The 144,179-nt window shown below is 40.5% G+C and overlaps 1 protein-coding gene across 1 annotated transcript; it reads left to right on the plus strand.

Moving 5' to 3' along the window:
- Positions 1 to 5,724: 5,724 nt before the first annotated feature.
- Positions 5,725 to 50,875, plus strand: ankrd50 (ankyrin repeat domain 50). Its single transcript, XM_047353731.1, has 5 exons — positions 5,725 to 5,955; positions 7,579 to 8,650; positions 26,271 to 26,503; positions 44,710 to 48,242; positions 49,315 to 50,875. Exons 2-4 carry the CDS (start codon positions 8,145 to 8,147, stop codon positions 48,237 to 48,239), a joined length of 4,269 nt encoding a protein of 1,422 aa, XP_047209687.1. The 5' UTR covers positions 5,725 to 5,955; positions 7,579 to 8,144; the 3' UTR covers positions 48,240 to 48,242; positions 49,315 to 50,875.
- Positions 50,876 to 144,179: the final 93,304 nt, after the last annotated feature.

Raw genomic sequence — 144,179 nt, forward strand, 5'->3', positions numbered from 1 at the left:
GATCCTTATCCCAGCCACTTCACACTCGCCTCAGCGCATGCTGTAGCTCTTGGCTAGAGGGGGCCAGCAAGACCACATCATCTGCAAAAAGAAGAGACATTATCCTCTGGTCCCCAAACCAGACAAACTGCGGCCCTTGGCTGCGCCTAGAAATCCTGTTCATAAAAGTTATGAACAGGACCGGTGACAATGGGCAGCCCTGCCGGAGTCCAACATGCACCGGGAACAGGTCTGACTTAGTGCCAGCAATGCGAACCAAACTCCTGCTCCGCTTGTACGGAGATCGGATGGCCCCTAATAAAGGGCCCCTGACTCCATACTGCAGCACCCTCCACAGGGCATCACGAGGGACACAGTCGAATGTGTCAAACCCTCTGAGGGTTGTAAAGGTCACCGACCCACATTTATTTATCATTTGTTAATAAACCAAAGATATTTTTGTTATATGCAATGTGATTACATTATTTGCAACTTGATCTCTTGAGGGTCTTAATCCAACTTTTTGCTGTTAGTTGCTAAGCATCTGGGGATTGGGCCGCCGAGGTCTCCACCTTCGTCTGCCGCACAATCCTCTTTGCACCGGTCCCTCACCGTTCCCCCTGCAGGTGGTGGGTCCACTGGGGGATGGCCTTGCGTCTCTCGTTCGGGCTTGGCCCGGCCAGGTCCCGCGAGGAGCAACCTAGCCACTAGGCGCTCTCCTACCAGTCCTGTCCCCAGGCCTGGCTCCACGGTGGGACCCCGGCTCCGCGGTACCGGGCGACGTCAAGTGCCTCAATTTAATAGTCGTCATGAGGGGTTCTTGAACCGCTCTTTGTCTGACCAGTCACCTAGAGCCTGGGAGACCCTACCAGGGGCATTTAAGCCCCAGACAACATAGCCTCTAGGATCATTCGAGCACTCAAACCCCTCCACCACGTTAAGGTGGCGGTTCAAGGAGGGGTGAGTGTTTGTTGTTATTTTTAAATACACGTGAAATTTGGTGATGGCTCAACACAGTGGTTTGCGGTTTGCTGCTTCTGCTGAAATAATTTGTTTTGCAAAAGTCCCATTTCAAATAAAGACTCCAAGAAATTCATAGCAGGAATGTGTCTGTCAGGATTTTCCTCCTTTTCAACTGAACCTAAGGCTTCTCAGGCTGATGTGTTTTGATCTAATATGTAGCTGCTGATCCTACATCTTGTTGAACACTCTCTACAGAAGTTTCTCAGGGGATGTAACTTCAAGGTGCCACAGCCGTAGCTTGCAATAACCAGCGGTCTATTTGCGACTGATGCTGACTGTGCTCATAGAGATAATTCAATCTGGTGCTGAAGGCAGGTTCCACTTCAGATCTGATTTCCTGTAGGATCCCAATTTCATGGTTCAGCATTACACATTGGATTGCTTTGGGAGAAGGCTGTGGTTTTGCTGAGAGAGAAAAATAGAGTATGTAAGCAAAAGGTCAAGTTAAGGTGTGGGAATTATGACACCAGTAAAGAAGAAGAAGATTGAACCGGGTGTCATTTCATGCATGTACAGGCATATTTAGGAATACTAATTTTTCCAGCAGAGGTGGAATGTGATAACATGAAGATCTGCAGCAATCAGTGTGGTGCTCTGATATGACCTTTATCCACACATCACAGCTCAGTCATCTAATATTACACTTGGAAGTCATTGAAAGTTGCTTGTAGTTTAGAGGATCCATCATTTTTTCATGGTTCACTTTCAAATTAGACTTGTTATAGTCGGTTTACTATAAATTTGAATCCCATCATAAAGCCCAAGACATCTGTGCAAACATTAGAATGAGTAATTCAAAAAAGGAATGGCTCTACTTCAGATTGCTTCAGTTAAGTTATATGATTTTTACACTAACCCTAGAAGCTACAGTTAAATCTTTTTGTCATAATCTGCCTGTGTTTGGGGTTTTGAGTTTGTGTTCCGTTTACTTTCTCTGCACTGCCATGTTCTTCACTTGCTTCATTTCAGTTCATTCAGGATTATTAGATTCATTCTGTGTTTAGGTTTTTGTTACTTCCCAGGACTCCTATGTTATATGTTTTAGTTTGTATTTCCTTATACACTCACCGGCCACTTTTTTAGGTACACCTGTCCAACTGCTCTTTAACGAAAATTTCTATTCAGCCAATTACATGGCAGCAACTCATTGCATTTAGGCATGTAGACATGGTATAGACATCTGCTGCAGTTCAAACCGAGCATCAGAATGGGGAAGAAAGGTTATTTAAGTGACTTTGAACGTGGCATGGTTGTTGGTGCTATACGGGCTGGTCTGAGTATATCAGAAACAGCTGATCTACTGGGATTTTCACGCACTACCATCTTTAAGGTTTACAGAGAATGGTCAGAAAAAGAGAAAATATCCAGTGAGCAGCGGTTCTGTGGGCGCAAATGCCTTGTTGATGCCAGAGGTCAGAGGAGAATGCCCAGACTGGTTTGAGCTGATAGAAAGGCAACAGTAACTCAAATAACCACTCGTTACAACCAAGACATGCAGAAGAGCATCTCTGAACAAACAACACGTCGAACCTTGAGGTGGATGGGCAACAGCAGCAGAAGACCACATCGGGTGCCACTCCTGTCAGCTAAGAACAGGAAACTGAGGCTACAGTTCGCAAAGGCTCACCAAAATTGGACGATAGAAGATTGGAAAAACGTTGCCTGGTCTGATGAGTCTCGATTTCTGCTGCAACATTCAGATGGTAGGGTCAGAATTTGGCGTCAACAACATGAAAGCATGTATCCATCCTGCCTTGTATCAACGGTTCAGGCTGGTGGTGGTGGTGTAACGGTGTGAGGGATATTTTCTTGGCACACTTTGGGCCCCTTGGTACCAATTGAGCATTGTGTCAATGCCACAGCCTACCTGAGTATTGTTGCTGACCATGTCCATCCCTTTGTGACCATAGTGTACCCATCTTCTGATGGTTACTTCCAGCAGGATAACACACCATGTCATAAAGCACAAATCATCTCAGACTGGTTTCTTGAACATGACAATGAGTTCACTGTACTCAAATGGCCTCCACAGTCACCAGATCTCAATCCAATAGAGCACCTTTGGGATGTGGTGGAACGGGAGATTCGCATCATGGATGTGCAGCCAACAAATCCGCAGCATCTGTGTGATGCTGTCATGTCAATATGAACCAAATTCTCTGAGGAATGTTTCCAGTACCTCATTGAATCTATGCCACGAACGATTAAGGCGGTCCTTAAGGCAAAAGGGGGTCCAACCCGGTACTAGCAAGGAGTACCTGATAAAGTGGCCGGTGAGTGTAGATATGGGTTCTCCTTGTTTATGTTTGTTATGTGGCAGTCTTATTGTTTACTTATTTAAGATCACTTAGTGCAGGAAGGTAACAGAAAACATCTATCTGCTCATTAGTGTTAATTAGTCACTCTTCCTCAATTACCTTCAGTCTTTCTCACCACCAGCTGATCATGATCCCCCTCTGATTGACTCCCTGTGTTAATTGGTTCATTCTCCACTCTCCCTCAGTACATATACTCCCTTATTGTTATTGTTCTCCACTGGTTCCTCCTGTGTTTTACCCTGCATTTTATGCGGTCTACTGCTTCATGTCCTGAGACCTGCCTGTATTTTTCAATGTCCTGCTGACGTTTGTAATTTTACCTGTTTTCATTCATTAAATTTATTCATCTGCTCACCATGGTGCTCCCTTTCTCTTTTCTGTACTTTTCTTCAGCAACAGTCTCACCTAGCATGACACTTTTACTGTTTCAGGCTGACTTTCAAATATTTTCAAATGGTTCCTGTTCTGTTAATTATTTTGTCTGTTCACTCCGATTACTGGTATTTATTAACCTGATCTGACCTAGGGAATTCAGTCCAAGGTATTTGATTTAAAACTATGACCTGAAATGGACAAAATCTGCTTGCCTTCTGGTGTCCTAAACTGTCACTATTTTGTTTCAGGAACCATGCATGTTGTAGCTGACAAGTATCATGTGACTTTTATTTTTTAAACTTCAGAATGAATCCCCGTTTTATTTTAGTAAATATTAAATTCTCCATTTAATAGCCTTTCAATTGCGTTTGCTTCAGACAAAACAAAACAAATTTATGAATCACAAAACATTTTGGGAATTAGTCACAAGTGTGCAATGTGCTCCGACTGTTTAGGTGTAGGACATTCCATGATTTTGATATGCTTGTTCTTACCCACTCCTTTGCTGTCTTGTCTGTAATTTCTGGGTCTTTGTTATTCTATGAGGCCCATCATCAACCCATTTTTAATGGTTTTCATCTGAGATTTTATGGTACATGGCTCTATCTGTTGACCTTTAAGTGTGAAGTTTTCCTGCACCTCTTGCAGAAAAACAGCCCCCAAGCACTTAGCTCCCATCTCCATTTTTGACTGCAGGGATGGTGTGCATATCATACTTGTCTCTCTGTGCCTTCCAGTTTTGGTAATCATTATTCAGTTATTTATTTTTTGCAAAAATATACAAAAATCAAAAATGTAACTTAATTCACTTCAGTTTTTTATCACTAATTCACAAAACATGTATTCTCAGAGCACTTTCCAAAAAACATTAATTCAACCGAATCACACAAATTCCAAGTCAACGTGCACACATTCCAATGATTCCTAGTTATCATGCAGTGAAATTCAGTTTATTATTCAAATTGGTTACAAAGTTTTCTATCCAAGAAAACCCAGCAGATTGCATCGAGTCAGTGACTTGCAGCATTCACTTCTCCTGGATGAGCATGAAGTGACAGTGGGCAGTTGCTTGGAGTAGTTCATTTAGTGGCTTAATCTTGGAGAGCAACACAGCTAAGGAGAAGTCTGGGATGAAATAGGGCACATACAGTTAGTCACCTCAAATGCTCAGCCAGTAGCTTTGTCTAGTAGAGAGACAGGGTTAAACATTGAAAGGCATGACCAAGTGTATCATTTGTAGAAGGAGAACATTAAGTTGGTGGCAGCTGTACCCCAGCCGATGCACCCCTCCATGAAGGTGTCACAGCTAAACACAGAGCCAGGACAGATGTAGATTCCATGACTAAAAACAACGGAGAGACAACATAAAGTTAAAAGCTGAAATAACAGCAAAACATGCAAAATTGGAGAGTAGTGGGAGAATGTAGCAGAGTGAGGGGAAAGTGCTTATTTCCTCCAATAGCCTTAATCTATAGCAGCACAGAGATAGCTCAGGATACCCTAACCTAATCTAACTATAAGCTTTATCAGAAAGGAACGTTTTAAGCCTAGTCTTGAAAGTAGACAGGGTGTCTGCATCATGGACTAAACCTAGGAGCTGGTTCTACAGGAAAGAAGCCTGATAACTAAAATATGTGAGATGTAATTTTTACTTATCAATACCCATTGCTAACATAATAACTTAAATGTAAACTTTTTCTCTATTTTTTAGATAGATAGACAGACAGAGAGACAGACAGACAGACAGACATATAAATAGACCAGACTAAACTAAACTATTCATTCTTGTAAACTACTTTCTTGTGTTTCCTAATTTTTATTTAATTGGTTTTATACGGTTAGATTTATTTATTTTTGTCGCTTTATATTCCTTACTATATTCCTTTTTGCTACTGTTTTTCCAGTTATTTTAGCTATTTATAACCCAGTAAAAACGCAAACAATGGTGACTGGAACTTTGTACTTCAAATCCCATGCGGCGTTGCGGCGACCGTTGGCGTGTGCGCGCACCGAATTTATTTGGATTGGACGGAGGCGGAGAGTCAGTCGGCTCGCTGTGGAGCTGTGTCGGGCAGCTGGAGGAGCCGACCGCCGACAGAAAACGGCGATTCAAAGAAAAGAGCCAAGCGATACCCTGATGCTCAAATCCAGGATTTGAACAGCGACGAGAAGAAAAGGAGAATTGTTTATTTTAACGTTTGGTTTGAGCACGGAATTAAAGGGAGGATACGAGGACGCTACACACCCCATAAACAGAGAGGTGAGAGGAAACCCGTTTGTGGTTCGTTACAGACGGTAGAAACTGAGCCGAAAAATAGCGAAAGGCTCCACAATTGGTTCAGTTGGAGTTGAGGAAACAGTCGTTGTTGAATGGAATGACAAGCTAGGGTACATTTAACATTTAGTTTCGTCCTAAAGGCATTCAGTTGTTAGCAAGTCTATTGGTTTTTAAAAGCTCCCGTAGATATAAATCTCTCTTTAGAAAAACAGGGTGAGGTTTGCCTGGCCATACAAAAGACTTCTTCTACCTTTTCAGTTAACTGGTATCAATTCGTGTCGCTTTGCTAAGATAAATGGTATTATATGCGTGTTTCTTGTTAAAGTAGCTGGCTCGTGATATGCTAAGCATTTATTGAGAGCTTTATTGTTTGTAGGTGGCCTGCAGCGCCTCAGACTCAAAGAAGCAGAAAGGTGGGATTTTATGGGGAGTCTGGTTATTTGGCAACCTTACAAAGTAACCTGCAAGGCTGTTTGTGTTTTCATGCTCTTGTAGTGTGCAGCCAAACCGATACTAGGCTGAAATGCATGAAATATGAAATGCATTCCTGATCCATTGCCAGTACTTATTCACTGATATTTTAAGTGTTGGATTTTTGGGCACCTTTTTAAAAAGCCTCTATTTCCACCTTGTAAGTTCCGGGGAAAAGGGGACTTTTCCCCTCTCACAGTTCAGGACGGATGTAGACTATTTGGGTTTTAAAGCCACATAGGAAGGAAGAGAGGATCAGTGGATAGGCTGGAGAAACTGGACGAAAAAACCCTGCCAAGAATTTTGTTGCAAAGCAGCCAGGCAGTGATGTGGGTTGTGGAGGATGAAAGCACTAAAACCCAGCCTGCCCACCTTATGTAGCTATAAGAGGCTGGCTAGTGTTTTTTTTTTTTTTTTTCTATGTACACCATTTGATGAATAAAGTGGATAACTTTAGAATATGCATGGGCCAGCATGGGAATTTGACAAAAACAACACAGTTCAGTGGTATTACACAAAAAATTATACATTATTGCCATTATAATTAGGTTATTTGTAGCACTATTTATTTATTTGACAAATAGATTTAGTGTTTGTTTTAGTGCCATTTGAGCAAAATATTATGCCCATTTGCTGTTCTGCTCTATATGAAGTAATAGATGTATAACAAGCCAATCATAGCGGGTTAGTCAATCTGTCTGGCCCAGTGGCGAGCCTAAACAGACATGGCACTCGTAGCTTGCCAGTTGTTTCCAAATAGTAGTGCCTTAATAGAAGTGAAGGGTGGCACCTTTATTTTGTTTCCTTCCCATAGTGCTTTGCTGTATTTGTCTTCTTTGTAAGTGGGGTGAAAAGTGTAGATGCATACTTTCAGCAATCTGACTGGCAGTGTACAGTAACAGGTGCGGAAGGTGCAGCGCTCCGTAGAGCTGGAAAAAACTATGATCACTCCATTACTTTCTTTGGCATCTCAATTGTAAGCGACTTTAAACCATAGAAACGTTACGACAGAATATTTTGGCTATTTTGTATCCACGAAAAGCCTCGATACCTGTAACCAGCCCATGCCTACTTTCAGTCGCAGCGGAACTGCATTTTGGCTTTAATCTGTGTTCTCGTTCTCCTTTTTTACAGGGAAGAAGCTGGATTCAGCATGTTATTAGAGATTAACGTTGCACTGGCAGCCTCATCCATGTTACTGTAATGGAAACGTGCTTTTGGTCAGCAGCATCTGAAATGCATCAGTGGAAATATATCAGGAACCCCCATGGCTAATCATCATATGAAGTGGGGCTGGCTTGGGTTTGCCTCTCAAGAGCCGGGTTCCCTGCCCTTCCCAGCCCAGCGCCATGCTAAGACAACACGTGGACAATAACAAGGAGCGATTAGTTCAACCTGTGGGAAAGCTGTGGAAAAAGTTGGTGGAAAATCTACAGTTTGAGCCCCTTTGTCAGTCTTGCTTTTTTATTTTGACCTAGATTCCCTGTAACACACCATAGCCATCCAAAGAAAAACTCCTTTTATTCTGTTTCACTTTAAGTCAAGCTGCAGCAACATTAGATTTTAGTGGAACATTTGCAGCTGAGAAAATGGATGTTCAGATTTATAGTTAGCTTCTGTTGAAATTGAAAATGCATGGGGAAAAATAAAGGGACCCCTATGACCAGGAGGAAGAGGTGGTACAGCAGCATTAGTTCAAAATGGCTCAAACCAGTTTGCTGCAGGGAAAGCGCTTTTACTGCCGAGAGTGGGTTTTCCACAAGATCCAACATTGCCTCCAGGAAAAAACTAACAACCTCAGCGGAGTGACCATCACCCCCAGTAAGCAGCCTTTACATGTGCCCGGTGGGGGTGTATCTGTCCCTGGTGGTATCACAACCGTATCTGCGAAGTCCAGTAGCCCGTGGGGTGTGTTACTGGTGGGAGGACCTGGGAGTGGGAAGACTGCCCTGTGCACAGAGTTGCTGTGGCCCACATCAGCCCAGGGAACCCACCGCAGCCTGCACAAGCAGAGCCTGGCTTTCCATTTCTGCCGGGCGGATGACTCGGACACGTTGTGTGTCGGTGGATTCATCCGGGGTCTGGTGGCTCAGATATGCCGAGGTGGGCTGGTGCCAGGATACGAGGAAAAGGTGCACGACCCAGCTGTACAGAGCACTCTGCAACATGGAGAGTGTGAGAGGAACCCTGCAGAAGCTTTCAAGAAGTAAGAACATTCATATGCATGTGCAAAAATGCAACTTTTTTCTGTTGTGTGCTTTATATTTGATATGTCAATAGTTCCATGCCGATGATTATGTGCTTCTTAGTTTTAATGATGTCAAATATTGATATTTGTATTCATGAACAATAAAGGAATAGTAACAGTGGAACTTGCTCACATAATATCTTAGAAATATTTACTGCAGCGTTTGGACAATCCCAGTATATTTACTTGGATTGTTTTAGCAACGAAAAAGAGCACATTTAAAAAAGAAATTATAATTTCTGCTCTTTTAGGTAATTAAAGTAATTTATTTGGTTGAAATTTAAAAATCCAAATCCAGCACCTCCCCCTGCCCTTCCTATCCTCTCCACCTCCTGACCCTGATGCCCCCCTCTTTTTTTTCTGTGTGCACACACAACTCAAAGCTCCACCTCCCCAGCCTCCCCTCTTATTTGCTGTCATGGTTTTGTTGGTTTTCCCCCCGGTGTGGCATGCTGGGTGGGACTGTCCCCACTCAGCTTTCTGATTCAAGAAAAGGTCAAATGTTTTCACGTTGCAGCCAAGCTCAGGTGGCCAGACACTCATTAGAAAGGAGCTTTGAACTGTGACTGATTCGCAGACCTGCAGAGTGACTGTGCTGCAAAGGGATGAAGTGTACATGTTAAGCTGAAGTACAGTAGGTTTTGTGGGCTTGCAGCACCCTGCCTGGGCATGCAACACGATCAAGATGGACTGTTATTGCAAGCAGAGGCTTTAAAAGGAGCTACACGAGAGAGTGAGTGAATGCGGTGGACTTGGATGACTGGTCTCCACAGCATAGGTCATCCTGTCTGTGTACTGTGGGCTGTAATGCAGTACAGATCACGCACATGTATGCTTTTGTGACCATCTGGTGACACTTACTGCTCCATCTTAACATCACACACATAAGGCAGGGTGTTGGGGTAAGGTAAATCATTTTTAATGCTCTACAACCATACCTTTTCATATAAACGCAGTCTTTTGACTCTGACTTGAGTTTGACCCTCTCTCAAATAAAAGGGAGGTTAGGAAATAAACGGGGAATGAACAAAGCAGGGACAGACCTCTTGCTATGACTCTGCTCTCTGTTATGCTGGATGTCCAGCCACGCTTGGTCAGCCACGCCTCATGAAGCCGTCATTCTCCAAACAGTTGACACCTCAGGCCCCAAATCTTATTATCACTCCATTTGTTGGCCAAAGATCACTTCGTTGAGCTTCTTCTCTTCATGTAAAGCGTAAAAGATTCCTCGGCACTGCTGAGCACAAATAATCTGAATGGCCTCCTTTCTGCTCCAGATGCTATCTGCTTTCAAGAAGCCAAGAATGATGTCTGGCAGAGAATCGTAAAGAAATAAAAGCAGAGCCAGACATGGAGAGGCATAAAACTTTACTGTTAGTTCAGCATTATGACTGTTAATTTACTTCAGGAATAAAAGTACACAGGGGGGTGCATACCTTGTTTCGATTTAACTGATTCAGGTTTGCTGCAAGGCTTTTTTTTTTTTTTTTTTGCTGTGAGAGCTTTTGACCCACCCTCTCTAAAACCCTCTTTCCAGCTGTGATTTTTAAACATTGCCTAGTGAGTGAGTGCAAGAGGCCCTGCCAAATTCTTTAGCCTAGTCAAAGGCAAACAAGTCACATTGTTGGTAGTAATCCTCACTCTTCTGTTAATACAATAAAACAGCTTTGACATGAGTTAATGTCCACCTGTGCAGTTTGATTATGGCCTTTAATGGTTTTGCAGCTGCATCTTTCTAGATGTTGTTATTTAAACTCTTGTATGTTGCGATTTATGTGCTAACATTTCCATTTTTTTCCCAAATGTGTTAACAGTAATGCGCCTATGTTTTAATGCTTAACTGCTACTCTTCTGTGTTCTCTGTGTTTTGTCACTGTTCCCTTATGTAAATGAGAAGGACACAACTGGTGGGAGTTGCAGGAAAATAAACTTTTCTCCTACAGTATAACAAGCCTGAAGTCATGACTAAAATGCAACCAGTTAATCACGTTCACCAACTGTGCGTATTTTAAAACCCGATGAAACACTTGAATCCCTTAAGTAAGTGATTCAAACTAAATATTAATACAAATGCTCTTATAACCAGTCAGCTCTGCTTTGGCTCAGTTTTCCATTTTGTCCCTTTGCCCCCACCAAAACAGTAAGAAACTGAGTTTAAAGTTGGCCTTTTTTACATTCGAGCTTTGCTGCTCCCTTCCTCCCTAAAGCTATTTACTGTAGCTGCGTTATTATGAAAAGTTGTAATTGTAATGAAAGTAGCAGTGTGATCTTGTTTTGGTAGATTTAGCATTTATAGTTTTCAAAAGATTCCTGGCCAGGGGTCTTTCTGCATGGAGTTTGCATGTTCTCCCTTTGCATGCGTGGGTTCTCACCGGGTACTCCGGCTTCCTCCCACAGTCCAAAAACATGCCTGTTAGGTTAATTGGTCTCTCTAAATTGTCCTTAGGTGTATGAATGAGTGTGTGTATGGTTGTTTGTGTGTTGCCCTGCGATGGACTGGCGACCTGTCCAGGGTGTACCCCGCCTCTCGCCCATAGACTGCTGGAGATAGGCACCAGCTCCCCCGCAACCCACTATGGAATAAGCGGTACAAAATGACTGACTGATGACTGACTGACTGAGTTTTCAAAAGATCTACCATTAGGCCGCCCAAGTCATTTTATCCGGCTATAAAATACATCAAGTTGTGACATCAACATATCTGCCTCACTGTTTTTAACCTTAAAATTTGATACTCTTCCTTCAGGGTAAATGTTTTGATCCTGTAATTTTGTTTGACTCATGTAAAAACGCTATAAAAATAAAATACATTATTATTATTACTACAGTCCCTCTCTTAAAGAGTAGATGTTGCTATGGTGGACCATTGGAGAGTGGATATAAAAAGTATACACAACCTGGTTAAAATGCTATGTTTTGTGATGTTAAAAAGAAGAACTGAAAAATGACAACCTTCTTTTACTTTTAATATGACAAAGATCCTGTAGATTTTTACTGAAAACCAAACAAATCTGTTATTTTTCTGGTTAACATCTTTTTTTTTTGATCATTTGGAGTTAGAGCTGCATGATATTATGAACTTTAGCATCTTGGTCACTAAGATCTGTTGTAGACGTGAGAAAGAAAAATGGTGAAAGTCAATCCAGGAGGCGAACTGTTGTTGGCAAGTAGAGTGTGAATGCACAGCTCATGAAATATTTTTGTCTACCAAATATTACATGCAAGCATTTGTTTGTAAATGCACACTTTAAAATGTAATGATGACTGTCATTCAGTATATTTTGCAGCCTTCTTTGTATGTACTGTGTTCTTGGATTTATTGTGATGCTGCAAAAAACCTTCCCTATCTTTAGCTTTCCAGGAGATATCTGTAGAATTCAATCTGAAGATGAATCCATTACACCTGGTTCATACTCACCATTTCTGTCCTCTCAATAGAAGCACACCTGCAGGGGCCGTTTCTGAAAGGTTGCAGCCAGTCATCCACATTTTTGTAACTGTCCACAAACACAGGAGCAGCAACGTAGAATCTGAAAGCCCAGCTATTTTTTTAAGCATATGCACAGTTCAGTATAACCACAGAGGTATTAGTTATTGTAGAATGTTTGATAGACTTGTAAAAATGACTAAAAGTTATACTTCTGATGCCAAACGTTGTAGTTTAGCTTGTATTAGGAAATCACTTCCTATTCAGACTTATTCTGCTTCCAGTTGTTGACGCAGAATCAAAGGCATAAATGATGCATTAGGATGATGCTGCGCAGTGTTTTGGTAATATGTTGTGGTGATTTGGTGCCAAACATATCTGGTCCTGAATTTCAGTTTTCATTTATCAGACTATTACACACTGTCCCACAATGTTCTGGAAGGTTTTAGTCGGGCCTGGATGGCTTCTGTCTTTTTTGTTTATTTGCAGTGAGCAGATCAGGAGTATTCATTCATTTCCCGTTATGTCACATCTTATTCCAAAATGGATTTATCAAGTATGTTGTTAAAGACTCCTGGTTATTTTCTTTTATTATTCAAATCTGCAGTAAGATTTTCAGAAAATTATTTTCTAGAAAATACAATAATTAATATCTAAGAAACAAAGTATCTTTTGGGCTGCACAGTGGCGCGGTGGCTAGCACTGTTGCTTGCAGCAAGAAGGTCCTGGGTTTGACTCCTGGCCGGGTGTCTTTCTGCATGGAGTTTGCATGTTCTCCCTGTGCATGCGTGGGTTCTCACCGGGTACTCCGGCTTCCTCCCACAGTCCAAAGACATGCCTATTAGGTTAATTGGTGACTCTAAATTGCCCTTAGCTGTATGAATGTGTGTGGTTGTTTGTGTGTTGCTCTGCGATGGACTGGCAACCTGGACTAAGTGGAGATAGGTACCAGCTTCCCCACGACCCATTATGGAATAAGCGGTAGAAAATGACTGACAAAGTATCTTTTGTAATGTGATGCATTAACAGGTCAAATGTCTGCCAGCAGCTGCCACAGATCCCAAGATAAAAGCCTTTCTTCTAAACTGAATCAGCCATTGCTGGCTGTCTGGCTCAGACAATAAATTTGATATTTTTGTTTCATTTACATTTCAGATTGGTTGACTTCATTGCCATTACTGATACCCAAAACCACTGTCTTGTTTGTCTGTAGACGTCTAGGGTTTAACTCCTAGATTTGTCTGTCGTTTGCCGGCTTGCAAGAGTTTGTTTCTAAGAACTGATTTGATAGTCGGGTCATGCAGCATGCAGGTTTTTTCCCTTTCAGGAAAAAGCAGCTGACTGAGAATAGGTAGAATGAACATTAGCAGTTTTTTTATACTGATGGCTCAAACTGCTTCTTATGGCTGTCAGGCCTTTATGGGGCTCTGTTGTCAGGATGTTCTCATCTGAACATAAAGTAATTTGATCTGCAGCTGCATAGGTTTTTATTTCCTTTTAAAGGGAACAGGTCTCTAAAGTGATGAAAGATCTTGGCTTAAGTCTATGAAAGAGTTGGAACGTTCTTGGCTAATGCTGAATTCTCTCGATACAGATGTGGAAGGAATTGATTTTGCACTTGTTAGACTTTTCTAAAGAATACAGTGGAAAAGTTTATTTCTCAGGCAGCTGTTTTGTAGATATTTGTTCCAAACAACTTTTGATTGGTCAAATGGGTTGTGATGTTTCTGTTAAAACTGGGTAATGTGTCAGTCTTTAGTAAAGTCTTGTAGAGCATTTTGAGTCAAAGCCTTGTGGGACTTATTCACATTAGGGGGACCCATCTTGTTAGAGTCCCTTTGGAAATGAATTCGGCTCCCTGGCTTTCATGTGGTCCACTGCTGTGGAAAATGTGCTGGAGATTAGGGCTGCAATTTAGAAACAACAAAAAAAACCTCCCAGTGTGAAGCATCAGATTTGTTTGAACAAATGAGGAGAAACGGCATCAGTGGTGCGGCTGCAGCGATGACTCAGCAATCAGATGCCAGCATCTCTCCACACCACAAGCAGCGCGTGTGGAGTATTTCTGCCTACGTGTCCGGGTGGGCATTCACAACTCATTCATGTAATTGTTGTCCAACTTTTAAACTCATAAGACCACAGCAAGGGGTGCTGTGTGTTTGCTCGTGAAAGCAAAGAATGGCTGTGGTTGTAGGAAATTGTGAAAACTGACCATCATGTGTAAAACCAAGGGCCACCGTTGTGATCACTCTAACGGTATGCAACATCAAATTACTCAGTTTACTTTCAAACTAAACAAAAGGTTGACTTTTTGAAGAAGTAGACGTTTGTTTTTTAGGATTTGTTATTGTGGGAGCTTTAAAATCTAAATCTGAGTTTCCTGGCTCTTCAGGGTGACGTGGGTGTCTTTTTTTATCCTGTATGATTGATAGAGGACTGGCAACATAAGCCAGTCACCTCCCACAACAGTCATCACATTTTGGATTCAAGTACTGCTTGACCATTTTTGGCAAATATGCAGTGCCTTGAAAAAGTGTTAATACATTCATACATTCTTTCACTTTTTGTCATGTTGCAACCACAAACTTTTGCATTTTACCAGGATTTTTGCAATAGACAGACACTGTTTAAATCCAGTGTAACCAGCCTTCAAAACTCACCAATAACAGTAAATAGAATCCACCTCTAAATCCTAAATATAGCTGTTTCAGACAGTTTTCAGAGGCTTGTTGCAGAATATTAGTAAACGAAGAGAAGAGCCCGAAAAAGCTGACAGGAAAGAAGGTATTTCTGCAGGAGAGGCAAAGATCGATAGTTCCGGCAGGTGAATCTGTTAACAGGATAACTCATGGTTGTGCACACCAGAAATCTGGCCTTTACCTAACAGTGGTATGAAGAAAGCCATTGTTGAGAGAAAGCCATAAGAAGCCCTGTTCTTCGTGCCGTTTAGAGAGACACAGCAAACAGGGATAGGATGGTACTCTGGCATACATCTAAATGTGGTGTCTGTGGCGGAAAACTAATGCTGCATGTCACCCTGAACGTAACATCCTCACTTTAAATTATGGTGATGGAATCACTATACTGTTGGGGTGGATGGTCAGTGTTGATAGGAAAATGGATGCAGCTAAATGTTGGTCAGACCTGTAGAAAAAACTGTTAAATGCTGCAAAAGACTTGAAACTAGGCAAGATGTTCACTTTTCAGCAGGACAATGACTTTCAATTTACCTTTACAGTTAAAATGGTAAAGAAAGTATATTTGTATTTGAGAATGGTCTAGTCGAAGTCCAGACCTAAATCCCATTAAACATCTCTGCTAACTTAATAAAATTATATTTAGACCCTATCCATCTGATCTGACAGAGAATGAAGAATGAACCAAAAATTCAACCTCTACATGTGCAAAGCCCATAGAAATAAACCCAAAAAGACTTATTGCAGCAAAAGGTGGTTCTACAGAAGTATTGGCTCTGGGTTTGAATATTAATACACCACAAACCGTTCTGATCTTTCTTTGGAATTAATTTTAAATCTGGATCATTTTCCTTCTTACTTCACAATTTATTTTGCTAACCCTAACCCCAATAAAGTAAACCTCTGTAGTTGTAACTTTAGACATCATGGACAACGTTCAAGGGCGTAATAATTTAGTGCTGTGAATTATTTGCTTTTTTCCTTGGTTAGCCTGACTACTGCACATATGCTAAACTAAAGTGAACATCTGAAACTGAAGTTGTGTTGATGGAGAAATGCAATGTTTATTACAAAGGACCAAAGGTATGTTTCCAGTAGATTTAATAAAATAGCTTTCACATTTATCTTTTGTATGTGGCAGAAAACCTATTTTGCTGCCCTGTTCCTAAAAAGCTAGCGATTGGAAGAAGGGTTGCATACAGAACCTAGTCTTTCTCAGTACTAGGTAGCTTGTTGATCGTTGAAATCCTCTCCAGAGTCTCTGCTTGTATTCAGATTACTGCACACTAATGTTTGAGCAGAACAGGAGCAGATTGTTTGAAGGGAGAAGACCTGAAGGATGAAATTTCAGATTCCTTTCACAGTATTGGATAGCTGGACAGGAATGCACACCTCGTCTGGGTTTGGAAAAACTTTGAGGGCCGGGTGGGGGATGTGGAATTATTTAGTTATGAGGCAGCATGTGTGCTGTGTTCAGAGTGTTTACAGCTTGGCAATAGTAAAGAGTATAACGACAAGTATGATATTTAATAGAAGACCACATTGTAATGACTTTTACATTATTTTTTCCACAAGACTAGTCCCATCAGTCTTTTTACTCTCATATGACTCAGATGATCCAATATTTGCCGCAAAATATCTCTTAACATCCATTCGCACAGTCCGATTTCTCCTGAACCATTTCAACCGTTTTCCTTTAGACTTTCTTTGGCTAAGTCATCTACTAGACATGATTTATTTCCAGTTGACTAGAGGCTTTGGTTTGCTTAGTGATGTAGCTCAGAATTGACTTTGGAAATCAATTAAGACCAAATCAATTTGTCGCATTGTCTCAGCCATTTAAAGAATAGCAAAAACAAGCATTTTTTAAAAGTGCTTTTTGGACCATTTGTGGGTGTAATTAGGGATGTTTGTTGATGTTTTATTTTGCTGTGAGATATTATTTGTGGAAAATTCTTGATGGCTGTAGCTCACAAATTGGTGCTGGAATCTTAAGCTTTTTAAAGCTGATGTTTTTATAATACATTAATCCTCAGTCTTTGAAAACTTAAACAACATTATTATTAACAACATTGTCTGTGCTCTTTATTCAGAAGAGCCTTTGTGTGTCATATAGATTGAGAATAATCACCCAACAGTTTGTAGGTTTCTTTACTTATAGTGTAATAGAAAACAATTTAAAATGTGTATTAATTTGGAGCAACATTTGAAGACAGGTTTAACAATAAGAGCAGAAAATCTGAAAAAATGAGAAGGAGCCACTTTGTTTTCCAGGTGTGGTAATTAAAACCAACAATAGGAGGAAGTGCATTCCCAATACAACTCTTATTTGTGGAAAGGTGCCACATTAAATTTTGTGTGAACCACTTTATTCTGCCGTCTAAGCTTGAATATGTTCACAGTTCAGCCTTGTCCAGTCAGATACAAAGATCTTTGCCACAGACTGAGACCAAAATCGCACAATAAGATATATACTTCCGAGTTTCACCGTCTTCAAGCCCTGTGTGCTTTTTGATGATTCGTGACCACGGCTACTGCTAAAAGGTTGCACAGTCAATGCATATCTCACCAATAAAAAATAGGTTACTCTGGTAACACAGATGTTAGGAGGAACCTGTTGACACATGCCTGTGACATAGGAGGAACAGCCGATGAGAACCAATGCTGCCAGAATTCAGTGTTTTGAAATACAGTTTTTGTCGCAAGAAGTCATTGGCTGCTGCGGTGAGTTAGAGACAGACTGGGCTTGGGTCAGAGCCCTTTTAAACCCCTCTGTAGTCTGCCAGGTGTTGTCTTGAAGCTCCTGTTCTCAGCTTCTTTTTGGCTGTGTTGGTTATAATCTGATTGATAAAGCCCAGTAAGATGTAGTTTTGGAAACGATGCCTGGGATGCACTTTGCGAGGGGTGATGTTTGTTTGTCTGTGGCAGGCAGCTTGGTTACAGGTCTGATGTATTTTATCAGCACAGCACTGTTGTGATGTGAAAATAGCTGATTGAGATTCAGTTTTTTTACCTTTACTCTCCATGGCAGTCAACTGTCCGACTGAAGAGGTCACTTTTGGATGAAGAACCTTTTTTGGTATTACTTAGATGAGGTGTAGGACTGTGGGACCAAAATTGATGAATTATTTTTAATACTTATTTTTTGCTTGCTGGTTTAAAAAACGAACAAAAGTTGGCGTAGTCTTTAAGGATTCTTTGGGTCAAAAATGGGGGTGCAGAAACATAAGCTCGCATCCCCACTAAAAATGGTGGACTCCACTTTCTCTGTTGTTTAGCTGCCTATAAATGTAAAAACTCTATTGAGCTGCATGCCTGGAGAGTGTTAACGAAAAAAAAAATCATATATTCTCTTAATTAAACGGGAAGATATTGGGACAGATCAAGGGCAGGATTGCTGCATGTTAAGACACCACCACAAACGTCTGTGTCAGCATCGACGAATTACATTGATGAGTCAATACATTCTGTCCAAAACAGAAAGAAATCTTTTCTTGGACTTGTAGGTTTAATCCATGTCTAGGAATCTGTCATTATCCTTCAGATTTTCTCAATTGGGGTTTAAAAGCTTAGAGTTTGGAGGTTATGAAAATGTAGACTTTAATCTTTTTCAAGGAGATTACATTTTCACAGCTTTAGCTATAAGACTAGTTGAACAACTGCTCCTGGCTTTGTAGGGTTAACACAATATATTCTGATTTAAGATAATCCCAAACATTAAAGATAACTATAACGACAGTTGGTCTTTTTTTGTGTAAAGTTGTTTCTATTTGGACGTACAGCTGTTAGGGGAGTGCTGGTCTTTCTTTAAAATTGTGTACAAACTGTGTTGTAATGCCACCACTTAGTCCAAATAGTTTTAGTCAGTAGTTGAAACCAAAAACACTTAATCTCCACCCACGTCTCATAGCTCAACCATTAAAGGCAATTTATGCCCTCTTTGTGCACATATGGCTGTATGTTTTTTACTTTGTCGCTTTCAATGTAAGTCAGCATGGCTGTTAGACATGATATCAACCAAAGGACTAATCTGAGTTTGCTTTAGTATTCAGAGGTAAGTTTCAGATAGTAGTAAAACATGGCGACAGTGGAGGAAGTTGTCTTTAATGTTCGTTCTCAGAAGAGACTTAAAAGGAGGCACCTCAGTAGACAGGTGGTCTGCATGGCCATTAAAACATAGCAGCATGTGGATGAAGAAGTTCTACCATTTCCCTTTGTTTCCTTTGTTCCTTTCACGATCGAAGGTGAGCTATAGCGGACCACATATATAAGCTAATAGAGACATACTGCTTCACCTGAGGGACATGTTAGTTTACTGTCCAATTCAGAGGAATTTCCATGTATATGTTTAATAAGTTGGTTGAACTTAATAGTTAATTTTAAATGGTTCTTCATCCAGTTGTCTTAATCAAACCCTAGTTTTGCCTGTTTCATCACTTTGCATAAACAATCTGTTAAAATCTTTCAGACTAACCTGCATCAGATGATTCACTCACTACAGAAGTTGGTCAAATCTGATAAAACGTCACAGATGAAAACAGACTGACAAGGGTCTGCACCTGGATGTTCAGAACATTTGTTCTCAGCAGGAGACTCCTACTGCTCTCATCACTGTGATTACCTTGAGGGATGATTGCAGTTCCTTTTATGCATATGTTAAGGCACGGGGAAGAAGAAATCAGCTGCCTGATTGTAGTTTTGTTGGGTTTGGGTGAGTCAGGGCATGACTCAGCTGTGGTTCAGTTCTGTGGTGCTGAGCTTTTCCTGACTGGGCAAAGGCACTCAGCACACCCTCTCTAAATTGGCTCAATGTTAAACGAAGAGGTGGTTATTTTTATGAAAGGAGAAGGAAGCTTTGTCAATTTGAGTCTGTTGCTAGGATCTTCACATATCTTGGCCATTCTTCTATGGTTAAAGTTATACCCAGACCATGTTTTGACTCTAATACTGTTTTTTGTGAGCACATTGGTCTTTGGGTGTGCTTTGTGATTTTTGCCAGTGCTATAAAATGAGTAGCGCCAGTGTGCGAGCCTCTGAATTGCTGCGTAGTGCAGCTCTGTCAACCCAGACGTCTTACCTAAACATCACACTGAAAGCTTCACTTTGCACATTGTGATTGCAGCGACGGCGGCTGCAGCCCTCAACATAACATGACAGATGGGGAGTGCATTTGAAGCATTCAAGATCCCCCTCCCCCCAGTGTTCTTTACTTTAAATTGCATTTGGAGTCAATTTGGGCTTTTGTTTAGAACCAGAATAAGTATTGCATAGGTCTGTGAGCATAGTGTGTGTCTGTGGCTGAATTGTTTTTAGTTTTCCAGGTATGCAGCATGTTCCTCTAACAAATGAAATCACCTCTTCCTGAGCTTATTTTTTTTCTCCATCTCCCATACCGTGCTGAGTTTTTCTTTGTCTGGAATCCTTCTCTTTTGACTCTTTGACAGCCTGAGAGAAGCTGGCTTGTGAGAGAAGAATGCTTCTTTGATTTGCCCACTTGCTGTCACTGTGAATTTGATCCTCAGGAGGCAATGTGGCCTCACACACAACCATTCACACACAATTCACCCCGGTGGATGGACATTCCCTTTGGCAGGACTCCCAGATGGCGCTGCAGGTTCTGTGTGGGCTGCAACAATAAGACTGAGTGATTAACTACACCGCTAAAAAGGCTGAGCAGTACTGAGGTGCGACGAGATGGTTAATAGGCATTAACCTTCCTTTTTATTCCAGCTGACAGCTCAGGATGCTTAGAAAACGGTTGCCGTTGAGTAATTAAGTTTTAAACCTGATCTTTCTATTTCAGTTCTTACTGCTGAAATGTGAAATTTCTTAAAAAGCCATAAAAGACAGTTCTTTACTGAGTTTAAACATTCCTGCATATGCCATTATGTTTTAGGAATTTCAAGTGCTTTTGTGGAGATACTATCTTGGTTCATTTTACTATCACACATTGAATGCTATTAGACTTATAGATTTATGTGCCATTATGCTAATTTGCTAAATGTATTCAAACAAAAGTGCCAATAATTGGAGTTCTCTGTGTTATAAACTCATTATAAAAATTGTCCACTTCCCTATTTTGGATCCTAATAATAATTTCCCCTGGTACTGTGATTATGTGCTTGATTAGGTTGTTTAGATACAGACATTAGTTGGTACCTTTCACAATTTAAAATGTAAAAATTGCATAAACAAAACACCCTAATGAATTTCATGTAGTATTTTGTGGCAGCACCTTTTGCAACAATCGCGGTCAAAGAGCAAGCTCTGTACTTTACTGTGAGATGTCTACATTTGCCAAGAGGTGGTTTGGCCCACTGTTTCTATACAAACGTCTCAGTGTGTATTGTTTTCAGATGTTTCCTAAAGGTTCAATAGGATTAAAATCTGGATTTGTGGAGGGCTTTAAAAAAATTATGAATGTATTTTCTCCTCACCCATTCTTGATTGCTGATAGATAGATAGATAGATAGATAGATAGATAGATAGATAGATAGATAGATAGATAGATAGATAGATAGATAGATGTTCACACCACTCTCATCAGCATCTCAACTAGATTAAAGCCCTGTTTACACGACAACAATCCATTGAGAACAAGGTTCACACGGCAACAGTAGAGAACTGAAATTGGTGTAATTGCAACGCCACTAGTTGGCGATATGTTCTTTAAAAACTCTACAACTTGTGCAAACACTCCCTGCTTACAAAGCGGGGCAGAAAATTTGCACTTTGTTGGAGAACTGTTGTTAGATTCAAAAGAGTCAGCAGCACAAGTAAGTACTCTGCAGTCTGCCATTGTTGTTGATATCTTTGTCTTCTGTGGGTTTTAAATGGGTCAGCAGACATTATGTTGTGAGTATTATTTTTACTGATTCTAACAGGACTTCCCTGTTAGAAAGATTGTTTTTTTCCTGTCTACAGGTCCTTCTCAAAATATTAGCATATTGTGATAAAGTTCATTATTTTCCATAATGTCATGATGAAAATTTAACATTCATATATTTTAGATTCATTGCACACTAACTGAAATATTTCAGGTCTTTTATTGTCTTAATACGGATGATTTTGGCATACAGCTCATGAAAACCCAAAATTCCTATCTCACCAAATTAGCATATCATTAAAAGGGTCTCTAAACGAGCTATGAACCTAATCATCTGAATCAACAAGTTAACTCTAAACACCTGCAAAAGATTCCTGAGGCCTTTAAAACTCCCAGCCTGGTTCATCACTCAAAACCCCAATCATGGGTAAGACTGCCGACCTGACTGCTGTCCAGAAGGCCACTATTGACACCCTCAAGCAAGAGGGTAAGACACAGAAAGAAATTTCTGAACGAATAGGCTGTTCCCAGAGTGCTGTATCAAGGCACCTCCGTGGGAAGTCTGTGGGAAGGAAAAAGTGTGGCAGAAAACGCTGCACAACGAGAAGAGGTGACCGGACCCTGAGGAAGATTGTGGAGAAGGGCCGATTCCAGACCTTGGGGGACCTGCGGAAGCAGTGGACTGAGTCTGGAGTAGAAACATCCAGAGCCACCGTGCACAGGCGTGTGCAGGAAATGGGCTACAGGTGCCGCATTCCCCATGTCAAGCCACTTTTGAACCAGAAATAGCGGCAGAAGCGCCTGACCTGGACTACAGAGAAGCAGCACTGGACTGTTGCTCAGTGGTCCAAAGTACTTTTTTCGGATGAAAGCAAATTCTGCATGTCGTTTGGAAACCAAGGTGCCAGAGTCTGGAGGAAGACTGGGGAGAAGGAAATGCCAGAAGTCCAGTGTCAAGTACCCACAGTCAATGATGGTCTGGGGTGCCGTGTCAGCTGCTGGTGTTGGTCCACTGTGTTTTATCAAGGACAGGGTCAATGCAGCTAGCTATCAGGAGATTTTGGATCACTTCATGCTTCCATCTGCTGAAAAGCTTTATGGAGATGAAGATTTCATTTTTCAGCACGACCTGGCACCTGCTCAAAGTGCCAAAACCACTGGTAGATGGTTTACTGACCATGGTATCACTGTGCTCAATTGGCCTGCCAACTCTCCTGACCTGAACCCCATAGAGAATCTGTGGGATATTGTGAAGAGAACGTTGAGAGACTCAAGACCCAACACTCTGGATGAGCTAAAGGTCGCTATCGAAGCATCCTGGGCCTCCATAAGACCTCAGCAGTGCAACAGGCTGATTGCCTCCATGCCACGCCGCATTGAAGCAGTCATTTCTGCAAAAGGATTCCCGACCAAGTATTGAGTGCATAACTGTACATGATTATTTGAAGGTTGACGTTTTTTGTATTAAAAACACTTTTCTTTTATTGGTCGGATGAAATATGTTAATTTTGTGAGATAGGAATTTTGGGTTTTCATGAGCTGTATGCCAAAATCATCCGTATTAAGACAATAAAAGACCTGAAATATTTCAGTTAGTGTGCAATGAATCTAAAATATATGAATGTTAAATTTTCATCATGACATTATGGAAAATAATGAACTTTATCACAATATGCTAATATTTTGAGAAGGACCTGTACACGACAACGGAGACTGAGATGTTTTCAAACCATTACACTCTGGAACCTGTTCTCAAATTGAACCATTTTCAGAGCAGACGTGTAAATGAACAGTAGAAATGCAATTAAACTTTTCAGTTTTCACCAGAAAACATTGTATAAACAGGGCCTAACATAAGGTGTGGGTGTTAAGGGCACCTTGAGTCCACACAGCTAGTCAAATATATTATGCATATGCAGAGCATGACGGACTGATACTTAAAATATGGTATCCTTTTAATCAATTGAATCATTTATCAGGAAAAATAAAGCATTGTTTAAAGAAGCTCTGGGGGCTTTTTATAAGGATCTTACTTTAGAGCCACAGGGTTAGCGATGGTTTGTTAGGCGGGTAAATTAAGTCTCCATGTATCAGCATATGAGCATTTAATGTCCAAGCTTACAAACAGCATCTGTTCCATTAGAGGAGAGTGGTAGTTAAAAAGAGTGTCCTATCGTCAGGAAGGGGACTTATTTTTATCTCTTTGACAGCTACTCGTGAAGAACCTTAAATGCTCCATCCACAGCCAGATCTGCGCATGAGTCAAGTTTCTATGTCGATAAATTCATTTCTTCAGCCTCTTCTTAAACGTCTAATTAACCCAAAGGCAGTTTCAAATGTCACTTAAAGGAAATCTTCAGATCCTTCATGACAGCCAATCGAGCTAGAAGTAATTTTATGATTGTTGGAAAATGACACCTTCCCAAAGGACATCTTGTGGTGTCGCAGCGGAACGGAGGTCTTGCCAGCACAAACATGGCTGCAGAGGAAAAAAAATGAAACCGAATTTGATGGTATCTCGCTCCACCGACCATTTATGTTTAAACTTGCATTTTGGCTCTGAAGCAGGCAGATTACATGTCTGGTTTGCACTTTTCGGCTGATAACGGCATAATGTAGCGTTTAGTTGTGCTCAGATTGGTATTGATGTGGAGATGATACAGAATGCTTTACATCATGTTTGCTTTATCACTGGATTTCACATGGCTGTTTTTTTGTTTTTTTTTAATGGGCAAAAATCTGGCATCAGTTAATGTTGCAGGCAACCTTGTTAAGCTTTGATGCATAAAGCTGTTTTCATGTTGTGTAGCTTTTAGTTGTAGCCCATGGAATCTTGTCTGTGAATTTTCCCTTTGAGCTCAGTAGTAGTAGGCCAGTTGATGGACCCAGTTTGGGTTGGAAGGAGATTTATTTACTTCTTTTCCCCTCTGATGATGGGCTTTAGGAAAATCACTTGTCTGTCATGACTGAGTCATCCTAGGGCCATATAACTGCAAATGTACTCATACCCCTGAAACTCTTCCCCTATTTGTGATGTTACAACCACAGACCAGTGTATTTTATTGAGATATGTGTGATAAAATTAGAAATTAATGTTTCACTAAAGTGGAAGAAAAATGGTACATGGTTTTCACTTTTCTTTTTAAATTTCTTTTTAACATCTGAAAGTTGTGCTGTGCATATGTAATCAGCCTCCTGTACTATGATACCCATAAATAAAATCCAGTGCAATCTGCTTCTTTCCAAAGTTATGTAGTTAGTACATAGAGTCCAGCTGTGTGTGATTGAAGCTCAGTATAAATCCAACTTTTGCTGTGAAGGCCTCAGAGGTTTGTTTAGAGAACATTACTGAAGACCATGAACAGAGCAGACAGGTTCTGGGGAAAGTTGTGGCAAAGTTTAAAGCAGAGTTAGGTTATAAAGCAATAACACCAGCTTCAAATATCTCAGAGAGCTGTTCTTTTCATTCTTTGATATTAGAGTATGGCACAACTACAAACCTGCCAACATATGGCCATCTAACCAATACTAACAGGTCAGGCATTAATCAGAGAAGCAACAAAGAGGTCCATCATAACTCTGGTTGAGCTGCAGAGTTGATGGGAAGCGTAAATACAGGGTAATCCTTGAAGAATACCAGTTAGAGGCTGCAAACGGAGTAAGAGCTGGGGTTGAGATTCACTTTCCAACAGGACACGGTGCTAAACATAGAGCCAGAGGTACAAGGAAATGGTTAAGATCAAAGTTTATTCATGTTTTAGAATAGCCCAGTCAAAGTCCCTACCAAAACCCAAATGAAAAATTGTGCCAAGACACAAGAATGTTGATGTTCGCAGAAAGGCCAAAACAATGAATTGGATTAATCGAGATTAATCGATTATTTAAATAATCGTCAACTAATTTAGTAATTGCGCAATCATTAACTGGAGAATACAGACTGTAAAACATGCCATTTGCTGAAAGAACAATCCCGTCAGGGCAGTAATTAGGCCAAAACTGTACAAAATATGTTTAAGATGAAAAACCGTCTTTATCTGTAAATATGCTTTATGTAGAACTCCTTGTGGTAAAGTTTTAGCTTCACCTGGATCTTATTCTGTTAAAATCTATTTTATTTCCTTTTGCTATCTGATTATTAATCAGTTAATTGAAAAAATAGTCAACTGATTAATCGATTAGGAAAATAATCGTTAGTTGCAGCTCTAGTTCACAGATGCTCTCCAGCCAATATACCTGAGCTTGAATTATTTTGCAAAGATGAATGGGTAAAACTTTCAGTCTCAAGTTATGCAACACGGGTAGGACCATATCCCAGAAGACGTATAGCAGATATTTATGTAAAGAAATGTAAAACCATGTCAGTTTCCTTTTACTTCATAATTATCCTCAAATTTGTGTTGGTCTGTCACATAAATTGCCAAAAAGAAGAAATAAAACGCATTGAAGTTTGTCTTCGTAATGTCACAAAATGGTGAAAATGTTCCTGGGTTATGAACTCGTATACAAGACATTGCATAATTCACAACCTGATCATTGCAATTAAACATATAAAACAAACCCAAGCCAAAGCATGAAATACATTAACATATTGCTTTTGCCCTTTTTCTTGTCCTGCTGCTCTTCCCTCAGGTGTGTCCTCTTGCCTCTCCTGAGCGTGAAGCCTCCTCAGCAGTCACTGTTCCTGCTTGTTGACTCTATCGACGAAGGCTCTCATTTCGGTGAGGGTGAGCAGAGGTCCTCGCCGGGGTCTCCCAGGACGATTGCCGAGCTCCTCGCTAGTCACCATGAGTTCCTGCCTCCCTGGCTGCTGCTTATCTGCTCTGCGCGTAGGCAGAACAAAGCCATCACCAAACTCTTCACAGGTATATTACCCAGCTCTGCCTGCTAGTTACAATCAGCAGTTGAGGTAAAAAAGGAAGTTTACATGAAGCTTTAAGGCAACAGTATGAAGATTAAAATGACAGTCTCATAGATTAGATATTATTTGCACTTATCGGTACACATTTGTCCGTAGCGTGACTTGTTTGCTGTTAATATCTTTTGAGTTGTAAACATGTGCGCAGCTTTCCACCAACTATCCATGTCTGCAAGCATCAGGATCACCAGTGTTAGTGTTGCAGCTTTTCTTTGCTCTAAGAGAATGTGGAATACCAGCTGCTATTATCTCCTTTACTCTGCAGAGATGAGAAGGCATAGCATTAATCAAGAAGCTCTCCGTGTGGGAGGATGTGTTTTCTCTGCAGGTTCACATTCCAACACTACTAAATGTGGGAGCTCTTTATGATCTCACCTCATGTCTTCAATGTTACAGATTTCACAGTTTTTGGGGGCCATAGTGTTTTTAGGGACGCTAAATGTGACATATTAATGAAAAATACACTGCTCAAAAAGATAAAGGGAACACTCAAGTAACACATCCTAGGTCTGAATGAATGAAATATTCTCATTAAATACTTTGTTCTGTACAAAGTTGAATGTGCTGACAACAAAATCACACAAAAGTCATCAATGGAAATCAAATTTATTAACCAATGGAGGCCTGGATTTGGAGTCACACACAAAATTAAAGTGGAAAAACAAACTAGAGGCTGATCCAACTTTGATGTAATGTCCTTAAAACAAGTCAAAATGAGGCTCAGTATTGTGTGTGACCTCCACGTGTCTGTATGACCTCCCTACAACACCTGGGCATGCTCCTGATGAGACGGAGGATGGTCTCCTGAGGGATCTCCTCCCAGACCTGGACTAAAGCATCCAACTCCTGGACAGTCTGTGGTGCAACGTGACGTTGGTGGATGGAGCGAGACATGATGTCCCAGATGTGCTCAATCGGATTCAGGTCTGGGGAACGGCCAGGCCAGTCCATAGCTTCAATGTCTTCATCTTGCAGGAACTGCTGACACACTCCAGCCACATGAGGTCTAGCATCCTGCATTAGGAGGACCACAGGGCCAACCGCACCAGCATATGGTCTCACAAGGGGTCTGAGGATCTCATCTCTGTACCTAATGGCAGTCAGGCCATGCGGCCCTCCAAAGAAATGCCACCCCACACCATTACTGACCCACTGCCAAACCGGTCATGCTGAAGGATGTTGCAGGCAGCAGATCGCTCTCCATGGTGTCTCCAGACTCCGTCACGTCTGTCACATGTGCTCAGTGTGAACCTGCTTTCATCTGTGAAGAGCACAGGGCGCCAGTGGCGAATTTACCAATCCTGATGTTCTCTGGCAAATGCTAAGTGTCCTGCATGGTGTTAGGGTGTGAGCACAACCCCCATTTGTGGACATCGGGCCCTCATACCATCCTCATGGAGTCGGTTATTAACTAATTGTGCAGACACATGCACATTTGTGGCCTGCTGGAGGTCATTTAGCATTTTCCTGTTCCTCCTTGCACAAAGGCGGATGTAGAGGTCCTGCTGCTGGGTTGTTGCCCTCCTACGGCCTCCTCCACGTCTCCTGGTAGCGCCTCCAGGCTCTGGACACTACGCTGACAGACACAGCAAACCTTCTTGCCACAACTTGCATTGATGTGCCATCCTGGATGAGCTGCACTACCTGAGCCACTTGTGTGGGTTGTAGAGTCCGTCTCATGCTACCACGAGTGTGAAAGCACCACCAACATTCAAAAGTGACCAAAACATCAGCCAGAAAGCAAAGGTACTGAGAAGTGGTCTGTGGTCCCCACCTGCAGAACCACTCCTTTATTGAGTGTGTCTTGCTAATCGCCAAAGATTTCCCCCTGTTGTCTATTTCATTTGAACAACAGCAGGTGAAATTGATTGTCAATCAGTGTTGCTTCCTAAGTGGACAGTTTGATTTCACAGAAGTTTGATTTACTTGGAGTTATATTGTGTTGTTTAAGTGTTCCTTTTAGTTTTTTGAGCAGTGTATATATAAGTTATTCTGTGTCGTTTTGAATCAGACAAAATTCAGTACTGAAAGCAGCTGTAGTTTGTTTTTCTCTCTGGTGAAGTTCCTCTTGCTGTGAAGTGATATATCAAAATAATGCAATGCAATGAAATGAAAGTGTCTCAGATTATTTCATGTTTGGTACATTTCAGTGGAGCACATGGGATGGGAATAATATTGCGAGGTGCATTTCAGTCATTTAATGCAGGGGTGTCTAAACCTCTTGCCAATTGGGCCAAAATTGTAATGTTGAGAGTTTTTCTTAAATTAATGTGCTCAACAATAAACTAAACATGGAATATTTTAATGAAAGAAAATAAATTGGACTATTTTCAGCAACAAGAACAGGATATCGGTCACTCTTTCTACAAAGATTCTTGCTGTAGCTTATCAGCTGCCTGTGGTGGTTGGTCAAATCTGTACCATTATTGATTTGCAGTCAGGGGCCCCAGAAAATCATTCTGAGAGCTACAAATGGCCCCTGCCCATACTTTGGATGCCCCTGGTTTAGCGGTGATGGAAAAACAAATTTGTAGCATAGATGATTGGTTAAAAGATTAAAGTAAGAAGTTTAAAATTGTCTTTAGGGGTCTGATTCAATAAACTGAGAAGCAAGCTGCCTATCTTATAACAACAGTGAAGGTTGCACAATATTAAGAAAACATTTAATTCAAATAATGTTGAATATTGCGATGATGATATCTGTTGGGATTAACCCAACATTGTTCTAATACTATTTAGTTTTACACCGTCACATTGTCCCCACTACTTTGTGGTGCTTTATCATCTCAGTCACTAACATCTTTATCAGGAACGGTCTTTAAGTTCATTCAGCTGGCCAAATACAGTACTGGCCTGCAGAGGGTGAATGTGTAGCCTACCAAATATTGCATCCAGGCAGTTGTTTTTGTCTGTTTTTGTTTGTTAAAGTGTACACATTGAAACTGTAATGGTGAACATATTGTGCAGCTCCAGTAAGAGCAGGTCCTCCCCCCTCTGCTCTCTCAAACCTTTTACAGGGGTCCCTACTTTGGTTTATTTTCTGGATCAGTATTGAAACACTGTTTTGCAAAACTTTGAGCTTGATGGAAGCAACAGTTGGGGGATAAAATGGGCTTTCTTTCAGCACGGTTTGCATTAAAACATGTTTACTGCGTCATCCTGTGTATATGCTCTGGTTCAGATAATAGATTTGATTTCTCATCCTCTTATGTTTGAATCCGATGTGCTTCTCTTGTTATGTCTGACGCGGCTAAAGGGGAGCTTCATCTCAAAACTGTCTGATAAATTGTTATCTCAAATGTCTTTATAGATAGGTTTAAATTCTGTTTTCCTTCCTTTGTGATTGCCAAGCTTTGCCAGGCTTTTATTGTAATTGCCCAGCAAATGGTTTTAAAAGTAATAGTCTCCTTTAGAAGAAAGGAAAAGAGCCCAATCCACATTTCAAATGTCAGGCCACAATTTGCGTTCTTTCTTGAAACTTTTTAAGACTTGCCCATATCACCGTTTGTCCTTTTGTTTTAAACATTTTCCAGATTTACAGACATGATTTTTTCCATATTGCAGCTGATTTTTAGCAGCCATTGTTTTCTCCGGATTCAGACTTCAGATTTCAGTTGTCTTGCCTCTTTTCCTCTCACATAAGCTGCTTCGGGCTCAAACACAAACATACTGAGACTTTACTCACGTCTTCATTTTGTTCCTTCTCATGAAAATCAACTGTGACTTTTCTTTGTTTGTTCTAGACTGGAAAAAGACTTCAGAGTATCAACATGAGGACAAGTGTCCCCTAAAAATACCCTGCGTAGTGTTTACAGTTAGACGGTGGTGCCAGAAAAACGTTCAAGCCAGCTTTTTTTTTTCATAAAGTGGTTTATTTTGTCTCGGGTGGAGCATTCTGTGGGTTTTCCAATATTCCAAACTTATTTTAATGAAACTTTTTAGATCAGAAGATTGGCCTAGTCATTTTTGAGGCACAAGAAGTAATTTGTAATCCTGAGAACTTCTACGTTCTTTGGACAGGAAGTGGCCAGAAGAAATGACTTATTCCCAAAGAGCAGCTCTCTGAATTCCTCAGTCCATGCTGAACTGTTATTCCTTGTCTGTCTGCGAGTGGAATGTACTTTGGGACATTTTCAACACCTCTGAGACTGAGCAGGAAGACGGAGGCATTCTGGCTTTTGCAGCAGAATGCCTCACTCGCATCCGCTCGGCTAATGCCTCGCAAACAAAGAGCGGTCTGTCCATGAGGAGCAGAACAAGAATTTAGCAGTGTATTCTTTCTGGCTGACTAATATTATATGACCACTCCAGTTTAATTTGCTCTAACGCTTCCTGTGTTATCATTTAATGGGAACAAAGTTTTATCCCTGAGATGGAAGTCATACTGAAATCTCAGGATGAGTCAGTCCATAGCAGGGGTTATTCTTCTCTGTCTCATGTAACAGCAGACATATGGCTAAGGCTTGCTTTCCCTGGGCTTACCCCTTCTGTAGGCTGTGCTACTGTAAGGGCATGATAGGGGTAGCAGAGTGGAAACACTTAGGCAGCGATTTTGTTTGGAGCTGGGAAGAATCTGTGCCAATTTAACAAGGCCTCTGGCAGGGAGAGAGCAAAGGAAGGGAGGAGGTGGGGGGGTTGGGTGTTTAGCTCAAGAAAAAGATTCTCATATTTTTTTTAAAAGCTCAAACCTTAGTCTGTCATAAATATTTTCTTCTCAGTAACAATGGATGGTTATTTCTAAAAACGGAGAAGATCTTGTGATGGACTGGCTCTTAAACTCCAGGTTTATTTTATTATCTGCTGCTGATTGTTTTTGCTCTACCTTTCAGAATGATGGTGTCGCTTATGGTCTCATCAAAATAATTACCACTTAATTTTAATCACAGGCTCCTCACAAGGTTTGATCCACCCTAGTGTGTGTGAGAGATCTTTTTTTATCGTGTAAAGACATCACTGAACTGTAATAGATACCATCTGCCCAATTCATGCCTGTCAAAGTCAGCATTTCTCAAGAAGAATCTGCAGATACTCTCAAAGGGGAAAAAGGGAGTGCTGCATTTAGTAAAAAAGTAAGTGATCCATAATCATGATTTTGATGGCACACTGAAGCATCTTTATCCTCTTATGTGGTAAATTAGAGATTAAAATCTACCAGCAACTTTTACCTGGGTAGTTTGGTTTCCTAGTTAATGCTCATTGAAAGCAAGTTTAACACCACCCTTCTGTTGTAACTTTTAATTTTTTTGATTATCAGTCATTTCCTACCAAGGCGGGGTCTACCCTGGACAGGTCACCAGTCCATTGCAGGGCAACACACAAACAACCGACCACACACTCATTCATACAGGGCAATTTAGAGAGACCAATTAACCTAACAGGCATGTCTTTGGACTGTGGGAGGAAGCCGGAGTACCCGGTGAGAACCCATGCATGCACAGGGAGAACATGCAAACTCCATGCAGAAAGACCCCCGGCCGGGAATCGAACCCAGGACCTTCTTGCTGCAAGGCAACAGTGCTACCAACTGCGCCACCGTACAGATTCCCAAAGACTCTGGTCGCAGAGATGGTTGCAGATCCTTCGCGACAACAGTTACAATAACTTTTAGAATTAGCTTCTCCTTGTCTGAGTTGGGGGGAGCTTTGACATCGCTATCTCGATGTTCCTCCAGTTTGTAGCGACAGGGAACGTCAGCCAATTTACCTCCACCTCTAGGTGGAGTCACGTCAAACGGTTCCTCGTGTGTATCTTGTTTTAAAAGGTTTCCTTTTAGTTTAACACTCTTAATTTGTCGTAGCTTTTGTTCAAGTCATTTTAGCTCTGATGCAGAGGGTGCAGATTGCTGTATATGTGACCGTATGTCTTCACCATAAAATGTCCCGGTGCTGCACTTATAAGCCTACGAGCTCCATTTTTGCATTCCTCTATTAGGTCATAAATTAACATGAATAAGATCGAGTTTTGACCTTTTGTTAATCAAATCAGAATTGCCCCTGTCTACATCAAAGAATACATCCTATCCCCCACCCATAGCTAGCAACACTGTCTAATGCATACACCAGAAATCTTCTGTCTGGTAAGTTACGGTTTTGATTGACTGTCGGATGCTCTGGCGACTGCCTGATAACCCATCACTCCACTCTTAATGCAGGCACTTCTGGTTCTGATCTAGATGTGCCAGTTTCTTAAAAACTGAATTATTAATGTACCTACCACTGGTTTGCATGTGTACTAAATTATGTCCAGATCAAGATGTTACTTTGAGGTGTTGGACTTTATGGACTGATTGATTCTGTCAGTCGTTGTTGTTCTGTAGTCCTGAGAAAATTATGTAACATAATTGTTTCCACATATAAGCTATAAATGAGATTACAGACACACTTATCAGTAGATTCCCCAGGCTTGCAGCTAAAACATGGTTGTCAGTGGTACTAAAATCATCAAATCATTTGAAAATGAGCAGCATAAGACAATTCAGTCGTTAATCTTTCAAAAATTAGTACTTGTAACTTTTAAGATTTTCTAATTATATGGCAATTATGTTGACTAATTAATGGACTAATTAATTAAATGGATACATCTATTTCCAGCTGTTACTTTTAATTAGTATCAAGGTGTTTTGTAGCTATACATGTATTCACGAATGGTGGATATCAGAACAACAAAAATGAAAATCAAATGAAAAAAGAATAATCTTAAATCTCTAAGCACAGATGGGTATTTTATCATCTCCTGCTTTGATCTAAAGATCTGTTCTATTCAGAGGTATCTGCTGCTTCAGTGTCTCATCCAGTGTGATAAATCCCCACATTCAGACAAAGGCAGATAACGATGCAGCACAGATTAAAGGAAACTAAACAATACCTTGTGCAAGACGAGCTATAGGACTTGGAGAGGACAGCCTGAGACGTTCAAGCAGACAGGCATAAAATAATGTGTTCTGCTGAAGCTGTGAAATGTAATATCTCCAGCGTTACAAACCTCTTCAGAGTTACAGAAACCTCAGATCAATATGCATCATTAGAAACATCAGCATTTTAGCTTCCAGTCATTGAAATGGGCTGTTTGGTCTTCACTAAGAGGTTAACCACCTAAAACCATGAAGAAGCGCTGCTATATACAGGTCCTTCTCAAAATATTAGCATATTGTGATGAAGTTCATTATTTTCCATAATGTAATGATGAAAATTTAACATTCATATATTTTAGATTCATTGCACACTAACTAATATATTTCAGGTCTTTTATTATCTTAATACGGATGATTTTGGCATACAGCTCATGAAAACCCAAAATTCCTATCACACAAAATTAGCATATTTCATCCGACCAATAAAAGAAAAGTGTTTTTAATACAAAAAACGTCAACCTTCAAATAATCATGTACAGTTATGCACTCAATACTTGGTCTGGAATCCTTTGGCAGAAATGACTGCTTCAATGCGGCGTGGCATGGAGGCAATCATCCTGTGGCACTGCTGAGGTCTTATGGAGGCCCAGGATGCTTTGATAGCGGCCTTTAGCTCATCCAGAGTGTTGGGTCTTGAGTCTCTCAATGTTCTCTTCACAATATCCCACAGATTCTCTATGGGGTTCAGGTCAGGAGAGTTGGCAGGCCAATTGAGCACAGTGATACCATGGTCAGTAAACCATTTACCAGTGGTTTTGGCACATTTCTTTAATAAGAAAAAAAAAGCTTTTAGGAAATTGTGAGTCTGTTTGTTTCCTGTGTCTGTTTGGGGAAAAGTTAGCCCACCCTAGCAAGGACCTGAACCACATCTTCTACCTCTGCTCTGCTCACCATGAATGGAGCTTTATGTTTCCTACTCACCAAAGAGATGGAAGTGATTTACCATCAACAATCACTAATAAAAGAGTAGTCCTGTTTTAAAGTGTGGCCTCCTCCACTGCCTCACTTTAGTCCTGCGGGTGAATCTGACACGTGCATAAGCAATCCCTCCACAGAAACGTCCACTTAACTCTTAACGTGATATGTTTTGTTTTTCTGAGTTTAATACTTTCTTTTTGTTCAAATCTGAGCGCTCACAGGAGGGACATCGAGATCTTCTGGCCGCCTGACAACACAAACACAGCCGTAAAGCAGCGAGGACGGTTTATTTCTTCTGGGCTGAGGAATGCTCCCTAAAGAGAGACAGAGGGCTCAGCTTAATGACTCCTGAGTAAATAACATTCTGTGGCATTATCTTGGACAGCTTCATGTAAACTGGGACGAATGCAGCAGATTAATTTTAAACTTTTATAAAAGGTTAGATGCAAACAATCCGATTTCTTCTGAAGGGCTCCAAGGAGCTCCTGTACAAAGGCCCGAAAGACTTCCATACTGATTCCAACATGTTTTGGCTGTTCTTTGGGCTTCAGTGGAAAGACCTTACAGAACTAAGCCAAGGAGCACATTTGTCAAATGCCTCCTCCTAAATTACCATAAAGCCTTTATTGTCCTCTCTTTAGTCACGATTTCAGGGTAACAGGACCAAGGACAACACCTTTAATTCGCTTTCCCTCCCTTTCTTTAAACTGGCTAACAAGCTGAATTATGTCCATATTCTTGTATGAGTTGTCGTCTGTGAGGCTGCACACTGAGCATCACTTTGGATGACTTGAAGACCATAATCCCTGCTGAATACTGTAATTTACCACCATGCAGTCTAACAGCCGGGCTAATTACAGGTGTACCATGTCTGCATGTGTAACACCTCGGATCCCTCCCTGCAGCAACGCAACGTGGGGCATGATGAACAAAGTGGCTGGCCTCCTCCTCTTCTTAGGTGATGCCCTTTGGTATGTGGCAAGCCTGTGCCACTTCTGTGAACTTATGATTTTTCATTTCAAGATTGTGGTGCAGACCTGCTAGTTTTTCATACAGACGAAGGCTGTTATTAAGTTTTAATTTGACCTTAGAAGGAATAAGAATTCCTGGGCCATTTCTCATGCCACACAGCCTGCATGCCAAGAATGACTTTGCAACTAACTGATTCCACAACAAACTTTTCCTGCTTTTCTCAACATTCAATCTGCAGTCTGGACAAATCTTTCCAAAATGCTTGCAGACCTTCCTGATGGCTGATAATAACTCTTTGTGAACTTGATGGCAAACAAAAGACTGGACGCAGAAGTTTTCTGTGCAGGTGGATGGAAACTTATATCGCTAGAGCTAAATGGGGTCACTTGGAGGTCAGCCAGTATACTGATGAACAAAAACAAGAGCACAGATTGAGGAAATAAGATCCTTTGTGGGGCAGGGAACTCCAAAAGGTGTTGTGAAGTAAAAACTAAAAATATAACTGTCTTGTTTTTAAAATATCAACATAGCAAACATCTTAGTTTTAATTAATGCATTTAAAAAGTAAGAATATAAAATTTAAGGCTAATAAAAAGTTTAACTTTTTTCTTTGTACACAATCTGCTAAATGCCACGTTTCAGTGAAGGTCATAATGGTTGTGTGCTTTACAGTTGCGTTTCTCATTCTATTGCTGCTCTGCGGGAACCTTTGTTTGGCCATCTGCAGCTGTGCATGAAGCTCTGATGAATAGTGACAACCCAGAGTCTGTATCATCATGGAACACAGAGAGCAACCCACATGTAACCAGGTGTGCTGCCTTTGACTCAGTCTCTTGTCATCAACTTAATGGGATTCTATCAATCAAAACGAGGAAAAACTGATTAGAAAATAAAGCAGACATCATGTGACTAATGCGTTATACTTTAGGCAGGTGTGGGTTTTTTCACCACAATTTTGCACAATGGAAGTAAGCCATGCTGCACAGATAGAAGATGTAATCCTGTTAACCCTCCCCCATCACCATATCAGCTTTGTTTAGTGGCCCTACAACAGGTTTGACTGGAAACCCGTTCAGCTCCCACAAAAACACGGCAAAAGGCGTGTTTAGGCAGGAATGCTTTCATCTGCTTTCTCTCAACTTCACATTAATTAATTGCCAAATTTTAATTATATGCCTGTGGTTGTTTACTACTGTAGATAAATTAAATAAGATGCTGATCTAAAATGATTATTTGTTGCAGAAGATTTTGCAAAGCTTCTCCGTTTCTTGGCTCCAGCTGATATATTTATGGAGTCCTTTCGTGCTGTTTACATGATCAAACTGGAAACTTTACAGGTCTTCTCAATGTCTAAATAGCAGCACACTTTCTGTTGGTGTTTGCAGACACTTGGAACCTACTCTCATCCACATACTTGCATTTAGGAGGTTGGCGTTCTGGTGTTTTTTGGAGCGGGGGAATCTGCAGCTGTTGAACAGACGTTTGTTGAGCACAGGTTTACTGGAGAGCCTGAGGAAAGGGCAGCGAGGCTTAGGTTTCTGTTTTCTTTATAGATCCAGTGACTAAAGAAGATGTCGAATCCGAGAAGCCATCACTCTGATATCCTGGGTGATGAGCACGTTCTCCCAGTTTCTCTGCAGACATGCACATTGTCTCATTTATCATCTGAAAACATTAATCTAGAAAGCAAACAGGCTCTCTTTTGTGTGGGTCTCTGTCTTTTGTGGCTGGTTTCCAGTCCAGTAACGAGCAGCAGCTGGCTCAGAGGCCGGCACTCGGGGAACTGCATCCCTTATCCTCATCAATGCAGCATTTGTTTTTGTTTTGATTCGCTGAACTGTTTGTTCAGAAATTCATCCTGCCAGACAGAACCCATCAGAAGCTCAGAACACGAACCGTTTGTGTAGCCTGATGGTAATGGAGCCAAATGTAAGCGAGAAATTCGTGGCATAAAATGGGATCTGGAAGGCCTCTGAATGTTTGTAGCCAGTGAGACTTGTTGCATTCTTCTGTCGCTCTCTTGCAACCAAACAAGTGGCAAGTTTTACAACTTTCCCTCTTGGTTGTTTTAGAGCTTTATTGGGCCAAGTCCTTTCACCAGAAAAGCAAATCTAAAGTGATCTTTGGGTAAAAGGTAAAAAACACCACGTCTCATCCATTTAAACAGATAACAGAAAGATATCGTCTAATCCAATCTTAAGTTCTGGAATAGTGTCCTGTTCAAGGAACATTTGATTAACTAAGAGAATCAATGACTACACCTAGTCTCTGTTGTTGGTCTGTGGTTTCATATGAGCTGAGCTGCAAGTATACTGTACAGTGTACAGTCTATGCACTCATTACTTGATCAGGCCTCCTTTGCATACATTGCTGCATAAATAGAGTGGGGCTTAATGGTGAGGAGCCTGTGGCTGTGAGATGTTAAGAAAGCTCAGGTTGCTTTAGCAGCCTTTAGCTTTTCTGCATTGGTTTTTAAAGCTCTGACTCCAGCTGAAGTCCATATCTCGCCCAACCCATCTAATGGGCTTTGCTTCGGAGTCCTCTTAAGGCTATGGTTTTCTGTGTTGCTTGTGCATTTTTTTCCAACCACACTTTTACCTTCCACTTCATTTTTCATTAAAAATCTTGGCTGCATTGTTCTCTATGTCCTTGCAGATGGTGTCAATAACTGTTGAACAGTTAGGGAAGAAGTCTTGCCTATGATTGCCTGTGTCATAACCGTACATTTTACTAAAAATGCTTTTTTCATTGGTCTTATGTAATATTCTAATTTTATAAGAAACTGAATGTTGGGTTTCTATTAGGTGTAAGCTATTATTATCAAGATTAACAGGAAAAAAACACTTGAAATATATCCTACTAGTTGAATGAAATCAGCTTCTTTTCTGTTTTACATACATTATGGGTCATTATAATGCAGAGGTCTTTACACATTTTGTGGCTGAAGCACAAATCCAACATGCAGGAGTAATTTGGATGATGTTTAGTGTTTAGCCTTCAGATTAAAATGAAAATGGAATTAATTTTTTTGACAAAGAACTGGTTCCTAAAAGCTTGCTTAGTGTTGCTAAAGTGAGCTTTGCTTGGTTCATCTTTGTCAGTTGGAAAGAAAAACGTTTTTAGTTGAACATGTACAAAAAATGCACACTTTTGATGAATGCATAATGGCAATTTCTGGTAGGTCACATAAATTCATTGTATTGTAGTTCAGACTAGAAACAAGTCATGTGATTCTGATCTTTGCCAGGTGAGATGCAGTTCTCAATAGTTGGTCTCATTTTGTTCCAGCATTTCTATTTGTTCATGCAGGTTTTTGCTAGTTATACTGCTTTCCTCTGGTTTGATTTTCTTAATCTAAGGTAGAGAAGGAAATTGAAACCCAGCTGCTACAGCTGATGTCCACCAAAGTGGAAATTGTTTTATATCTTTCGACACCTACAGTTACTCGAGGGAAATTTCTCTTTTGGCTTCTTCTGACTCAAGTGTTTAGCTGAATTTTTTTCTTTTTGTTTCTTGCTCAGAAATGGCTGTTTTTGTTTGTGTTTTTTAAATCCAGGAACCAGCTGCAGTCGCATTTCCATCACTTAACTGTTCTCTGTAAATCTCAACTGTTGCTAGTGACCATAGTTTATGTGGCAAAACTATAGATCAGTAACTAAATAACAGCAGTTTTTCCTCTTTTTCCTAAAGAATATAATCCTGGCAATGTAGCGTCTCAATGCTCTTGCTTCCCTTTTGCTATTCTGAGAGTCTTTCCTGACGCAGCTAGAGCAAACCCAGAATGAGTTGATCAGAAGTACGAGTCTCGCATACCCATGCATGACGAACAACTAAGTTGTCTATGAGCAAGATTTAAATCTAAATTAGCGTTCCTGGGTTAACTGAGGTTCTTGTCGTGCATTAGCCTGAAGAAGAAGATTAAAGCTTCCATTAAAAAAAAGAAAAGGAAAAACATGGATCAGCTGGTTTAGCCTTAAAAGTTGAAAAAAGGGACAGTGAAGAAAAGAAGGAAGCATGAAATACCTTCTAACCTCACGGGTTTAGATTTGAACTTTTATGGCTGAAGATTAAGCCAGTGAATACAGGAATGCACATTAGGTCCATGTGAGGTTTTTATTGGTTTCTGTCTTTCTAAATAATTTGTAAAATGATACCTGAGTCACAGTTTTCTGTTTCAGTTCTTGAGAAACTGTTACTCAAAGAGAGAATTGCTTCATGGTGTTTTGCTACAGTGAGATACTTTGCATGCTTCCCATGAATCCGGCTCCAGGACTGCAGGGGGAGCCGGTACAGGAGGTCAGTGTCAGAGGGGAAGTGTGTGGAACGTGGTCTCAATGAAAGACTGGAAGTAGGTGTGTGTCTTGAAGCACATGTAGCATCTTATCACAGTTAGTATATTGCATGGAAGAGACGCTTATGGGCAAATGAATTCAAAGCGTTTGCACAGCAGTCGTCCCTGGCCGAGGGCTCCGCCAGACGTTCCCAGCAGACCCTCACTATGCGCTTGGGCCTGCCAAGTCTGACTGGCTTTCTCCTCCTCCAGCGGATCCAACTCACCACCAGGTGATGATCAGTGGACAGCTCAGCCCCTCTCTTCACCCGAGTGTCCAAAACATGCGGCCGAAGATCTGATGATACGACAACAAAGTCGATCATCGACCTCCTGCCTAGGGTGTCCTGGTGCCAAGTCCACTGATGGACACCCTTATGTTTGAACATGGTGTTCGTTATGGACAATCCGTTACTAGCACAGAAGTCCAATAACAAAACACCACTCGGATTCAGATCGGGGAGGCCATTCCTCCCGATCACGCCTCTCCAGATGTCACTGTCGTTCCCCACGTGGGCGTTGAAGTCCCCCAGCAGAATAATGGAGTCCCCGGGAGGGGCACTATCCAGCACCCCCGACAGGGACGCCAAGAAGGCCGGGTACTCTGCACTGCCACTCGGCCCGTAGGCTGAAATGATAGTCAGAGACCTCTCCCCAACCCGAAGGCACAGGGATACGACCCTCTCATCCACTGGGGTAAACCCCAACACGAGACGGCTGAGCTGGGGGGCAACAAGCAAACCCACACCAGCCCGCCGCCTCTCCCCGTGGGCCACTCCAGAGTAGAAGAGAGTCCAACCCCTCTCAAGGAGATGGGTTCCAGAGCCCACGCTGTGCGTGGAGGCAAGCCTGACTATTTCTAGTCGATATCTCTCGACCTCCCGCACAAGCTCAGGCTCCTCCCCCCCCAGCGAGGTGACATTCCACGTCCCTAGAGCCAGCCTAAGCATCCAGGGATCGGGCCGCTGAGGTCTCCACCTTCGTCCGCCACCCAATCCTCTTTGCACTGGTCCCTCACGGTTCCCCATGCAGGTGGTGGGCCCACTGGGGGATGGCCTCGCGTCTCTCGTTCGGGCTTGGCCCGGCCGGGTCCCGCGAGGAGCAACCCGGCCACCAGGCGCTCTCCGACGAGTCCCGACCCCAGGCCTGGCTCCAGGGTGGGACCCCGGCTCCGCCGTACCGGGCGACGTCACGTGCCTCGATATTTTTTTCTTCATGAGGGATTCTTGAACCACTCTTTGTCTGACCCATCACCTAGAGCCTGTTTGCCATGGGAGACCCTACCAGGGGCATTAAGGCCCCAGACAACATAGCCTCTAGGATCATTTGAGCACTCAAACCCCTCCATCACGTTAAGGTGGTGGTTCAAGGAGGGGAACTTCTCGGTATGATTACAAATTTATAAAGGGGGTTGAAATGTCAATAAATTTAAATGCATCACATCTTCATATCTGGGAAGATTAAAAAATATGTTTAGATTGTCACCAATGCAATTGCCAGATAATTTTCTATAATCTATCAAAGCATTTGTTGAACCTTTGTTTTCTAATATAACCAGGTAATAAAGCTGTCATGCGTGCTTCTACTCCTTAACAATGTAGGCCAAACTTTAGATCTATATTCTAGGAAGCATCTTTTGTTTTCTACAATAACTTATTTTTGGGTAAAACAAACTGCTCCATACATACAGTGCCACTTTAAAGTAAGAAAACTCTTTAAAGACAGTTTTTGAAACACTGCTTTATGTCTTGAAGACATAAAAACTTGGATGACTTTAAATTTTCTGATTCTAAATTCAGACAAGACAGAAGTTGTCGTCTTTGGACCGGAGTCTTTAAAAAAGAAACTGCTTAGTCAATCACTTAACCAGGATGGCATTAAATTGACCTCTGGTAATAAAATAAAAAACATTGGTGTTATTTTTTACCAGGACATGTAATTTAAATCCCATATTAAACAGGTTTCTAGGATTTCCTTCTTTCACCTCTGGAACATTACCAAAATTAGAAATATCCTGTCCAGGATTGACGCTGAAAAACTGGTCCATGCATTTGTTACTTCAAGGCTGGACTATTGTAATTCTTTACTATCAAGATGTCCTCAAAATGCAGTTAAAAGCCTTCAGCTGATTCAAAATGCTGCAGCAAGAGTTCTGATGAAAATTAAAAAGAGAGATCATATTTGTCCTACTTTAGCTTCCCTTCATTGGCTCCCTGTTAAATCCAGAATACAATTTAAATTCTCCTCCTCACATATAAAGCCCTTAATGATCTAGCTCCATCATACATCAGAGTTCTGATTTTTCCATACGTTCATAACAGAGCACTTTGTTCTCAGACTGCAGGTTTACTGGTGGTTCCTAGAGTCTCTAGAAGTAGAATGGGAGGCAGATCCTTTAGTTATCAGGTTCCTCTCCTGTGAAACCAGCTCCCAGTTTTAGACCGTGAGGCAGACACCCTGTCTACTTTTAAGGCTAGGCTTAAAACTTTCCTTTTTGATAAAGCTTATGGTTAGAGTGGCTTAGGTTATCCTGAGCTATCTCTGTAGTTATGCTGCTATAGGCTTAGGCTGCTGGAGGACATAATGACCACTTTCACCCTCTTTGCTACATTCTCACACTACTCTCCAATTTTGCATTATTTGTTGTTATTTCAGCTTTTAACTTTGTTCTCTCTTTTCTCTTCCTAGAAGCTACACCTGGCCTGACTCTGTGTTTACCTGTGACACCTTTCTGGAGGGAGGCATTGTCCAAGCTTCTGCTGGCAACAACTTAATGCTCTACCTCTACCGATGATCCACATGCCCCTGTCTTTTAGTGTTTAACCCTTTCTCTCTCCTAGACATGGCGATTGACTGAGCTTTACTGTAACTAATTATATGTGCTCTCTTTCAGACTCTAACCTTGAAAACTGGCTCAGAGTTTATCTATTCTTTCTTTCTAGGTGAAATGACTAAAGGAGCTACATCCACTAACATTTACTTTTTCTTCCCATAGAAAGTACTCCTTGATCAGTGCTTTTGTGTTCTTTTTGTGTCTCTGCTCTGTTCTCTCAAACCCCCAGTCGGTCGTGGCAGATGGCCGCTCACACTGAGCCTGGTTCTGCTGGAGGTTTCTCCCTGTTAAAGGGAGTTTTTCCTCTCCACTGTCGCTAAATGCATGGTCAGTATGAGGGATTGCTGCAAAGTCAACGCCAGTGACTGTCCACTGTCTCTACATGCTCATCCAGGAGGAGTGAATGCTGCAAGTCACTGACTGGATGCAATCTGCTGGGTTTCCTTAGATAGAAAAACTTTTTATCCAATTTAAATAAATAACAGAATCTGACTGCACTGTTCAATGGTTAGGATTAACTGGAATGTATGAACCTGACTTGAAATCTATATGATTCGATTTGATTGACTTAGCCCATTTTAAAGTTACCCATCTTTCACACAACGCAACAGGAACCAACACTTCAATTATTTTTACCTCTGCCTTCCTCCCTCCCTGTTGGATGGAGTAAGGGGGAGTCAGGTTTAGCCTAAACCGGCTCAGTTATGGTTGAGGTGCAAACACACCCTCCATTTCTGCTACCTGTATGACCCCTTCTCTTTTCCAATGGTTATAATCAGTCTGACAGAGAGAGGTATCCCAGTCCTTGTGGTTTTTAGTATAACAATGGCCACCAGTGGGCTCTAAATGGACAAACCTTATCAGTTTATAATTTTACTTAGTACCCCTACACATAGCCCATTCTAAAATGGCCAAACTAACACTCAGTAGTTTATTCTTACCTCCCCAACAACCCTACACCATTCCAGACCATTTGTGAAGTGCTTGTATGTGTTGTGAATTGGCGCTATATAAATAAACTGAATTGAATTGAATTGAATGAGTTTTTCAACAATTTCAGGGCTAAAGTGAAACGAGGCTGTTACAAGTTGCTGTTGGAGAGGGTGTGCTTATCTTAAGCAAACCCAGAAGCAGGTGATAAAGACAACCTTGTCCTGCTTCTGTTTAGTAAACTGCCAGTTACTGTTTGGGAGCTGCTGTTAAACACATCAGTTATCATTCTTGCAGCTGTGTGGTTAACATCTGGCCCAGTGTGGGTAAAGCCTCACTTCTTTCTGAATTAACACATAAGCAGCTTTTCTGAACTAAATCATGTTATACAAAAGTTTTATAATAGAATCAAATGTCTTAGTTCTGATTTGCTAAACTCAGTATTTGTCTGCAGAGTACTGAGAAAGCAACTGTTTAAACCCAAATAGATCTGGTAACATGTTCTTCCTGTCCCAGTAGCCCCAAAGACCATGGGAACTGTAAATAAAAGAATGCAGGAATGCTGCAGGCTGGACAGACTATGGATGGTGTTAACATGGAGAGTTCACTGTATGTCCATTAGCCAAGGCCATTATGAGACAATTTTTCTATGTCTTCCAGAGGAATCCTATTAAAATCATTCATAATGACTCATTGTGATAATTACCTTTTTTTTACAGATGGATATTAAAGATCCATGTGGGAGTAAGGCTTCAGTGAGACATTTAGACTGTCAACGTTAAAACTTGTTTGCATTTTATTTTCCTTTTTAAAAGGTGTTTTTGGAGGGATCCTTTGGGATGTATTTAATTGAAATATTTAGGCCATATTTATTTTTATGTTTGACAATAACTGATCAGAGCTGACATTATCTCTCAATAGAGCACCAGTTGCCAAGGTTAAGTTTTCATCTACTAGGCTGAGCTGATTGCAAACACCTGCTGAGTGTTTCTGCTGCTAGAAAACAGAGGGGTTTCATTCTCCTATAAAAAGGCCTCTCTTTAACAACATGGGTGCACTGTTACATATCTTTATGCCTCTGGAAATGAAAGGTTTGCTTCACTTTTAATTGCATAAAGGTTCATGATGAATTCAGGATCAGTTATAGCTAGTGTGGGAAAAGTGACTCGTTAAATAGGTATTCTTCAAACATCAGCTGCCGTTCGCACATTTTCCTTTTTACCAGCCCACTCATATAATTTGTTTTTGTTTTGTTTTCAGGATTCCGCAAAATCAGCCTCGATGATCTGCGAAAAGCCTACATCGTTAAAGATGTGCAGCAGTACATCCTTCACCGGCTGGACCAGGAGGAGGCCCTGAGACAGCACCTAACCAAGGAGACCGCAGAGATGCTCAACCAGCTTCACATCAAAAGCAGCGGCTGCTTCCTCTACCTAGAACGCGTTCTAGATGGCGTGGTGGAGAACTTCATCATGCTTCGGGAGATCCGTGACATCCCAGGCACTCTCAATGGGCTCTACCTGTGGCTCTGCCAGAGGCTGTTTGTCAGAAAACAATTTGCCAAAGTTCAGCCTATTCTTAATGTAATCTTGGCAACTTGCCGGCCACTTACGGTCAAAGAACTGTACCATGCAGTCTGGACCAAAAACATGACTCTTACCATGGAGGAGTTTCAGAAAAAAATGGACATTCTCTCCAAGTTATTGGTTGATGGCCTTGGGAGTACTAAAATCCTTTTCCACTACAGTTTTGCAGAATGGTTGCTCGATGTGAAGCATTGCACCCAGAAATACCTGTGCAATGCAGCAGAAGGACATCGGATGTTGGCCATGAGTTACACCTGCAGAGCAAAGCAACTGAAACCTCTGGAAGTGCAGGAATTTGCTCTGCACCTCGTCAACTCCAACCTACAGATCGAGCCTTATAATTTGGCTCTTTGGATGGTCTGGAATGGAACTCCCACTAAAGACTCTCTAAGCACCTCCATACCAAGAGAACAGGAGGTTCTGCAGCTTCTTGTCAAAGCTGGTGCTCATGTTAACAATGAGGATGATCATGCTTCATGTATTGTACAACAAGCCCTAGAGCGAGAGGACTCCATAAGAACATTACTTGACAACGGGGCTTCTGTGAATCAGTGCGACTCAAGTGGAAGAACTCTGCTGGCCAACGCTGCATACAGTGGAAACCTTGATGTGGTTAATTTGCTCATATCCAGAGGGGCGAACATGGAGTTGGAAGACAACCATGGCCAAACAGCTCTTACTCTTGCTGCGAGGCAGGGTCATACCAAGGTGGTCAACTGTCTTATTGGTTGTGAAGCTGATATAAACCACACAGATCACGATGGGTGGACTGCACTCCGCTCTGCAGCTTGGGGTGGACACTCTGAGGTGGTGTCTGCTCTTCTTTATGCTGGAGCCAAAGTGGACTGTGCTGATGCAGATGGTAGAACTGCATTGAGGGCGGCAGCTTGGGGAGGCCATGAAGATATTGTGTTAAATCTTCTTCAGCATGGAGCTGAAGTTAATAAAGCAGACAATGAAGGAAGGACTGCTCTCATTGCTGCAGCATACATGGGACACAGAGAAATTGTGGAGCACCTGCTGGACCATGGAGCCGAAGTTAATCATCAAGATGTGGATGGGAGGACTGCCCTTTCTGTGGCTGCTCTCTGTATTCCTGCTAGTAAAGGTCATGCGTCTGTTGTGAGCCTTCTGATTGACAGAGCAGCAGAGGTTGACCACTGTGACAAAGACTGCATGACTCCTCTGCTCGTGGCTGGCTATGAAGGACATGTGGATGTAGTTGATTTGCTCTTGGAAGGTGGAGCTGATGTGGATCACACAGACAAGAATGGGCGAACCCCTCTCCTGGCAGCTGCATCAATGGGCCATGCATCTGTGGTCAACACGTTACTTTTCTGGGGGGCTGCTGTGGATAGCATCGACAGTGAGGGGAGGACAGTGCTGAGCATTGCTTCTGCTCAGGGAAATGTGGAAGTGGTTCGAACTCTGCTGGACAGAGGTCTGGATGAGAACCACAGGGACGACGCAGGCTGGACCCCGCTACACATGGCTTCATTTGAGGGCCACCGCCAAGTGTGCAATGCTCTTATTGAACAAGGTGCTCGCTGCTCAGAGGTGGATAATGATGGGAGAATACCACTGATATTGGCTGCGCAAGAGGGACATTATGACTGTGTGCAAATTCTCCTGCAGAACAAGTCAAACATTGACCAGAGGGGGTATGATGGAAGGAATGCTCTCAGGGTAGCTGCACTTGAGGGCCACAGGGACATTGTTGAACTGCTGTTGAGCCACTGTGCTGATTTAGATTGTAAAGATGCAGATGGTCGCCCAACACTCTACATAATGGCCCTTGAAAATCAGCTGGCCATGACTGAGTATTTCCTTGAAAATGGAGCGAACGTGGAAGCCTGTGACACTGAGGGCAGGACGGCTCTCCACGTATCCTGCTGGCAGGGACATGTTGAGATGGTGAGGTTGCTCATTAACTACCATGCTGACGTGAATGCCTGCGACAACGAGAAGCGATCCGCTCTCCAGTCTGCAGCATGGCAGGGCCACACCAAAGTGGTTCAGTTTTTGATAGAGAACGGAGCGCATGTGGATCATACATGCAACCAGGGAGCAACAGCACTAGGCATAGCTGCCCAGGAGGGTCACATCGACGTCGTGCAGATACTGTTGGAAAACGGTGCAGACCCCAACCATGCCGACCAGTTCGGCCGCACGGCAATGAGGGTGGCAGCAAAAGGTGGCCATTCAATGATCATTAAAATCCTAGAAAAATATGGAGCAACAACATTAAACGGCTGCAACCCTTCCCCAGTGCATACCATGGATGAGAAAACACCTTTGGCAGTGACCGGCAAAATGCATTCACTCACCATTAAATCAAGTAGTTCAGGCAGCACAGGGGTAGGAGACGTGCAGTCATCTGGACGCAGTCTTCCCAACGGACCCGTCCACGCTTTCAGCTCACCGTCAGAGTCTCCCGATTCCACTGTGGATAGGCAGAAATCGTCTCTGTCAAACAATTCCCTCAAGAGTTCAAAAAACTCCTCTTTAAGAACCACGTCATCCACGGCTACAGCTCAAACTGTACCTATCGACAGTTTTCATGGAATGACGTTTACGGAGCAAATCCAGCAGCACTCACTTCCTCGGAGCCGAAGTAGACAGTCGATTGTATCCCCTTGCTCTACAACAAAGTCTGCCAGTCAGCAGCCATCGTCTCCATCCAGTGAATTTGATTGGTCTCAGCTGAAGTCAGCAAAGGGAAGTAAGACAGGAAGCGGGACTCAAAATAGCAAAGCAACTCTGGAAGACAAGAAGAAAACTAAGAACAGTGGATCCAGCCAAGGCCAGGTTCTGGAGTATGAGATGACCCAGTTCGACAAGAGAATGGCTTTCAACCAATCAGTTGCTAATATTGCATTGAAGGATCCTCACTGTAAGATCATGATCGGTGGTTCAGTGCAGCAGGAAAGAGGGCAGTGCCAAGACCCGTTTTTCATCCAGCCACAGAGCTGCTCTGAGAAGAAAAGGAATGGGATCATGACCAATCCCAAATATCATCTACAGGGCAATCAGGTCTTCTTAGGTCGAGTGTCAGTTCCACGGGCTGTGCAGAACAGGGGCCACCAGGACGTTTTAGAGAACTACCCCATTGGGGAAACAGAGCTGAGCCTTAAACAAGCCCTGAAGCTGCAGATTGAAGGATCAGACCCTGGGTTTAACTACAAAAAGGAGACCCCATTATAGCTGGTAAGAGACTCATCAGCATGTTTTGGGTTGAATAGAAGATGTGGTGGTGTGAACAAATTTGATCCCACTATGAATAAAGATGAATAAAAAAATCATTGTCTATGACAGGAGCAAAATCCAACCTTTGATTTCTGTACATTTATTGACTAATAACAAAATTGCTTGTGGCCACATTATTGATACACCTGCTGTCTTTGTACAACTCCCTTTCGCCAAATGTACAGCATACAGTCTTCTCCTATAATATTTTGCAAGGTTTGAGCATACAGAGAGAGGAATATATGACACTTGTCCTGCACAATGTTTCTAAATCTAGAATCATGGGTCCTCTTTTGATCTCTTCTCTTCAGCTCACCCATAGGTTTTCTATAACGCACAAGTTTAAGGAGGACTGCTCATGACTGGAAGGTTGATTAGTGTCCACCAGATTTTTACGTAAAATGTCCTGGTATTTCAAAGAGTTTGTAAATGCATGTACTCTAACAAGGTTCCATCACCTTTGGAAGACAAACAAGCCCACAGCATCACAGTTCCTCCATCATTCATAGTGAGAATGATGTGCTTTTACACATATTCTTGTTTTACACCAGACCCACCTGGAATGTCTGCCGAAAATTATAACCGTTAGGTTGATTCGTTAAATCTCATTGTTAACCCTCAGCCGTTGATTTGAGGGGATTTTTCCAGAGTACAATTGTAAATTTTAATGCCACAAAACCAACTATATCTAACTCAACCTACAAATGTGAAGCATAGATTTTGTTTTTAAATGCTTCATTTACATTTATTGTAAATGTATTCGTAGGTGTAACAATAAATGCTCCATCAGTGGTTTTGTCAAAACAAATTTATTGGGATTATTTTAAATCACTAAATGTTCTTAGATTAGAGACTGGATTTTTCTTCATTTCATAGCAAGATTGTGTTGCTGCTGTAAAAGAGGAATTTGTTTCAAGAATTTCCACATTTCTTCTACCTGTGGTGTCAACAGATTTCAGATTCCTTTACATTTGTAGGAGTTAGAAATTAAAATTAATTAAAAATTAACCTTATTCCTTCCTCGCTCTTTTAGATATTCTGAACACCATCCGTCATGCTGACATTGGAGAGAATGTGCCAAAGCAACAGTTTCCATCTGCGTAACTACGTTTACCCCCCCACCCACCACGGGACGTCATTAAAACAACTCTGCCAACAGTCTATGTGAACTGATATTCTGATGTGCCTACATCTGTTACAGCCTTCTGTTTTCATACAAAATATAATTTTAATTTAATGCTATGCTATTTAATAAACAGTGTATGCACTTTTAAAAGAATGACCTGACAGACATACATGTTTTTCCCCCTCACTTTGTAACCCATCCATGTTTTATGAGCTGTTTGAGAGAAACACGCCAGTTCTTTCTTTATTAGTTTGCATTATGTTGTATTTTGTCACATTGACAGCAGTGTACCAGTGGGTGCATTTTCCCAGACCAGAGGAAACAACAGTAACTGATGTCATGGTTGTCATTCATTGCCTTTCTAGAGACCCCAAATAATCTGTTACCTTTGATCAGTGTGTAAAATGTTAAAAGGAGTTTACTGGGATATAAAGTGTATTTATTTTTTAGGAAAACAAGCCACTTTTGTTGCATTTTCTTTTTTTTTATTTGTGTTGTCACATTCTACCATGGTGCTGTGTTCAGAAGATGCCTGCAGACATTTTGGGACTTTTTTTGGCTTTTAAATATCTAAGCAAGAGGGAGGTTCATTTATAATGTAAAACTAATTTGATTTTGTCCCTATGGGATTTTTCTGTTTTTGTATTGTGTGTGGGTGTGATGTTTTTATGTGCAAGAGTATTTAAGTAACTGTTGTGTATCGTCATCAAGGTTTTGGTGCTAAATGCAGCGGTTTTGTTTTTATTTTACATTTCTCAGCAGCTCAGTAAACAGAACTACAGCTTTGTTTCTGTATCATTTTCAATTATGTTCTGCTGGACTTTTCAGGGGCATGACACAAAAAGTATTCAGCCATTAGGACAACCCATAGCTGTTAGTGATATTGTTTGAAATGCAGACTTGTAAAGCCAAAGTTGAAACAGCATACCACTGTCCCGCCTCCTCTGTGAGAAGCTTAGAATCAGTTCAATAGGGCCTAAACCCTGCAGGAGGAGGAGGAGTTTGGTCAACCATGACTCTGAGAGATCTCAAACATCTGTTTCTTATGAATCGAGTGGAGCTGTGTTAGTGTTTACAGGCTGTGTCACATTTTTGCAGGCTTTTCACAACGTTAACAGTGAGCTATATTTTGCCAAGAGCTGGGATTTTTGGGGAAGGTGAAAACTTATCGCATGCAGACACCTAGAAGCCCCCGGTAAAAGCTCTGCTCTTCAGTAGCTCACAGTGTGCCATGAAGGGTGAATGGAAGGATTTCAGGCAGGAAACATTATGTAGTCTTATTAAACAGCTCTTTTGTTGGTCTTGAAACTGTTTTGTCTGTCAACTTTGATTTGACTCGGTGATTGGATTGTAAATAGCTTATTGTGTACATTTAACTTTCATTTAAAATAATCCCTGTATTATATGAAGCTCAATTTTCTGATGTATATTAAAGTGCTTAATAAACACATTTGCTTTACTGCTGAAATTGAGTTGTGCCCATTTTTCTCAAATACAAATAAAACAAAAACACTTTTGGATGCAATGAAGTGTAATATAACTACTTTAAAGTTTATTATAGTCCATCAACTGATCAGTCTCATTACCTTAAAATCAGTCTGAAGGATGAATGGTTTTACTGAAGGATCTCTAAATGGAGTTTAAACGAAAATTCAGAATGAAAGACTCACCCTCGCTGTCTCCACCGTCCAATGGCTTCACCGTGCGTCTCCCGGCCTTCCAATCAGGATCCTGTCCACCTGATTCATCATCCAATCACCTTCCGACGCCTTGTTTTTTAAAAGACCTTCGGCTGTGTTCCTCCTCGCTTGTCAGCTGAGCTCATCCCTCCTCCACCCCACCTCCACCATCTTCCTTCACATCTACTCCTGGCTTCCTCGCTCCCTGGCCGCCAATCCACCACTAGTGTTGGATCAGGGGGAAGACATATTTAAATCTAAGCCTTACAAATGATCATCTTAGTTCATATCATACACAGCATTCATGTCTTCCTCCCAGGTCCGAGCGCCAAAGATATAATAATGTCATTTCTCATCATTAAAACTTTTCTAATTGCCAACCCTCTCTTTGTGAGTCTTTTCAGATTGAATTAGAGGTTCTACATAGTCTGGAATATGATTTGAGTGTTCTCCTGTTCTGGATAAGTATGGAACAACAGAATAAAGACTATGAAAAACGTGTATTTCGAAACCTACACCTACTCCATCACATTGTTTAAATCATGTATCCTTCCCTTTGTATGTTTCCTTTCTTCCTGGGCTTTCCTCCCTCCCTCGCGTATATACTTCCTTCTGTCTTTCCTTTTTTACTTGTGTCTACTTTCTTACCTGTGTCTGTCCTTCATTCCTTAATGTCCCTCCTTTCTTTCCTCGTGCCCTTTGTGCTTTACCTCCTTCCTTTTTTTCTGGCCTTCCTATTGTCCTTCCCCCCTTCTGTGCATCCTATTTCCATTTGTTCTTTGTTTGCTATTCACTTCCTTGCTTGTCTCCTACCTGCCTTATGACCTTTCTCCATCCGTCCCTCCCTTTTCTCCTTCCTTGTCTCCTCCCTTCCTTTAATATCTACTACTCACTTCTTTCCTGTCTCCTGCGTCCCTTCTGTTTTCACTTGTAAAGGTTTTCCTCGTGTACTGCGCTTTGAGTGCCTTATTGCTGAAAAGTGCTATATAAATAAACTTGACATGACTCCTACCTGCATTATTTGACTCTTTAGTTCCTCTATCTACTCACCTTGTCTCCTAGCACCACTTTTTTATAGTGTCCTTCCATCTGCCCTGCTTTGTGTCTTAACTTTTTTTCTCTTTCTGTATCCTACCTACCTCCTATCCTTTCTTTCGTTTGTCCTCCCTTTCTTCTTTGCATTCTTACCCTCTCATTTCTTGTATCCTACCCACCTTCATTATTTCCTTCCATTTCTGTGTTTTGGTTCTGTATTTGATGCCTTCCCACAGCAGAAATATTTTCTATAGTGAACTTTAGTATTTTATATTTTAAAATGGGTATAAACAAATGAGAACTCCGAGTCTGGAAAGGTCTGGAGTTCCTGAGTGAACAATGTTTAGGAATCCTGTGACAAATAAAATAAACAAGTAGATTTCTATATATTTCTCGAGATTGAGATGTATGATTATAGCTAAAATGAACAATTTCCATGGATTTTTCCAATGATCATTAATTGAAGTGTTCATCAGCATCATATTTATTCTTAATTTAGTTACAAACAAACCTAAAGATGATGACACTACTTCTACTCTACAAGTACTATTTCAAAAAGAGGATATTTTATGATTACAACTGAACTTTCAAAATACTAATTAAACCAGTTAAAATCTAAGACTATTTGGAGCAGTTCAGTCTCTCAGAAATTAAGGAAATTGGGTTTTCTGGCCCAAATTTGAGATCTAATTCCGAACTTTAATCCTAGCTGGGAATGAATAACGAACATGTATCAAAAGTGTCAGAATCATCTGGACCCATTAGCTATCATCACCAGAACAGCCACTAAAGAAAGAATTGATTACCTTACTTTGATCACTTACCTTGATAAGTAAGTGATCACTTTTGACCCAGACCCAGGTGGACCTACAATCTTGCACAGAAATAGATAAATGTAACTTACTATGTAAATGAAAATATTTAACTCAACTGAATCTCAAAAGGTCGATCAGTGGTTTCTGACCCAGCCAGACGAGACTTTGTGATGGATTCTTGTCTGAAGCTTCCTGGCTTTGGCTCTGGTCTCAGCAGTATGAGCTTCCAGGGGAGGAGTAATCACAACTCGTTGATCAACCTATCAGGGCGAATAAGAGAAATGTCATTGCTGGAAATCTTTTTTGAACTCTTTCTTTACACTTGAGGAGACCAAGAATATCTAGCATTGTAGCTAAAATATTATCTTGTGACTGAGGCTGTTTTAACATTACTATTTTTCTAAGAAATTTAATCAGCCAATAAAAACAATGGTTCACATTGGAAATAAGACATATTTTTGGCTAAACCTAAAATTCAAGCAAGGGCATTTTGAAGGGAAAAATGTAATGGAAAAGCAGTTTAAATAAGTCAAAGGTCAAATCTACTGTTTTCAAGTGCACCAACTACACCAATAAAGTTTAAAATGAGGTTTGCAAGGTTCTTTATATTCAAGGTGGAAAACTGACTTACAGTTGTGTTCAGAATAATAGCGGTGTGTTTAAAATGCGAGTAAAGCCCAGATTCTTTAGAATAGTTTGTTTTTTCTTGCATTGGGAGCACTGCACATTTTATTCTAAATCAAACCATGAAGAAAAGTGTATCGGTCTTTTAATCACATTACAGAAAATGAAGAAAAATCAACTTTGGGCTGCTCAACAAAATAGTGTCTGCCTTTTTCTTGACAAATTCAAATATTGACTGTTTAAACTGAAAAATCTTTAGGATTTATAACGAACTTTATTCCAGCCCAGGATGATATGACAACATTCCACAGTTCCTCTACATTTCTTGGTTTTACCTCAAAACTAGCATTTTTTATGTCACCCAACACGTTTTCAGTCAGATTAAGGTCCAGAGATTGGGCTGACTTTGATTTTGTTGGTCTGGAACCAAGATGCTGCTCACATACTGGTGTGTTTGGGGTTGTTTTGTTGAAGCACCATTTCCACGAAGCCCACCACTATAGTAAGATAAACATCCCAACATCATGATGCTTGAATCACCGTGTTTCACTGTGTTCTGAGTGTACTATGGCTTCAATTCAGTGTCTGGGGGTCTTCTGACAAACTCTGTGGCCCTTGGAATCAAAAAGAACAATCTTACTTTTATCAGTCATTATAAAATGTTTTAGGCCAGTTGATGGCAAGGAAAGGCAAGTTTTTTTGAAACCACATTTTAGCAACAAGACAATTTGAAGTGCTTTACATGATCAAAAAAAGTACATTGCAGAGGCATGATAAAAGTAACAAAAAAAAGTCAAGTAAACAAAAGTTGGACTACATACTGAAATTTCAGGGCGAACAAGCCCTCTGTCTGAAAATCGAATGTTTTAACCCATTCCTTGATGCACTCTACTTTTTGGTCAATATTTTTATCTTAAAATAAAATCAAAAAATTCTCCCTGGGGAGGAGGCCCATTATGCATCTGGGTAATGGGGGAATATAAGTGGAGCATTAGAACTGAATGCTGCTTCTCCATGTTTGGTTCTGATTTTGTGGATGCAGAGTCGACTTGAACCAGAAGACCTACGTGGTCTGAAATGTTGACACAACAACAACAAACAGAAGTATTTTAAAGTCTATTCTCTGAGGTACAGGGAAACTATCTTGCCTGTCATGAGATGGATTATGATGGGATTTTAGTGGAGAAAATGTGAGATTATTCTGAGCTTGACAGGGTTTTTCATGTTGTCAGCAAAATCCAGGAGAGGGGTGTCTGGGCTTAATAGAGATAAGGGAGAGGTGGGTGGGGTAGGGGGGGGGGGGGGGGGGGGGGGGGGGGGGGGGAAGAGGTGTGCGGTCCTCTGCTGGGGTTATGGGGGGGGGGGGTCGTGTCCTGTTGTAGTCTGGGATGATTCCATTTGTAGTGATGAAAAGTCTCTTTTTGTGTAATTTCTTCCTCCATGGCTCATCCTCATCTCAGCAGGCTGCAGTTGTCCTTCAGAACTCCATTCTATCAGTTGTTTTGTGCTATCTTCATGTGTTCTTTGGCAAATTATGTTTTTTTAACAGTGGGACTTTGTGGGGGGCTTCTTGCCAATAGATTAGCTTCACATGAGTGTCTTCTAATTGTCATGTTGCTCATCATTAACTTCAGACCGTCTTTGATCCACCTGGAGCTGATCATTTGCTGAGTCTTTGCCATTTTGGCTATTCTTCGATCCATTTAAGTGGTAGTCTCACATTTTCCTTCACATCTCTCAGGAATTGGACATCATTTCAGCTGAGCAACTAATCATTTTCTGCACTTCGTCATATGTTTTCCCCTCTCCAATCAACATTTTCTTTCAAAGTAGACTGTTCCTCTGAACAATGCCTGGAGAGACCAAGTTTTGTCAGGTTTTCAGAGAGAAATGCATGTACAACATGTACTAGGGACATCCTTAAATAAGGGCCACCTGATTGACACCTGGTTCTTCACATAATGAGAGACCTCAGTAATTGAACTCCAGACTGCTATTATTTTTGAACACGCGTCTTTCAACCAATTATTCAATTACACAGACTCACGAGCATGCAAATGATGAATGTTGGTTCTGTTGGTTTTCTACGACTAATACACCTTAGAAACGTATTGGCCATGTGGTAATAAGATTTCTACCTAAAACAATGACTGACCTGGTTAGTCTAGTAGGACTGTTATTATTTTGAACACAATTGTATCTGCAACACAACGCTTTTGTTAAAGCTGCAACCACTTCAGAAATTTTCATCTCAGAAATGCATTAAAATCTCAGTTTCTTGCTATATATCTAAAAGAAAAAATTTTCTTTCTTCACTGTGGAGATCTTTTTTCCGCTGTGTTGAGCTTGTGAAACCACAGCATGTGCTGTTAATACTTAACTTTGCTGTTGGTCATTTGATATGCAGGGGCCAAACCGGGACACTGCAGGCATCCAAACACATGGATCAAACTGAAATGGAACAACAGACGAGCGTGCCAAAGTGCTATCACTGCCACCCACTTCATCCCAGAGTTCATTCAGTTTGTCGCAGCCAAAAGAAAACTGAGAAAGAAATCGAGCAAAGACAAGAAGTATTTAATCTTATGAGCGCTGGCTGATCTATTCAACTTCAAATTAAACTTCGGTTTGGTGATTCTCCACCAACATTTCATCAAAGAGGCACTGCAGAGAGGCATTCAGTGGCATTTCGTCTCGTCAGCCATTAGCACAGCCTTTCCTTGCATGTTTCCAGGGTTGATGTTAATGAGTAAACCATCTGGCGCTGACGTCATGTAGTTCTCACTGTCCGAATTTGGAGGGACTACTCTCAGACCAACTGCCAATGTCCACATCTGGTTCTTCTCCACCCATCCCCTTGTTTTGGATACAGTGCTTACAAGCTCCCACGAATAATGCATAACTTGGCAACAGTTTTGAGGTCAACTTGTTCCAAACCTCTAGCCTTTTAATCTTTGGGCGTCCGGGAGCCATTTGCATGCCCGGTTTCATCCTTTAGCGCTTTTGCTTCATTTGGTTTTATACAGTTGCAGATTTTTGGCTCTATTAGCTCAGGGTAATTACGAATTAAAAAATATTGTCATGTTCCTGAGGGGAACATTTTCCCTGCCTGAGATAATGCAAACAGTCAAACATTATTTTCCTTTTACAAGCCAACTCTCTAAACACTGATCAGTAAAATGTTACTTTATAGGACAGGTAAATTAATTTTGACTTCTTTGAGAAGCTTTTCATCTGTCTGAGAAGCTAAACCGTAACATTTCCCCAACTGTGAAACTCATTGCTTGTGAAATGATTTGGAAATAAATCTTCATTTACTGATTTTAAACCTTCAAATTTTAGGTAATCTTCTGGGAACAAGCAAGGTGTCAGAACATCAATGCCCAACTTTCACATACAAGTTCCAGCAGTATTTTGCTTAAGGACAGCAGTGCAGACTCCTGCCATCCAGAGCTAATGTAAATGTTCTTCAGTTAGTGATCTGAATATTAAAAATTAGATAACACTCTAGAGGAAGATTACTTACTCAGTAATTTGCATCAACAAATACATTTGTTGTGGTGTTTTGTTCCATTATTTTGGAAAGACTACCTCAAACTGAAACCTCAGAAGATCAAAATTATGGACTAAAATCTCCTATAACCATCTGACATGAGTGAGCCATAAGCAGTCGGATTTGTAAAGCAGTTTTAGACATAAACCTATGCAATTAAACAGGCCATTCTAACTATTACAAGCGCCATTTAGTGTTAACAGGGCACTTCTTTTTCTAGGTTAGTCTAGACAAGCAGGTACAAAACACGATTGCAGATTGCCAACAAGGTGAACTTCTTCAGCAAAAAAATTAACAAAAAATAACCAGTAAAGGAGGTAATAGTAAAGTTCAATCATTCCTGTATCTGCTATTCATGTGAGGTTAAAGGGGCGCTGGAGCCAACCGTAGCACGTCATACGTGTCCCAATGCGAGGGTGAAAAGATGTTTCAAGCAGTTTCTAAATAATTTGAAGTAAACCATTTTACAGAAAGATTATTCCCAAGGGAAGAGGTTTTAAGAGAGTTTTCGATTTTCCCAAGAGAGAACATCCCAGAAAAGTCGCTCTGGGCAACTCTCAGAGAAAATGTAAACAAAAAACTCCATCTCAGTCTGTGTAGTAGGCCTCAGTTTGCATGTTAAAGTTCATGATCAAACAACCAGAAAAATAATGCACAAGTACAGGTTGACTGGAAAGGTTGTCAGAAGAAGGTTTAGTCTCTTTACAAAAATATTATGCTAGCATGACTTGGATTAGCAGAGTTGCATCTAAATGAAACCCACAACTTATGCAACAATGTCCTTCGGATAGATGAGGCCAAAGTAGAGATCATTGGGTATAATGCAATTCAATTCAATTCAATTCAGTTTATTTATGTAGCGCCAATTCACAACACATGTCGTCTCAAGACACTTCACAAAAGTCAGGTACATACATTCCAATTTGTCCTAACCATTGAACAGTGCAGTCAGATTCAGTTATTTATTCAAATTGGATAATAAGTTTTTCTATCGAAGGAAACCCAGCAGATTGCATCCAGTCAGTGACTTGCAGCATTCACTCCTCCCGGATGAGCATGTAGAGTCAGTGGACAGTCACTGGCGTTGACTTTGCAGTAATCCCTCATACTGAGCATGCATGTAGCGACAGTGGAGAGGAAAACTCCCTTTTAACAGGAAGAAACCTCCAGCAGAACCAGGCTCAGTGTGAGCGGCCATCTGCCACGACCGACTGGGGGTTTGAGAGAACAGAGCAGAGACACAAAAAGAACACAGAAGCACTGATCTAGGAGTACTTTCTATGGGAGGGAAAAGTAAATGTTAGTGGATGTAGCTCCTTTAGTCGTTTCACCTAGAAAGAAAGAACAGATAAACTCTGAGCCTGTTTTCAAGGATAGAGTCCGAAAGAAGAAAGAAGAGCTGCTCCATCCAAAGTGGGATGGATGCCGTCTCTCCGGATCAGACCAGGTTTTCCCCAAAATGTTCGCCAATTATCAATGTAGCCCACATTGTTTTCTGTACACCACCTAGACAGCCAGCGGTTGAATAAAGGCACAACTTATCCAAGACTCCCCATATCAACTGTAATGCATGATGATGGAGAATTAATGATTGGGGCTTGTTCTGTAGCTACCTGGGCACCAGTGTCAAATGTGATCTGTCTGACACCTGAAGCTTGGTCATTAACAGGACAATTACTCACAAGCACAGCAGCTATTCATGAACAGAACGACTGAAAATAGAAAGAATCAAGGTTCTGCAATGACTGAGACAAAATCCAAACCACAACCTTATTGAAATGCTGTATCGGACCTTAACAGAAGGTCTCTAACAGCACAAGCAAATACCGGCCAACCTCTATGGACTGCAGCAATGCTGAAAGCAAGAGTGGAACAAAATCCATCAACGATTTATAACGTCACATTAAACAGCAACAGAGGTATTTCTACTAAAGGTGGCTTTAAAAGTAAGCATTGAATCTTAAACCTCTTTCTTAACCCTATCGTTAATTACTTTGAACTGAACTGTTGGGTTTATTATTAGTTTTTGACACAGCTTCTCCATTTTGAGTTGATCCTTATTTTAAAAAAAATATGGTAGCAGTTAGATTAAAATCATTTTAGATCAAACCTGATCTGATAATGCATGAAAAGGTGGGATTTTTGTTATACCTGACATTCAGCTGAAATGGACACCACCATGCAAGCAAGTCTTTAATGTTTAAAACTCCAGAAGCAATCATAAGGGCCTCCAGATACATTATAATTACTTTGTGCAGTTGGCTGCTATAAATTTTAGTTACATCTGCTATAAAGTTGTTGGAGTCCAACAATGCCACTGAGCTATGATCACAAAGTTAGTATCTGATGCTTGTAAAACAGCTTGACCGCTAAAGAGTTTACTTGGGCACCCTTCAGGGAGCTATTCTGTTCTGGATTTGTGTCACCTCAGTAGGACACGGCCAGGCATTTACGAGCTATTTAGAGGCTGTGCATATTAAACATGGTGAAAAAGAACAAACAGCTCTCAGACCCAGGAAAACAGCACAAACTGCAGGAATTTTCCTTGAAAGTTTTATCTATTGCAGTGCAGCCCAAATACAGTTGAATTAAAATTCTGGAAAAGAGCCTGCAGCTTTGAAAGCAGCTTCCGCTCGACAACAATGCAGCACCTCACTGCCAACAAAGCTGGAAAGTGAGAGATTACTGACATACTTTACTCCTCTTTGTTGTCTGTTTACATAATCCCTGTGGTCCTTCATCAAGAAGTGTGGATGAAAAGCTTTCATCAGTTCACATTTAGAAAGTCTACAGCCCGGCATGCACGCAGGTGGGCAATTTTTTATTAAACACTGACCAGGATTTGTAACACAACTGACAAAAAGACTTAAAAAAGACCTTTAAAAAACAGTGAGGCTGCTGTCTTTGAAGGGTTAGAGAAATGTCATACTAACACATCATTAATCACTATGCCTGAAGCCAAGGACAATAAACGGACTCATGCTCTACACAATAAAAGGATTGTTGCTCCCGAAGCTGAGAAACTCTGGTATGAAACCTGGGCAGCTGCATGTAAACCAGAAAGCTCTGCACCCTTCATCTATCTCTGTTTCTAGGTCATGAGGAAGTGAGAAAACCATCATTTCCTGAGTATGAAGGAAATCCGGATTCAAAAGCATTAAGGTCTGTTACTAACAATCAGAAGATTTATTTCCAAACCATGAAGCATGTCATCCATTATTTCACAACTTTTAAATGAAGTCTTCTTTTAGGTTTCAATCAAATAAAACCTTTTGAGCATGGACTGTGTGGTATAAGTTTCCTCCAGCTACAAATCTTAACCACGCCATCTTATTATTTTAGAGAAAGATGAGACTGCAGTCGAACAAGTCTTCAGAACTAAATTGGCACATGTGAAACTTGAAAGTTGGATTAAAATACAAACCATTACGTGCATTAACGCTAGATAGTTCTAGTAGAGAGTTACAAAATTTAAAACATCACAGCCAGCTGACCTAAATAAATAAGAAGTATTTACACAATCACAAATAAGTCGAGTCAATCTCTGTCCATTCCCTGTCCTCTGGACATCATAGTGATGTTATTGTAAGATGTTTGTGTGAACTTGAAATCTTGGGTAGCTTCTAGGGTCATCTGTGTTTCGACGAACAGAAGTTGGGACCTGGGAGCCAAGCGAATATTTAATCAGACTAGAACCGTTCCCAAGGCAGATCTGAGCTATGGTAAACATTTTACATGGCAAAACGTATAGCCTTTACACTGCCATTTACGTGACCCAAAATACCTATTTTTGATATATATATAACACTGTTGGGTATCACTGCTTTGTGAGGACCTCGAAACCAGGGCTGCACGATATTAGGAAGATATACAGCTTTCTCTTTCAGATGACCACCATGTTTCCCCCTCTCTGTGAGCTTTAGCATCACTTTCCTTAAAACTTATATCAGGTGTGAGCGTCACGAGCAATGAAACTTCATTCAAAGTATATGATTGAAATACATTCCATGAAGAGTGTGATTGTAAAGCATTTGTAATATATTACCGACAATAAATTTAATCAAAGAAGTCCTTTGTGATTGTGATTTTGCATGTATTGATACTGCAATGAAGATATCCATTTGATATATTGTGTAGCTTTATTTAAAACTCTCCTAACATAAAACACTCCAAGTCCTTAATGGCTGAATTAATTTACTGGTTTAGCTGTGAAGCAGATATTAAAGTAAGTAAAGATTGTTTAGTATACAGATTAGCAACATTAGGCAGCGTTTGTCATAATAATGACTGCTAGATAGTAGCAAAGTGCTCTAACACAATCCCTTGTATGTGCGAAATATGCATCAAAATGCATTAGTGGTGTGTGCATATATATATATATATATATATATATATACACACATATACATATGTATATATACACACACACACACATGCCACCTTAGCTGTGTTTGGTAGCTTAAGGTGAATTTGTGCCAATAGTCTTAAAGAGACATGAACAGCAAACACTGTTTTGATTTAATTGAACTGGATTACTCACTAAAGCATAATTTACTCCAATTCAGTGCTTGTAGTCAGTATACCATGATTTAATGCAACATGATGAATTAGGATGAGGTAGGGAAGAGAACAATGCTCTGCAGCTGAATGAGATAAAGTAGATGCATTTTTTCCACAAGAAAGGCTCTTTGAAGGGATCTGCATCTTGTGTGTGTGTTTGTGTCAGAGATTTTCAAAAGAATGGCTCAATGGTATTTTAATAAAGTCAGTTTTGAGATCATTTTATCCATTATCAATTGTATTTATCATCAGAATGTGCATCTAAAAGCTGCTGTTTTTTCTTTAATTCAAACATTTTATCTTTTTGCTTCAGTAGCCAGTGTGGATAACATAGAAATGCACTGCACAGATCATCTGTCTAAGCCCAACAACTGTGCAAATATTTAGTTTTTCGAGGGAAAATGGGATGTGATTTTTCTTGGCTATAAAAGCAAATATTGCTTTGAGCACCGTTTACTCCAGGTAAGATACTAAGTACTAATAACCCTACAGAACCCCACAAAAAACCAAATGAAACCAAAATGAAAATGTTTTAAGAGGCTAATGCTGAGAACAAAGATTTACACAGCCCACCAACATCTTCCTGACAAGTCACCATACAGTAGCATCACATATAGTTTTCCCTGGGTCAAGGAAAGTTCCTGTTCTGGAGCAGAAAATTAAAAAGACCCATAAAAGAAGTTCAGTTTCCAACAAGTGGTGCATAATCGAATTATTTTGATATGTGTTGTGTTTCAAAGGTCCTGTGCCCAGAAACCTTAAAATTGCTATGCTTAATAATCAGGTGTATGTTTTGCTCCATTCACCCAAACCTTCTGACCTTCTAGATGCAGATTTTTGCTTCTTGATTAGGCCATTGTGATGCAATCGCAACAATCAATTCCTTGCTGCATCAATATTTTTTTAAACTAATAGAAAGTTCCGTTTTTAAAAACATGACAGTATTATTTGTGTTTGGATTCAGCAGATTTTTGGAAATTTGGATTTAGTGATTTAAATTTATTGACATTTATATACTATATTTTATTGCAGTAATATTAATTTTGTTTTAATATATTTGATTTTAATATATACAATTTTTTGTTGCCGTAATAATTTTAATACCCATTGTTTAAATGAAATAGAGATCTTAAACTGTCTTGATTTTTATTCCTCTTTTTCATATTAGTGATCTTAATTTTAATGCATATAAGAATCTACTTCTTAGGATTTCTGATCACCCCCAGTGTCTCCTCATCGTCATTAACAAAACTGTTTCCTCACTCATTCAAACCTTCTCTGTGAGCAAGATATTTCTGAACATTTTGTCTTTTCTGTTTTCCCACCATGTTTAGCAAATTGTTTTTATAGTTTGTCGCTGCCTTGTGTTTCTATCCCATATAAAGCACCTTATATGCCCCTATTGTGCAGGAAAAGTGCTCTGACTGATTAAAAAACAATAGACAAATTATTTTTGGTACAACAGAAGCAGAGAATAAACGTTGAAGAACTCAGTTGATGATTTAGGAAAAGTTGTTTAGTAAACATTTTGCACCATTTGTCGCAGTCCATCATTCATATTGGCAACATTCAGCTCCTCTAAGCTGAGAATCATTGACACCATGGTATCCTCTGCCAGAGTTTTATTGCAGCTGAGCATCAAGAGTGCAGCACAAACAAAATGATGAGAACCAGATTTGCCTGAAACACAATGTGAAAATTGAGCACCACCTGGGTGTTTTATTAGAACTGAGCTACTAAATTGCCTTATTATGCAGAACTATTTTGTAGGGAGGTAAGAAAATTTCATTGCTGCCAAAGGTTTTCATTGACTTCACTACATAGCTCCAGGTCTCTTTGGCTTATTTTCCTTCTTGTTCTTCTGTAATCACGCGCTCAGTTCCTTCTCTTGGTTTCAGTCACTAAATCTCTAACTTCACCTGGCTCATTCATTCCTTTTATATTTTCAAATCTGCATTTTTCCTGTCATCACTCATATTCTGTTTATTCTGGATAGCTGTTTTTTTATTTTTTTTATTTGCCATGGCCACCTTGTCTGTGTCCCGCTCATTTTTTCTGCTTGTTTCTCTCCCTCTCTTGTTTCTTTGCTCTGTCAGCTGCCAGCACTCTCCACGGCTGCAGCAGAGTTCACCTCAGGACAAAGCACCGCTCTGCTCCTTCTGCTGCCGCTGCTGTTGTTACACACACATCATTTGTCGTCAGAGGCTAAAGCATGGGTGTAACGGGGCCCAGGGACAGACGGAGAACAAAGATATCCTTTGAGGTTTGCTGCCACACACAGCATGGGGAGAAAAGTTAAAATTGCATGCCACTTTAAGAATTTGATGCCAACTGTGTTTTGCACAATAAAGACCTCTAGGCTTGAGTTTTGTCATATGTTTTCTTGATCTTGTGTTTTGTCACGAGTGGTTAAGAAATTTGACCTGATTTGACATTTGCAAGCAGATGTCATTCTGCTGAACATTCTCAAAGCATTTGTGATTATTGATTGTTCAGATTTCTTACAGCAACATAAATTCAATTAATATTTCAAATTTAAATATTTCCTAATAAATTAGGGCCTTAAATCTTATAATAGTCCTCTGAGGACATTTCCATTGTTTCAAAGCAGGAAAGTACATTTAAATGTACATTTCTGACACGATGAGAGCCTTTATTAACCCACCCTCAGTACCGGAACGGTCGGACTTACCCCGGCCGTGGTTCTTTCACCCCACCCGTGCATTCCTGGAGGGAAGTTAGATCGACCCCACTTGCGCTTCCTTTACTCTTCCGCGCCGTCCCTGAACTTGCGCATTTTTGACCTCCCTGCGCCTTCCCAGAGGGGAGTTGAAACGACCCCTTGTTGTGTGCTTTACTTACGTATGTCCTACTGTCCTTTTGCTTATTGGTTTTCTTTTAAATAGAATTTTTATCTGCTCACCTCACGGCATGAAGAGAAACAAGGAGGGAAAGGGAACAAAAGAGCTAAAGAGAACAAAGGGGCGGTCAAACATGCGAGATGAAGTCCCATGCGGGGAAGTCTTGGTCTCCTCCTCCACCTTGTCCTCCTTCCCGTCCTCCTCCTAATCCCAGTACCCTTCATGTTCGCAGCCGTCCTCCTCCTCCTAATCTTTCTCCTCCTCCTGGTATCTCTCATCATTGCGGCCATCTCGGTCAACTTGGTCCTCCACCTTTTCCTGGTACCCCTCGATGTCGCAGCCGTTGTCCTCGTCCTCATCCTTCTCCTAATTCTTTTCCTCCTACTACTTCTCTTTGTATCCCTTGTCGTTCCGGCAGTCCTCATCCTGATCCTTCTCCTTCTTCTACATCTACATCTACTACTCGTCCTTCTCTTCCCGGTCGTCCTCGTCCTTCTCCATCTCCTTCTTGACCTGATCTAACCCTAACCCTATCTTACCCAAACCGCAAGGCTCACTCACTCTGCAGAAGAGAATGCGGAGCTTGATGAAAGTGGAGTAGGGGGACGAAGCAAAGAGCTAGGAGAATATGGCGAAGAACAATACGAGGAAGCAGAAGTCAAGAAGGAAGGAGAAGAGCGAGAACAAGATGAAGGGAGCTGATACACGGAGACAGGGACTCTCCAGCGGCCGCTGACGACAGAAGAAAAAGCTCTCGGACCTTGCTCCGGGACCGCGCTGCAAGGAACCGACCCAGCACGAACTGGCCCTTGGGGCGGACCGAGATGTGCTCTCGGCACTCTGTGTATGGCTTGGCCAAGGTCGAGCACCTAGTGCTCAAGGCCACCGAAAAGGGAGTAGAGCAGCAGGATGAGGGCGGGTGTGGCTGGCGCTACCACCTCGACGGCATTGGACAAGGTAGATCTGCCCGCCTTCTTAGGCCTGCTGCCCCTTGCTGGAGTGTTTCACTCTTGCGGAGAGTCCACAGCCAGCCTGTGAGATGCAGAGAGCTGTGTTCAAGCAATTCTACAGGCTCTTGAGACTGGTTAGGTTTGACGATCGGAGAACGTGAGTGGAGAGATGCGCGGAGAACAAACTCGCCGCGGTCAGGGACCTGTGGGACACGTGTTCGGCACTCCTCCCGGGTGATGCAAGTGCCCAGACCAGAGGTCACAGCAAACGAGCAAATCCTGTGGTCCTCAGTCAGTATGTTTTTGGGACCCTGCATACATTTAAAAAAAGAACAAAGGAGAATATAAAGATATAAATTAATTCTCCCGCTCGTCACAAACTTTACTGAATGTCGTGGGTGACTGCATGCCCAATAAAGCTTCGGGCCGCGATGATCAAAAGCGGAGTGGTCCTGACGAGGGCTCTAGTGGCTTTCTTGATTTACCTGCTGAGACAGATGAACCTTGCATTGTTGCGGGCCAACATAATTTTTTTTTCTGCACCCCTCACGTTATCCCAGTAGGGTCGAGTGTACCCCGATTGTTAATTTTTTTGTCACCCCTCCAGCCTTCCCAGAGGGGTCGACTGTACCCCAGTTGTGTTCCTCACTCTGTACGGGTGCTGCGCCAGGACCACAGGAGGGTTAAGTAAATATGTGCTACCACGTATAAAGTCAGTCAGTCATTTTCTACTGCTTATTCCATAGTGGGTCATGGGGTAGCTGGTGCCTATCTCCAGCAGTCTATGGGAGAGAGGCGGGGTACACCCTGGACAGGTCGCCAGTCCATCGCAGGGCAACACACAAACAACCATGCACACACTCATACACCTAAGGACAATTTAGAGTGACCAATTAACCTAACAGGCATGTCTTTGGACTGTGGGAGGAAGCCGGAGTACCCGGTGAGAACCCACGCATGCACAAGGAGAACATGCAAACTCCATGCAGAAAGACCCCCGGTTGGGAATCAAACCCAGGACCTTCTTGCTGCAAGGCAACAGTGCTACCAACTGCGCCACCGTGCAGCCCTCCACGTATAAAGTGATGACTGCAAATGCCGACTGGCGTACACAGAAATGAGACTGGTTGGTTGATAAAAGAAGACGTTTCTAACAGAAATAAGCTAAATGTCTTTTTGGTCACTTCTTGGCAACACAGAAAACATGGAGTGAGGCCAAGAAATGTTTGTGAGATTAAAAAAAGTGAGTAGGTCAGAGTTCTCCTCACTCACCAAAAACAGTAATTGTCACAGTATTATGAAACAACTGTTTTTGCATAGGACGTAAGTATAATTCAAATTGTTGGTTTTAAAGGAAGGAACAAAACAAAGTTGACAGACGAGGACGCAACAGAGTTCTTGCCATTTCATCAACAGTCAACAGCCAGACCACTGATTCAACTAAGGGTGTTGTTTTTAGCAAAGCATGAAATTTTTAAGTTAAGAGAATTGTTTGTTTTACTGTTTTCTTTTGGTTGTAATATGTCATTTGAGAGTTAAAGTCATCTGATCTGGTTAAATAAACTGTCTCCAGACTTTATCCCTGCATGGATTTAAAGGTCTGCAGTTTTTCTCAAATACCAAGTCTCAAGTACCAAGTCATTTTGGGATTTCTAAAATGGTGGTTATGCAAATGTTCAGAATCTACATTTTGGTTCATGAAACAAAAACATTTTTGTTGTTCAGAAGATCAATTGTATGACACTAAGCTTCTGCACAACTGCTGCAGAAAGTGTGTCTGCAGGGCTCTTGTCCCTGGGCTTAAACTTAATGCCATTCACAGCAGAGACCAAGTTTTTGTGTGTGACACAAGACCTTGAAAGTAACTTCTATTGAGAACAATCAGTGCATGACATTTGAAATAAGTACTCCTCTAAATGTGAAAGGCATAAAAAGGACCCGCCCCGCATACAGTTTTCACACAGTTTCTTCAACCCTGCTGGCTCTGCCTCACAGACTGTGAAGGTTTGTTGCTGTTCTTCTGTCCGTTAAACCGAGGATACAAGTACTTCTGATTCAGACCGTCAAGCAAACAATAGTCTGACCCTATTTGGAAGGAAGGCAACTCCTTAAGAGCATCAAACTTTGAAAAGACTGTATGATATCTTTTCTTTTCACAATTACGTTCTACGTTGTGTTAGTTTGTGAAATAAAATACTTTGAAGTCTGTGGTTGTAACATGGCAAAATTTGAAAAAAATCAAGGTAAGAACTGCAAGAATAAAATTACTTTAAATCAAATTTTATTTTAAAAAGTTATGAGATTTCGGTTCTATGGAGAGAATTTCTGCTTGTAAGAAAATCCAACAGATGAAATTGACATTGGTTTGGTCTCCAATAAATACATCACTTGGTGATGTATGGGGGAAGGATTTTGCCACCTTGACATTGAGCCAAAGGGCCAAGAGGTATAGGAATGCTGTGGTATAGGATGGTGCTGTCCCCAGGCGGACTAGGCATTAGGGTACTGAGCTGGGATGGTGGTGGGCCTGGCATGGAGGTGTCAATGGTGTGTAGAGGGTGCTGCAGCTGCCAGCACTGAGGTGGGGTTGATACCATGGACTACTGAGCCCACTTGTCTGGCCTACTGCTGCTCCTGGTTGGTGTGGGGGGGTTCCGAGCTGGTTCACTGGGCGACAGGGGACCTTGTTCTGGCTCCTGGTGGGGGGGCTGCCTGTCGATGCCCCAGTGGGTGGGCCAGAAGCTTTGTTGGCTGAGGCCTGGTGGGCTGGGGGTGTGGGGGCATGAGTGGGACAGAATAGGGTCTAGGGTTGGGAGAAGGGTTAAGAGATTTGGGTTATGCATGGTGGCGGCTGATCTCTGGGTTCTGGGCTGCTGGTGGTTGGCTCACTTTGCTTGGCTGGCCCAGGTTCTGCCAGAATGCTCCTGCCCTGGCTGGTGGCCGACTCTGTGGTGACTCTCTTCTGATGTCTTTACGGATCTATTGCTTAGGGTGGGGTAGGGTTAGGGTTAGGGTTAACAAGGAAATTCATGATAGGACCTTGGTGCCATCCCTTCCTCCCTAGGGTCTTGATTTGTGGGACAATGGACCTTGTAGACATTGGGAGAGCACCATGCAGTGCTATGTTTGGTCTCATCTTGCACCTCAATTTTAATACACTCAAGACACTTAGGGCTTTGGGGTTGGGAGAGACTCTCCTGTCAGCAGGCTGTGGGGTCTTGCACACCCCAGCCACAACCCTAATTTTAATGCACTTTAGACATACAAATAGGCATTCCTCAGAACATTTCACAGTACACACATGCAAAAACTATGGGGTCTGTGGTCGGGAGGCAGAACGTGGTCCCCTTGCTCCTGCCCCGGTGTCTGTGGAGGTTTGGCAGGAAGTGGAGATGTGGGGTAACCTAGGTGTCCCTGACAGTGTCATGGGGTGTCCGATGGGGGGCTACCCCAATTATGGTGGTATTGTACAACTGCTCGAGCCATGTCCATAAGCGAACATGGTGACCTGGTGACCTGTGGCTCCCGGGGATGTGTCGGAATGGTTGTGGGCCACAGGGGCTGCACTGGGCTCTGGTGGGCACCCCTCCCTTTTGATCGCTAGCTCATCAGCTGGGATGGTAATGAGTCCTCCCTTCCTTGGTCCTTCTGAGTTCAGGCTGCTGCCGTGGGCTTGTGCCTGCCCAGCATGCATTATCTAAGTGTCACAGTACTCACCATTAACAGTAGACCGTCTTTGATCACCCCGGAGCTGATCATTGGCTGAGTCTTTACTATTGGAAGTGATCAAAGAATGGCCAGAATGGTGGTCTTTTATTTTCTTTTCCGTTTTTTGGTTTTGCTTTCCATTTTAAAGCATTGTAGATCATTTTAGCAAAGCAACTTATCTTTTTTTGCATTTTTTATAAGTTTTCTCCTATCCAATCAACGTCTTATTTCAAAGTACACTGTTCTTCTGAACAATGCCTGGAACTACCCACTTTTGTGAGGTTTTTAGAGGGAAATGCATGTACGTGTGCTAGCGACATCCTTAAGTAAGGGCCACCTCCGTAATTGAACTCTACATGGCAATTTCTTTAAACACACCTCTTTCACTCAATTTAATTACACAGACTTGAGAGCATGCGTATAATAAATGTTGATTCTGTTGGTTTTCTATAACTATCCAACACCTACTAATAAATTATTTGGCATGTAGTAATATAATTTCTGGTTAGTCTAGTAGGACTGCTATTATTTTGAATACAACTGACTTTAGCTGACAATCATCACTCAGCGCTTCCCATTACTTTTAACAAGCCTGCAGGTGCATCATCCATCTGTGAAAAATTACTTGTTTCTTCTACTCCTTCGAACATTTGCCACCATAGGTTTGCAACCAGTCATGAAACAAGAGCACAGTCGGTCATACAAAGTCAAAATCCTACTTTGTCTTCGGGATTTATGATGGAAGGTAACCTCAGCTTGCCTGGCTACTCTACATTCCACCGATATTTCACCGGTACACTTTGAACTAAATGAAACAGTTATGGATTCAAGAGGCCCGACATGGTGCCAAACCTCGCAAATGATATATTACTTTGACACTACGAGGATGTATAGACTTTTCAAGTGCTGTCAGGAAATGTCGAGCAGAATACATCACCAAACCTTATGCTGGAATCACTCAAATCCAAGCCAAGGTCTACCGACAGATTAACATATAAATGGGACTACAGAAAGAGCCTGCCCTTCATTTCCAACATGCTTGTGTCAATCTGCACCAAAAGAGGCAAACCAAAGGAGGAAAGGGAAAGGTTTCCGAAATGGGTGAAAACCTCAGTTTAAACAACTTGGGTTGGAGGGTAACAGTAACAGGAATGTGTTTTGTCTTTTATGAGAAAAAATACAGCTTTAGGAACAATACCTAAACTGAAATTGTTGCCATTATATTCTTTATACTTTTTTTTTCTTTTCTTTCTATTTAAACATTATTTATTCAAAATCTCTGAGTTAAAAGAAATAATCGTAAAATTGTATTAATATTAAACAGAATTAGGAACAGTTTGTAGATTTCTGCTGTTAATTAATGAGGCTTCAATATGAAACCAAAACCCAATACGTCTGCCTCAAAAGCAGCTTATAAAATTAAAACCAAAATTTTATATAAAGCCTACTTCTCTCTGGAGCCTCACCGAACTCCATGGAGTGCTTATCCAACCAAATCGCTGTATAAATTGTATGTTAGCCTGAAACGAGTCGTTGCCATTTTCATCAGCACACTTGTGGTAGTAAACAGTGTTTATCACGTTCATACAGAGCAACAGGGATGTGTCACGTATTAAGTAAAACATAGGGTATGTGGTAGATAATCCACAATCATCAGGACATTAACAAATGTAATGCAGTCCAGTGAAAAGGTATTTGCCTCATGACTTTTCTTCTGTTACTCTTTTTGTGTTACACATTTCTATGGTAGACAACAATAACCTGAGTAAACACAAAAAGTAGTTTTGAAATGATGTCTTAACAGAAAGAGCTATTCAGACCACCCTGGCTCTATGTGAAAAATGATTACTCACTGAACCTAATAACTGGTTGTGCCAGGCTTGTTGCCAACAACTGCCATCAAGCGTCTGTGATCGCATTTTACAATGGAGAAATTATGGCCCACTGGTCTTTGCAGAATTGTTTTAATCCAGTCACACTGGTTTTCGAACATAAACTGCCTGTTTAAGCCCATGCCAGAGCATATCTTCCATATTTTCATGCTTACTTTGACTTGGCCACTGTAAAATCCTAATTTAGAATGTCCTTATTCCTTTTGGAGGTGGACTTGCTGGTGTGCTTTGGATTATTGATCTGCTGCATAAACTAAATGAGCTTGATATTAAAGGCATTAATTGATAGCCGAAAAGTTCTCTGTGTCCTAAAGAAGCAAAGCAGGCCCAGACCATCATGCTCACTACACCATGTTTGACTGTTGGCATGACTTTTTTTTCCTGAAATCCTTTATGTTTTTTACACCAAATGTAATAGGACACACATCTCCCAAAAAGCTAATGTTTTGTCTAATCAGTCCAAAGGATATTTTTCCAGAAGTCTTGGTGATCATCAAGATGCTTATCACTAAATATGATACGGAGCTTTGAGTTCTTTTTGCTTAGACCTCTCCCTATTTTTGCCCAGTCTCTCTCTAATTATTGAATCACGACCACTGATCTTAAATGAGCAAATAAGATCCTCAGTGCTTCAGATGTTGTTCTTGGTTGTTTTGTGACCTTCTGTAAGTATCGTTCATCCATTCTGGGCCAGCCAACCCTGGAAAGGTTTACCACTGTTTGGTGTTTCTTAATAGTGGTAATGGCTATTACTGTGGTTCACTGATGTCCAACAGTTTTAGAAATGGCTTTCTAACTCCTTCTCAGTTGACAGATGTCAGTGACTTTGTTTCTCATCTCTTGAATTTCTAGAACAGGGTATGATGTATTGCTTTCTGGGATGTTTTAGCCTACTTCATGTTGTCAGACAAGTTCTATTTAAAACATTTTTGATTCTGTAGCCCAGGCAGTAATCAGGCCTGGGTCTGGGTCATAAAATTTAACTAATTAAAAAAAAAAAACATTTAGTTAATCCTACTGTACATATTGATTTAACAAGGAGGCCAAGGAAGCCATTTGTCTTTTGACACAGGCCCATATTTGTTTTGGACAGCTTTTCCCCAAATAAAACCATTTAAAAACTCATTTTCATAGTTACTCTGATTATATTTGTCTGATATTTAATATTGTTTGATTGTTTGAAACACTTAAGCGTAAATAAAAAACAAAAATCAAAAGACACCTTAAAGAGGACAGACCCTTTCACAGCACTTTAAATACATATCTATTCAAGACTAACAGATGATTTTATGACACTAAAAAAACTACTCATGTTCAACACTTTAAATTGTCTTGGTAATGAAATATGCTATACCAATAAACTTGCACTTGCTGCAAAATATAATACATATAAAATATTAATAAAGCAAAATGTGTCTAAACTAGACAAACAGCTGATGGGGTAGGCTTTAATTTTTATCGTGGCCTGTTAAACCTGATGGGTCTAGAATGCATGTCAAGTTGATGATGAAGACCCTCATATTCATCGGTCTTCTATCATCTCTCGGCTTGGATTTTCATCCAACCACAAAGAGTTTACTCATTCTGACCATAACCACTGTGCTTCTTGAGCTCTATCACCTTCACCAGTGAAGTTTTTGGATGATGCAGTTGTTTGGCCTGTTTTTTTCCACATTTCCCTGAATATTTCTGTACCTGGACATTGTTCAACCACATGTCTTTTAACTTAGATGTAGGTTTTGGTGCCTGACCAGTTTTTAAGATAAAACCATAAAAATAAATCTTAAAAAATAATTAAGATAAAAATAAAAATGTCGACAAACTAATGTAGAAGCCAATAAAAAACAGCATTTAAAAATGGTCCTTAACATGCCTAAAGAACAAATTTGATGGGAAAATAACTGCAGACTACAAGATCAGGATTACAGCATTGCTACACATACCTTGGAATGGTTTTTTGCTCCCTCCTTAAACTCGTACAATTTATGAACTCATTTGCTGGATCCATAAAATAATCAGAACCTTCTTTCATGAGTTAGGCAATTTGCTTGAGAACCCAAACAGAGGTAAGCAGGGACACGGTTTCATTTGCAAGACCTTACCATGTACTAATCCAAAAAAAAAAAAAAAAACAACTAGTCAGCAGCATGAGACAAACACAAAGTGACAAAAGAAACAGGAGGATCTGAAAATGAGTTTATCAAAGTAGGGAAAGCCCTGAGAGGGTGATTACTCATTAAAAACAGGTGCAGCAACTGTGGAACAATAACAGGTGACATGTGACAAGTACACATACTGCTAACAATGGGAGGAGAAGTGTACTATTGACGTACTGAAGCCTGGAAGTCAACACATCAATAAGTTGTTTAGTAAATGTTTGTGGTTTGTGGTATATGTGATATTTTAAAGAAAACTTTAAATGCATGCAATAAATAAAACAAATACATTTATCAATAATTATTGAAGAGCTTACATACATTTTTAAATACAAGATAAAATAATAGTGTAAATATTTTTAAGCGTATACAATCATTTACGTGTTTATTACATTGAATTTTATTAATGTCCTGCTTATCTTATAGTAGTATTTTAAAAAAACGTTTTACACATTTTTTAATTATTACAAATACTTTTTTTATTTAATATATGTATCAATTTTATTTAAGTTATTTCATTATAAATAAATGAATGTATGTATATATAAAAACACAAAAATACAATACATTTTAAAGTAATTCATTGCTAAATAATTATTTTAATTGCAAAATAAATTGTTTTTATTATTTAACAGAATTAGAAAATATTTATTTGATATTTATTGATGTTTTAGAGACAGACAGATCAAATTTGGCACATACTAAATAAATTTGATCTCTCAGCCTCCCCCAATAATTAATTAGTTTGTAATTTACTGACCTTCTTAAATTTACAATTTCTATGTATTTAATTTTTCACATATCCAAATATTTATTTATAAGCAATTCTTTATTGGATTCTGGCACATTTAGACCTCGCAACTGATAGAAAATCAGTAAAAGCCATTTAAGGTAAAGAAACGCTTGGTTCCCCATCTGGCACCTTCATAATGGTAAGTGGCAGAAGAATGTTGAGAAGCTCTCATTAAAACTTAGAATAGTCATTTCCTTCTTTATTTAAAAATCACCTGCATACAGCCATTAGAACATTTTTCCAGAAAAGAAATATTAATTCATATTTAATACAGAAGTAGAAAGTAAACCAAAAGTCTCAGTTTTGCCCTTTTCTCCAGCATTGTTCCCTTCCAGGCCTAAAAACACACCAAAGAAGAGAAGAGTGACTGCGCTGAGCTGACTGAGTCATTACAGCAAGGTAAGCGGCTGCAGAAGGCTCTCAGAGTGCAGACCACCCACTCATGTCCCCCATTAAGACACACCGACTCTTCAACGCCCCTGCGGCAGTTTACTGCTCAGCCTCCGCAGAGGGAGGAAGAATGGTGAGAGACAGCGAATTCTTAATGAGACATGGGTCAATGAGATGTCAAATCTGGACAATGAAAAGAAGAAAATATGCCCTAGAAATTTGATCAAATAATGCTGGATATGCATCTGTTTAATTTAATATATATGTAGGAGTTAGTGGATGTGTCCTTATAGTTGTTGATTTATTCATCACTCCAAAACTCACTGAATATCACTACAGTCATTTTTCTACCTTTAGAAAACCCACTGGACAAGAAGCATTCACTTGCTCGCTTGTTTTGTTCACCTCAGTGACCTTTCCAGCAGCGTCATGTCTTTCAGACAATGACTTCCTGCATTATTCAATGCGCCTTTACTGTGGTGCATATTCCTGGCATCAAGAAAGAGATGTAGGTCAGAGATGAGTAGGTTGCCTGACATCCTTTGAGACAATGACATTCAGAAGACACAGAGACAGAGTCGCTGTGGCACAACAAGTCATTACAGGACACAATGGGCCTGTCTGAGTGTTTATCCACTGACTGCCTCAAACATCTGTGTCTATTTCCTGTTATGTGACAAAACATTTAAAAGAGTAGAGGCATGTTAAGCAACCCGTTTTTTGGTGTTCAACAGGCAATGCCAAAAAGAAAACATAATCCTGGGACAGTCTGAACTAAATTTACAACCTGGTCCAAAAGAAATGTCTCATCACTCTGTTGTCCAAGCAGGTTGCTCTGACAGACACGTGACAGAAGGACAACAACTGTAGAAGCCTTTGCATCAGTCATTAGCAGGGTCCTATTTATGCTGGTTTGAAGCCCGGATAAATGAATGGGGTTGCGTCAGGAACGGCATCCAGCTCAAAACCTTCTCCACATCAACCATTTAACTGAAGAACATCATCTTGATACCGGCTTGATTGAGGCACAGGACAACGACTGCCATTGGTGCTGGTGACTGACAGGGGGCCGGTGGAAAATGGAAGGTAGTGGGTGTGAAAGAAGATTATGCCTAAGATAAGGTTAAATGGAGACAGAAGACTCGCTGTGGCGACCCCTTAAAGGGAAAAGCTGAAAGAAAAAGAAGAAGTTTAGAAAATTAAAATAAACTATCTTTGACACTAATGAGAGTATTTAAAAGTAAGCAAGTAATGCTGATGGCCCATAATGTGGTAATTTTGAAGTGCAAGGAGAACCCACCAAAACAAACAAGGTCCTTGTCCAGCTTTTTCTTGCATGTGGCAATTGTTCTTTCTTTGAAGTAATGTTGACATGTGCCCTTTTACAAAAAAACAAAAAACAAAAAACAGCCCCAAAACATTATGCTTCCACCTCCATGTGTGATTGTGTGGGTGGTATTCTTTGAGTTATAGTCGGCATTGCTCTTCGTCTGAATGCTATGTATCGAGTTCAACCCTGGGACCTTGATTTTGGTTTCATCTGACCTCAAAACGTTCTCTGCCATCTCTGAATCATTTAACAGTTTACTGCAAAACTGCAGACTGAGGACAACTGATAGTCATTTTATATCTGCCAATAATCACACCAATAGTTGACACCCTCTCAACAAAGTTCTATCTGATGGTCTGTGAGCCTGTACCAGCCTTGTGCAGATCTACAGTCTTGGCTCTGATGTCCTCTAAAAGCTATTTACAGAGTGGATTGCAATAAAGGACAGGAAACCTCAATGAAATCTTTCCACATTAAATTGAAACTACCATGAGTCTAATTAGGCAAGGTTGGGTCGAATAAGTATTTTCCATATGGGGCATTTTCTAATGTGGAACAAAAATGTTCCAGTACAGTTAAAGCAAAATTACTCCATCACTTTAATTTCCTCTGATAATTAGCCTGTTGGTGAGAACTTCACCAATTCAAACATTTTGAAGTGGATTTATCCAGAGCACTGTTAAGTTCAAATTTGTTCCTATTTGTTCCAAACATCTCACGGATGTTAGGATTCTCGATATCTGATTGTGGGGATTGTTTTTTTTTAAAACAATTGTTTGAGATAAACAACATTTTAAATATGTCAGAGTCTGAGTCTGTATGTGTGTGTGTGTGTGTGTGTGTGTGTTTGGTGTACTTGTCTACATTACCATTCATTGTTTCTCAGTTGGTGCAGGAGTTCTCAGGTGCGCTGGATGACAGGTGTCTCCTATCTGCTGATTGCTTGGAGGAGTACTTAAGCGGGAGGCTGCCAGCACTTCGATGCCAGAGTGTTTGCCTTAGTGGTAACAAGCTCAGTCTCTACTGATCTTTTGCTTTGTTTTTGAACTTCAAGTAACTTTGTATTTTGTTCCCACGCAGGTTTTTACCCGAGGCTTTGTTTACCTTGCTGAGTTCCGACTTCGTTCCAGAGTTTCTCTGAGCATCTGGATTATCAACTACTGAGTTAAGGATCTATCTTCCTGTGGACTTCTCTCACTACCGTCTGTATCTTTCGGACACGGACCAAGCTGGCGGCTTCCCGTTTCCTCCAACTCCAGGACCCAGGCATCAGCATACCCTGTCCCTTCTTCCATCTCAAACATCGGCACCTGAGCTCCATTTGGCTGGCACCAAGATCACAACAAAGAAGACAACTGAACGATCTTCCTTCGCAAGTTAAGACTCTGAATCTCTCTACCCCTGGTGGTTCATGCTACAACAATTTAGTAAGCCATTTCTTGGATCTAAGTAATCAGTTACTTCATATCATTCATTTGTTCACCAGTCCATTCTTCTTCCTTCCCGACAGTTGGTGTTTCCAGTGCTCATCCCAGATTACTTTGCTGACAATAAAATCGGTAAAACTTTCTCTTCTGAGTGTTCTCTGTATGTGAGTCAGATCTATACCAAAAATGACAAAATATTTATCAATTAGACTAATAAAAGATCAATCTCAAGATGAAGGATATTCAGATTCTGAGAGTTATAATTTAATACAAATTGTGGTGGAAGCCTTATATAAACAGGGAAATTAAATGTTATTTAAAACCAAAGACATTCTAGAACAAAAGACTTTATGTATGCCTAATAGTGTCATACATGAGTTAGGGTGCTGAAGTTTGTAGCGATACACATCAAACTAACCTGATTTATATGCTGCAGCAGAAAATTGAAAGAATATAAATGGTTTAGATGATCAAACTTATTTTTAATTAATTGCTTAAATTTCTACAATTCACTAGAACTCACTGATCATGTACAAAATTTACAATAATCTCCTAACTTATGTAGAGAAGTAGTTTGAAATTAAAGAAGTGTGAACCTAGAGAAAAATGCATGTTTAAAGAAGTAAAAGTCAAGACAAATATTAAAACAAGGAAACGATGAAAAATTAATGTCTTGTTAATGTTAGAAATGTGCAAAAAATGTAAACATATTAGTGAGCTTTAACGTTCATTATCTATCTATCTATCTATTATTCATAGACATGATCTGTATCAAATTAGTGCAGATTTGTGGTATTATCTCTCTGTTGATGCTTTTGTAATCTTTTAATTTTGTTAAAGTAAGAGCTGCAATGTATGTTAAAGTGGTAGTAATCACAATTCAATCTGAAAAGACTCACAAAGAGAGGGATGGCAATTAGAAAAGTTTTAATGATGAGAAATTACATGGTTATTTATTTGGTGCTCGGACATGGGAGGAAGACATGAATGCTGAGAATGACACGAGCTAAGATAATAATTTGTAAGGCTTAGATTTAAATATGTCTTCCCCCTGATCCGACACTGTGAATGTGAATGTGTAGGAAGATGGTTGAGGTGGGGTGGAGGAGGGATGACTTCAGCTGACAAGCGAAGATGAACACGGTAGAAGATTCTTTAAAAGCAAGGCGTCGGAAGGTGATTGGATGGAGAATCAGACGGACAGGATGCTGATTGGAAGGCCGGGAGACGCACAGAAAAGTCATTGGAAGGTGGAGGCGGTGAAGGTGAGTCTTTCATTCTGAATTTTTGTCAAACTCCATTTAGATGTAATATGTTTCTGCTTCTGCCTATATTTCCATTCTGCAGGCTTACATTTACTTTTACAATGTTAATACTGACCAAATAAAATCATGTATCATTTGTTATTGCATTGGTGTTGTTTTTAACTAATATTTCAAGTGTTTTGTCACAGCATTGGTAGATTTTAGCATTTTTAGCCAGCACTTTCGGTCACTTTTCTGTCACTGGAAGTCTGTTTGCATTCCTGTATGGTTGTGCAGCTACACACAGAAAGGAAAGGGACACCACCTCATTTTAAATAGTGTGTTAAATTCTATTTATCTGGAGCTCATACATATTTTGGCACCTAATTATTTTTAGCAGCAACTTCATGTGGATAAAACTAAACTTATCTCTAATAGCTTTACTCCATTTGTCATCAAAAAGCCCACGATTTGTATGCAGCGATCGGTCTCTTAACAAGTTTGATTTCACGGCTGAGGAATTGAAATGAGAGGACTGGATGCACACGGTGATGGCCTCTAATCTTTGGAATACTAATAAACAAAAAGAGTGAGAAAAACTGAGCCTGTAATCAGTTTGCAATCAGACGGTACCATGAAGTGCACCCCAACATCTGAAAGACTCACTCAGAAAATCAGTGGATTACTTTGCTGAACACACAACCAAGTGCTGCAATGTCAGAGAGCAGATGGTTCAACGCAAGCAGAGACTCAGAACTGGGGCTCAGACTGATTGATGCTGTTATAAAGGGCTCTACAGATAACTCCTAAATTTTCTGATAATAACATCAACTCTGCCATTCACCAATATGAAGAGCAAGAGCCTTAATATTGACAGTTTCTTTGCAAAACCTGTAGACATTTACTTTTTAATTCTGCTGTAAAGTTAATGTTGAATCCATAAAGGAGCTTTCTGTACCACTAAATTGGTGAAATTGATTGCTTTACGATGAGATTTGATATACATCTTGTTTATCCATTCAGTCCATAATTCACTGCTTACCCAAAGTCGGCATTGTCTTCTTCTCCTGGTGGATCCTGCGGCTTTCCCAAGCCAGATATTGTGCATAATCCCTCCAGTGATTTCTGGGTGTGTCCCAGGGTCTCCTCCCAGTGAAATACACCCAAGGGAGGGGTCTATGTGGCAACCTTAATAGATGATGGTCTGGAATGTGGTTTGATTCGTTATTCTGAAGCCTTTCTTTTTGCCCCTACACCCTTTTTTTTCACGAGGCTGAAGCAACACCGTCACCTTTGATGAAAAAGCCCCAAACCTTCTGCCAGCCTCAACTCATCCCCAACGCACCAAGATACTTGTTTGAGGCAGAGACTCATCCAGACCAACAGAAAGCGTTTCACTTTCCAGTTGAGAACAATGTCTTCAAGGTTAAATGAGCCGAAACCTGATCCCAGCATCTTTCAAGTGGCCTAAACAGAACCGCATCATCAATCTCCTCAATCAATCTCCTCTCCGTCAAGATCCTCTGTGAACCCAACGAAACAGAATCTGTAACACTGGGAAGTTTTGGCAGGATCGATTCAACACCAGAAAATAAACTTTTATTTGTACAAATAACTAGGAACGTCATAAATGTATTGACACCCCCAAAACATAAACTTCAATGTATTTTATTGGGATTTTATGTGGTAAAGCAATAAAAAAGTGCAAAACTTTGAAGTGGAAGACAACCTTTGCTTCCTCTACAGCTGCAACTCTTTTAGGGTATGTTTCTACCAGCTTTGGACAAATACAGACTGAAATCTTTGCCCACTCTTCTTTGCAAACTGAATAAAGCTGGATGGAGAGCATCTGTAAACATCAGTTTTGGAGGTAAGCCAGATTGTCATTTAGATTTAGTCTGAACTTTAACTGGGCCAAACACATAAACATGGTTTCATCTAAGCCATTCTGTTGGATCTCTGGCTTCATGTTTTGCTTTGTTGTCCTTCTGGACAGTTGTGGGTTTGATTCCAGTCTCCTCCTTCCAAATATTCATGTTCCTCTGGGCAAGGCACTTAAACCCAAATTGTACACGTTTGTGAGTGCAATTTTCCTTTCCTGTCCCTCCTGAAGGAAAGGATTGCCCCACAGCATAAGACTGCCACCACCACAGGGATGAGGTTTTCTAAGCGATGTACATTGTTAGTTTTCAACATATGAGATGTTGTATGTAGAATCACCAGTCCTGACTGTCATAGCAGCTCTGGGGGAAAAGATCTGGTCCACTGTTGCACCAGCCAAAAGATAGACACTAATTATTTTACTGCACATGTCTTTGGAGGTTCCAAACCTTAACCTTGCTGGGTCACAGGGGGCTGCGGACCATCTCCAGGAGTCACTGGGCGTCACAAAGACACACAGGACAGACAACAATGCCCTCACACACTCATATCAAAGGGCGATTTAGAGAAACCGTTTGATCTAAGAGTCAAAGTTTTGGACTGTGGGAGGAAGCCAGTACCCAGAGAGAACCAAGGAATGCTTGGGGGGAACAAGCCAACTCCATGCAGAATGACACAGGACCCACGACCCAGAACCCACGACTTTATTGGTGCAAGGCAACAGTGCTACCAGCAACAGTGCTACCAACTGCACCACCATGCAGCCCAGCGTTCCAAATTACCTGAGTAAATTTCCAAGAAGAGAGAGCCAAATATTAATCTAATATTAAGATTAGGATTATCTACTGCTAGTAATTGTGTTGAACAAGACTTGTATAATATTAAATTATCTACAGCTGTTTTTAGTTTAATGATGCACAGTACTATAAAAAGATATTTTCCCCCTTACAGATTTCTTCAATACCTAAATACCTCATACCTTCATACCTAAATGTTTTAGCTCAAACTTATTTTAACATCAAACAAAGATAAGAGCAGTTTTCAAATTCTGCATTTTAAGAGAAAACAGCTATCCAAACATATGTTGCCCTACGGAAGGAAGGACCTTTCCTTCTTGGTAAATCATGAATGAACTGTGATCAACCCACGTTTTCTCACACCACACCCAGGTCTGTTGACTGTCTGGCCTGTAAAATCAAGAAATATGTTAAATAGAAACTGTATGTCAACATGAAGTAGGCTAATGGATCTCAAAAAGCAAGACATCATTCTCTAGTCTAAAGAAATCCAAGAACAGATGAGAAACAGTCACCAACATCAATCCATCTGGAAAGGATACAGAGCCAGTTCTAAGTCTTTGGGACTCAAGTGAACCAAAGTGAGAGCCACTATCCAGAAATGGCGAAATCATGGATCAGACAGTGGTGAACGTTCCCAGGGGTGGCTGTTCTTCCAACATTACTCCGGAGCTCATTTGCAACTAATCCAGAAGAACCAAGAAAAACATCTAACACAGACCTCACTTGCCTCAGTTAAGGTCAGTGTTCATGTTTCAACAATAAGAAAGCAGCTGGGGAACAAATGGCATCCATGGAAGATTTCCAAGGCCAGAACTACTGCAGACCAAAAAGAACAAAAAGGCACATTTTACATTGGCCAAAAACATCTCGAGTATCCGCAAAATATTTGGGAAAATATTCTGTTGACCTGGCGTGCCAAGTCAAATTCTGGGTTTAAATCAGACTGAGATGCTGTTATGACTATGAGTCATTCAAGCTTAGAAACCCTCAGTGTAGCTGAATTAAAACTATTCTGGGAAGAAAAGTGGGGGAATTAACTCCTTGCTAGTATCAATAGTGGCACAACCCATTAATAGGTTTAGGGACAAAACACTTGTCCAAGTTGGGGTGAGTTTGGGTTAAATAGATTTGTCCCTTAATACCCAAAATTCTCTTTTTATAAGCAGCATTTCCATTTACTCAGCTTTTCTTTCTCTGATATTGAAAATTGTTTCATGATCAGAAAAATTTAGGAGGGAAAATAAAACAAAAACGGAAAAACTGTGTGAAGGCATATAATGAGTCTGCAAACTATTTTTCCCACTTTGATTAAAACCTTTGATTCTGAATCTGAAAAACAAGAGATCTCTCTGTTAAATACTTCCTTTCTTTAAATAATGATTAACATAAATCACTTTTCCCTTCAGTTTTTCAGTGGTTTCAACACAGTATTAATTGCTATGAATTGTACTCGTACTCGTCGTCTTCCGCTTATCCGGGACCGGGTCGCGGGGGCAGCAGACTCAACAGAGATGCCCAGACGTCCCTCTCTCCAGACACCTCCTCCAGTTCCTCCAGGGGGAGCCCTAGGCGTTCCCAGGCCAGCCGAGAGACATAGTCCCTCCAGCGTGTCCTGGGCCGTCCCCTGGGCCTCCTCCCGGTGGGATGTGCCTGGAACACCTCCCGAGGAAGGCATCCAGGAGGCATCCGGTATAGATGCCCGAGCCACCTCAACTGGCTCCTCTCGATGTGGAGGAGCAGCGGCTCTACTCCGAGCCCCTCCCGGATGGCCGAGCTCCTCACCCTGTTTCTAAGGGAGTGCCCGGCCACCCTACGGAGGAAGCTCATTTCAGCCGCTTGTATCCGGGATCTCGTTCTTTCGGTCATGACCCAAAGTTCATGGCCATAGGTGAGGGTAGGAACGTAGACCGACCGGTAAATTGAGAGCTTCGCTTTTCGGCTCAGCTCTCTCTTCACCACAACGGACCGGCACAGCGCCCCCATTACTGTGGCAGCCGCACCGATCCGTCTGTCGATCTCCCGCTCCATTCTTCCCTCACTGCTATGAATTGTATTTATGTTTATTAGTAATAATAAAGAGAGCTTTAAAAATCGACACGAAGATTTTTTGGACACTTGGGGTTTAATAATTTCTAAACCAATCGATATCCTCTCAGCAGCTGCCCAAACGTGTTGCACCAACTCCTTCTGATACCATCCCCCGCTATGCCTGCATGTGCGCACACACACTCACACTCTCTCACACACACACACACACACACACACACACATACACACACACACACACACACACACACACCATACATTTTAGTAAACAGGTTGATTTAGCTGCATATAAAAGTAGCTGCACTCCACAAACACAAGGAACAGATAAAGATTGATTTTATTTTTAATTGCACTGCTGATATTTTCAGCTTTTGGTCTATGTTGTTTTAAAGCTGATAACAAAACTCAATTCATCATGTTTTCCCACCACCTTTTGTTTCTCTTCCTGGACATGAAACCAGTTTATTAATGGTTTTGCTTGAAACGCTCAGAAGAATTGTGCCACAGCATATTGTCCGACAGCCCTAAAAACTAAGCCCACGTCGCCCGGATAATAACTGTTCCTGCATGCTGCATTTGATGAGCACGTATGTTAACTCAAAGAGAAATCGGCAATCTGTGCGCTCCACTGATCATTGATTTTTCCTTTGCAGAGTCTCTCCTGAGGAGTGTAGGACTGCTCTGTTTCTGTACAGGGGAATTGTGTCCATCATTTAGCTGTACCACAGTCAGAGATTCTTTAACTTAACATTCAAATGTCATTACTGTATATCATTATGTTCAAACACGTGAATTTATCATTTTAAGAGGCACATTAAGTATTTGGGTTTATGGCTTTTCTAGCCTTATCTTTTACTTTTATGTGGCTGCAAATATTCTTTGTTTTTATGGATTAAACTCACTTTAATTTAAAGTCAGTCAAGAGTAAAAACTGTGAGGTAATTGTCTTACATATATTCAAAATTAAACTTGCTTGTTTATTACAGTTTGGTCAAAGGTGCCTGAACAACAGTCTGAGCAAATTGTGTGGCTGCAGAAATAGACCAACATTAATTTATCTTTAGCATCAATGATACTTTTTTGCAGTTAACGGTGTACTTAAAATCACCAGGTGCATTCAGGCTGCTGGAGTAGAGTCTGAATGTAAAAAATCTGTCCAACAGTATGCTAATCACAGAAGCATACCACTGATGGAAAATAATTACTGTGGCTGTCACTGGGCTCCTGGGTGTGTCTCCCCTGTTCATCTCCTTCCTCCTCGCTCTGTCTGTGTGATCGTTGCAGCTCGTTAAATGTGGGGGCTGGGACGGTGAACGGGGGTGGGGGTAGGGTTCGCAGGTGCAGCCGAACTGGGATGGTTAATGCTAACCCTGATCAATTATGGCGTGCCTGAGTCATGGTGTCTATACATATTTCATGACTGTCAGCGGAAGCGTGTCATGGTGTCTGAGCCTCTCACAATCCATTCACACACACACACACACACACACACACACACACACACACACACACACACACACACACACACACACACACACACATACACACACACCAAAGTGTTTTCCCCCCAAAATCCAAAAACTCACCCCATCCCCACAGCCCAAGGCCTTAAGATGAAAGGGAGGTATGACTTGTTAGCAGACTTCACCGACAGCTTGGGTCAGAGGAGGGTGTGGTGCCTTAGTGATGGGGGCTGTGTTTGGGGCTTCCTGGTAAGGGTCTGTGTTTTAGCATCAGTCTGTGGGGATTATATAGGTGTAGAAAAGTTTTCAAAATATGTCTAAACATGATGTGGCACTTTAAAGGTTTAAGAAATGTAAAAGAAGAGTTTAAAACATATAAATGCCAGTTATTGCATTTCCTTTGTAATAAAAATAATTATATGATTTTAGTATTTTTTTCTTGATAAAAAAGAAAATCCCTGAGCTGCACAGGTGGATGCACTGTGACCTGTATTTTGGATTTCAGTTCATTTTAATTGAAAAAGATAAAGGAAATGCTCTTCCTTGAGGAATAATGGGTTATTAGTACATATCTGACTTTTTATGAACACATTTGTATTGAGTTGTATTTTCTCTTTAATTATTCCACTAAAGTTTTTGAAAACATTCAAAAGCATACTTTTGAATTATATGTACAAACACTACATGGCCTAATAGCTGCCTTCACATATTTATTGAGTTTTGTGACACCCAGTTGTTAATCTGCAGAGTTTAATGTAATGTTGGCGCCCTTTGCAAGTATAACATCTTCAGCTCTTCTGAAGGGGTTTCACAAGGTTCAAGAGTGTATTTACAGGTATTTCTGACCTATCTTCCAGAAACACATCTGCAAGGTGATGCTGGGCAATGCTGGTCTGGCTTACAGTCTTTGTTCTAATTCATTCCTAAGGTGTTCTATCAGGTTAAGATCAGGGCTTGGTCAAGTACTTCCACACCAAACATCCTCATCTATGTCTTTATGGACCTTGCTTTGTGCACTAGCATGCAGTTATTTTTGAACAGGATGGAACCATCATCCTCAAACTTATATCTCAAAGTCAGAAGCTTGAAATAGTCCAAAATGTTTTGTTATGCAGTAATTTTAGGAGTTCCATTTACTGGAACTGAGCCCAACACCTGAAGACCAGCATCACACCACTGTCTCCTCTGCACCCAAGTTTACACTTGACAGATTACAGTCAAGCTTATGCAAATTTCCTGGCAACTGACACACCCAGATTTTATCTTGCCAGACAGAAAGGCACTACTCATCATGCCAGAGAGCACATCTTCACTTCCCTAGAGTCCAGCAACAGTGCACCTTACACCCCTGCATTCAGCACTTGACATTGCCCTCTATATACAATTCTAGAGCTAATCTGAAGTCCACATGAAGGTTAGAGCTGTGTTGCTTTTGACTCTGCAGAAAGATGGCCACCTGTTTGCACTATGTGCTTCATTATCTGATGACCCTGCTCTGTGATTTCACAGAGCCTACCACTTTGTCCCCCCCATCGCTTCCACTTTGTTATTTTACCTCTAACAGTTGATTGTGAAATATTTCTTAGAGAGGAAATTTCAATACTGGACTTATTTCACAAGTGGCATCCTATCACTGAACCATGCTGGAAATCCGAGCTTCTGAGGCGACCTTTTCTTTCACGAATGTTTGTAAAAGCAGTCTGCATACCAAGGTATGGTGTTTAATACACCTTCGGCAAAGGAAGTGATGGGAACACCCGAATTCAATAATTTGGAAGGGTCAGTGAATACCTTCGGTACTATGTGGGTGTGGTGGTCCTTGGACAGAGCTATAGACGGAAGTATTAACTACGCTTCTTATTCATTCCTGTCCTCTTTACCCGTAGGTGCTCGGTGCAAGTGTGTATTTGCACCGAGTCTGGTTCTGCAGAATAAGAAAAAAAAATATTACTGACTCAATGCAATGAGCTGGGCTTCTTCAGATGGATGGCATCTGACTGACACAAAATAATCAACTGATTCTGAAAGCGTATTATATTTTGCATTGATTTAGACTAAATAATTTGACCCAAATCTGGCAATTATAATTGATTGTACTAACAAGGAGAGGATTGATCTAAAATTAATTTAAACTAAACTGTCTTGTAAAGTGGCTTTATATGCCAGGCTTTGTGAACTGGCTTCAATTTGTATTCAGCACCACAGGGGCTTGAAATGCAGGAGGTTAAGGTGAAAAATGCCTGAAAAGGGGCTTTAGATTGAGGATGAAATCTTTCTGACATTCTACCCATTGATCCATTTAGCAATTTTCCCAGTAACTTTCTTTTCCTTTATCGTGTTCCCTATCATTTTAATGACTATAAGCAATAATAATCCTATGTAACCAAACACCAGCAATGGTAACAAAGCGCTTTGGTTTAAGGGAATGTGCAGTTATGGTTATAAGTGGATGTTGGACAGGAGCTGTTTGTTTTATAGTCTTCTCATTATTTTTAGGAACTGAAATTATCAACGCTGATGTTTCCATGCCTTTCAGAATCAATTTTAAATGTGTTTCCCTTTCAAGTTTTTGCTTTTAATTAAACATCTGTACCAACTAGTTAATTACATTGGGTTTCATTTCACATCCGAATGTTTTTCTGATTTTGTTACACAGCAGAGAAAGAAGAAACAGAAGCACAGATGGCAGTCCTAGACACAAGGACGCAGAGAGGAGCTGTCATTGTAGAGAAATTAATTGGCAAGACTTGAAGCCTGTATTTGAAATGCTTTATCTTGTTGCAGATTTCAAACTGGGGCATTAAGAAAAAAAATCTCTCAGCTTAAAAAGCTAAGCTCAGAATGTGTCCTGATCAAACAGATCAAAGTCTCTTCTCAACCTGTGAGTAGACTTCTTAAAGCCCCGGACTCTAAATCCTTTATCTGGTCCTGATAAGAAAGTTTGATGCAATAATTTGTTAATTCTTCAATTTGAAATTTTAGCCTCTCAGAGTCGAGACGAGGTGCTGATGAAGGAGGGTGCACTGAACTTTAACACTTTTCTTTGTCTTTGATGTTAATGGAAAAGTCAGTGGTTTGGAAGTAAAGGATTTGTTTAGATTATCTCCCATTCAGATTTATATTTGCTCCTGTAAAATGAATTATTTCATCAAAGAACCAACATAGAATGAATGTCTGTTGATTTGATGCTGCCTGCTGACAGTAACAAACCATCTCCATATAAAGTTTATATAAGTCTACACAGAGAAATGCAACAGACAACGAGCATCATTAACTTTAATCACATCACATTTTTCATGTCATTATTTGTGGATTTATTAATAATGCTAATAATAATTTAAATTTAAAATCAACTTCCCAGACCCTGAAAGACAGCTTATAACAATTAAAATATATGAACACACTATGCAGAACAAGGCAGCATACTGTAGAGACAACATGGAGAGACATGAAAGTAAGAAGAAAAACTTTAAAATTCATGTGGGATTTTGCAGAAAGTCAAAGTCAAAAAGAGAAATATGCTCAAGGGAACCGCCAACAAATCCAACATACAGGGCCGACACTGGTCAAAATTGTTCTGGAAAGATGAGCCCCAATATGGGATTGATCTCAGGTAATAAAATGGTAAGTAGGTAATTGTTCATAAAGGTTTGGGATCACACTCCTCACCCTCTCTGGTAAGGCCTATGCCAGGGTATTGGAGAGGAGAGTCTGGCCAATAGTCGAACCTCGTCTTCAGGAGGAGCAGTGCGGTTTTAGTTCCAGCCGTGGAACTCTGGGCCAGCTTTACACCCTCTGCAGGGTGGTCAAGGGTTCATGGGAGATTTAGTTCCTACCACAAGAACCTCTATTTTGTCATTGTTTAGCTGAAGAAAGTTAGCAGACAATCATGATTTAATTTAATACAGTGGGAGAGTAGAAACACTCTTCAAATGAGCAGCTGGGTGTCATCAGCATAAGAATAGTTTACCATATTTAATCTCTTTAGAAGGATATCACGAGTAAATATGTCAAAGGCAAAACACAGATCAGGCACATTTAATATCCCAGACTACAACAGTAAAGGTAGATTTATAAAAACGTTGGCTGCTCAGTGGTGCAGTTAGTAGCACTGTTGCCTTGCAGGAAGAAGCTTCTGGGTTCGACTCCCTGGGCGGGAGAAGATGAATGAATGAATAATTTATAAAAACGACAATCATTTAGGTTAAGATTGTCTGCACCAGGTTTCCTCAGAACTGGAATTATAACAGCTAAAATTACAGAATGACAAATAATGTCAGTTATTAAAGAAAGAGGATAAACAAGAATTACCCACCTGAGTGGGATGTGGGTGAAGATGGCAGATGGAAGGTTAAAATTTCCAAACACATGCCAGTGTTGCGAGTTTGAAGATGTAACGAAAATAATGGAAATCATAAAATACACGTATGTAGGGTAACCTAAAAAAAAACCATTTGATGAGGAATAAACAAAACACTGCTAAGTGCAATAAGAGTAAGGCGAGAAATTGTCCGAGCTACCGCACCCTGTTGCCGGTCACACACCTCGGAGCTCCTCCGGTACTTGGTCCCCAGAAGCAATCACACACTCTATCTAAAGAGATTCATGACAAACCTTGGGCCATTTATCCTTGTACTGTGTGTCGATGAGCATTCTTATCCTATTTTAACAAAAGGGAAACATTAGAACTTATGTTTTATATCACCATGGTATAAATGGGAAAAACAGCTATGAGTGATATTAATAAAGGTTATTCCTAACAAAACTGTCAGGTAGTTGAAGGTTTCTGTTTTCAGTAGAGAAAAGAGTTGAAGCAGTGCTAGATTTTTAACTGCAACCAAACATGTCTGTGTTCTTCTGATCACTTGGATTGAAATGCAAAGTAAGCACATATCTCTTTTAGGGTCGGAAAACTTCTAAATGTTTTCTAGGAAGAAATTGGCATGAAAAAAACTAATTTTGCTCAGTTTGATTTAGGAAAGTGATCAAATTTCAAATTATATTTTGAACAGCTTGGAAGCACAGATAGGCTCATTAGAGTGTTTTACATTCAGCCATAAAAAGCAGGCCTCCATGTAACAGCAGTAGCCCGAGCCATAAAGAAGCTGTTTACAGCATCATCAATGGTGGCAGCTACAAAGGAAAGGCCAGCATGATGGAGGTACGACAAAGGAGGCAAAAGACTCCCCTCATCCAACATGGTGTCACATACCAGTTACTTTCAGTAACTATCTGCTGGTATGTTGTGTTCTCATCATTACGTATCATCATTAATTATTCTTTATGCAGTGTTCAGATAGTCAGATGTTTGTTGCTAAAGTGGTGTTGCTATGAGATCAGTCATGAAAATAACTAAGAACGGCAAACCACTGTGCCAATGTCAAATTATCAACAAATAGGTTTATTTTGACAAGTCAGATTATACAAGTGCAAAACTTTATGCAAAATGGAAAAGACAGGAGAACATGCCATTATACAGAATTCCACATAATTTATGTTTATTTTTAATAGTCATCCTTCTGGAAGTAAAGGCATCACTGATACAAATGTGAAGGCCTCTTCGTCACCTTTAGAATATATTAAAATGTGGCTCAATTGCTGCAGATGAGAAGAATCTCCCTCAGTGTTGAAGGCAGTCATGAAGCTGCCATCGTGTTAAAAACTGACTAAAGAGAAGCTTAACGGCTACTTTCTGCACCTGAGATGCTAATGAACACTTGATTCCAGGGCTATTTCATTTCAGCAAATGGTATTTAAATGTGTTTTTATCCAGGTAAAGTAAAATAAATTAAATTGGTAAAGTAAGGTTGGCATTAAAGTTAAAAATAAAACACATATAACTAAGGTGTCATCTTTTAGAAGAAATAATGAAATGTACCTCTTCCTCTTTCTTTTTTGACATGTACGTATTCCCAGCCATCATTAAGACACAGCACTCAAGCTCTCTTTATCACCCCCTGACTAAGTCAGAATTTTTATGTTGTGTTAAAAACTGCTGCTGGGCACCCGGATCTGTCTTTTTGGGTTCTTAGATTATTACATTTCTGTGTTCCCACTTTGGTCTTAAGTGTGTCTTATTGATGGGGGTGGTGTTCTTAGGAACCACCATCTGTGAGGGCCTGAGATGGTCTTCACACATAGACACTGTTCGAAAGAAGGCCCAGCAGAGACTGTACTTCCTGAGGAAACTCAAGACGTTCAACCTTCCACAGGAGCTGCCGGTCATCTTCTACACTGCCATCATTCAATCTGTCCTGTCTTCATCCACCTCAGTGTGGTTTGGCTCATCCACAAAACAGGATAGGTGCAGACTGCAACGAATAATCAGGACTGCAGAGAGAATAATCAGGGCTGACCTTCCCTCCATCCAGGACTTATACAGGTCTAGGGTCAGGAAAAGAGCTGCTAAAATCTCTGCAGACCCCACACACCCTGCACATAAACTGTTCAGAGCTTTACCTTCAGGCCGCCGCTACAGAGCACTGTTCGCTAAAACCAGCCGCCACAGAGACAGTTTCTTCTCCCAGGCTGTTTCTCTGTTGAACATTCAATAGAGTACAAAACAACAGCATACAGATGTTGCAAATGCACCTTTTATTTATATATGTGTATATTGTACATTGTAAATATGTATATTCTGTAATGCAAAAATAAAACCAAAGAGCAAAGTGTACCGGAGTCAAATTCCTTGTTTGTATATACAAACTTGGCAATAAAGCTGATTCTGATTCTGATTATTGCTCAAAAACTGTATGCTTAATTCTGCAGTATCTCTTTGTAGTGGAAAATCTAGAATTTTTGATTGCTTCTGAACATGTGAGACAGACCGTTTTTAAACTCCCCACAGAAAAAACAACATGTCGATCAGTCCCTCTGTGTTTACATACATCCATACAGATTTTCTTCAGTAACCTACAGAATATTTCTCAGGATCCCATGTATCTCAGCTGATTTCTATCGGCTGCAAGAAAGAAATGCTAAGGGCTTCTGTTTTAACTTTTGTAGTATTGTAAAGGAGAGGAAATTAGAAGCCTAAAAAGGACTAGCATAAATACATTTTTCAACCATTTACATCTGAATTAGGATCCAGACTGTACTCCTTTCAATAACAACAAATCACATGCTTATGCCACACTCCAGGCCTGGACCTGGCTATTTAATCATAAGGCAACACACTAAGAGACCAGTCAATGCTAGTATGATGCAACCACCACACTTTATGTACTAGGTATAGGTATGAAACTAGCATGGCAAGTCTGGGCCAAGCTGGAACCAGCATTATGGATACCTGCCCAACACGTACCGTCACCCAGCCGGCCTGAGGCCCTGGCTGCGCGGGCTCTGCTGGAGAACTGCTACAGGGAGCTACCCTCGGTGGATCCACGCTGGCTAAGGGGCCTCGGCTATCTGCTGGCTTTTCAACAGCGCGGAGTCGGGCCTCCAATTCCGACACCCTTGCCTCCAAAGCTACAAAAATGCTACATCCATTACACGTACCATTATGACTAAAGGACGCAGAGGAGTAACTGAACATCTGACACAGCAAGAGAGAGGAGGAGACTCGGAGAGAGAAACAGCAGAACGGGTAGCCATGGTGGAGCTAAAGCTAAGCTAGTGACCCCTTACCACTACTAGAAAAAACCGTGTAAAACATGGAGAGTCCCCAACCGTTAAAAGCAGCAACAGAAAGTATGTGTTTTAACGTGCTTATTTGTTAGAACAAGTAAGAGGTATCACAGTAGAGAGAAATCAGATCACACGAGAGAGCCTTCACACACCAAACAATCCACCGAGTGCAACAGCGAAAACAGGAAGTGACGAATACGCCTTACCATGCCTGTCCAGCAGAGGGAATTGGAAATGGGTTATACATGCTATGCCAGTAGGCAGCAATAAAGTTGACATTTTGGATCAGAACAAACATTCTTGGAAAAACAACTGCAACAAAATTTTTCCCCTCATCATTTATTATTTTCTGTGAACGTCAACAAGGCCAGTGCTAACCTCAACACTGACAAAAGTGTAAAAATGCCTCCACTGTTTTATTTTAAACGCAAAAAAGTATTACATGCAACAGCAAACTATCTGCTACATTATAATCGGTCAGAATCTCCATTTGTTAATTCTGAGCAACAGAGTCTTTTAAAAATTAACACGTTTGCAAACATGGTTTTTTTGTTTTTGTTTTTACATATGGATAAAAGGTAGAATCGGAAGGAATCATTTTGATTGTTGCCAACTGAGCAAATTTGTTTGTTTTCACATTTAATTAATTGATTAGCATGTCACTTTAATAAGATGTTGCATCAAGCCAGTGTTGCCAAGTTTGCAGTGGTAGAAATTTCAGCTTTTCTAAGCAGAAATGCCAGTTAAATGTGAATGAAAAACACATACTCATCGTTTTCCCTTTCATCCAGGACTGGGTCGCAGGGGCAGCAGATTCAGTAGAAACACCCTCTCCCCAGGCACCTGGAACACCTCCCGAGGAAGGCGTCCAGGAGGCATGCGGTATAGATGCCCGAGCCACCTCAACTGGCTCCTCTCGATGTGGAGTCGCAGCGGCTCTACTCCGAGCCCCTCCCGGTTGGCCAAGCTCCTCACTCTATCTCTAAGCGAGTGCCCGGCCACCCTATGGAGGGAACTCATTTTAGCCGCCTGTATCCGGGATCTCGTTCTTTCAGTCATGACTTAAAGTTCATGGCCATAGGTGAGGGAAGGAACGTAGACCGACAGATAAATCGAGAGCTTCGCTTTTCGGTTCAGCTCTCTCTTCACCACAACGGACTGGCACAGTGTACCCATTCCTGCGGCAGCCGCACCGATCCGTCTATCGATCTTCACATTGTACTTTTTGCAAGTGAACTATTACTTGTAAACAAAGCCACGCGGGTGACGATCATTGCTCCCATTGGACAGAAATGACGGGGGCGGGACAGAGCACAGACCCTGAAATTTAGGAAAACAACTGTAGACGTGTTGCGTGTTGCACCTCTGCTCTGCCGTTATTACAGCTGCAATATTATTGTGAGATTGAAGAGCAGTTCATTCAACACAGATTTTGCAACGTTCTATTTATAAGTTTGGAACAGCGTTGGAGAATGCGTGCTGAACGCCAAAGACGACAGTGTGCTCTGCGTGCCCAGTCCCACGTGCCCGGTGTTGCAACAATCAGCTGGCCAGGTATGATTTGAGTATAACGTACACCTTTGCCATCGGCTACGGTGGCTTGTTAAGTCCAAAGAGACGTACGTTTTCTGCAGTTGGTTTGGATCGGGGGCGGTTCGTATTCAGACCATAAGCGAACCACACCAGAGTCCGTTTGGAACCGGACCGAGACCACCTCATAAGTGGGTCTCGGTCTGGTTGTTTGGTCCAGACCAGGGTTCGCTTGAGTGTATTCACACCTGCACAAAAGGTCCGGACCAAGGGGGGAAACGAACTCTGGTCAGTTTAAAGCGGACCAAAAGTGGCAAGTGTGAATACACCCTTAAACTCCTCCACTTAAGGCAGGAACTCCCCTCCAACCTGAAGAGGGCAAGCCACCCTTTTCTGGTCAAGAACCATGGCCTCAGACTTGGAGGTGCTGATCCTCATCCGAGCCGGTTAACACTCGGCTGCGAACCGCCCCCGTACATACTGTAGGTCTTGGTTAGAGGGGGCCAGCAGGACCACATCTTCAAAAAGAAGAAATGAAATTCACTGGTCCCAAACCAAACCCCCTCCAGCCCTTGGCTGTGCCTAGAAATTAAACGTTGTGTGGCATGCATTAGTTTTTGGATCCCTTTTAATTTGATACCTCTAAATAAAACCCAGTGCAACCAACTGGCTTTAGAGATCACCTAAGTAGTAAATTAGGTTCACCCGTGTGTGATTTAACCTCAGCATAAATCTAGCTGTTCTGGGAAGGCCTCAGAGGTTTGTTAGAGGCTAGTATTGTACTATACAATTCCAGATGTAATTGTATTTATGTGTTAGAATAGCCCAGTCAAGCCTGCCAACACATGGCTAAACACTTAAACTAATGTGCTGGGCAAGGGAAGCATTGATCAAGGAATCCGCAAAGAGGCCCATGGTGAATCTGGAGGAGCAAAGATCCACAGTTCAGGTAGGACAATCTATTGACAGGACAATTATTAGTTGCGCACTCCACACACCTGGCCTTTGTGGAAAGGTGACAGAAGAAACTAATTTTGAAAGAAAGTCATATTTAAAATTTACCACAAGGCATGTAAGGAACACCACAAATATGTTTACTAAGATGCTCTGGACAGATAAAATTGAAGTTTTTGGCCTAAATGCAAAGTATAATATGAGTTAGGAAAAAAGACTGTACATAATCCAAAAGCAACATCCCTATGCTATAGCAGGGTGGTGGCAAAATCATGATGGGAGGATGCTTTCTCCAGCAGGAAATTAGGTAAGTGTAAATTGGACGATGCATAGAGCTAAATACAGGAAAAATCTGGAAGACAACAGAGCAACAGTGAAATGATTTAGATATGTTAAACCAGCCTAGTCAAAGTCCAGACCTCAGTTAAATTTAGTCATTTAAATCTGTTTTCATCTCTTCATCCAATCTGACACAGCTTGAGCTATTTTGCTAAGACGAATGTGCAAAAATTAACTTCTCAAAATGTGCAAAGCTGCTAGAGATGCACCCCGAAAGACTTGCAGCTGTAATTAGAGGGAAACATGATTCTGCAAAAATTGACTCAGTGGGGACAATACAAATGCATGTCAAAATTTTCAACAACATTTGGAAAAACATGTCATTTAATTTCACCTTTCACAATAATGCATTACTTTGTTTTATCACATAAACTACATTGAAGCTTTTGGTTGTAATGTAATGTCACAAAATGTGTAAAGGTTCAAAGAGTCTAAATACTCATGCAAGGAACAGTAAGATGCCAGGGCTTCCAGAGGTCAAAGGTTGGTTGTTTTCTCATTTTACAAAGTGTGAGGTTTGGTCTAATTGTGCAGCTTTGTATCTATCTCAAATCAAATACTGAATGAATTTAGCTGCTACTGTTTACAAATGTATGTGAGATTTAATGATAAAGATAATGAGGGAGCATGACTGAATGCTGCCAAGGCTAAGAAAGAAAGATTCATGGGAAAAGACCGTGTTTATCCTGACAGACAAAAATAAACACACTAGCAGCTGTTAGAGCATTCTGCATGGACTGACGAACATAAATGTAGTGTATATCTGCATGTGTGTATGCTTTGTGGATGCATATGTCTCTGAACCAGCTCCTGTCATCACCATTTGTTGGGATTCAGCAGTGCCCACCAATAAATCCACCAAATTAAATTGGTCTAATCAACGTATTGAGAGGCCAAACAATGAGGCATTCACTGGAAACTCGTAGGCAGAGCAAGACAATGTACGTCTGTTGCAGGGAAGACTTTTGCAGCATTGACTAATGGAGGGGGAAACTATGAAATGATTGTCTATCATTAACATTAGAGACATCTTTCAGAGTCTAACTCTGCAGACATATCTGGAGCATGTGCCTGAGGAAAAATTACACACAGTTCTCTCAGATGGCAGAAAATAATATAAATTCAAGCATTATTCATGCAAATACAGCTGTACTCAGGTCTTGAGTTCTCATGTGTTAGAAGGCGCCAGTATATTTTTAATTTCCATGTCAGCAAAACCACTGCAACCCTGTCGATATCCACACTCATGGATTCATGCAGTAAATCATCTAAGAACATCCAGAGATCACCATGATAGCTTTAGCTTGTCCTCACATTTACAGTGCTGTGAACATGTTACTTTCACTTACAGATTTCCTTGGTATTTCCTTTTTTGTGTTACATTTGAATGTTTCAGATTACTGAATTTGAATATATGACAAAGATAATCCAAGTAAATACAAAATGCTGTGGCTGTAGCCATTAATAAGTTTGTCCTAATTCTTATTAGATATTTGACCACTCTTTTGGTAACTCTAATTGGTAACTCTAATTGGTAAAGTTAACCTTAACTGGTTGGTTTAAATGATCACAAGCACAACTGTTATTTGCAGCCCCCAACATCCATCCTATTATTGTCTATCCCTGCTAGTAGGGGGGGATAGAAAATAAATTGATACACACTCACTCCCAAGCGCAATCTAGAGTCGGCAATTGAAATGCAAATTTCTGGACTGCGGGAGGAAGCCAGACTACAAGAAGACAACCCCTGCATGCACGAGGAGAACATACAAACTCCCTGCAAAAAGACCTTAGGTTGGGAGTCAAACTTAGGAACCTCTTGTTGCAAGGAAACAGTGCTAATAACTGCGCCGCTGTGCAGCCCAAGCAGCCAACATGGACAGGTTTAATGTCTTCTGGAGAAATGTTTTACTGTCTGAAAACACGAAGATTAATCTGTTTGAAAACATTGATAATAAGTATATCTAGAGAAGTTAAAATGAAGCTTTCAAAACCCTTGAAGATACTATACAAAGTTTCAAGCATGATGGTGGTACAGGTGCAGTACACAAAGTGAATTAAATAATAAATAAGACCTACCACCTATTCTACTTTGCCTTAAATCAACACCAAGGATGTGTTGCATCAGGAAAATGATCCCAAAAAACTAATCTAAACTGGTTCTGGACTGGGTAGGCCAACGTTAAGGTTCTGGTAATGCCCCAACCATACCCCTAATTTATAGACTATGTTTAAAAGCCAGGAGGAGACCAGGAAACCAAACAGTTTAGATTAAATCTGCCAAGAAGAGTGGTCTAGTTTCCGACCAGAATTAAAGCAGCAGTTTCTTGATGGTTTCAAAATGCATGAGGTAAAGATGCAACTTGCAAAGGGACATTTACCAAAATATAATTGGTGGTGTACACCTCGCCAGATGGTAAATGGTGTTAGTTAGGGGGATAAGTGTGTCTTACTTTAAGGGTCTATGTTTATGATCGCACAACCCAAACTGAAAATTATTTAATTGATCTAAGAATTTGTGTCATGTTTAGATGCTGACAAACATACGCTGTGTTCAGAAATAGTCCTTTACCTCTTCAGTGCATACTCCAGAGGTTCCCAAGAGCATTTTCTTCCTGTTCAAGCAGTGCATTTCCCCTTGGGCAGCCCTTCAGCTGGAGCTGAGGTGATGCGTTCAAGCCCTCTTATCACACATAAGTGCAGCTGCTATGAAAGACCTCAAACAGGCTTGTAAAGAGCGTTCAAAACATTGAAATTAAGTTATCTGAAGATCGAGGCAGATGTACAAAGGCCATTTAAAATGTGGAATAGAGAGATTTATTTTTATGCACAAACGTGTTATTAAATGGCATTATCTTTTCTTCAAGCACAGTTTATCTCAAAAGACAATGCAGCAGTGGAGTTAAAAACAGAATTCAAGAAAAAAATTCATCAAACCAGTAGAAGTCTTCATTTTATATCTATGGTTATGTTAATGTACAAGTCCCAAAACAATAAGCCTTACACACTGATTGTTTTTGTGATTGAAAAGATTCAAAACAGAAGATGATTAAGAACAATCAAGTCAAAGTAGCCGATTAGTGTTCTCTGTATTCTTATGAGCAATGCTGTGAAGGGCTCTGGCTGCAGATAAACAGGGAGACAGGCCTAGAATTAATTACCAAAATACCACATTTGTCAGAAAGCTGAACAGACGGTGGAGGAGCAGAATGTAAGTGTGTCTTAGGGCCCGTGCACATTAAGCTACATGCAGTCAGGAATGTCTGGAGCATCTATCATCATCTCTCTGTCTCTCTCAGGTCGGTTTGATGGTTAGCGGGACATTTTAAATTTTTTTACAGCATTTAGATATAAAAGATGTAAAAGCTGTATCTTTTCATCTACAGGTCCTTCTCAAAATATTAGCATATTGTGATAAAGTTCATTATTTTCCATAATGTCATGATGAAAATTTAACATTCATATATTTTAGATTCATTGCACACTAAATGAAATATTTCAGGTCTTTTATTGTCTTAATACGGATGATTTTGGCATACAGCTCATGAAAACCCAAAATTCCTATCTCACAAAATTAGCATATTTCATCCAACCAATAAAAGAAAAGTGTTTTTAATACAAAAACGTCAACCTTCAAATAATCATGTACAGTTATGCACTCAATACTTGGTCGGGAATCCTTTTGCAGAAATGACTTCTTCAATGCGGCGTGGCATGGAGGAAATCAGCCTGTGGCACTGCTGAGGTCTTATGGAGGCCCAGGATGCTTCGATAGCGGCCTTTAGCTCATCCAGAGTGTTGGGTCTTGAGTCTCTCAACGTTCTCTTCACAATATCCCACAGATTCTCTATGGGGTTCAGGTCAGGAGAGTTGGCAGGCCAATTGAGCACAGTGATACCATGGTCAGTAAACCATTTACCAGTGGTTTTGACACTGTGAGCAGGTGCCAGGTCGTGCTGAAAAATGAAATCTTCATCTCCATAAAGCTTTTCAGCAGATGGAAGCATGAAGTGCTCCAAAATCTCCTGATAGCTAGCTGCATTGACCCTGCCCTTGATAAAACACAGTGGACCAACACCAGCAGCTGACAAGGCACCCCAGACCATCACTGACTGTGGGTACTTGACACTGGACTTCTGGCATTTTGGCATTTCCTTCTCCCCAGTCTTCCTCCAGACTCTGGCACCTTGATTTCTGAATGACATGCAGAATTTGCTTTCATCTGAAAAAAGTACTTTGGACCACTGAGCAACAGTCCAGTGCTGCTTCTCTGTAGCCCAGGTCTGGGGAATGCAGCACCTGTAGCCCATTTCCTGCACACGCCTGTGCACGGTGGCTCTGGATGTTTCTACTCCAGACTCAGTCCACTGCTTCCGCAGGTCCCCCAAGGTCTGGAATCGGCCCTTCTCCACAATCTTCCTCAGGGTCCGGTCACCTCTTCTCGTTGTGCAGCGTTTTCTGCCACACTTTTTCCTTCCCACAGACTTCCCACTGAGGTGCCTTGATACAGCACTCTGGGAACAGCCTATTGGTTCAGAAATTTCTTTCTGTGTCTTACCCTCTTGCTTGAGGGTGTCAATAGTGGCCTTCTGGACAGCAGTCAGGTCGGCAGTCTTACCCATGATTGGGGTTTTTGAGTGATGAACCAGGCTGGGAGTTTTAAAGGCCTCAGGAATCTTTTGCAGGTGTTTAGAGTTAACTCGTTGATTCAGATGATTAGGTTCATAGCTCGTTTAGAGACCCTTTTAATGATATGCTAATTTTGTGAGATAGGAATTTTGGGTTTTCATGAGCTGTATGCCAAAATCATCCGTATTAAGACAATAAAATACCTGAAATATTTCAGTTAGTGTGCAATGAATCTAAAATATATGAATGTTAAATTTTCATCATGACATTATGGAAAATAATGAACTTTATCACAATATGCTCATATTTTGAGAAGGACCTGTATATAATATTTTTCATTGTAAAGACCTTCTTCTGAGCAGCAACACTAAAAGGTGTTATATATATATTGTCATACTTTTGCAGTTCCTTAAGTTTGTCTTCTGTTAGTTATTGAGCAGCTGAAGGCAAGATAAATGTTCTTCTGAACCACCACCTTAAAGTTCCAGTCTAGAACCTTCCAACCTTGTTGACGTTCTATTTGAACTTTGGCAAGTTGTCTTCACCACACTAGATGCCTAAATGCATTGAGCTGCTACCAAGTGACTGACTGATTTGCAAATTTTGGTTCAAAGCAATTTAACTAGTGAATTCTACAAAGTGGCAAGTGAGCATATATGTGTTTTTTAGTCAAATTCATAAATTTGTGTGGTTTTTCTTCATCCAAATGAAATTTTTGTTCTTTCCCAAAGGTATGTTTGCACTCTAGCTTTAATCATTGGATTGAAATTGGAATTAATTTCTTCAATTTGTTATATGTACATAAAAACTGGTTTACATAACAGGGTTGTTGAAATGGCAAAAGAGATATAGCATAAGCAAATTAAATTAAATATGCATCCAATAAATAAAGTGGCAAAAAGTGAATAATAATATATGTTTATTTCGAAATCTCATAGCTGTAAACTTCAAAAAGGTCAGAGCAAGTATAAAGTGTAGACTACAGGTTTACTCTACTGCCATTGGCAAAATCCGTCCAAGAATGTGTAGCAATGGTCAAAAATACAAGATTTTAATAAAATCTTTAAAAACTCTTTGAAAATTACAAATGCAAATATAAAAAAAACTACTTTCTTCTTCCTCATTTATGAAACTACACTTTGTCTGATATTCGGTATTACCAGCTTGGGCTTATTTGCAAACATTAAATATATGAATTTGCACTTATTAGTGCAAAGCATTTCTTTAATAATATAAGGTAAAGTGTCACCACATAATTAATACATGTGGGTCCAGGTACACTGTGTTGCACAGGAAGTAATCAGTGTTTTTGCTTTCAGGAGCTGCAGAAGCTGCTTGCTATAACTCGAGTGGCAGGTAACCTTTAGATACGGAGCCATGTAAATGTAACACTTACTGTTAAAGAAAAAAAAAACCTCTTTCTACATGCAGTACATTAGAAATGCTGCAGAGGTCAAGTTCCTTATTTTAAATTCATTTATATTTAACAGGTTTCCAGTGACAGTATTCATGCAATCACATTTGTCTCTGTCACAAAGCAGCTTTGCAGTTCAAGGTTGCTTTGAAGGATCACCGCTGGACTGAGCTTCAGATTTCTACAGAAGAAAACAGTGGTAACAACACAACCAGATGGAATTACAAAAAGAGGAGTATTCCTTTCCTTTGAACGTTTCCACAATTTCTCACTGTGCCACCACAAACTACAAAATGTGGAAAATGACACATGGTTCTCAGGTTTCTTCCAAATAAATATTGAAAATTGCAATGTGATTTGTATTTAGCCCACTTTAGCCCACTTTACTCTGATGCCCCTAAATAAAATCCAGTGTTATCAGCTGCTTACAGAGATCACCTAATTAGTAAATAATGTCAATTTGTGTGCAAGTTGATCTAAGTATAAATGTGGCTGTTATGTGAAAGCTTTGGAGGTTTCTTAGAGAACATCAGTGAAGAAACAGCACCATGAAGACCAAAGAACACATCAGAGAGATCAGAAAATAAGTTGTGGAAAAGGTTTAAGCAGGGTTAGGTAAAAAACAGAATCCCAAGCTTGGAACATCTGACAGACCTCTGTTCAAGCTCTTATCCGGAAATGGAAAGAGGATGGCACAACTGCAGAACTAACAAGCTGTAGACGTCCAGCTAAACTGACAGTTCAGGACAAAAAGAGCATTAACCAGAGAAGCAGTCACGTGGAGGAGCTGCAGAGATGCACAACTCAGGTGGTATAGTCTGTTAGGACACCCAGTAATGCACTACACAAATCTGACCTTTATGAAAGTGGCAAAAAGAAAGCCAGAGTCACTGTCCTATTTGCAGTTACAAAAGGATGTGTGTGACATAAAACTAACACTGCACATCACCCCGAACACATATGCCCCATGGTGAAACATGGTGGTGGTAGTATCATGCAGTGGAGAGGTTTTTCTTCAAAAGAGACAAGGAAACAGTTGACTAGATGATGGATGGAGCTAAATATGCAGCAGTTCTGGAAGAAAACCTTGCCAGAGGCTCAAACGACGAGCATCTGGGGAGGAGGATCACCTACCCTGAGGACTACTACCTTAAATATACAGCCAGAGCTACAATGGAATGGTCTATATCACTGCATTTTCATGGATTTGGACGGCCTAGTCAAAGTCTAGACCTAAAAACTTGAAAACTGATTTTCACTGACCATATTTGACAGAGGTTTAGGGCAAATATTTAGATAAGCAAAACTGGTAGAGACGTTCCCCAAAAGACTTTCAGCTGTAGTTGCAGCAAAAGCTTGCTGAATACTAATGTAGGCCATGCTTTTCCTATTTGTATTAGTTAAAAATGTGTATTTACTTTCCTCTCCACAACTATGCACTTTGTTGTGCTAAAGCAGCATTTGGGGTTATCTTTGTGGCTTAGCGTTGCTGCTTTAATGAACCTGAATTTGGTCCTTCCCCATCCAAGGCTTCTCCTTGTCCTTGTGATGTGATGAAAAGCCTACAGGGGAAGAAACCAGACAGTCGACCGCACAGGCCTTTGATCAAACTCCTTCAAAAGCCTCATAGACTTATTTAATGACCTACGGTTCCTTGTTTGAAACCAGCGATTCACTGATGGCTGTTCCAGATGTTTTTTTGGTGTCAAACAGAGCGAGTCAGGCACTGTGACCTTGGGGTAACCTGTAAATCCATCCATACTCTAATTGCATTTATCACAGGCTGTGAATCAACCTTGTGAGCTGCTGCCCTCCTGACACAAAGTTCCACTCATTTGGAAAATATTAAAACAGGTCTTTCCTCTGGCTCTAGCACTAGATTGTGGAGTTGTAGCACGTCATGAGTGATTGCAACACTTTATCATGCGGAAAGATCACTTTATCACATCTGTATAAACTGACCGGACCGTTTTCAATGCCAGTGTGAACAGCTATAGTATTTCCACATCTTTTTAAGCAAGAAAGAGAGAAATATGGCGACAAAAGGGTAAAAAGTGAAACATATTGAACCAAGGTTTTGAACCAAAATTAAATTTGTGACAACAATATCTCACCATCTCTTTTGGGGGCGAGTCAGAAGCCACTCGGAAGTATCTGAGGGGTGTTCCTTTGTGAGTGAATGCATGATGGGAAATATCACAAGATAGTTGATGCAAGACATTGTAACAAACTGTTGCAGTGAAGTTACAGTTTAGCCTGAAGCTCCAGGGCTCCCAGGTCTCTCCAACCTTCTTTGATGGTTGAGATTTTTGAGGCCATAAAGTTTAAGAATATTGATACTCTGAATTGAAAAATTTTCTTAAAACAGAGCAACCCATCCTGCAACATTATGAACAGCCAATTCGTAGGAGGATGCCTTATTCTCTTTGAAGTATTTCTGGCTTGTCCAGCTAGAATATGGCTCCACATTGAAACCAGTATGGAGGGCTCCTGGTTCACTTCGACTCTGGAAATAACTCAAGGTTCTCCAGTCGCTGGAGATGCATCAATTCAAATGGACATTTTGGCTTCCTTGAGCATCTTGCATCTGGGTGATTTGTAACTAGATCTGGACTGAAAATCTGAATAGCTTGGCAACATTACAAAACCATTTCTTAATCTTAGTCCTAAGGGTAACACAAATGCTGTAAAAAACTGTATGAACCCTTTTCAGGTTTCTTCTGTGAGCAGCAAATATTTTGTTCTTTGTCACACTTGAATGTTTCAGATCAAACTACATTTTGATATAAGAAAAATAACATAACTAAATACTAAAGATTTCAAATGATCAGTTTAATTTATTAAGATTAAAGGCTACCAAAACCAACCTGGCCCTATGTTAAAATATACCTGCCACACTGTGAAGTGCCTTGACACAACATGTGTTGTTAATTGGCGCTATATAAATAAAACTGAATTGAATTGAATTGAATTAATATCAATCAGTCTGGAAAGACTTACAAAGTCATTTTTAAGGCTTTGCAACACAAATAAGAGCCATTATGCACAAATGGATAAACACAACCAGAATAATCCAAAAATTGCCTTCATTGTTTGTCCACCCATTAATAGCCACAAACAAACAAACAAATGAATAAATAAATAAATAAACAAATAAACAAACTGCTCTTTAGCCAAATATCCTGAATGAGAATGTCTGGCCATCAGTTCATGGCCTTAAGCTCCAGCACACTCAGGTTATGCAGCAGGATAATAATCAGAAGCAGAACTACAGGTCCTCCTCTTATTTGCTAAAAATAAAGTGAAGGTCTTCAGTGACCTAGTCAAAGTCTGCACTAACTAAATCTGATTGAGATGATGTGGCATCATCTTAAACAGGCATTGTATAGCTGAAATAAACATTTTCTCCTTTACAGCGATTTTAAAGACTCACTGCAAGTTATCAAAAACACTTGATGGCAGCTGTGGCCAACAAAGGTGACTTTCAGGTTTAGGGGTGATAATATTTATACACTGAGCCAGGTTGTTTGAATAGCTTTTACTCAATAACTGAAATAAACATTTGAAAACTGATTTTTGTTTGCTGATCTTAAAACACAAGTGTGGATAAAAGCTACAACTAACTAAATCTGTAAGGCAGCAAGTAGTATTTTTGATGCACTGTACCCTGGTTTCAGAGTCAAGGTCAGTGTGTTTGGGTTTGTGGTCAGAGTTTGATATTGGTATGGTACAAGTAAAATATTCTGATTTGGGTCACTTGACACCCTCAAAATAAAATGAAATATGAGAGATTTTGACTATGAACTGAACCATAACTATGAGTATCATCCTGCGAGTAGATATTATTGGGGTCACAGAAGCACAATTCCTTCCTGTACACTCTGAGCAAATTACAGAAAATGATGGTTGTCAAAACAGGCATAGAACGTAAGGCTATCACACAAATTGTATCAGTATTGGAAACATTCGAAAGATGGTTCTTTTCTGTTCCTGAAAAATTAAAGTACAAAACAGCCATAACTGATAAATTGTGAAATGGGATGAAATAACCACTAAGCACAATTTTGTTATGATTCTGGCACGTCTGCTCTACCCTGTCTCCCTGGCTGCAATCAGCAGATTAGATGCACCTGGCGGCCTCTGCAGTGCAGTGCAATCTGTGGAATGCCAAGCACCTGTGTCTTCCTTGATATATACTGACTCTGACAAGCAGATGGTGCCAGATTTTTGAAAGCCATTTGTGTGAGTAGATATCCAGCGTTCCTTCCTGTCTGATCATTGTTCTTGACCTTGCCTTGCTTTTTGGATTTATGCCTCTGCCTGCTCCCTGTCGGACTATTTAGATTTTGGTTGTCGACCTTGTTTCCTGCATCTGGTTTATGCCTCTGCTTGCCCTTTGCCTGGAACGATTGTTCCGATCGTTGACCCTGTTTCTGTCCTTGGATTATTGAGCCAGCCTAGCCCTTGGATTATTCAGCCTGGAGTCACTTCTTACCTGTGCTGTGGAGATCACCGCCTGCCGCCCACTGAGGTTTCCCCTCTGGGTTTCAAGTTCCACTCAAGACAAAAGCAGGCTAGTGACTTTTCTGATCCCTGCAAAATCTGGAGAGACTACAAGTCACTAATCCATCTTTCTGCCTCAGTGATTCCTGGAAGCTGTAAGGAGTGTTACCTATGTGACGTTTTCCTTTGGCTGAATAAACCTTTTAAACTTTCAGTATTGTGTCTGGATGAATCTTGGGTCCGCCTTTTTCTGATTCATAGCACAATTTAACACTAAAAACTACAAAATTTACATGCATATTACAATAACCAAGTGCCTAAAAAGCTATTGAAAACACCCTCTAATTCAATAATTAAATATAATCCAAAAAGATAGTTTGTTTCAATATTTTGGTCTTAACCTCAAAATGAACTAAATAATACCCCACACTCTAAAAATGAAATATAAATACTAAACACTCATTGCTTTTCTGCTGCTCGGTTGCAGAGTCATGTGTTCAATGTGAGTGACTAATAAAGAAACTGGCCTCAAACCATCTTGAACATCATCTGACTGATGTCTGCAAGGTGACATTTTAAGATGAATTCATGCATCCTAACAAGGTTAGATGTTACAGCTGTGATTTACCATCTTTTGAAATAACTATTCTCTCTGAGGAACATTTAGTGTTGTTTTAGGTAAGCATCTCCTCCAGTTAAAAATAACCATTACCATTTTGTTCCAGTGGTGGGTAGTAGTTTTATTTACCCAGCTACATTTACTTGGGTGACATTTTGGGGGAAAATTGTACTTGAAGTATTACTACTCTTACTTGAGTACAGGTTTTGGCTACTTTACCCACCTCTGGAATTAATATTGTTGCAAAAGTATTTAGATTCACCTTGTAGGAGGAGAAATGGTAGTACACTATAGAATAGTAGTTGGTTACATGCTTCAGTCATCTTGATTTTGTGTTTGAGCTCTGTTATGTAGCATTAATGCTAATAAACATGTAGCATGTTGTTCAAAGATTCAGTAGGGTTGTCAAATTTTGAATACAGCTTGGATGAAGAATTGGAGGAAAAATGGAGTAATAGAAGTTTATTCAAATTCAATTCAATTCAAATTCAAAGATACTTTATTGATCCCCGAGGGGAAATTAGAATTCCAGTACAACCCATCCAAACATACACAAGACAAGACAATGGGGGGACGGGTCACCAAGGCTTTGCTGCCCGCTCACAGGCGCTGCCCTCGCTAGATAAGAAAAGAGGCCACATTAGGTAAGTAGAGGGGAACAAAAATCATATTTCACACTTTATCCTTAGCAGGATACAGTTTGAGATTGCAAAAAACCTCAGCACAAAGAAGCAAAAAATTTACAAAACAACATCATGCTGGGAACGGTGAAGGTGGTGTGAGGGGTGCATATGTTTATCTTGAGCATGTGTGTGTGTGCAAGTGAGTGTGTGCAAGTAAGTCCATGAAGCACTGTCACAGAGGCCATTGTCCTTGATGGTTCGTTGGAATGTTCATCAACCGGCCACAAAGTTCTGAGCAGGTCCACAGGTGTCCTCAGGGAAGGGAGGGGGCAGAGGGAACAGAGCGTCATGTTTATATAACTTCCAGAAGAAGTTGAAGATAGCCAGCCATCAAGGCCATGCAGGGGAGCCAGATTCAGAAAAACAATAATTATTTGGGTTAGGCTGACTCTTAATTTTCCGTCAGCCTTGAGAGTCTCACTGGTGCTTCTCAAAGGCGAATCCAAATAGACAAATTCCTGGTCTTTCTGCCAGATCCAAGCGAACAACTTTCTCCAAGATTTATACCATTTCACCCCTGAGTCCAGGAACCGCAACCCACTTGCGATCCTGTATAAGGATCACATCCAGTCTGCGATTCAGCTCACGTAACATCTCAGTCTGAGTGTTGATCGCTCTGAAGATCCCATCACACATGCCAGGCAGCCTTACAATGGCCAGAACAGCTGCTGACATTCTCCGAATTTCCCGATATGCCAGGTAACCGCTGACTCCAAAAAGCAGAAATCCTGATATCAAACATCATATTATATACACATCTTCCACATCCTCGACTGACATTATCGACAGACACACAATCCTCCACTTCTGCCAGGAGTCCATCGTGTATCCGGAGAAAAATGTCCCGTCCGGGCAAGTGGGCTCTCCCGACCCCTGTCTTCTCGTCGAGAAAATTTGATCAATTGCATTGAGAGACCAGCTGACCAAATCCATAATTTGGAAGAATTTGGAAGATGTGCAAAAAGAGGCTCCAAAAAAAAGACAAGATACTGAACTGAAGCAGGGCAGATATGGGAGGGGTGCGGGAGACAGAGAAAAAGCGTCCACCTCCACCGAGAGCAGGAGAGGATAGTCTTTTATAAATACTTGCTATTTAGCTAACTAATTTGACTGAGCCAAGTCCCGGGAACAAATACAGCAGGACTCACAGTTTCCACAATTGTATTAAAGTCACAGAAAATCAAGTACACTCTTGTTGTCAGTAAGTGTGACCTCTATAAAAGCAGCAAGCTGGGTCATTTCACTGGTCTAGAGAGCACAGGTATGTGGTCTCATTGTGTTGACAAGTAGGAACGACATCAGCAATTATCTTCTTCATGCAATAATTGCTGCCTGCCAATCTGGGAAGGGTTATAAGCCATTTAGAAACTATCCACATATAGAAAACAAGGCAGCTGTCAGTCTTCTCACAATAGGATTCATATGTAAGTATACTGCAGGGTCAGACCGTGAAATGCTAAAAGAAATGACAGAAACCCAAGAAGTTACACTTAATATTGTGACTGCACAACCATTTAAACTTTTTTTAAAAAAAACAAAAGAAAGTATTCAGGATTTATATCCTTATACACTCACCGTCCATTTTATTAGGTACAGCTGTCCAACTGCTCATTAACAAAAATGTCTAATCATCCAATCACATGGCAGCAACTCAATGCATTTAGGCATGTAGACATGGTCAAGATGATCTGCTGCAGTTCAAACCGAGCATCAGAATGGGGAACAAAGATGATTTAAGTGACTTTGAACGTGGCATGGTTGTTGGTGCCGGATGGGCTGGTCTGATTATTTCAGAAACTGCTGATCTACTGAGATTTTCATGCACTACAATCTCTAGGGTTTACAGAGAATGGTCCAAAAAAGAGAAAATATCCAATGTGTTGCAGTTCTGTGGCCGCAAATGCCTTGTTGCTGCCAGAGGTCAGAGGAGAATGCCCAGACTGGTTCCAGCTGATAGAAAGGCAACAGTAACTCAAATAACCACTTCTTACAAACAAGGCATGCAGAAGATCATCTCTGAACGCACAACACGTCAAACCTTGAGGCGGATGGGCTACAACAGCAGAAGACCACACCGGGTGCCACTCCTGTCAGCTAAGAACAGGAAACTGAGGCTACAATTCGCTCCGGCTCACCAACAATGGACAAAGGAAGATTGGAAAAACATTACCTGGTCTGATGAGTCTCGATTTCTGCTGCGACATTCGGATGGTAGGGTCAGAATTTGACGTCAACGACATAAAAACATGGATCCATCCTTCCTTTTTTTAACGGTTCAGGCTGGTGGTTGTGTTGTAATGGTGTGGGGGATATTTTCTTAACACACTTTGGGCCCCTTAGTATCAATTGAGCATCGTGTCAATGCCACAGCCTGCCTGAGTATTGTTGCTGACCATGTCCATCCCTTTGTGACCACAGTGTACCCATCTTCTGATGGTTACTTCCAGCAGGATAACACACCATGTCATAAAGCACGAGATTTGCATTATGGATGTGCAGCCGACAAATCTGCAGCATCTGTGATGCTATCATGTCAATATGGACCAAACTCTCTAAGGAATGTTTCCAGTACCTTGTTGAATTTATGACAGGAAGGATTGAGGCAGTTCTGAAGGCAAAAGGGGGTCCAACCCAGAACTAGCAAGGTGTACCTAATAAAGTGGCCGGTGAGTGTATGTTTCTGATAAATTAGGTGTTTGTAGAAAACCAAACAGTATATCTACACAAACACAGAGGACGGGTGATGATCTGAGCTTGACTTGCAGTCGCAGGGCCTGGGCACATTGCAGTCATTTAGGTAACAATGAACTCCTCTGTAGAACACATTTATAACAAAAATAAATAAATAACAAAATTGAAAAGTGAGTTCATCCATCAAAAAAGTAAAAGTTGGTACAAACTGAGTCATCAACAGGAGAGTGATCCCAAACAACAGTTGATCTACAGCAGAATGGCTGAAGAGAGAGTCAACGTTTTATAATGGCCCAGTCAATACTCAGATCTTAACTTGACTCTGCAGAAGGTTTTTCTGCTACTTCAATATTTTGGGCAAAATATGATGTAAATTGTAACATTTGGGTGTCAAAAAATCCCCTATAAAGTTTGATCTGTTAACTTGCCAGGCTGAGTGTGTAGCTTGTGAACAGTTGCGATGACTTGCAATTTGAGAACATACGAGTCAGGGTAGGAAAAGCAGGTTTTATATCCATCTCTCAAAGAGATTAATGCTTTTTGTACATTATAGAACATTAGCATTATTAGTTTTGTATTTGGCCTTACAATGTGATGTCACCAACCTGAAATGCACTTTAATGTGAGCCTATGTAGCCATACAAATCAAGAGAATATAGCAGGGCTAGTAGAAGGCCATGGCAAAATGCTTTTTTATTTTATGGTTATATTCTCCACTGTCTTTCCACTGTTACTACATGCATGCTCAACAAGAGAGACTGCTGCAAAGTCAATGCAAGTGACTGTCCACTGTCTCTACATGATCATCCACGAGGAGTGAATGCTGCAAGTCACGGATTCAATGCAATCTGCCGGGTTCCCTTAGATAGAAAAACTCTATGAATTTGAATAACAAACTGAATCCGACTGCACTGTTTGATAATTAGGATTAATTGGAATGTATGTACCTGACTTGAAATATGTATGATTAACTGACTTTGTAAAGTGCCTTCAGACGACATGTGTTAAAAGAAAATAAAAAGAAAGAAAGAAAGAAAGAACATTGTTTGTTTAAAATGATTTTGTTTAATGTGTTAAAATATTCCAGAAACGTTTAGATGAACATATATTTTAATACGTTTCTTTTATTTTTAGCACATTTTCTATATGTTGATGCTAAATGCCTATTATACAGAAAAGTCAACAATGACAAGCACGTGTAGTCAAAAAGGTCCCATTAGCATCAGTATCATCTCCCAGCCCTCTTCATTTATCAGTGTGGCATTTGTCTTGAACTCCCCTGAATGGCAGCTGCTTATTATCCCGGCATGCAACATGCCATTTAAAGATAAGAGACTATTATACTGTGTACACAGCAGGTTATTGAGCATCCTTCTATGACCTGACAGTGATTTTTGTCTAAGCTGCCTCCCCCCCTTGTGATTGGCTGCAAGTATCTCTCATCACCTGCCTAATTACATGTTTATATTAATTAAAGGCGTTATTAACAGAAAGTATGATCCACAGCATGTGGAGTATTTATGGTCAGAGTCTCCACGCCGCAGGCACAGATGGTGAGGTTTGTCACAGATAGCGTGGTGTTTCACTGTTTATTTTGCTCTTGTAAAGCCTGAGGAGCAATGCTGTCTCACTCTCACAGCACAGAAATTTCACTTCACACCTTTTGTGAAAGACGCCAGCCTCAGTGCCTTTGGCAACCAGAACTGGTCATTACAGAAGACTGGGACTGCGTGGCAGGGAAACTTGCAACCTGCTTGACACATTTCTGAGGGTGTAATTGGGTTTCCTGTTTCCCTGTTGTTTCATTTTGGAAAAATGCCAAAGGTCCACTAATTAAATTTGGGGTGACTGTTTCTTGTTTCTGGCTTTCATCTCCAACCTTTTCTACTGACTTAGGTTGGTCAGTAATACACGGACTGAAGGGATTTACCAAATTCCTTCTTTGCTTTCTGTATTTAAAAGGTCCACTGATTCTTAATTAGATTTACCAGTGAATTGTGACCAGACCATTCTAGAAAAAAGGATATTATTTGATATTAACCGCTCCACTCCTAGCTGTATGCTTAAGGCCATTGTTCCACTAGAAGATGAACCTCCACCCCAGTGTCAAGTCTCATCTCTAACAGGTTTCACCTATATTTAACTCCAACCTTATTTAATCCTTTGTATCAACTCTGTCTAGTTTCCGAAACATTCCATGCCCTAAAAATAAGATTTTGTTTGATCACAAAATGTAAGAACAGTTGTTTAGTGCTTTGCTTTTCCCAACCCTCATCTTCAGTGTTATGATTGCACCCCCTTGCACAGACCAGCATTTGCTTTATAGAAGTATTAGGAGATAATTATTATGTATTTCTTCATGCTCTGTGAATTAACAGATAAACAATGAAATAGATTAAGATGCACCCTATACCATAAATGCATAAACAGTTAGTTGTAGCAGAGATCTGTAGCATTATAGATAGCATTCTAGAATTGCGCTGCCCAAGGTGGCAGCAGGTTGGAGTAGTACTTTTACTTTTCAATCTGATTGATTCTTTTTTGGGGACTCAAATTCCTCTTGTGGTGGATACAGTTGATTTTTTTTGTATGACTGTCTTCTCCGGTGTAGGATGCTGTGCAGCTGGGAAGATTTTTCCTAATACTTTTCTACTTTTGGACATTTGTTATGATGCATTGCCATGGCAACAGGGTTGTTTCTTACAACTGGGAGCAGCTGATTAATATCTCAAAAGCTCAAATAATACTACAACACCAAATCCCTGATGAGTTGAAAAGGAGACGCCGTGGATGCAGAGCAGGAGCAAAGAGAATAGAGAGAAGGAGGAAGTTCAAACCATCTCTTCCGTTGATTATGATGGGTAATGTGAGATCGTGGGAAACAAGTTGGATGAACTCCAAGCCCTACAAAGGACCCAGCCAAAGTACCGGAAATGTAGTATTATGTGTTTCCTGAGACACGGCTGCAGGATCATATCCCCGACTTCAGTGTCTCTCTGCCAAGTTTTCTAACCATACGAGCAGACAAGAGATTTAAAGAGGAGCGGCAAATGCAAAGGAGGTGGACTGGCAGTACTTGTGAACAACAGACGGCGTCATCCAGGACATGTTACTGTGAAGTGTTGTCTCTGCAGCCCAGATATTGAACTGTTAGGAGTTAGTTTTCGTCCATATTATTTACTCAGAGAGTTCACCAGTGTTATTTTGGCAACAGTTTACATTCCACCTTCCGCTGTTGCCGACACTGTATGTGATGCCATCAGCTCAGTTGTTGCTAAGGTACAGACACAAAACCCCAATGCTTTTGTGGCAATTTCTGGTGATTTTAACCATGCTTCACTCTCTGCTACACTTCCAACGTTTCAACAGTTTGTCAGCTGCTCTACCAGAGAAAACAAAACTTTGGATTTGTTTTATGCAAATGTCAAGGACTCATACATCTCTACAGCAAGACCCCTAGGCAAATCAGATCACAATCTTCTTTCTCTGTTTGAAATATAAGCCCCTTGTTCAGAGACAACCTGTAATAAAGAGGACTGTGAGAAAATGGTCACAGGAAGCTGGAGAAGCTCTGAGGTTGCATTGAGGCTAAAGACTGGGACGCACTGTGCCAGCCACATGGAAAGACCATCAATACCATGACTGAGTGTGTAACCGACTATATAAAATTCTGTATGGATAACACCATCCCCACCAGAACCGTGAGATGCTTCCCCAATAACAAACCATGGATCACCAGTGACCTGAAGGACCTGCTTAACAAGAAAAAAAAGACACTTCTGAGAAGGAGGCAGGCAATTATTGAGGAGTATACGGAAGCAACATAAGAGATAGCAAAGAGGTGTACAAGAAGAAGCTGGATAGCAAGCTACAGTAAAACAATTTCAGAGATGTGTGGTCAGGGATGAAGAAGATCACAGGCTTCAAGCAGAAGGATGAGCGGACCAATGGAGGTCTGGACAGAGCCAAGGAACTGAACACATTCTACAATAGGTTCAGTTCAGAAACAAGCTCAGCATCCTCATCTCCTGCTCACAGCCAAACAGACATCCCACCGTCCTTTGACCCATAGCTTTCCTGTCACACTTCAAATTTTTTATCTTCCACATCACCCATGTACCCTACTGCTTCTACATGTTTGTCTTCAACCAAATCAGAAGATGCTCATGCTCCCTTTGCCTCCCCCTTCCACCCGTGTGCCTCAAGAAGTTAGGTGAAGATGCAACTAGAGAGACTAAATCGGAATAAGGATGCAGGTCCAGATCATGTCAGCCCTAGAGTCCTGAAGGCCTCTGCAGAGCAGCTCTGTGGTATTCTGCAGCACCTCTTTAATCTTAGCCTGGCCCAGAAGAAGGTTCCTGTGTAATTTATTTTTACCCTGAGCATCCTCTTCATGATACTGTTCTACACCAACAGAGTGTCTTCAGTCAGAGGCTTCTTCAGTCTTACTTGCTGTAAGACAGAGGGCAACAGGAGACCCTTCCTGCCCACAGCAATCAGCATCTACAATGGCTTTTTGAAGAAACTTACATAATGAGATAAAACAACATTTAATTTCCCTTTGGAATTAATAAAGTATTTTTGAATTGAATTGAAAAAAGGCCCACTTCAGTATTTTATCACTTATTTTCACTCAGAAGCATTTTCAGATAAATGCTTCTTTGTTAAACCACTTACTAAAAGACAGTTTGTTCTCAATTCTTTAGTGGAATTAGTGGATTCTATAAATAAAGTAGTATTCAGCACTCCTACAAGGGGATTTTCACAGAGCTACAGTGACCTACAGATCAAGTGAAGGAAGAAGCATCTCTCATCTTCTGTCAGGTCTTTACTTTTAAGGACATTATTTTCAGAAACAGTTAATCTGCTGTATATCATGCAAAGATCCTGCCTTAGGTGGAAAAATCTGTTTAGACGACAAATATTAGTTGCACTCTCCAAAGAAATTTGCCTTTGTGGAGGAGTGGCAAAAAGAAACCATTGTTAAAATATGGCCAACATACTTCCTGTTAACAGTTTTCCCAGAGTCATGTAAGGTACACAGCAAACATGTTGAAGAAGATGCTCTGATTAGATGAGACCAACATTATACTTTTTGCTCCTCATGTGAAATGCTATGTATAGAAGAAAACAAACTACCCATTACCCTGAGAACACCATCATAATGTTGACACATGGTAGTGGTATAATCAGGCTGTGGGAATGTTTTTTTCTTTAGGGACAAAAGACTTGAGAATGGGTGGAGGTTCACCTTCCTGCAGGACAACAACCAAAATACAGCCAGAGCTGCAAGGGAATGGTTTAGACACCAGGACAGTCATGTATTATGGCCTAGTCAAAGCAGGAGTGATAGACCTATAAAAAAGCTGTCTCAGCCCACTTGTCTTTGTTTGTAATGATACCTCTTCCCAGAAGGTAGAGACACAAACAGTCAATTTCCAGGGTGTGTGGGGTCTGCTGTGATGCACTTGGCCTTTCTCATTATCCAATCCTTATACAGGGAGTCCAAATCAGGGTAAGCTTCTTACTATGCACTGAGCAATTTTCTCAAGCTGGGCGAGGTACTTTTTATCCTGTGCGGTGCAGCTCCTATACCGCACTGCCTCACTAAGGTAAATGATTTTCTCTGTTGTGGCTCTATAAAAAGTTCACCAGCTGCCAAAATGAGAGTCCAGCCCTTGAGGCTTCTAAGGAAGTATAGCCTCTGCTGGGCCTTCCTCACCAGATACGAGGTGTTCAAAGACCAGGTCAATTCAGAATGGATGTGGATGGCCAGGTACATGATGTTGTCCACTCGCTAAACCTCCTCTCCTTATAAGTAAAGGAGCATGATCAGTCCTTCTAGTCCTCCTGTGGTCCACAACGACATCCTTGTTCTTGTTGATATTCAAGGCAAGGTTGCTTTCAGAGCCCGATCTTGTCAGGTGCTGGATCTCCTCTATGTAGTGTGTCTCTTCATTGTTTGAAATGAGACCCACTATGGCTAAAGGAAACTGGGCTATGCACACAGCCCTGCGGTGTTCCTGTGTTGAGGCACAATGTTGACGATGTTTGTCCTCCAATTCTCACCCTTGAGATCTATTGACAAGGAAGTCCCTGATCCAAACACAAAGTGATGATGGCAGCCCCTGTCTCAAGCAAAAAATGCAAAGAAGATGTTTAAGGTGCCAGGAGGAATGGGGTTGTGACTGACTTACTCTTGTACACTGTTATATTAATGCCTCTCCACATATTTTATGGGTTGCTGTCAGCTAAGTACTTATCAATTCACCCTCTGTTTGGCCAACTGGAAGCCCTGCTAAAGGTCTTTCTGGGCCTTGCTATAAGCCAGCCTGTCACCTAGTCTGTAGGCAATATTCTTGATTTAAATAAAGCCCAAACCGTACTGTCCAGCCATGGTTTCTAGGTTGGGAAAACCTTTACAATCTTTGTGGGATGGACAGCATCTGTATGGGACCGCAAATATTCAGTTACAGATAAAGTGTAGTCGTCCAGGTCTGAACCCTCTTTAAACACGCCTATAAGTTGGCGCCTAAGTTGGCGTGTTCAAACCAGTCCTGCACTGCAGATTAGGCCTCCTCAGTCCATACTTTTATTGTTTTGATAATTGGGTTTTGTCCTACAGATTTGGGGTATGTATGCTGGTATCAGCTCCACAGAGATGTGATGCGATATGCTCAGGAATGTTGCAGTAAACATTGTCCAAACTGCTTTTGCCCCTGGTTGAGAAGTTTATGAATTTGTAGAATTTGGGGAGCACTGCTCTGGGTTCGACAAGGTTAAAGTCTGCAGCAACAATCACAGCCATCTCTGGATTCTCATTCATCTGCTTGCTAATAAGGCAATTCAGTTTCTGTTCCACTGTATCTCCGGTGGAATAAAGTTTGCAATTGGGGATGCGAAAAATCCATTTTGTTTCACAATATTCAGCAGTTCAGTCCTACTATAAAGTATTGAGGCTTCAAGTAACTGAGGCATCGCCAAAAACAGCCATGCAAAAAAAAAAAACAACACAAAGCAACACCAAGCTGCTGCGTCCTTGTGCGCTGCCATCCTTATATCAGCAAAGCAGTTCAGTTGTTAAACTGACCTTTTATTCCATACCTACCAACATAGTCCTCCTGAAAACCATAAATGTATTATTAATGCGTTTCAAGTAAAAATAGGAATCATTACTCTGAAATAAAATGTATTTACCTCAATGCAACTTTATTTCAGCTTAAACATTACATTACAAACTTTTATATTTAATCATTATAAATGCTAAATGGGCAAGACTGGCTGTGTGGTCACTCAAATAACTGGAGAATCAATATCCAGGAAAAGGGTTTAAAAAAATGTGGTTCTCAGGTCCCTGCCATACAGGCGTGCTGTGCCAAGCTCCGTCTAATTAGTGGATACAGAGACACATGCCATCCAAGCACATCTAGTCCAAGGAAACTCTGTAAAGTGGGAATAATGTTAAAAGCAGTCTACTGCTAACACTGCAGGGGTTTTGGACACAGACCTAAACTGAAAATGACTGGGCTAAAGACCATGAGCCATTGCTGTTAATGGTTGTGGATATTCACATGTAAGCTGTTTGACTTCGAGTAGTCTCTGAAGACAAGTGGTTGCAAAGGAATGCTCATACAGTGTCTGCATTGTATTATGATATACACTACTGTATAGTACTGTGTGTATCCTCAAGATGGATGACTGACAGTTGCTAATGGCTGATGAATTATTTAAGGAGGCAGTTGGTCTACCACTTTGCTGCCTTCATAGACTTGCATGATTACAAATACAGCTCAAAAAATTTGAATTTTGTGGAAAAGTTCAATATTTTTGTTGCCCATTTAAGAAACCGAAACTCATATGTTTCAATTTCTATAAACAGCTTATACACAAAAATCCAACAATGGGGCATGATCTTTTATCTTAAGTTTTTGAGCTGTAGTTTGAGCTGTAGCATAGCAGCAGAATTGAAAGGGACAAGAATGTAGAGTGGACAACTTTGTTACTACCCTTACAGCTCATTAAAACAATGCTTCATTTCTCCTAAAGAGCAATTCAAATAAAAACAGTTCTCTAATGTATACAGATTTTCCCACCTGAGGTATGGTTCTTTGCAGCTCCTCCGGAGTTACCATGGCCCCTAGGCTGATTCTTTGTTTATTGCCCTCCTTGCCCAGTCTGTCAGATCAGGTGTCTGCAACCAGTGACTCCAGAGCTCTTTGGTTCCACCCTGGATACAAGTGATAAAGAACTGAGGAGTGTTTTTAAATATAAGACAAACAATAAAAGGCCAGTTCTAACATTTTAATAGGTTTTTTAAGTTTAAATTATCATTAGACTGCAAGCTACATAGAATTTCGGGGTATATTAGGGGGTATATGAATAAAAGGGTCTGAATACACAAGGATTCCTCACTTTCAGATTTTTACTTGTAAAAAAGTTTGAAAACCATGTGTCACCTTCCTTCCACTTTCCAAATATGCACTATTTTATGTCTGCCGATCAAAAATCATAATTTATGTTGATGTTTGTGGATATACCATGGAAACAATGTTAAAAGAATGGCAAGGTTATGATTTTTTTTGCAAGGTGACTACTAGAGGATCCCACTTATAATAATCTGAACTCACTTTACATGAAGCATTCCAAGTGATTTAGAACATTTTATTGTGTAGTAATTTATTGGCTGGTAAAAGGCATGCCAAATATTTTGCTCCTCAGGTGGCTGAGACTGTTACTGAATGACAGAAACACAGTGCAGTTTAAACACTTGAGCACAGAGTGTGTTGAAATATTCGTTAGGATGTTCAGGAGCAACCCAGGAACCACCAAGGCTAAAGCCTGCTATAAATACTGGAACACCAGCATCACTGTCCAGCAAAAAGCCAGTTTTACATCATCATAGACTGAGAGAGTGCCGACCAAGAAAGAAGCTCTTGGTCTGACGCCGACATCTTCAAGCTTCACTGAAATTTGTTGCTTTACTAACTACTGTCAAGCATTGGTGTTGGTAGCTTCATGTGGTGGTTTTGTATGGATTACTACCTCCACAACCTTTAACTTCAAATATAAAATGCTAGATTGCTAAAACTGCCATTAACTCTACTTTTTCTGAAACAAAAAGTACCCCTGGGTCACAGAAGATGACCTGCTTTTTGCTGGAGGTTTCTTCCCATTATAAGGGAGCCCTGCCTTTCAACTGCTGCCACTGGCTTGTGCCTGGAAAGTCAATGACCTAATTCAAATGACTGGTGTCCTTTATGCAGAAGACTTTTACCCATTGGCCTGATAAACTCAATTCTGGAATCAAACTGGAAGATGTCAAATAACTGGAACAGTTGTGAATAGCGCTATACAAATAAACAAGACTATACAAATAATGGCCAAAGCCGTCTAAAATGAAAGTAGGTTTCTTTGTACAGCACTGTGCACACACAATGTAACTGAGAGCTTTACTAAAAAATACAATAAAGTTCAAGAAAATTACAAATAAAAACAAGACATGCATTAAAAGTATACGCAACATTATGCATCACATAAAAAGAAACATTAAAATGCAAATCTAAAATACAGATCTAGCTTAGAGTTGATGAAATGACTAAATAAGCAGAAAACAGTTTTGTTTTCGGTCCTGATTTATAGGAGCCTCTTGTTTCTGCTAATTTCTGGGTTTTCAGGGAGTTTGCTTCAGGGACGTTGGAGAAAAAAAAGAGGAAATATTTTTGTTGTGCACCTGTTTTAATTCAGTTTTAATAAAGTTAAAATGAGGAGTAAGGTCAAAATGACAAGAATAAACTTGAAAAAGCATATCGACAATAATATAGAACTTTTCTTGAATAAAGTTGATTTATCATGAATATGTTGGTGCAAATACCCAAGATAGTCATGCCTTGTCCAAATGTGTAACTAACTTTATATATACATAAGGGTATGTTTTAATAAAGAAAAGTGTTCTCTTTTAGCATATAAGTATCATGTGGATGCACACATAGCATAGATGCATACCAAAGCTGCTTGGAGAGAACAGCAGTTTCACCATTCCACCTTCTCTTCAAGATACTATTTTTACTTTATTGCCGATATTGACTGTTTTTAAGAAATAAAATCAATTTTTTTTTTCCTTCAACCTTTTCACTTTAGCATTGAAATCAATTAAGACTTTATCAATATTTTGACATTATTCTGTAATGTAACGCAAAATGACAAAATCCACCAAACACATCACCTCAACCATGTCTTTATTATTTTATACTACAGCTCTTTATCATTTTATATGGTAGAATAGACAAAATCCACAGTAAATTTAAACTTATGCCCCCAATTCTTGTTTTTTAAGTCATTGCAGTTTCATGTTGTTCAATGATTCCATTCTGGAAAGAGAACAGTTAAAATAAACTATTAAAAAACTAAATTATCATTATATCCGTGCATAAACTTTTGACTGCAACTGGAGATAATTGCAAAGCTCTTCCTATTTGCACATTGCACCTTTAACTCTGTGCTATTCTTTAAACAGGTAACCTTCAACAAAAGAGCACACAGGAAGCCACTGTTTTGCTTTGAAAGATCATAGTTCTAAATAAGCTGCAGCTTGCAGCTTGAAACAATATATTTCTGTCAGGTAAAGCAGGCCTATATGCCACGCAGTCAAAACTCCACATGAGAAAATTCAAACTTCAATAGGGGAGAAAACCAAAAACGAAAACAAACCTCTCATCATTCAAAGAACCCTCCGCAATGTCATGCCCTTAAGAGATAGAAACGAGCACTGCATGCAGCCCCCGCATCATCGACTGGCATTTGCTGACAATAGCAGGAACAAAGACCTTGCAGACGTCCAGAATGGTCTTTGGCTCTCTTTTTCCATTACCACATGGCAACGGTCCAATCCCACACAGTAGCTCAACGCTCTCCAACAAAGGCAGGGATCTCTTTAAAATGCAGGGATATTCAGCACAAGAGGATGTGCATAGAAGCTGTGGGAAGCAATTATGACCAATAGGTTTGTGTGATTACATCTTGATTTTCTGTCAGCAAGTGTAGGAGTGGACCATGTTCGGCACAATCACACAAAGACCCAGACCTTCCACATAAAGAGGAGCCTTTTAACACAGACAACGGCGGCCCGCAGAGAGCAACACTGAAGCGCTAAACTGGATTATGGTTAATACGACGCATTAGATGTGGTTTAAATCTGAGCTGAAGTCGTGTGACAGTGGAGAGTACAGTCCAACATAGAGTACCACTAACAGGGTGGTTTAATTTCAAAAACTGGGTCCTGCTCTGGATTTTTAAACTTTTCACGTTGTAGAAACTAATGTTAAATTTGAAAGTCAATATTTTTAGATAGGTGGGAAAACACTTAAGTTTTTAAATAAAGCTCAGCCAGTCTGCCCCAAAACACAATTTATTTGGATATCCAGTGAAAAACCTTTCTCCTGACCACACCGGCCCTCTTCACAAGGTATTCACTGTATTACAAAGGGACATAAAACATTCATCAACAATCCCCAGCTGAGTTGGACATCTTCTGCAGGCGTAATGCATCCTGAAGGATTGAGCTTATTTTGTCTTTGAACTCTTGCAGCCTGTCTAACTAAGAATACTAATACACCTCATTAACATATTTGGTTTTAGGGAGCACATAAAAAATAATAAGAAGCCAGCCATTACTGCCAGGAAAGTCATTAGGATTTAGTGTTTTGCTGAACTGCTAATGGCAGGAATTACCTCCCCGTTAATAGTGGAAGCCCATTTAATGACAGTTTACCCTCCTATATTTTCACTTACTGAAGGAGTTCAAAGGCCACAAGGTACACACTCTAAACAGGATGCACACAAATGTGGCTTTACTCAATGCATAATGTTGAAATTTGACTGGAAAGAGTAAAAGACATCATGCAGCTTTCAGTAACTGCACTAGAAATGCATAAACCAGCCACCTTATTAGGTAAGCCTGGTCAGAACCCGGTTTGACTCACTGTTGCCTTCCGAACTGCCTTAATTCTTCCATGTCATAGATTAAACAAGTTGTGGGAAACATTAATCAGAGATTTTGGTCCATATTGACATTATAGCAGAACACAGCTGCTGCTGATTTGTCAGCTCCACATCCATGATGAAAACTGTCACATCACAAAGGTGCTCTATCAGGTAGAGATCTGATGACGGTGGAAGCCACTGTAGTATAGTTAATACATCGTCATGATTTGGTGCATTTTCCTGCTAAATGTAGGAGTCAGAAGGTGGGAACACCGATGTCATAAAGGGATAGATAGGATCATCAACAATATTCAGGCAGGCATTTAAATGATGCTCAATTGCTTCTATGCAGTCCAAAGTGCACATAGAAAATACCATCCACTCCATTACACCAACAGCAGCAGCCTGAACTGTTGATCCAAGGCAGGATGGATCAATGCTTTCATGTTATTTACAGCAAATCTGACCCTATCATCTGAATGTCACAGTATCATCAAGACAAATAGGATCAATGCTATTTCAATCCGTCGTTGTCCAATTTTGGTGACACTGTAGCCTCAGTTTCCTATTTTCAGCTGACAGGAATAGCTCCTAATTTGGTCTTCTGCTGCTGTAGCCCATCTGCTTCAAGGTTTGGCATGTTCTGTGTTCAGAGAAGGTTTTCCACGTACCCTGGTTGTGCCAGTGGTTATTCTAGGTACTGTACAGGTCCTTCTCAAAATATTAGCATATTGTGATAAAGTTCATTATTTTCCATAATGTCATGATGAAAATTTAACATTCATATATTTTAGATTCATTGCACAATAACTGAAATATTTCAGGTCTTTTATTGTCTTAATACGGATGATTTTGGCATACAGCTCATGAAAACCCAAAATTCCTATCTCACAAAATTAGCATATCATTAAAAGGGTCTCTAAACGAGCTATGAACCTAATCATCTGAATCAACGAGTTAACTCTAAACACCTGCAAAAGATTCCTGAGGCCTTTAAAACTCCCAGCCTGGTTCATCACTCAAAACCCCAATCATGGGTAAGACTGCCGACCTGACTGCTGTCCAGAAGGCCACTATTGACACCCTCAAGCAAGAGGGTAAGACACAGAAAGACATTTCTGAACGAATAGGCTGTTCCCAGAGTGCTGTATCAAGGCACCTCAGTGGGAAGTCTGTGGGAAGGAAAAAGTGTGGCAGAAAACGCTGCACAACGAGAAGAGGTGACCGGACCCTGAGGAAGATTGTGGAGAAGGGCCAATTCCAGACCTTGGGGGACCTGCGGAAGCAGTGGACTGAGTCTGGAGTAGAAACATCCAGAGCCACCGTGCACAGGCGTGTGCAGTAAATGGGCTACAGGTGCCGCATTCCCCAGGTCAGGCCACTTTTGAACCAGAAACAGCGGTAGAAGCGCCTGACCTGGGCTACAGAGAAGCAGCACTGGACTGTTCCTCAGTGGTCCAAAGTACTTTTTTCGGATGAAAGCAAATTCTGCATGTCATTCGGAAATCAAGGTGCCAGAGTCTGGAGGAAGACTGGGGAGAAGGAAATGCCAAAATGCCAGAAGTCCAGTGTCAAGTACCCACAGTCAGTGATGGTCTGGGGTGCCGTGTCAGCTGCTGGTGTTGGTCCACTGTGTTTTATTAAGGGCAGGGTCAATGCAGCTAGCTATCAGGAGATTTTGGAGCACTTCATGCTTCCATCTGCTGAAAAGCTTTATGGAGATGAAGATTTCATTTTTCAGCACGACCTGGCACCTGCTCACAGTGCCAAAACCACTGGTAAATGGTTTACTGACCATGGTATCACTGTGCTCAATTGGCCTGCCAACTCTCCTGACCTGAACCCAATAGAGAATCTGTGGGATATTGTGAAGAGAACGTTGAGAGACTCAAGACCCAACACTCTGGATGAGCTAAAGGCCGCTATCGAAGCATCCTAGGCCTCCATAAGACCTCAGCAGTGCCACAGGCTGATTGTCTCCATGCCACGCCGCATTGAAGCAGTCATTTCTGCAAAAGGATTCCCGACCAAGTATTGAGTGCGTAACTGTACATGATTATTTGAAGGTTGACGTTTTTTGTATTAAAAACTATTTTCTTTTATTGGTCGGATGAAATATGCTAATTTTGTGAGATAGGAATTTTGGGTTTTCATGAGCTGTATGCCACAATCATCCGTATTAAGACAATAAAAGACCTGAAATATTTCAGTTAGTGTGCAATGAATCTAAAATATATGAATGTTAAATTTTCATCATGACATTATGGAACATAATGAACTTTATCACAATATGCTAATATTTTGAGAAGGACTTGTAGAACCAGTCTGCACATTTTCTGTTAAAATCAACATCAACAAGGCATCCTCTTCCACACAACTGCCGCTTGCTGGATGTTTTCTCATTTTACTCATTCTCTGAGAACCTGAGAAAAGATTGTGTGTAAAAAACCCAGCAGACCAGCAGTTTCTAAAACGCTTAGTCTAACTCGTCTGGCACCTACAACCATGACACATTAAAAATCACTTAAGCCACCTTTCTATTCCATTCTGATGCTTCGTTTGATCTTCAGCAAGTCATCTTCTCCACGTTTACATTTACTATCTGTGTTAAGCACCTGAACAGGTGTTCCTAATAAAATGGTTGGTTATTGTATGAAGGGACATAAATTAGTTTATTACTGTAGCACTGTGAAATTTGGAGAAGGATTGGCTGTTTACTGGTCTCAAACCATACCATGATTTTACAGTAAAAAAAACACCTCAAACCACTCCTAAATCAATCTTTTTAAGGTACTGACACTAACAGTGATATGTCTGTCAAGTAGTTGCCTAGCTACCCTGCAAATAGATCAACTAATTAACCAGCTAACATCTGTTTGTTAGACCTGTGTTGCTATATAAAGGGCAGACCAGCAGAAAGTTATAATTTTCCTCATTAGAAGCTCTTAAAAACTACCTCCAACTTTGATAACCTACTACTTTTACTCAACCTGGTTATACTGCGAGTATCTCATACTGGTCTCAACCTAGTGTGGAGACATCAGAGCTAAAGAGCCTGAACAGTCAGATACATTACACCATGCAGTCACAAGGTTAAACACATTAAGGTGCGTGTATATCGCCTTGTGTTGCCATATTTAGGTCAAGACAAGCCCTCTGCTACCTTCCCACCGACCGAACTAGCCCAACAGCAAGAGGGTCTTAACACCAGCTGACACAAGCTGGATTGCTGCCATCATTCCTTGGAGGTAAAAAAAGTATATTCTATGAGAAGATATAGCAGGCATTAGCAAGCGTCGAGATGGAGAGATGATTTGGAAACAGCAGCAAATGCAGCAAGAGGAAAGTGATTCAGGCTGACATGCAATGATGTGTCTGGTGTTGAAAAAGAAACATTAATTATAACCGGCTTAATTAGAAGCTGAATATATTTAATTCTAGAGCTGATGAAATGCTACATTCTAGTCAAATTATTACAGCCCAATAAGTATATAGCCTGATAACATTTTGTTCATTCTTGCTCTCAGAAATACAGCACAGAGACTGCAAAGTAGAAGCTTTGTCTCCTGCCCGGATGGACATTAAGGTAATTAAAATGGGTCTGAGCTAAGAAGACGGATTATTTTCTAAATCAGGGAGCTGCCTTCAGCCCTAAAAAGGTTTCACCAGGGAAAACCTGAAAACATTTGTTCTTCCAATTAAAAAAATCTGTATTAATAGCATTTTTCATTGGCTGTTAAGATGAACTTCAATAGAACTTGTTTGTGTTGTAATAAATTTTATACTGAAAACAAGTGTCTTGACCACCTGCTAAAAGAGCTAAATATTGTTAACCTTGTCCAACAACAAATCAAATGATATAGGTGCACATACTACAATTAACCCCATTTAGGTTGTTTTTTATATATTTTTTGTCGTAATTGTGAATATGAATATATTATGTAATATTTAATATTAATATTTTAATATTTTATTAAATAATATTTTGGTCTGTTAAGGGTTGTCCTGTGAATACCAGCCCAGTAAGGCGATGGTATTACGACAAAATCGAAAGGGATGAGCCAAGCTCTGACATTATTAAACAGCAAAACTCTGCACACACATGGAATGAACTCACACAATTTCTTAAAATAGAAGAATTTGACAAAAATAACTCAATTCAAACATATTTCAATCAACAAATTCTTCACCATGCTAAAACAATCCAACTAAACTACCAAGCAGAATTAAAGAATAAGGAAGACTAATGGGCTATGTACAATATAAACAAGTTGATCAAAGTTGGTTGAAAACCATGACTGAAGGAGTGATGCAACATTACCATGCAATGTTTATGTTTGAGAACCAAGGATTATCTTGAAGAATCTGGAAGTGAAATTAGTCTTGGAACTAATTTAGACAATAATCAGCATACCTTTAGACAACCATTCACAATGCAAGATCAGATAAAATATTATTTTAATAAAATAATAAATGGGCTGCACGGTGGTGCAGTTGGTAGCACTGTTGCCTTGCAGTAAGAAGGTCCTGGGTTCAATTCCCAACCAGGGGTCTTTCTGCATGGAGTTTGCATGTTCTCCCCGTGCATGCGTGGGTTCTCACCGGGTACTCCGGCTTCCTCCCACAGTCCAAAGACATGCCTGTTAATTGGTCACTCTAAATTGCCCTTAGGTGTATGAATGAGTGTGTGCATGGTTGTTTGTGTGTTGCCCTGTGATGGACTGGCGTCCTGTCCAGGGTGTACCCCGCCTCCTGCCCACAGACTGCTGGAGATAGGCACCAGCTCCCCTGTGACCCACTATGGAATAAGCGGTAGAAAATTACTGACTGACTGATAAAATAATATTTTAAAGAATGATTTACTGAATAAAACCAACCTTCTGGATGACCAATTCTCAATGGTGTTTAATTAGCTGACTTTATTTATTAAAATAATATTTAAAGAAATATTATTTTGAATAAGAACCAAATCTTTGGGAAATGGGCTTAATTGTGTTACTTAGTTATCAAGTTTAGGGAAATATTATTTTACTGGATTGAAAACTAACAACCTTTTTGGGTAAATGATCTTTAGCAGCAAGCACATGTTCTTAGCTGTTAGCAGTTAAAGCTAACAAAAGAAACTTATAGCTTATCATCCGAATCACACATATACCTTTAAAATACCATTAATAAAAGGGTTAAATGCATAAGCACGGACAGCGCGTTGTGGCTGATCTGTGTTTAAAAATCACCCTTTAAATAAAGTTTGTCTTAACTTTAAAGAAAAAAAACACAGAACACACAAACTGAGCACATGTGCTGAGCAGATAATCTGCTAGCACTAAGATAGCTGAGTTTCAACACAAACAAAACCAAACTTCATAAAACAAAAATAATGTTTAGATTATTTCATTCTAAATTACTTCTCTCTGCCCAAACCTAACCTCTTACGTGAACCGTGCTGAGGAAAAGTTGTCCAGGGCGACGAAGTTTGAAGAAAACATCCACAGTGAACAAAGGATTGTAGAGACAAGGTCTCTGCCGGGAACTCTCTGGAACACAGTTTGCTTCTGTAGACCTCAGAGAGAAAGTCAAGCAACGCTTGTACCTTAATTACCCCCATTCATGAATGAATACCGGATACACAAATAGCAATTCAATTCAGTTTATTTATATAGCGCCAATTCACAACACATGTTGTCTCAAGGCACTTCACAAAGTCAGGTTCATACATTCCAATTAATCCTAACCATTGAACAGTGCAGTCAGATTCAGTTATTTATTCAAATTGGATAAAAAGTTTTTCTATCTAAGGAAACCCAGCAGATTGCATCGAGTCAGAGATTTGTAGCATTCACTCCTCCTGGATGAGCATGTAGAGACAGTGGACAGTCACTGGCGTTGACTTTGAAGCAATCCCTCATACTGAGCATGCATATAGCGACAGTGGAGAGGAAAAACTCTCTTTTAACAGGAAGAAACCAGAACCAGAACCAGGCTCAGTGTGAGCGGCCATCTGCCACGACCGACTGGGGGTTTGAGAGAACAGAGCAGAGACACAAAGAGAACAAAGGAGCACTGATCCAGGAGTACTTTCTATGGGAAGGGAAAGTAAATGTTAATGGATGTAGCTCCTTTAGTTGTTTCATCTAGAAAGAAAGAACAGATAAACTCTGAGCCAGTTTTCAAGGATAGAGTCTGAAAGAGAGCACATAGAGTTAGTCACAGTAAAAGCTGAGTCAAATAATGCAAAATTTGGAGAGTAGTGTGAGAATGTAGCGAAGAGAGTGAAAGCAGTCATAATGTCCTCCAGCAGCCTAAGCCTATAGCAGCATAACTACAGAGAAAGTCTCAGTTTATTTATGCATATAGCGCTTATTTACAACAATGTCATCTCAAGGCACCCCACAAAGGGTCCGGAACGGCGCGGGGCCGCCGGGGAGGCCAGACCAAACCACCGAGTGCCAGAGCCTGGCCACCCCAATTCATTCCTACTTAACTTAGTGCATATGATCGCATGATCGTATGACACTCTTGGATCCAGTTTGGAGAGTTATGTCTGTTTGCCTGCAAAGAGACATTAGCGCGCTGTGTCTCTCCATCCAGTTCCTCTGGGGACCCATGTGGAAGAGGTTAGCTTGTTACAAAAGCGGTGATTTTATTTGGACAGTGACGTCAGGGGAAGTCCGCTGTTACCCCTTTTCCTGGCTGTGCTGGAAGTAGGTTAATGCAATTTATCTAATATCTAATAAGAGGTAATTTATAATTGTTTTAGACTGATCATGGGTTTTACAAGAATCAAGCACAATCAATGTAAATAGAGTGTAAAATAAAATCTTAAGTACATGAGATTTAAGTGTTTCTATTATTATTATTATTATTTGCCTCCAGAATTAAACTAAAATCTCTAATTAGGAGAAATAAACTGAAACATAATAATTAAGTATGAAATGGTTTGTTTTATAGATTGAAATATAGGTTGGGATGAAAAGGGATAAATTGACGCTGAAACCAACTACAAGCGATTTAAAATGTATTTTTATATTTCATTCTAATTGGTGTTAGTTGAATTCCTAACAGATAAAGACAGGTTTTGTCAGATGCAAAGCAGTTTTCCTGCTAATTATGATTTGCAACCATGTTGTAAAGCTTTAAAGTTAACAGTATGTTCTGGTTCATGTCACTTTCTACATTTTCAGTTCACTTTGATGTTCATTTCATTTCTTTTTAAACTCCAAAAACCAATGACGGTCTTCTCTACATCACAGAATCTATTTTATTCCTCTCCTCTTTTGTCTTGGCACACAAAAAAATAAATATTTCTAACTTGCTTAGTATTCAGTGAGCATATATTGTATGTTTTATATTTTAAGACAAAACCCCTTTCAGCACTTCCAGAAGTTGTGTGTATTTATAAGTTGTGAGCATCAAACACTTATACAGCAGGGAGCTTTACTCTCTATTCCACTGCCCTTGAAATTTCGATTATAGAAATCCATTTGGTGGACTGAAATGACTTACTCCCCGAACCCTTTCAATCTCAGCAGAGCTGGTCAGACCAGTAGACGTGCGCCAGTTTCCCTCTCAGGCATAAAGACAAGCACTTGGTGCAAAGTGACAGGTCGACACCTGTCCTCCACATGAAGAGGTCACAAGATTGCCGGTGACGCTCCTTGTCCCCTCAGACATCATCAGATGCTGGATGCAAACGGATGTAAAATCAATAAGCCTCGACAAATGATGGAAGTGTGTGCTGTTTGAAAGACAACCAAGTGTAATAAGTTATAGGACTTTTTAAACAATGTGTGAGAAATCTGATCATTTTTACCATTCTCCCACATAAATTAAAACTGATCATTTCAAATACTAGCCCTCTCAAATTCTGTTAAAGCTCTTTGGCATGAACTGGTATAATTAAAAAGAGTGATCTGCTGTGCTTGTATTTGGTAAAACAATGAATATTGTTGGAATAATGATTTTATTTGTAATAGAGACAAACACAAATGTTTCTTATTATACAATGTATTTACAGTTCAACATATTACCCATTTCCTTTAGATACTTTCCAGTTACAGGAGATATAATCAGCGGTAACTCCTTTAAATAAATTCTGAACAATTATAACTAATGAATCTTTGATCCAATTTTGAGAATAAACTACCAATTACTATTTTTTAATGACACATAATAGGTATAATAGCTATGATAAATGAATGGAAAGTCATATAGGAAAGTACTGAAGGAGAAATAAGGGACAGGTTACCAATGAACCATTAACTAAAATTAGTCTCCTTAAAAACTAGGTTATGTCTGAGTTTTTTCAGAGTTAATGATTTAGTTAAAAGCCAGAGAGTAAAAGTAACAGACTAATTGCCATTGAAATAACTTGTAAACATTAACTAATTTCTAAAATGTCACCAGGAATTAATCCTTAACTCAGTTAACATTAGCATTTATTAGCTTTATGATTCATTTCTTCTGACAGACTATTGACTGTTACCCAATCATTTGCCTTCAAACAAAAAGTTATCAGGAAATTACTGAATAGTTATTGTGTAGCTAGTTACATTTTGTTTACTTTCTTGTAAAGTGATACAACATCTTTTAAGTTTTAGCCTCTTCATAAATGGAAACTGGCCAAGAGGCCTGTTAGAAACTCAGTAAAGCTTGTGGAGCACAAGCACATCTCAGAGAGAACCTTCCACCTATAAGATCTTTTCCAGATCACTTTCAATGCCTTCACCAATTCATATCCTCATTTTATACCTACACATTGCAACTTTGTTCATTTCTGCTTCCATTTTGTACCTTTAAACCAACCATTTCTTGATCATGTAATTAAATATTTCCATGAATGATGAAGCGAAATAAGCATAAAAATTATCAAAGTAATTTTTTATTTATTTTGTATTACATGCTATTCAATTTATTATGGTTCTGATCCCAGGTTGGATCAGCAGATTCTTATAAAATATGATAAGTACCCCTGATCAGACTCTGAGTTACCTAATGCTAGTAGAAATTATTGCAGTCATATTTCCTGAGACTGGGAGTAGACTGCAAAAAATAAATAACAAATTGTCAGTTTTCAAAGTGGGTACAAATTGAATTATGCTCTGAATGAATTGTAGTGATCTAAGTCTGTATTAACGGCATGTGTTGGACCAAAGTGAGGCACAGTTCTGTTGTGATGATATTGGTGCTGAAAGCTGAGGAATCGAGGCTAGTTCCAAATCTTGGTTTCATCTCCCGTTTTCCTTCCCCTCCCAGGTTAAACATAGGTATTGGAACTTAGAACTAGGCCATAAAATCCCCTTCTTTGGGTTCCTTTTAGTGACACCAGTTCTGTCAACAAACTATTGTGAGAAGCTTGTGAAAGGATACCATAAACACCCGGATGCGGGTCACTGGGGCCCCACTCTAGAGCCAGGCCTAGAGGTGGGGCACGCTGGTGAGTGCCTGGTGGCCGGGCTTTCACCCGTGGAGACTGGCCGGGCACAGCCCGAAGAGAAAACATGGGTCCCCCTTCCAATGGGCTCACCACCCGCGGGAGGGGCTTAAGGGGTCGGGTGCAATGTGGTATTGGTGGGCATACTTCTTGCCCCCCGTGTTGGCGCCTTGTTTGTGCTTATGCACCAAGTGGCAGTTCAGACTACCCACCCTTTCTGGAGTCCTTGGAGGGGGTGTTGGAGAGTGCCCCTTTGGGGGACTCCCTTGTTCTGCTGGGGCACTTCAATGCTCACGTTGGCAATTACAGTGAGACCTGGAGGGGTGTGGTAGGGAGGAATGGCCCTCCCATTCTGAACCCGAGAGCTTTAAACATGTTCCGGGGGAGGTGGGGGACATTTAGTCCAAGTGGGCCATGTTCCGCACCTCCATTACCGAGGCGGCTTATCAGAGCTGTGGTTGCAAGGTTGTTGGTGACTGTCGCGGCGGCAATCCTCGAACCCGCTGGTGGACACCGGCGGTGAGGAATTCGGTCAAGCTGAAGAAGGAGTCCTATTGCATCTTTTTGGCCTGTGGGACTCCGGAAGCCGCTGATGGGTAACGGCAGTCAAAGCAGCATGTTTGTGATGTTGTGGGTCGGTGGACAGAGTACTTTGAAGATCTTCTCAATCCCACCGGCACGTCTTCCACTGAGGAAGCGGAGCCTGGGGACATTGGGGTGGGCTCTCCAATCTCTGGTGCTGAGGTCACCGAGGTGATTAAAAAGCTCCTCTGTGGTAAAGCCCCGGGGGTGGATGAGATTCGCCTGGAGTTCCTTAAGGCTTTGGATGTTGTAGGGTTGTGTTGGTCAACACGACTCTGCAGCATCACATGGACATCGGGTGCAGTTCCACTGGATTGGGTGACCGGGGTGGTGGTCCCCTTATTCAAAAAGGGGGACCGTGGAGTGTGTTCCAACTATAGGGGAATCACACTCTTAAGCTTCCCTGGTAATGTCTATTCGGGGGTTCTAGAGGGGAGGGTCCGTCAGATAGTGGAATCTGGGATTCAGGAAGAACAGTGTGATTTTCGTCCTGGCTGTGGAACACTGGACCAGCTCTACACCTTCAGCAGGGTCCTGGAGGGTGCATGGGAATTCGCCCAACCAGTCTACATGTGCTTTGTGGACTTGGAGACTTGCTCATTTTCGGTGAGGGTTGGACTCCACCAAGGTTGCCCTTGGTCACCGATTCTGTTGATAACTTTCATGGACAGAATTTGTAGGCGCAGCCAAGGTGTTGAGGGGATCCGTTTTGGTGGCCTTGGGATTGTGTCTCTGCTTTTTGTGGATGATGTGGTCCTATTGGCTTCATCAGCTCATGATCTACAACTCTCACTGGTGCAGTTTGCAGCCGAGTGTGAAGCAGCCGGGATGAGAATCACTGCCTCCAAGTCTGAGGCCATGGTCTTGAGCCGGAAAAGGGTAGAGTGCCTTCTCCAGGTCAAGGTGGAGGTCCTGCTTCAAGTGGAGGAGTTCAAGTATTTTGGGGTCTTGTTCACGAATGAGGGAAAAATGGACCGGGAGATCGATAGACGGATTGGTGCTGCATCAGCAATGATGCAGGCGCTGTACTGGTCTGTCGTGGTGAAGAGAGAGCTGAGTCAAAAAGCGAAGCTCTCACTTTACCGGTCAATCTACGTTCCTACCCTCATCTATGGTCATGAGCTTTGGATCATGACCGAAAGAACAAGGACAGATGCAAGCGGCCAAAATGAGTTTCCTCCGCAGGGCATCTGGGCTCTCCCTTAGAGATAGGGTGAGAAGCTCGGTCATCTGGGAGGGAGCTTGCTTCTCCATGTAGGAGGCCCAGAGGAAGACCCAGGACATGCTGGAGGGACTATGTTTCTCGGCTGGCCAGGGAGCGCCTTGGGATTCCCCCCGACGAGCTGGCTCAAGTGGCTAGGGAGAGGAAAGTCTGGGTCTCTCTGCTTAGGCTGCTGCCCCCACGACCCGACCCTGGATAAGTGAAAGACAATGGATGGATGGATGGATGGAATGGAAGTAAAAAAATGAACTCTAAAATGTTCTCTTTCATTATTCTGTTATTTACAATTATCTTTTTGGTAATGTTGACCGACCTAAATCAGAAAAAGTTGTATTTGATTTAGTATCAAAAGCAAAAAAAAGGTTATGGATCTTTTTATACATGAAAATATTTGGTCCCACCCATTTGTCAAATCCTAATCCACAGCCGACCCTAAACAAGATGATGGTTTGGTGGCCCCCTCAACATTTGGCTCAACATTGGCAAAGGTTAATACTTACAAGTGATTAGATACTTACTGTTATGTAGAAAACTTAATAAACTTAAATAATTGATGGTTGCCATCTTTGTTCCTTGTGTAAAATGATATTTATTTCATTTCACAACTTTTAGCATGATAAGATAAGGTTGTAAGATTTTTTTTACTGTTTTTAATTATAGATACAGTTGGTTTTCTAAAATGGAGTCCTTTTTAGAAGGCAAAAATGTATTAAAAACAAAATTAGAATTCATTTGGAAGTTACAGTTCACTTCGTTTTCCATATAGAGGTTCAGAAATACTTTAGATTTACAGCGCCTTGCGAAAGTATTCGGCCCCCTTGAACTTTTCAACCTTTTGCCACGTTTCAGGTTTCAAACATAAAGATATAAAATTCTAATTTTTTGTGAAGAGTCAACAACAAGTGGGCCACAATCATGAAGTGGAATGAAATTTATTGGATGTGTCAAACGTTTTTAACAAATAAAAAACTGAAAAGTGGGGGTGTGCAATATTATTCGGCCCCTTTGCATTAATACTTTGTAGCGCCACCCTTTGCTGCAATTACAGCTGCAAGTCGCTTGGGGTTTGTCTCTATCAGTTTTGCACATCGAGAGACTGACATTCTTGCCCATTCTTCCTTGCAAAACAGCTGGAGCTCAGTGAGGTTGGATGGAGAGCGTTCGTGAACAGCAGTCTTGAGCTCTTTTCACAGATTCTCGATTGGATTCAGGTCTGGACTTTGACTTGGCCATTCCAACACCTGGATACGTTTATTTGTGAACCATTCCATTGTAGATTTGGCTTTATGTTTTGGATCATTGTCTTGTTGGAAGATAAATCTCCTTCCCAGTCTCAGGTCTCTTGCAGACTCCAACAGGTTTTCTTCCAGAATGGTCCTGTATTTGGCCCCATCCATCTTCCCATCAATTTTGACCATCTTCCCTGTCCCTGCTGACGAAAGTAGGCCCAAACCATGATGCTGCCACCATCATGTTTGACAGTGGGGATGGTGTGTTCAGGGTGATGAGCTGTGTTGCTTTTACACCAAACATATCGTTTTACATTGTGGCCAAACAGTTAGATTTTGGTTTCATCTGACCAGGGCACCTTCTTCCACATGTTTGGTGTGTCTCCCAGGTGGCTTGTGGCAAACTTTAAACGAGACTTTTTATGGATATCTTTGAGAAATGGCTTTCTTCTTGCCACTCTTACATAAAGGCCAGATTTGTTCAGTGTACGACTGATTGTTGTTCTATGGACAGACTCTCCCACCTCAGCTGTAGATCTCTGCAGTTCATCCAGAGTGATCATGGGCCTCTTGGCTGCATCTCTGATCAGTCATCTCCTTGTTTGAGATGAAAGTTTAAAGGGACGGCCGGGTCTTGGTAGATTTGCAGTGGTCTGATACTCCTTCCATTTCAATATGATTGCTTGCACAGTGCTCCTTGGGATGTTTAAAGCTTGGGAAATCTTTTTGTATCCAAATCCGGCTTTAAACTTCTCCACAACAGTATCTCAGACCTGCCTGATGTGTTCCTTGATCTTCATGATGCTCTCTGCACTTTGAACAGAACCCTGAGACTATCACAGAGCAGGTGCATTTATACGGAGACTTGATTACACACAGGTGGATTCTATTTATTATCATCAGTCATTTGAGACAACATTGGATCATTCAGAGATCCTCACTAAACTTCTGGAGTGAGTTTGCTGCCCTGAAAGTAAAGGGGCCGAATAATATTGCACGCCGAACCTTTCAATTTTTTATTTGTTAAAAAAGTTTGACACATCCAATAAATTTCATTCCACTTCACGATTGTGTCCCACATGTTGTTGATTCTTCACAAAACATTTGAATTTTATATCTTTATGTTTGAAGCCTGAAATGTGGCAAAAGGTTGAAAAGTTCAAGGGGGCCGAATACTTTCGCAAGGCGCTGTATTTGTTGCAGTACAGTACAAACAAAAAATACAGCTTCTACAAAGAGACTACAAATTATTTAGTTAAGATCATGCATTTAGAAAATGAAAAGTTTTCAATACACTTATAGAGTTCCACAGCACTTACAGTATCTACAGTAGGCAACTTTGCTAATAATGCTTACCTAAGAAAATCACTCCCCTCACTAGCAAACAAGAGTAAAGCTGGAACATGTTCAATATCCAATAAGCACAAATAACTTGAGAAAGAGGAAGATGTTCCTTAAAAACAACCTGTAGAGCACCTCTGTTCTTTACCAGGAATATAGCCATGGTCCAATAATTTTATCTGCCAACAATTTTTTTAAGGATGTTCAAAGGTGGAAAAATAATAATATTCTTTACTACTTCAGCTTTGTTATTCTATTCTGTTAACACTTAGAACTTGACAAAAAGATTATTCAGTGAAATATATTTGAGATAAAAACAGGTAAGAGAAGTTGAATCGTTTCATCTGGAGTGTTTTATCTTATCCAACCATTTAAAACAGGGATCAAGTGTTCCCATTATTTCCATTGGCAGACTTATTTCTATGTGAACGTTTATTTTCAACCTGGTATGGCCTCTCCTTGGCCTATTAACAGATAAAATACTGCCCAACAACCATTCAGCAGTCAAAGTCATATAAAGCTGTATTAACATCCATTCACATCTGTTTCAGGTGGAAAACACAAACGGTGAAACAGATCTGTCGGAAGCTACAGAACATATGCTAACTTCAGCTTGTAACAATAAGAGAACTTATGTAGCTCAACTGTAACTTAAGGAACGTGTTAGAAAGGTTAGCAATCACTTTCAGATACTGCAAATTCATTTAAACATTCCTTTTCCGACTGTAGTGGATCAACTGATTGTGGCACTTCTGCAGCTAGGTTTAGTTTTCCATTCTAGTGCATCTGATTGACAGCAATGGTCCATCAGAATAAGAAACAACATGGGTGGGTTGTTTATATCTTCTGAATTTTTATTTTCAATACAGTGCATGACAAAAAGGGTGACAGTCAGGGCTGCACATTGATTTATTTAGTCCTATTCTTTTTTTGATTTATTGTTTTCCTTCTTGCAGCAGGAAAACAATAGCTGGTGGCCTAAGCAACAGCCTATGCCAAGAACTGGCCTTGTCCTAAACAATACAAATATGGTCTCATCACTAAGTGAATGTATGTATAAAAATACCTAGAATATTTTTCACTTGGACTTGAGTCGTTTGATGTTCTTGTTTTGCCAGTCTGGCACTTTGACATACTGATGCTGTTCCAATGATCACAGCCAAAATGGCTCCACAGTAAACAGGTCAAAGACAGAAAAATAGATTACGCACTCTGGTGGCACTGAACTGATTTCAGGAAGCAATCTTGCAACCAACTTTCTAATGTCACTTAAATATTACTCAGAGAGAAAATGGCAGAGGAAGCAATGAGTTATGAGTAATATTTCACTCAAGGATTGGAGCACTTTGAGACCATGGCTTTCAAAACCTGACCGCCTCGGACATACACAGCTAACTTAGCCCATAATGTTAACCTTTGCCATTAACTAAACTCAAAAGCTAAAGTCACCTGCAGTTCTCATAGCTGTAGTGTTAAAGAGGATCACTGACTTAGAGGCTTGTGTGGAAGACGTCCCTGCACAGATCATGGATCTGGCAAGGCTTTGTCTTTTGAAGCAGCTGCTTAAATGCTGGCTTGTAAAGGTCCGCAAAGACAGAAGATTAATGTATGGCCTGACACTGAGAAATTAATCAAGAATAGCAATGCTCCACTCATGGTGTCTGTTTCCAATAATTGTGTGCATTCTTGCCACAGCTGTCTTAAGGATAGAAAGCTTTTTGTGACCTTACACTGACATTCAGAGAAGAAAGTTGAACATTGTTTTGTCCTCCTTTTGCGGTTTGGTTCATTTGGTGTTTCCATTTTATTTATGATAGCTGTTCTTGTTCAGTTTCATTTTACCTTTAATGCAAAGCATTTGACAGTGCCATTGCACACCCTCCAATTGCAAATCAAGCCTGACCTCTTGTTAGGCTTGACTTTATAAACTGGTGTGAAGACTGCTCCGTGAAAGGCTGTTAATATATGCTGGTTTGTAATGATAGATGGTCCTAGAAAGTTATTTTGGGCTTGATGTGCTGGCAAGTCAGGAAAAAAATTATTTTGGTGGAAAAATATTTTTTAAAGATTTCTCTTGCAAAAAGACACGAGTAAAATATACAGAATGTACCTCATTTACATTGACTTAAGTGACCACTCTAATTTCATGCCTTATAAGATTTTATGCCAAAACTTGGAAGCAAATTTGAGGAATGGTATGTTGGGGTAGGCAAATCATAATAATTTATGTAATTATTCTTCTGCCCATTTTCTTTACCAGCTTCTGCCTCGAGAGGGTTGTAGAGCAGCTGGTGCCCATCTCTGACCCTGAATCTACCTGACCCATTTCCAACATCTCAGCATCTATTAAAGCTGTTATTTACTGGCTTACTAGGCCACGAGTCCTGTTCTGCCTGCAAACCACACAAATGTAGTGCTGGCATAAAGAATTTCTAACTTGACACATTACTTTGTAGGTCATGCTGGATGCTTTCCTGCCTAATACAAATGTTCCCATGAGACATCACTAAACTCCAGTGTTGGCTGAAATAAGAGGTCTTTTTATAGAAATGGATTGGAGCTGCACAAAAGCCTTTTATTGTCTCGTATGTTTTATACACTTCTGCTTTTTAAAGAAATGCTTCCTAATAATATGTTTGCGGTCAGTCTACATATCTTTCATAAAATGCAAAGTTTGTGTGATATTAAAAATGACACTGAGGTTATTTTAAAACATTTTTCTGTTTAAGGTAATCTTGGATGTTTCCCTTGGGTCGTTGTCATGCTAGCAGGTGACATTCCTCTCCATATTCAGCTTTGTAGCAGAAGACTGAAGGAGTTGTGTAATATTCACTGGTATTTAGAGCTGTTCATAATTCCCTCCACCTTGACTAACGCTCCAATTCCAGTTGAGAAAAAAAACAACTTCGCCCCAAAGTATGATGTTGCTGCTATGTTTTACTGTGGGAATGGTGTTCTTCTTGGTGATTCACATTGCTGTGTTTTTTTCCACCAAACATGCGTATTAGGATTATACGCAAAAAGTTTAACCTTGGTCTTTATCAAATCCTAAAACATTTTTTGAATGCTTTAGGGAAACTTTAAATGTGATTTTGCAAAATTGAACTGGGCTTGGATGGTTTCCTTTGTAAGAAAAGGCTTCCATCCTGCCACGCTACCCTACAGGCCAGACTTCAGAATAAAGGATACTGCTGTCACATGTGCTAAAATAAATTTCTGCAGCTGCTTTAAAGCAGCTGTAAATATCTTGACAGCTTTCCAACCAGTTTTCTTCTTACGTTCTTGTCTTTGCAGTAGTCTGGACAGAGAACTTTATTCCTATTTTTCTAGAGGTTTCCGTTGAGTCATCAGTCTTGCTATTCTTCAGGGGAGATACAGGGCTTCATGTTAAATAGAGACGAGTATTTAGTATATACTCTAAAGATTGTGACATTTAATGCAAAATAATTTATTAAGGAAAAATGCATCCTGAGAAAAGTTTTAAAGTAGATGGATATTTCTCTCTCTCTGTTGGTTCTGTGGGCCAGCCTCTCTTTCCTTCTGTCTGTGTAATGGAACCAAACTGGGGTGAGATAATGCCTGAGCTGCCAGCCAAGCTCAGCCCTAACCTCCCTTCATACAGGAAGTCTTCTGCAGTCAGGGCAGTGCGCTCCTGCCACCTGCTGGTCTGATGGTAATGTGCAGCTAGATGCACAGCAGAGTGACAGGTCCAGAACTTTGCTATGCTATTCTTCAAATGTCAGAAAAGGTCAGGGCATCTTCTTTGGTTCTGGAGTTGGATTCAAAGCTGTCTCCAGGGTATTTCTAAGCACACTGAAATCCACCTGCTGTGATCTGCCACAACTTTATGCTGCCAAAGATTACACACTATACTCAAGGAAATGTTGGCCATATCTAACTGTGAATGATGTTACAGTTAATGCAAACAAGCATTATGTAACTTATTACAGATTTATTAACCATGATGCTGATTCACTGGATCCTGAATTAGCATATTTTTCTAAATCCCAGAGAGGTTTTGATAAGCCATTTAGCAAAATTAAACTCAGTGTGTGCTAAACATTTCAAAACACAAATTGAAATAAAAATTGTAACTTCTGGCAAGAAAAGTCCTCTACTGGTGAATTTGTAATTATTCCCTCCCCAAAAAAGACATTTCCAAAGTTTTCATCTAAACAAATTAACATCATATAAACACTTGCTTCAGAAATGCTGCCAACAAATACAACATGTAAAGTGATACAGAACTTTTATGGAGGTTGCGGTTTGTTTTTCTCCTCCTGACTACATGTTTATTAAGATCGAGGACTGCATTGAAATGAAGGTTTGATGCAATCCACTACTTTCCTTAAACAACTTTTTAGTAATTAATATCTTATGATTTGCACGGCCGAGCAGATGTTAACACTGCTGCTTTAAAGCAAGAAGGTCCCAGGTTCAAATCCTGGCCAAAGCTTTTCAGTCTGCATGTTCCATCTGTGCATGCATGGGTTCTCTCCAGTTCTTCTGGTTTGTCCCCTCAGTTCAAAAATATGCATGTTAGGTTAACTCGTCTCTCTAAATTGCCCCCAAGAATGAGTGCATATTGTTGGTCCTATGTCTCTGTGTTGCCTTGTGATAGACTGGGGGACCTGACCAGGGTGTACCCTGCCTCTTGATAATGTTCTCTAGTTTTGTTCAAACCTTTTTTTACCCAGGAAAGGACTCACTAAGATCACAAAATATCTATTTTACAAAAACATCCTGGCCAAGACAGACACCAGCACAAAAATAAATTAAATTACAGTTTCCGTTATAAAACATTCAATATGTGAAAATCAAGGCACTCTAACCATAAAAACATGAAAGATAATGTATTAAGACTAAAAACAGTCTAAAAGAGAAAACAAAATCATAAAATTTAACAATTGATGGATGGATGGATGGATGGATGGATGGATGGATGGATGGATTGATTGATTGGAGGACCTTAGTGCAGCATTTGACACTGTTGATCACTTCATTTTATTAGAGCGCCTGGAAAACTGGGTCGGCCTTTCTGGTACAGCACTCGATTAGTTTAAATCTAACTTGAAAGACAGGGACTTTTTTGTGTCAGTAGGTAACTTTATATCAGAGAGCACAAAAATCACATGTGGCGTTCCCCAAGGGTCCATTTTAGGGCCCCTCCTATTCAATATCTACATGCTCAAACATTTCTTCAGCTGAATCAAAACAAAACTGAAGTAATAATCTTTGGACCAAAGGAAGAGCGTTTAAAAGTTAGCACACAGCTTCAGTTAATACAGCTAGAAACCACCAGTCAGGTTTGAAATCTGGGTGTAGTGATGGACTCAGACCTGAACCTTCAGAGGCACATAAAAGTAGTAACTAGGTCGGCCTTCTATCACCTAAATAACATCTCCAGGATTAAAGGACTAATGTCTCAGTGTAACCGGGTTGTTTTTCTATTTGGTGTTATAATTACACAAAATGTCTTTTGTTTTTAGGATTGCTTCTATACCTGATTGTAAACATTTTATAAACCACTATTATTAGTATAAGCATGTGACTTTAAGACCATGAGCCCCTCCTCCTTATTTCTTCTTCTGTGGTATTGTTTTGTTAAAATGTTTGTGCCCCTTATACTCTCCCCTTTTGTAATGTCCTGCGGAAAAGGTGGGTGTTGGTCATTTTTCATCTAAATTCATCTAGTTTATTTATAGATTTATTAACCTCATTTCTGTTATCATCGCCATCGTAATATATAAATCCATTCTGTAACGTCAATATTTAAGTTAATTTATGGTTGTAAAGTAGCAGAAATTTGTTTAAGTTTCTTTATATACCTTTGTTTTGTGTAGGACTTGGAGCAGGCAGCCCATAACATGGTTGTTTCTGTTTGCTATTCTTGTCAGAATAAACGGAGGAACCGTCCCCTCAGAAATAATGTGTGTCACAGTCTAATTCTTCACCAATAACCAGCACAGCGCAGAAAGGATCCGGTTACATCAGCAGGACCTTGAAAAACTAATTTGTGCATTCATATTTAGTAGAATTGATTACTGCAACGGTGTCTTCACAGGCCTGCCTAAAAAGTCGATCAGACAGCTGCAGTTGATCCAGAACGCTGCTGCCCGCGTCCTCACTAGAACTAAGAAAGTGGAGCACATCACCCCGGTTCTAAAGTCCCTACACTGGCTCCCTGTAGCTCAGAGAATAGACTTTAAAATACTTCTGTTAGTCTATAAATCACTGAATGGCTTAGCACCAAAATACATTACAGACTTGTTGTCAGTGTATCAACCACCCAGACCTCTCAGGTCTTCTGGCTCAAATCTACTCTGCAGAACCAGAACCAGAACTAAACATGGAGAAGCAGCTTTTAGTTCTTATGCTCCACTAATCTGGAATAAACTGCCAGAAAACTGTAAAGGTGCTGAAACCCTAAGCTGGTTCAAATCAAGATTAAAAACTTATTGGTTTAGAGTGGCCTTTGAATGTGTTATCTAAACATTATTAGTTAAGTTTTCAGGACCCTGTAAGCAGGAACATCAGAACTGGCGACAGATCGTCTTTAAAGGCTGAAAGTGCCTGCTGAGCACAGAATGAAGCATTGAGATCAGCATGTCAAAGATGCTCCACTTGAAGCATATTCTTGAAAGATTTCGGTGCGGCTCTTCATATCACTGAAACTGGAGTTTTAAATGTTTTTAATGTTTTCTGTTGTTTTTTTGTTTTTTTTGCTTTAAGATCTGACTGCTGCCCTTGACACTGTTGACCACAGCATCCTAATCTCTCAGTTGGAGCATTATGGCATCAAATGCACTGCACTAGAGTGGTTCAGGTCTTCACCTGTGGAGTTCCTCAGGGATCTATTCTGTTTTTCATTGAAATCAATGTTACCTTTGGTACACTGATTTATTCAGTTGTACAGCAATCCTTTTTTAAACTGAGGCCTGCCTCACAACACTGCAGCTGGTCCAGAATTTCAGCTCGTCTTCCAACATGAACGAAAAGGTGTGAACAACTTTCCCCGATACTTGCTTCTCTTCACTGGCTCCATGTTCATTTTGATTTTAACGTTTTATTGTTGACCCATAAGGTGCTGACAGAACAGGCTCCTGGGTATCTGTCTGGCCTCTTGTAGTGTCATGTGCTCCCTAGATCCCTTAGATCTAATGATCACTTGTTTTTAGCTCTACCAAGGTCCAGGCGGGTTAATAGAGGTGATCGAATGTTTAAGGTTGTAGCCCCTACACAACAGACAGGAAACCAACTGTTAATGTTTTTAAGTACACCTCCGTACTCAGTGGTCTTTAATACAGTCTGAGTGATATGCAAGGGGGGGTAATTTTATTTTGTACAGCACCTTGGTCAATGTTGCAGTTGTTTTTAAATGTGCTATATGAATAAACCTCTACTTGAGTATAGAAAAGAAGCCTTCCTGCTACTAAACAAACATGCCATGTGAGATTAGGTTACTGCAGTAAATGATGGTTTAAATATTACTGCGGTGTCAATATCGTGGAAGCCAATGTGTTTGTAAATGTAAAAGAACTTTGTTTTCTTTAGGAAATCCATAGAGATTTATTTTCAAAAAAGATTAATTTAATTAATTTTGTTTCATTATGTTCTAAACTAAACTAAACCTGGTGAAAAAATGTCAAAACAGTATTTTAAATATTGACGTTTAATTCAATATTTCTTCATCAAAATAATTAAATGCCCATCAAGTCATAAGGTGATATATTGGTCTCAATTTGAGATGTGGGTAAAATCTACTTTCTTATTAGAAATTAAGAAATAAATGGTGCACTGACTCTTATGTAATGAAAGGTAATGACTGTTCCAGCTAAGGAGGTGTATACCTCCCTGAGTGCATCTCTTTCAGGCTCTCATTCTGTTCCCACATCGTATGCAGCACAGATGTCACAAAACAGTCCGCTCGGGTTCTGCTGTTATTTGACTTATTTCCTCCAGTCATCCAGCAGCGCTGTAGCTTTGTGTGGGAGTGTGGAGTGGGGGGCACGTCAGCGGGGTTCAAGGCTGGCTCCAGTTAGCCGAAAGGGGAACAGCTTGATTAATTGGGTTGGCAGATTCGTGACAAGGCTGGATGTTACACTATATGTGTGTGTATCTGTCTGAGTCTTTGCTGGTGTAGCAGCGTTTGCTTCTGATCCTGCTTGTAATGTGAAAGTGTTTTCTTTGTTTTTGGTTTTTAGTTTGGGTTGTTTCTGGGAGCGTTTTACATTTTTTGCACAATTAAATTTTTCTTGTATCTATTAATGCACGCTTTTGTACATGTGTTTAGTTGGAAACGCCTCATTCAGGGTTTAGAGTAGTACGGATTAATGTAATTGTTAAGGTTAGGCAGAGTCTGAGCTCTGCTGTAGAGTTAACACTAACCTGTAGGATTAAAGTACTGTAATAAAACCTTTAACTTTACATCTCTCACAAAGTCTCTCTGTTAGTGACACCAAAGCCCCAAAGGAATGTTTTGATTCTGGATTTGTTCACTGAATGCATGCTTTTATTGATATGTGATATCTTCCATTGTTTTATACAGTTGTCTAGGTACATGTTCAAAGCTAAAATAATTGTATCACAGCTTAAGGACAACTTTAAAATATTAGATCAGGCTACCTAAAGGGTAGCAGTATATAACTCCATCAATTCTCTCCCAGAACTTACAGGTTGTTTCCAGGTCTTTCCAGAACTTACAGTATACTTTTCTCCAAGTCCCTTTACCCGAATCTATAGGTTACTCTCTGAAACATTCTTGTTACTTTACCTGAACTTACATGTCCCTTTA

This window comes from Girardinichthys multiradiatus, chromosome 23, assembly GCF_021462225.1.
Source record: "Girardinichthys multiradiatus isolate DD_20200921_A chromosome 23, DD_fGirMul_XY1, whole genome shotgun sequence".
In the NCBI taxonomy this organism is placed as follows: Eukaryota; Metazoa; Chordata; class Actinopteri; order Cyprinodontiformes; family Goodeidae; genus Girardinichthys; species Girardinichthys multiradiatus.

What these genes read in the sequence shown, in the direction of transcription:
- ankrd50 (XM_047353731.1), top strand. Translation starts at nt 8,145, where the DNA reads ATGGCTCAAACCAGTTTGCTGCAGGGAAAGCGCTTTTACTGCCGAGAG. An exon ending in CCTGCAGAAGCTTTCAAGAA is followed by an intron (nt 8,651 to 26,270) that starts GTAAGAACATTC and finishes CTCTTCCCTCAG; the next exon opens with GTGTGTCCTCTTGCCTCTCC. An exon ending in CATCACCAAACTCTTCACAG is followed by an intron (nt 26,504 to 44,709) that starts GTATATTACCCA and finishes TTTTGTTTTCAG; the next exon opens with GATTCCGCAAAATCAGCCTC.